General features: G+C 37.6%; 7 protein-coding genes across 10 annotated transcripts in view; 2 read left to right on the top strand and 5 right to left on the bottom strand.

The window, feature by feature from the left end:
• Positions 1-13598, bottom strand: part of LOC146160744 (uncharacterized) — a 30027-nt gene extending 16429 nt beyond the window's left edge. Inside the window, exons 1-10 of the mRNA XM_083385002.1 lie at positions 13481-13598; positions 12770-12890; positions 12015-12117; positions 11841-11908; positions 11178-11264; positions 10516-10627; positions 8752-8907; positions 6941-7114; positions 5477-5620; positions 3244-3394 (exon numbers count right to left, since the gene is read on the bottom strand). Of these exons, the coding sequence (XP_083241128.1) occupies positions 3244-3394; positions 5477-5620; positions 6941-7114; positions 8752-8907; positions 10516-10627; positions 11178-11264; positions 11841-11908; positions 12015-12117; positions 12770-12886 (1112 nt within the window). The 5' untranslated portion in view covers positions 12887-12890; positions 13481-13598. The remainder of the gene's footprint in view (positions 1-3243; positions 3395-5476; positions 5621-6940; positions 7115-8751; positions 8908-10515; positions 10628-11177; positions 11265-11840; positions 11909-12014; positions 12118-12769; positions 12891-13480) is intronic.
• Positions 13599-22498: 8900 nt separating this feature from the next.
• Positions 22499-29606, top strand: LOC146160743 (DEP domain-containing protein 7-like). Of its 2 annotated transcripts, XM_083384483.1 has the most exons (13): positions 22499-22616; positions 22802-22924; positions 23155-23735; positions 23846-23958; positions 24082-24603; positions 24838-24959; positions 25189-25305; positions 25503-25569; positions 25715-25823; positions 26028-26124; positions 27394-27536; positions 28144-28366; positions 28621-29606. In XM_083384483.1, exons 1-13 carry the CDS (start codon positions 22595-22597, stop codon positions 28968-28970), a joined length of 2589 nt encoding a protein of 862 aa, XP_083240609.1. In that variant the 5' UTR covers positions 22499-22594; the 3' UTR covers positions 28971-29606. The 2 variants fall into 2 exon arrangements, with proteins under 2 accessions (XP_083240609.1, XP_083240610.1); XM_083384484.1 differs by lacking the exon at positions 24082-24603.
• Positions 29607-29894: 288 nt separating this feature from the next.
• LOC146160742 (E3 ubiquitin-protein ligase RNF19A-like) lies at positions 29895-54825 on the bottom strand. Of its 2 annotated transcripts, XM_083384230.1 has the most exons (17): positions 54708-54825; positions 54372-54487; positions 53587-53702; positions 52491-52585; positions 50265-50429; positions 49770-49863; positions 49427-49532; positions 47242-47383; positions 45794-45956; positions 43348-43462; positions 42471-42692; positions 38574-38717; positions 38227-38281; positions 37430-37517; positions 36147-36285; positions 34697-34902; positions 29895-32153 (listed from the first exon to the last, which is right to left on the bottom strand). In XM_083384230.1, exons 1-17 carry the CDS (start codon positions 54791-54793, stop codon positions 32004-32006), a joined length of 2202 nt encoding a protein of 733 aa, XP_083240356.1. In that variant the 5' UTR covers positions 54794-54825; the 3' UTR covers positions 29895-32003. The 2 variants fall into 2 exon arrangements, with proteins under 2 accessions (XP_083240356.1, XP_083240357.1); XM_083384231.1 differs by lacking the exon at positions 38574-38717.
• A 3251-nt stretch (positions 54826-58076) lies between these two features.
• Positions 58077-60674, bottom strand: LOC146160741 (protein CASP-like). The gene has a single exon (XM_083384468.1). The coding sequence runs from the start codon at positions 60657-60659 to the stop codon at positions 58680-58682; it is 1980 nt and encodes a 659-aa protein (XP_083240594.1). The 5' UTR covers positions 60660-60674; the 3' UTR covers positions 58077-58679.
• Positions 60675-65299: 4625 nt separating this feature from the next.
• Positions 65300-107768, top strand: LOC146160739 (death-inducer obliterator 1-like). Of its 2 annotated transcripts, XM_083383420.1 has the most exons (36): positions 65300-66362; positions 66554-66851; positions 67205-67274; positions 67335-67483; positions 68431-68544; positions 68933-68981; positions 69518-69733; positions 70366-70489; positions 70599-70673; positions 70790-70904; positions 71533-71600; positions 71763-71915; positions 72195-72262; positions 76195-76312; positions 88680-88859; positions 89635-89783; positions 90979-91225; positions 91831-91992; positions 95005-95154; positions 96043-96177; positions 96751-96886; positions 97185-97371; positions 98147-98564; positions 99170-99378; positions 99915-100107; positions 100500-100509; positions 100684-100776; positions 101161-101315; positions 103850-103898; positions 104082-104185; positions 104300-104437; positions 104821-104916; positions 105521-105840; positions 106010-106108; positions 106203-106325; positions 107503-107768. In XM_083383420.1, the coding sequence occupies exons 1-36, from the start codon at positions 66297-66299 to the stop codon at positions 107618-107620; spliced, it is 5154 nt and encodes a 1717-aa protein (XP_083239546.1). In that variant the 5' UTR covers positions 65300-66296; the 3' UTR covers positions 107621-107768. The 2 variants fall into 2 exon arrangements, with proteins under 2 accessions (XP_083239546.1, XP_083239549.1); XM_083383423.1 differs by lacking the exons at positions 100500-100509; positions 103850-103898; positions 104082-104185; ... (4 more) ...; positions 106203-106325; positions 107503-107768 and having other exon boundaries at positions 71748-71915; positions 89635-89794; positions 90981-91225; ... (1 more) ...; positions 100676-100776; positions 101161-101468.
• Positions 76865-84411, bottom strand: LOC146160740 (uncharacterized). The gene is made up of 9 exons (XM_083383424.1): positions 83624-84411; positions 81820-81973; positions 81536-81705; positions 81024-81215; positions 80465-80578; positions 79332-79485; positions 78856-78966; positions 78138-78448; positions 76865-77804 (listed from the first exon to the last, which is right to left on the bottom strand). Exons 1-9 carry the CDS (start codon positions 83749-83751, stop codon positions 77588-77590), a joined length of 1551 nt encoding a protein of 516 aa, XP_083239550.1. The 5' UTR covers positions 83752-84411; the 3' UTR covers positions 76865-77587.
• Positions 107769-108922: 1154 nt separating the features above from the next.
• Positions 108923-124392, bottom strand: LOC146160738 (uncharacterized). Its single transcript, XM_083385001.1, has 19 exons — positions 124339-124392; positions 123557-123608; positions 122405-122575; positions 120621-120803; positions 119980-120150; positions 119082-119446; positions 118279-118585; positions 117657-117831; positions 116994-117151; positions 116594-116747; positions 115947-116061; positions 115361-115535; positions 114426-114595; positions 113748-113931; positions 112708-112855; positions 111233-111363; positions 110711-110768; positions 110083-110307; positions 108923-109064 (listed from the first exon to the last, which is right to left on the bottom strand). Exons 1-19 carry the CDS (start codon positions 124390-124392, stop codon positions 108923-108925), a joined length of 3138 nt encoding a protein of 1045 aa, XP_083241127.1.
• Positions 124393-128141: the final 3749 nt, after the last annotated feature.

Raw genomic sequence — 128141 nt, 5'->3', positions numbered from 1 at the left:
CTTGCATTCCATCCTAAAATACGAGGCACAGATTAACATCCGATAAAGGGCAGCTCCGCAAACGATATACCTTACTACCGCGATTGGCGCTTTCTTACCACTCTAACCACATTAAGAGGAGACCGGACAGAGCGCAATCATTGCCGCGGCGAAATAACAAGTCCTCTATTACTGTAAACTTTTACAAGCTAAACGGCAACAACAGAGAAGAGATAGGAAGCAAGCGATTTCCTGGCCGCCTTCCAGCACTTGCAGCAAATACCGCAATTAGTTTCTCCCGTTCTCCTTCATGAGCCTCGCTCAAACATCAACACCGCGCTTACCACCTTATAGTGCCGCGACAGAAGCCGTGAACAAAATCCACACACACTTACAAACACGCGCCAGAGCACGTGCACACTCATGCACATATATATACAACAACCAGAAGTGCGTGCGTGCGTGCGTGTATTGCATACGCCTTTGATAGGCTTCGCGTCGGACCGAGGAGCACACACACGCACACAAAATATAATTGATTGTCTGCGAGGAAACGATGTGCAAGCGCCGCAAGCATATGTTGCTCCTCTCGCGGGTTCCAAGCTGAGCTATGGCGCCCAGTTGGAATCGTGATTTTGTTTGTTTACTTTGTTCCCAAACAGTTGGGGGCGAAATTGCCCGTCAACTTTGGTCTGTGGAGACACCTGGCGGCTAAAGTGTACATTGTTTACTTTGTTCCCAAACAGTTGGGGGGCGAAATTGCCCGTCAACTTTGGTCTGTGGAGACACCTGGCGGCTAAAGTGTACAAAACAGTCCATAGAGGTTCGCAAAAAATCGAACTATAGAAAAACGACTGTATTAAACAAATGAACGTAAACTTCTCATTAACCCTTGTCAAATGTGGTCCTCATCAGGTGATACACTTGTGCAAAATAAAAGAGCGTGCGATCAGTTAAAATGGAGCAGTTAAACATTCTGTTGGTATGGTACGCTGCACCAGGCTTCCACGCAAGGTTGCTGCTACTTACGCTCACTATGCTGTCGCTATTACTCCTACTCTACTGTCACCCCTTTCCCCACCTGTCTTGCGTGGTCGCGCCAAAGCCCAACCGCCCAAACGTAAACAATCTAGCAATTTGTCGTCGGAGCACCGACGCTGCGCGCGCAACTAAAAACCATAGTCGCATGCATACACGCACGCAGGCGTGCTTGCGACAAACAAGCAACAACACAAAAACGCGCGATTGAGCACTGCGCTAAGAGAGTTGAATGTTCTGCTCTCCGGGCCGTCACTCATCGTCAGACATGCACGCGGCGCCGCGCAGCGTGAAGGCCTCATCGCTACGTCACTTCCTGTCCAGGCAACGTCACGAAGAAATCAGAAAAGAGCGCGCGAGCGCGGCAGCCCGGGGAGCCGGCGATTCTTGACCGGGCGGAATTTAAAGAGTCTCGCATTGGTTGGAGAACTCGCGCTTGATGAAAGTAAGGCGCGTTGACCGAAACTCGTGTTCAGGAAACAGCCCAATTGTAATGTATTTGCACATTTACTCCATGCGTTTAGGGGTTGAAATATTATGAGGTCAAAATGCAACTGACTTATAAACATTAACAGTAACTCATAGAAGAAAATGTGATATATTTATATTGGGGACAAAACTAGATTTGTAGTATTCCTGCAAACTTGTTTACCTGTCGAGTTTTCTCATAAAATCACACAGGTCAAAGAGAAAAAACGAATTTTAGTTAACTCTGTAGTGGTCAGTGAGTTGTCCTTATGTAGTCGCAATTCAAACACGACACACAAAACCAAGCTGATTTATCGGATATTTCTAGCACGGCAAGTCTTGTGTGTGTGTATGCGTCAATTGCAAGAAAATGAGCGCAGGCCAAGTTTGGGCTGTCCTCAATATTTCGTTGCCGGGCGCCAACCACATAATATATTACAAGTAAGTTGCACGCACACGCACACACAGTGGATTGTACAGCGCGCTTTGCAATCGCACACACGCGAATCGCGTGACATCACGGTAGGCGTTTAGTTGTATAACACGCTCTCGACGTTTGCACGCATTTCGCACATGCAAGAGTCGACTTGATTGCCGGGAGAGCATTTTTAGCCGCACAGGAGAAAAAGGCAACGTAAAATCAAGTCACCGGCTGAATTAATACAGCGACATCAGCTTACGTTATTATATTACTGACGACAATCGCGAAATAGGCGCATCCCCAGCTTATTTTTAGTTTTGTGTTTACAACGCTTTTTCTTTATAAAGGCACGAATAACCAAAGTAGCTCATGTTGTCAAGTTGGGTGATTATAGTGTTTTATTCAGCACTAAATGCAATCAAAGGTTTATGACGCACTACATTCATTACTATAAGGGAATGCCAAAATAGTAAGCTTTGTAATTGCTATTTTTTCTTGTATTGAATCTACACACTAGATACCATGAATCGCAAATTTTGCAAGCAATACTTAAAAAAAACTTAAAAATAAAACCCAGTTTTAACAGCACGAAAGAGGCCAAGTTCAATTAGCATGAAAGAAATGTTAGGCTGACTACATTTTAATGAGAACGCTGTAGTTCTCAAAACAAACCTTATAATTTTGGAAAACCAACGCAAGTGAAAGTAAAATGTAAATCAGCTTGTGTTTTAATGGAAGGATGTCAACGTGGATGGCTTTCCAAATAACGCCGCACATTTATTTAAAAATAAATACTTTTCATATTAAACGTAGTTAAACTTGACAAGTCGTCTGTCGGCTTTAAACAAAGAACAGTAAAACTAACTTTTTTAACCTTTTATTTAATTTAGAATGCGAAATCACCATGTGTTTAGTTGGCTATGCGCTTGGAGAATGTTAAGGAACGAAAGTTTCCACATTATGGGGTTTCCCTTTGTAAAAACCAACGTTTCTCTGACGACTTTATTTCATGAAAAGCTTTGCTGATTTCGCTTGTTTTACAAAAGAATACTGTTCACTAAACAATATTTCCAGTGGAGCCATGTTCAGTAAAGTCTCATTCGACCGGTTGGTACAGACCAAATCAGTATAGTTGCAATACTTTGACATGTTTTTCTTAAATTAATCTTTTTGAACAAGCAACGTTTGCTACCAAATAACCGTTCTTTTATTGGCGAATGCCAACGTTGTTGTTTACTTTTCTACGAAAAAGAAACGTAATATTTACTAACATAATTTTTTAGCATAAAGAACAAATGTGATTGATGGATTACCCCACCCAAGACAAAGGAACACACCTGTAAATGGAGTGGAATGACACGATGAAGGGTGGTTCCCCGGGTTGCCCGAGGTGTCCCATGAGTTTGCTTTTGGTGAGAGCCGTTGCCATAGCACCGTCGGGCAAGCGAAACTTGTACATCTGGCTGGTGGCCTGCGCTTGTTGCAACACTGTAGAAAGCACAAAAAAATGCGTTTACAATGGTAGTTTAAAACATATAGGCCCATTCAAGGTAGTCGCATGCTTTGCTAAAACGCATGACACAGCAACACTTGTTTAAGTGTCCTGCGCTTGCAACACTGTCGAAAGCAAAAAAATTCGTTTAAAAAAGGGAATTTAAAACCTATATTCAAGGCAGTCGCATGCTTTGCTAGAAAACGCATAGTAAGGCAACAATGGGCTATCTGCCAAGTAGCAGTCGGGTGGTTATAGACTAGCTACCACCCAGTGAATTTCTGGCAGGTTTGATTTGCAAGTACGTTGTAGTGGGCTTAAATAGACTGCGAAAACTTACAAGGCGGTTTTACGGACAACACGATGCAAAAATATAAACTTTATTGTTCTGCATATACAGCAAGGGAAATTGGATTGGATAAAACGAATGCACTTTTTAATTGCGTGACGTACGTGAAAAGCGAGTTGTCAATCACCGGAAAACGATAGGGAGCAATTTCAAAACGCCGCACGACAAACAGATGTCTGTTTGAAAAGGAGTTAACTTTTATTTTTTGGAAAACAGCAATATTTCGTTCGAAATAACCGGTCTTCATTTTGACAACTATGTCCCTCAAGTTTAAAGCTAAACTTATCAATTCGTACGGCTCAAGGCTCAACGCTGCGATACAATAATTAATTTAACGGCGTCATGAATTTCACTAAGGCATAAATTACGACACCAAATTAAAGTACGTCCTGTAAATAACAGCATGAATGAAAGCATGCTATAGACCCGCTACGTTACATATTGTTAACGGATCCCTACGTTTTTCATAAATGGTTTATTCAATACGAGTTCTTGTAATTATCTCAGGACAAAGCCAGGTTTACCATAAAATCTAAGGACATTTTGAAAAATAAAATAGAAAACGGCATAAGATTGAGGGAAATATTTTGCTGATAAAAAGCCTTTAAATACGGCAAATAGTCTGGGCGTACGACGTTAACATCCAATTTTTAAATAACGTACAGTATTCAGCCTTTTAACAATCTCCTTGTAAACATGGACAACGAATGCGTGATTAGCCCTGGTCGGTTCATTGTCATTTTCCAAGTGCTTTTCTGATCAGGCGAAATTTCTTTTATGGACGCAACGTGGAATCAATTAGGAACCGAAGTATAATTCATACTGAACATCGATTCAAGAGATGGTTTAAATAGTGATATCTGCTTATATTGCATGAACGGTAATACCCGATAACAAGTGGTTGTATAAGTACTTGTCGTATGCTGGTAGTTCCGGATCCCTTTCCAAATTAATATCGTCAGTTTAACCATGGTTTGTAAAAAATGAGGCGACCATACCTATTGCTGCAAACATTCTGGTATCGGTATTGTTTTAAAAAAAAAATCGGACAAACGTACATATAAAGTACCATGTCTTCTGAAATGGAGGCCTATATATACCAGTGCTTCTCAATCCTTTTAGCTGCGACCAAAAAATAAAGTACAAAACGCAAATTTCGCACTAGTTATTTTGATAGCAACAGTAAATGCAAAAAGCATCTGCTATAAGCTAAATTTCAAAATTAACTTTCAGGAAAATAAACATTTGCAATACGGTACAACTTTAACAGTTTTGACTTCATGTACACTGAACAGGCTTTTAGTTTACAAATAGGTGCTTTGCCAAATCAGCTAACAATTTTTATTGACAATAGAATTGTTTTCCTATTTCAAAGACAGTAGGATATTTTACATAATATGGACTAGCTTAAAGAAAAAAATAGCATTCATAGAAATCAATAAATTGTGCGTTGCAACAAAACAATACTTACTTATTAACCTAGTCAATTGGAAATGTCTGTACAACAAAAACAAATCGGGCTTAACTAAACATTTAAAAAGGAGGCGCGAATCTGACCAAATTAAAGGCAAACCACAAACCTCTTGCACCAACTAGCGCCCGTACGGCAACTAATTTACAGCTTAGATATAAAACTCGCATGTTAGTATGATATTAGAAGAAAAATCTATAGTGTATGTATAGCAGAACAAGTATGTAGAAGCATGTCCAAACATCAAGTCACGCGTACCTTGCTTGTGTAAAATTTGGTACAAGGACGTGCCGCTGGCGAGGGGAGCCTGTAGGGCCGTCAGGCAACCTTTGACCAGAGTGTTAACCTCTGCCTTGGTCATGCTCTTTAGCAATTGTTGGGGATTGACGCCGGTCATTTTTCCTGTTGAAACATAGCATGTGGTTTTAATTAACATTTTATTGTATTGCAACTGGTATTTAACATCAAATATCAGTTGCGATCCTACGTTCAATAAAATTCACCTCAACCAGCGATGTAAAAGTAATTTTTTACCGTAACTAACCAGTAGGGCATTTTAATTTTAAACATGACGTAGCACATAACGTAATAATATGCCGTAACGAAATAGATGTTATATAAAGCTGCTGTGCCTAGTACAGTCATTTCCAACCTGGGGGTCGAAAGAGGTTGTGGGGGAATCGGGGATCGCCGTGTGCTATAAACGAAAAATTGACAAGAAAAAAAACACCAATATAAACTAAAAAAACTAAGACATTTTCTCTATTGGAATAAAAAGTTATGACGCCAATAGACCTTGAACAGTAACTTTTAGTTACTGGATCATGCTTTTAACGTAAATCCGAACATTTTTGACAAATTTAGAAACTGTTTATCTAGAAATTAAACATTTGCCTAATTGTTTGTGAATGTAATATGGTTAAAGTGTAACACAAGAAAATTTTTTTGGGGGGTCGCGTATTTTTTTGAAAACTAAAAAAAGGGGGTTGTGACAACAAAAAGGTTGGAAACCACTGGTCTAGTTAAACTCTTATGTAAAACTAAATTACGCCAAAATACTCCAAGTTGGGAGCCTTTAATTACCCAAGTATATTGCCATGGTATAGTTTTTAAGATACAAGACCTGCGCTAAACGCAAACAAATACATTTATTTATTTATAACGCATAACTTTTCTATAATTGAGCGCCATGGTTTCTACGACTCTTTGGCCATAAACAATAGATCCTGTTGAATCTATCTAATCTAAAGCATACCAAAAAGTAAAATAAAATTAATGTTTGTCTCTATTGTGAAGTGAAAGTTAGCAAACAGTTTCAGTGGCGATTGCACGCGGAATGTGACAAACATAGAGATTTATAAATACTATAAGGATTTATATTGGATATTATGAATAAAGTACAAGAGTAAATACTTGCGTATTAGTGCTAAAACCCCCATGCCGTACTAAAAATAACACTTTTTATCGAAATACTGTTCCGCCTTACTTTTACCGCTAGTCTTAACGATAAACATTTTTTAAGGGAATTTTGTTTAAAACTACGGTTTGCAGTGAATTATCTTGGTAAAACGGCAATCTTACTATAAGGCCACAGTTTAGTGTCCTTTGTTAAAACCAAAAAGAAACGAGAACACAGAGTCAAACACACTCACTTCGAAGCAAATAAAACCATTTCTTTTTTATGACAGCGGTTAATAAAAAGTAAATATCTCGGTGACGCACCCGAGATATTTTGTCTGGTAGTAAAGCAATCGGGTTGGGGTATTTTCGCTCTGCTGTTCACAGTCTGATTCGGTGGAGCTTTCATGGATCCTGACACGGCAATTTCCCGCAGCGACGAAGGCAGGTCCGGCTCTTTGGTGGGTGTCATCAGGCAGACCAGCAACTCTCGTTTTCCTGAAAGATAAAACAGTCAGACTCGGTGTGCCGCGCCATACGGAGATTTTTATATATACTGCTGATAGACTGACAATTTCGCAAAACTAGTTTTACCAAAACGTGGTGGTAAAACAGTTTAGGCACATGTATGGCGTGTGTGCGAGAAATATATATTCGACAGAGCACACAAAAAATAGTAGCGAGTACAACAGGGGTTCCCAACCTGTGGGCCATGGCCCCCATAACATTAACTGAATATGATAATAACTAATTAATGTACTAGATCAGGGTGGTCCAAGGTTGAGAGCATCGCGGGTCACAATATTTCCTACATGTTGTTTGCGGGCCACATAATGCAGGCTACATGCGTGCCAGCAGCCGATCAACAATTTTCGTTAGGTCGGGGCATGAAATATTCTAAAAGGATGTCACAAAGCATCGTCACAGACATGTAGTCTTCACAAACTTGCTGCTATCTTTAAAGTTGTGCGCAAATGAAATCGAGCTATAATAAGACTGTGAAAATGTTCGCGCAAAGCGCGAAAAAAGTTGCGTATTTAACACAACGTTTAATTTCGAAGAAGACTGCAGTTATAAGCGTAGAATATTTTTTGACTGGATCAAATTGGCTGAAATTGTATAATGGAAAGGGTCAGACGGTTATATAATGGAAAAGGGTCAGACGGTAGCCTATATTCACAGTGAAAACCTGTAAAACGATGCTACTTTCCAGATGCGCGGTATATATATATTATATTGTGCATTTACTTTAAAGTCACAAAAAATAGTAATTTATTTAGGGTCGTCACTTTTATGTTATGTTCATATTAAAAAGACGGAAAACATAATGAAACTATAACTTATAAGTTTGCAAAACAGCCATTTTATAAAGTTCCATATAGGACGTACTGCAACTTTCTAACCGTCCCAACACATACCAAAAATTAGGCGTTCTTATCGCCCCCTGGATCCGAACTTGATGAGCGCTAGTGGATCCGAACTTGATGAGCGCTAGTAAAATCGATTCGAACATGCTTTCTGTTTTTTGGTCACTTATGTTTATTTGAATATAAACTCAAATTGTACGCATTACAATAATTCAACAGTGCTTCGCGGCCACAAACAATGATGTCATGTGGCCCGCGGGCCTGGGTTTGGACCACCCTGTACTAGATCATGTTTATTGTATTTTATATTTATATTATATCACTGATGATGGCATGAGCATTTGCTGAAACGTTTGAATAGTAAAGCATGTCGCTTTTTATGTCTATTTGGGCCGTTATTTTCACCATTATATTTATATTGTTTTATCATTCTAACTACCGGTTACTGTATAAACCTTTTTTTTATTAAAATGACGTTTTCTCATTTTTTCAGAATGTTGAAAAAAATAGGGGGGACCATTTATTTCTAAAAAAATTCAAAGGGGGCCACGGTGTAAAAAAGGTTGGGAACCCCTGGAGTACAAGCTTAAAGTACAGAGTACAGTCATTGCATGCGAATATTAAAACAACCTTTTTTTTAACTGAAACGTCCCTGAAGAAAATAATATGCACAAATAGACCAAACAGAATACACTTTGAGTTTCAAACAAACAAAGAAGGAAATCTTTTTTCTCCTAATTTATATTCTGCAAAACTTAAAACTCATACCTTCTAAACTAGGTATGTTTGACATTTCCTCGCACACTGTTTGCTTTACTGCAATGCAATGGACAGCTTCAAATGAACCCGGTTGAGTCTCTGGTGGGTTAAAAATCCTTCCAAGGCGAGTGGCAAACGACTCAATGAGGGGAACTTGAGCGTTATCTGCAAAAAGTTTAATTGCAAATTTAGTGACTTTGTTATTAAAGTAGATGGTTGCCTACTTGGGAATCTTGACAAAATCATTCCTGGAATACATGGCTGTAAAAAGGCACCAACATGAAAAGTAAATGCATCTATGATTTTAGTGGCATAAGTGTTTTAAATGAGGTTAGGTTATTAGCATGAAACAGTATGTCGATTTCCCTAAAGAAATTTTCTTGAGGATTATGACTTCTGATATCAGCTATATGTAATGGCTTGTCATAATAGTATTACAAAGCACTTGTATGATGTGTAGGTATTTTCATTCAATTAAAATTACCTCATAGTACATACATGTTTATTGTTCGAGTGGCAATAAAAGTAATGGTGGCATGGGATTACTGATTTAAGCCAACCAACAAAGTACACCAGATTAAATAGGATTAATAGGGATTGAGTTTTTCCAGTTATAGTTTATTAATTTAAATATGCACTTTTTTATTTGATTAACTATATTAGTATTGAAAAACCAAATGCCGAATTACGAGCAACAAAGGTTGAGTGGATCAATGCGCAACATATGGATAGGAAATTACCAAGCTTTGAGCTATCAAACCAAAACAATCTATTGGTCTGTGTTACTGGTACCAGGTAAACTTCTAGCAGCAACAGTGTTTTTATTTTTTGCAGGTATGCATACAATTCTTACAGAACTTTTATTCCTATAAACTAATTAATTGCCACAATCTTTTTTTAATACTTTGGTCAACTTCAAGTTTCCCTATGAGCTTAGTTATCCACTTACAAAAAACTAGCTTTTTATTACAGCAGTTTAATAAGAAAAATTTAATTGAAAATGCATCCTAGCTCATATTTTCCAAGTGACGGAACATGATGAACAAGTATGGTAAAGCCTGGTGAAAACAAAAAAAAACAATTCTACCAAGTTATAAAATATTAACAGTCAAAGATATGAATTAGGTAACAGCTAAACGAATAAATAATGAAAAAACAAACCTAAATGAGCACTAAAATGCACAACCATGTTTAAACAAGATATAGCCAGTGGCCAGGTTAGCCTATCTGAAAATTCCTGGAATGGAATTTTGATTAAGATAAGCTCAACGCATAGCAAAAATTCTTGGAAGGAAAGCACAACTGGACATTATGAGCTTTATTATTATAAAACTTATCTATTTTCTATCCTGTATACTTAATAGAAATACAAGATAAACACTATTCACCAACATAATTATGGATTTTAATATTGCCTAAGTATATTTAAAATATTATTTTCAGTTTGGTGTTTATAATTTTGCGGAAGTTTCACTGAGGCAAAGACAAACCCAGCAGCGAATTGCGCCGAACAGTGCCTGGGGCTACATTTACAAAGTTGAACTTGGCTTAAGGTAGTAAACATAACAAATGTACACCACCACACGCCAATACTTCAATAAACCTTCCTTCATAATGTTCTTAGAAAAAATGTTTTTTAGCCCAAACTATGAAGACAATGACATTTACAATTTCAGTTTAGCAAACAATCGAGCAACCCTGGATCTTCAAAATGTGATATAAGTAACCTTTAATTCAAAAAAATGCACAAGGTTAAAAATGTTGAGGTGTTACCTTTGTTGGAGTTGTTTTTGTTGTTTTTATTTTGAAAGGGAAAAAATTGATGTAATTTTTCCTTTTCTTCTAGATGAAATACTTCTTCTAATGACTTGCCAATAATTTCTTCCTGAAAACAAAACAGTTATATCCTTGATTATTAGGGGGGTCAAACATGGCTTTGAAATATAGTTACCTTGAATAAAAGAGAGTTAAAACATAATGATATAAAAAAATAAAATCAATTATCAACAAATATTTTGTGTTGAAAAATAATATTTTTTATTTTTTTTATTTATAGCTTAAAACAAAATTTTGCTAACAAACTATAATGGATATAAAAACATTTTTAGATACAGTGATCATTTAGTTGCTTTTGCAGCACACAAAGTTCCTATTTGCAAAATATTTGAGTATATTTGTTTTCTATCTTTATCATCAATTATTTGTTTTTCTTTAATACAAAACTTATTTCTGAAATTATTTTTTTTAGTACAAAACTAATTTCTTAAATTCTAAACATTAACAAAGAATTATTGAAGGTGTTATGTCAGTTTTTAGTATAAACTTCCTTTTTGTCTGAAAACTTTTATATTGGGGGAAATCTTTATTTTTTCTAAAAACCATAAGGCTTACAAATTCTTTTATTTAGAAATAATTATTTTTAAAAATTGGGTTACCTTTTTCAATCTTTTTAGCAGTGGACATTTTTCTGAAATGTAGATGCATTTTTCCTTACTAAGTACCATCAGAAAACTGTTCATTTTCTGAAAAAATAAAAAAATTAAAGTTTTTAAAGTGTTCAAGATAATTCAATTGCAACTCTCCTTTGGCACATTTAGGCATTAAAACTTTCACAGCCACATATCCTAAGATATTTGATTAACTTATTGCACAAACAAAATTGCACTTAACCCACCAGCCAATGTTTAGTATTTTTCAATAATTACAGCAGAGAATTAGTATTTTTGAAGTAACTAAATGAAATGGTTGGACTTTAAAATTAACATTTCTTATTTTTTTTTAATTGTCAAATTTTGTAGAAATTACATGGAGAGTAAAATTAGGCATCACAATTTAAGTAAAAAAAAAAACAATTTTATGAAATCCCCATTTTTAGGTAAACTTTGCACTAATATTCATAAAACAATGTAAATATATTGTAAGTTAATTGAATCCATACAGGTATTAATAAGGCCACTCTTGTATTGGACAGTAATGTGTTTTACATATTGATCTTGCAACAGTCCTGCTTAATGCTTGAATTGGATTTTATATTTTTTGTTCAATAACATGAAAAGCTCGCAACTGATTCATATTTACCAAAGCTTGTTAATCATTACCTGGAGTGGATCAAGAATTGTTTCTGTTGGAACAGCATATTGAAAATTTTGGTTTCCACAATCTTTATCTAAATAGTATACCATTAAACACACATTAACGACAAAGAACATAAAATCATGACTGAGAAGTGAAAAGAAAAGTCAGGGCAAATATACACTCTTTGGCACACCTACCTTGTCCAGCTTTATTTGCCTGGCTGCTGTTTGCAGTTTGATTTGATTCTGAAAGAAACGTTTCCAAAAAGTTTCTCAACTTAAGTGATGGACAATTCACAATCTGCAAAACATTTTTATCTCTATCAAGGAAATTTCACCTAGTGAACATTGTTGCTTTTTTTAATAATTTAAATAAAGCCCTGCTATTGTAAAAAAGAAGGAAAACTAACCAAAATATATTTGGTTATCATATAATCTCAGCAGATTGTACAATCTCAGCAGTACTTATGCCTAATTATCAAATAAGTTATTGTTGAATATTTTATTACTTAATGAATTTAAAAGATGTCGGTTTTTTGTGGTATACTGCAAACCATATTATTTTTTTGTTGTCTAACTCAAACTAACTGGCTTATAACTTTAAGGGGATTTAGTAAGTCAAACTGACAGTGTTAGCAAGTCAAAATATGTATACAATAGGCACTTATAGTAAACAAGCGTTAGCATACATCATCAGGCAGATTGTATTTCATTACACAATTATTACAAAATTTATCTTTAAGGGCTTGCAAATATAACTATAAATTTGTATTTAAAATTTGAATTAATTTAAAGATCGAACCTCTTACAAAAAAACATTATCCAGTTGAAAAACAAGTAAAGTGCTTATTTAAATATTGACTTATAGTGATGTTCTGAGAATGTCAGTGCAAACAAAGAACAATAACTATGCTCCACCAATGGTCAATCAATAAATCTTAAAGTACACTTACATTTCTATTGGATTGATCAGCTCTCAAAGCAAGAGCAAGTTGCCGAAGCAAAAACCTTTCCATGTCCAGCAGTTGCTTGGACACCCTTTTGTAGTTTGGTGGTTTTAAACCATCCATTTTCCTATTTTTAAGCAAACCGTATTAACAAAATAATATTAAAATATTTTGGCTTCTACCGATATCGGTAAATGTAGGCCGATACTTTGGCCGATATTTTAGTACTAGAATATCATATATAATTTTTCATGTACAACAAACAACTTTTTTGGAATAAAAAAATTTTGATTTTAGCATCACGCAAAGTTAATATACAAAATAATAATAGTTTATCAATTAATAAAGGTATAGAAACTATTTGGATTTTATTATCATTTAAATCAAGTTTTGAACATTTTCCAGGTATATAAAAAAAAGGTATCGGTAACAGGTATCGGTTGACAAAATTGTAAAAAATCAGGTATCGCTAAAAAAAGTGATATCGGTTGATTTCTAATCAAATTTATTTGAACAACACAGTGATACATAGGAAAATACCTTATTTCTTTTAAAGTTATTGTTTTTAATTAAAAAACAGAACTAAAATTAAGTTAAATTATATCACTGCAATTGCACTAAAATAATGTGCATCTTAATAGAATTCCATCGAGATGTCAAGTTATTAACTGTATCTTTGGCTAGTGGCGAGATTGGATTTTGCAAAGGTATAAATACCTCTATCCTGAAGGACCAAAGGTCATCCACACTGAAGCATCTGGAGACATTTTAGTACTTGGTACAGCTTGTGTTAAAAGAAATACGCATATATATATTTAATAACAACATTATAAAACACTCTGCAAAAGGATTAAAAATTACAGAAACAAAGAATTTCATCTTAATTGATTAATGGCTTTTTTGCAAAGCAATGTGTTGTTCTCTGTAAAAACTTATTTGTATTAACACACAACATAAATAGATAAAGTAAGTATAACACATTTAAACAACAATTTCATAAATAATAATAATAAATTTCAAAGCCAAAAAGGCCGAGTAGATTGACAGCATCTTGATTAAGACGTTTCGATACGAACTTGTATCATCTTCAGTTAGTGTGGCTGAAAAGCAAGTTTGTATCGAAACGTCTTAACAAGATGCTGTCGATCTACTCGACCTTTTTGGCTTTGAAATTTATTATTAAGCTACATTACAGATCCATGCATAGTGTACCCAATTCCATAAATGTTTCGCCATAAAAATGTGGCCAGGCAATATCAAGCAAATTCTTTAGTTAAATCACATGGCATTAGGTACTTGGCTTCAAGACATAATGCAAACAACTTACAGAATGCTGTAAGAAAACAATATGAATCCACTTAATACCTGACAAACTTTATGTAAGCTATGGATTTATTATTTATATACATCTTTATACAGAGCTTAGTGCTAACAAATAAGGTATTGCAAGGATGGTTTGTTCTTTATGTTGAAAAACAAGTTTTTCTTGTAGTCGCAAGCTAATACTCAGTCTATTGTGAACATATTATCTTCAGAACTCAAAAGCAACATAAACTAAAAAACTACGACAATTGCTTTAAAAAAGCATTTACTTCAGGATTTTTTCTGAATGCTGATAACCAGTACATAATATTGAACTGAAAGATTTTTTATGCAAAAAATCGTGTTAGTGAGGTTAAGAGGTCTTAATTCCCTTTTTTACTGAAAGAGTCCAATTGTATAGTCTCTAAACTTGACAGCAAATTCTGGTCCGAAAATAAAAGTTGAAAGGAGTTTAACTGACTTTATGTAGGGGGAATTTAACCAATTTGAAAGGGATTTACCTGATTTAAGTTATAACAAAAATGTAAATCATTTTATTGCTAATATATATTATTGTTCTTGTCAAAAATTAAGTTAAGAGACAATTTACCTGTACTACAAAGTAACTTAAATTAACATATATTCACTAAGTGGGCAATTGTGTACCCAAGCAATACAACTTAAATGGAAAGCATGAAAATATTGCAACTCTGAAAATTGAATTAAATTATACCACTACCCAGTGCCAAACCCCAATCAAAATCAATAAACCCAAATCAAACGATTCAGAAAAAAATTGTACTTATTATACTTCTTACAAAAGTAAAAAAACAGAAAACACACAAGACAATCCATTTTTAGTAAGATAAACAATAAAGTTACCTAAAGGAACTGGTAAGATTATAAATGCTACTATAGAATTTTTTTTGGACATAGACATTGCAGTATTTACGTGATGAATGCAATTAATACAAACACTTTTAAATAAAATGTGTTTCATTAAAATAAACGCAGAAGAATGCAATGCAACATCTGTGCTAATCTTCGTAACTCACGAACATAAAACATTATTAGTAACACGAGTCCTGAGGCGCACAAAAATCTCGAGTCCATCTTTCTTGGCCTTATGTTAAGCAAATAGTCAAGTTCACTTTACATTTTTTGCTATTCAAAACATTACACTGCTTCAATTTCATGATTTATGCGACTTTTTATGTATTTTTTTATAAGAATATATTGTTGTGCAATCAAATAAGCGACGTTACGTAACGTAATAACCATCGACTAGCATTTGTATCTTCAAGCGCCAGCTAAAATGCATTTCTCCTGTTACCAAAACAAAATTGTTGCAATACTACCACTAAGTGTCGCTAACCACACGTCTTGGTTAGTTATAATATCTTTGGTTAGGTGTACTGTATAATCCAGGGGCGGAGTCGGACTCGGGACTCGGGACTCGACGGAGTCGGTTTGTTTTGCTGGAGTCATACTCGGGACTGGAATAAGAACGCTAAGACCAGGGGCGGGCAACATACGGCCCGCGGGCCGGACCCGCGACGAGATTTTGAGCGGCCCGCAGACAGTTTCTGGTGTTACATGATAATGTGGCCCGCGGCCACATTCTGCCACAATCCCCCACTACTTGCTTACTACGTCAATTTATAGAGATTGTTAGTTATTTTTTTGGCTCTTTGTGTTTTTATATTAGGCCTATTTGTTTTGGGTTGAAATTATATTTAGAATTTACAAGAAATATTTTCCTATGGATTTGCCCAGAAGTTTGAGAAGGAGTGTCGCTAATTTAACAAGGATTGAATGCCCAAGTATTTTTTCACTCAAATCGGCAAGAATCAGTATTTTCTTTTGAATAAAAAAATCCGAATGGTGAAAAACAAATGATTCCGGTTGCACATCAATGACAATAAAGAATGTTTGAATGTTAAGCGATAAACATAATTCGCTAATAAAAGCATTATCAGTAGGGCGATTATTTTTTGACCAAAAAAATGAAATTTTGACCTAAAACTATATTTTTTTGACAAAATCAGCAAATACTGTTCAATACATTTGTGCAAATCAGAAATAAACAACTGTATGCAAAAACGAAGCTGAGCCTAATGCGACAAAACTTGGACAGGGTGGTTAATTCTGGAAGCCCGCGTATATGTAACACAGTTAAAATTTCGTTGAATATAACTCTTTTTTCAAAAATATTTTAACATAGGCTCAACGTCCATTATAAAAAAAGCTGATGATAGTTTTTTTAATTTTGTAAACGATTTATGTGCATTTTTAATTGTTTTTGACTTGAAATAATTTTGACAAATTTTTACCTAACTTATAATTATTTATCTCATAACATCTAAACAAACCGATTTTCGGTTTATAAAGTTGTACTTCGGTAAAAAAGTCGGTAAAAAAGTGTTGCCGTGTTTAACGAGTAGGCTACAACGATAGTCGCTATTATGCGACAAAACATGCAAGCTTTGACAGTACTTAATCCGGCCCGCCAAGCACTTCATTTGGCCATATCTGGCCCGCCGACAGGAGAAGTTGCCCGCCCCTGGCGTAGAGGTCCTAGTTCGACGTGCGCATGCGCAGTAACAAATTTCAATACTGTAAATTGTAAATGTGGAATAGCAATTGGTGGATATTTTCCAACCGTGTATTGTGAGTGGAAGAATTATATGACACTCTTATGAGGGGTTTGCTGAAAATCCACCTTAATTTAGTTACGTAAGTTGATGAAACACATGCTGTAAATAAACCGGACTCGGGACTCGGGTTTATTTTATTGGCCGGAGTCGGATTCGGGAGTTGGACTCGAGTTATTTTAAACCGACTCCGTAATCCTGGTTCAAACCAGGAAGTCGAACCGTTTGACTTTTCCGGTTCACGTTCAGTTTCTGTTCGGAGCTATTCGAAAGTTCCGGATTAGCTTCGGTTCGACTAATCTTTTTTTTCAAACTGGTGTAGGCTATAAAGTTCCGGTTCGGAAAAAATATAAGTTGCTTTAAATTTAAAATTGTGGGTCAATAAAAGATATGTGTTTCACGAAAAAAACGATAGGTAGCCTAAATCCATACACTAAAACAGATTGGCAACATCGCTAATGCGTCCTGCTTAAACTCAAGGATGTTATTTATTATCTGACCTAAAAAATAAAATACATTCATTCAAATTTACAATATCATCATTTCGAATATAATGGGTTAAACCGCATTACAGATGTTGTTGAAGTAAGCAGCGAACGGGCTTTTATGCCGTATAGGCTATCGGTTTTTTGAACGATTGGTATTATCATACCGCGCGTCAAAGTGTTTCTTTAACGCCTTTTCTTTATGGTTGTGGGGGTAAACTCTCTATACTTTTAGCACTGACCTAACAACTAAGAGAGATAAAACTAAATCTCCCTTTCGGCCTAACAGTAAATGTACTGTGTAAAATTACAACTGTGAGATTATACAATTTAGACTGTGTTTCCAATCTCGACTGTGTATCAACTTGGTTTGCTCTAATCCACAATTTTCACTTGAATTTAATTAAGTTAATTTGCCGGAATTATTGCATTGGTGTTATTAGTATTACTTACACTAACTAAAAGGTTTTTAAAAACCGCAAGCAAATTTAGAAGTCTTGGTTATTTCTAAAACTGGATTTTAGCTAATTCGCGCCTCTCGGCCAGGACTGCGGAGTTGGTTTGTTTCGCAGTAAAGATCTTGGAAAGTGCCAATAGCACAGGGGTCGGCAACCTTTTTATAATCGCGGGCCAAAACCAACTTAAAAAGGTCTCTGCGGGCCGCACAAAATGATAACTAAGAATTGTGTTATTAAAATGTTAGAAAAACTGTGAATCAGGCAGGCCTTGCGGATATTTTTTGCTTTTAAAAACGTGTTTAATTTCATTTACAGAGGAAATAAAGTGTTGACGCAAAACGAATAAAAAGTGTAATAAACTACTTTGAGGAAACGCGATAACATTTAAAGTTAATCTAGCTCAGTGTTTGTTAACTGTTTGAAGTCAAGGCGCACCTGGCGAGCGAAGCAAACGCGATTTTTGTTTTGGTATACCGGTGTTAGTTTTAAATTTTTTACAAGTTTTTATTACATTGCCGAAAATAGAAAAATGTTAAAAAATATATATCCAATATTTTTTTAAACTTTTTCCAATTTTTTGCTACGCACTTGGCAGCCTTCCACGGCGCAACGGTGAAAAAGCGCTGATCTATAGTTGAAAAGGCAGAATTAAAACGGTAACAAACCGGACGTATAATGATCATTCGCGCGGAGCGCTAAAATTTTTCGCAATTACGTAGTTAAAATAGTCAAAAAGTATGTGAAATAGACTCGTGTCTAATTTGTCAAAGAGGCGGCGGGCCGGATGAATTGCATCGGCCCGCGGGCCGTAAGTTGCCGACCCCTTCAATAGCATAAGGTAGATTAAGCTTCCCTATTCCATCCACGAATTGTGGGTGAGTGAGTTATGTGACACACCTATGAGTGTAATTCCGTGGCAAATTTTGAAGTTAATTCATGCAAGACGAGGGTGCCAGCAGTGTTGTAAACAAGTGATTTTAAAATGACTTAAGTTCAAGTCAAGTCATATGTAAATTAACTTCAAGAGTTTTGAAAAAAAACAAAAAAAACACGTCAAGTCCTTTTCCAATTAAGTCATCAGTTGCCCAAGTCAAGTCCAAGTCAATATGCCGACAAGACAATTTTAAGTCATGTCATTGACATCAAAAATACGTTAAACTTGTAAATTAGTAACTCGTTCGATTATGATATTTAACTCTATTATAAAAATACCAAAATGGAAATAACAAGCAAGAAAAATACTTAACGCACAAAAATTGAGATAAATAACCCAATTTAAGAAAAAATATTTTAAAAAAACAACTGAAGTTTTAGACAAAATGACTTAAGTGTAAGTTAAGTCATTTTGGTCAAAATACTTAAAGTCATTTAAAAACAGTGACCTAAGTGCACTTAAGTCAAGTCTTCGCCTTAAGTCATTATAACCCTGGGTGACAGGGTAGTTATAATACAGGGCTGCGGAGTCTTAGTACGATATGAGACGGAATCGGTTAATTTACCTTGAGTGGGACTCGACTTTACTTTTTTGCAAAGTCGCACTTTAATTGTTTTAAACTGGTTCCGCAACCCTGCTCGCGGCACTAAGTACGGTGGTACACTGGTGGCTAGCACTGTGTTGTATACGATAGTCATTACGGTTTATGCTACCTAATTTTTTTTGATCTATAAATAGGTCAATGATTTGTGGCTTGTGCAAGTGGCAATTTTAACAATTAAATTTCTCAAGTCCTAAAACTATTATCTTTGGCATTTTGAACAATTAGAAAATAACATTTAAAAACTTTCCGAACATAAATATTTTTTATCATATCACATTTCCTAATAGATACCAAACACGAAAGATAACAATTTTCGTTCTCTTAACTTGAAAAAACAATAAAGTGCAGTAATTAGGCCTATAGGTGATATATTTTTGGTGATTTAAGCAAATCTTAATTTCGATACTGGTAAATCATTTGAAGTTTTTTAGAAAGCCAAGTTATTCAGAAATTGGCCAAAAATAATTAATTTGTTGAAATTTAACAATTCAATCATGTGACACTGGAGTAGTTAAACATATTTGGAAAACAGAACGAGCGTCACAAAACTTGTAAATCATTTGGCGATGATGAAAAAATACTAATGAATAAAAATTCCACGACGGCGAAGTTACGTCATTCTATTCTTACTGAAATCATTTTCGAAAGTATGTAGGATTGTAGGCTATATATGTCTTTGAAATGTTCGGTAGACAGCAAAATGTTAAGATTAACAAACTTTTGTTTAAAAATCGTTGCTTTGGATTTTAGTTTTAACAAAAGAAGCGGCTTCGATCAGATTAATGCCGAATAGGGACAGAACTATTTTAACATTTCACGCGAAAATGTGGCCAATTACGTTTGACGTAACAAGCATGACTTCGTGTCTTTTCTGGAATGATGTAACCCGAAAATAAAGAAGTGTTTGCGTTGATTTGTCGTCGTAATTTGCAGCCTCTGTTGGCGGCCATACAGCTATATGGTATGTTTCAATGCTGAATGTGATTTTTAAATGAAACGTTAGAAATGAAAAATGTCGCAATTAACAACGTCAGGTAAAAGCCTATAATCATTCGTCAGAGTATTGCAATTGTAAAGAGCGAGTAAAAGTGAAGTAAGAATTATGGCAATTTAAGATAATACATATTTATAGACAGAAATTTCAACTGGGTCGTTTTTATTATTATAATTGGATTGGTTTGTTTATTTACAACAAGTAAAACGGTTTGAATAAGTGACACGTACGTTTGGTTCGCAAAAGTCAAATAGTAATTTTATGATTTTTTACCACTTGCTCATGTTACTAACATTTTTTTACCACATCGTGCTATCTAAATATATTTTATATGTTGAATAAATTTCCAAAACCTATTACGAAAGCCTAAAGCAACAATTGCAAGCCCATCTCAAACTCAGCTCATTCTGAACAATATTGCGCAAACAGGCGCAGGAAGTCCAGCCAAAACAATTGGAGCGATCGCGCGACAAACTACTTAATTAGCATGACGATAGGGTCTGCGAATGTTTGACACAATTTTCTATTGCTATTTATGTTGTGAAGTTCAAACCCATAATTGGCAATGCACTGCACAGACAATTTTACCATGGGTTTAAATAAGGAAAATTAAACACTTTTGCATTGTGTTTTTTCTGATCGTTAATTGCTTAGTTGTTGGACTTTTTAGGCAGCAGACTGGCGGGGGCTTATGTAGAATAGTTTTATTATGCGACATGGTGCAGTTTGGGGTTTAATTAGTTATAACAGTGACAGTCGTCGAATAAATTTCAATTATGCCAGAGGTGTGCCATGTGTCGTCAATTTAGTCACGTACATCCTTTCGTGTTATTCCCTAAATGATGCAGCTAGAATGGTTAATTAAGCTAAGAAAAAATTTACTTATATAATGTATTCTCAAAGTGCAAGATAGTTTTGTTTCATGTTTTGTCAATACTTTTGGAAAGAGTAAAAATGGATTTTTTTGTTTTTTAATAGAGCTAGTGGGTAGGCTAATGTATAAAAGGGTGGTTCGTGTTGAAATTTAATTGTTAAAAGTAAACTAGAATAATTTCGGAACGAGAGTAATATCATTTAGGCCTACTACCACTTGTAGCATAAAACAAGCTTGTACTTTTGAGGCTTTATAGGGCAGTGGTCGGCAACCGCCGGTCTGCGGACCGGTGCCGGTCCGCGAGGAGTTCGTTACCGGTCCGTAGCAGGGTTGCCAGATTATAATTTTGATTGAAACCCAAACCGTACGTAAAATGCCGAAAAAACTAAAAAGTAAGTCAAAAACAATTAAATGTAGTTTTCTATTCAATACACATTAACTTTCGTTTTAACATACTCCATGGTTGATGGATATGATAAAAAATCTCAATTAGTATTAAGCACTGGTGAGGTTCAAAACAAATCAGTGTGCTGTGACCATATGAGATGTATTGCAAAATGATTTATTACTTTGATGCTCATGCAGGAAAGTTTTAGAAACAAACGTATGCATTTTAATTGGTTCCTTGAAAAAAGGGTGGTAATCAATTACCTTTACTGAACATTTGTTGTTTTTTAAAGCCGGTCCGCGAAAAATTTTTAGTTTCAAACCGGTCCGCAGGGCTAAAAAGTTTGCCGACCCCTGTTATAGGGTAGGCTACTATATATTCATAAATCGTGCTTGCCTCGCAATTGATCGTTCTGAGAAGTTGCGCAGCCTTTTCGTCACAAATGTTTATTATTTGGCACGCTTTACACCATGAATAGGAAGTTACTCAGACATTCACGAAATACCTTTAATCAGAAAAAAGAATGCTCAATTGCCGAATAAATCTTTTAATAAATGGCGTGTGTAATATGGACTTGCTTGAATTCATCAACAGAAATTAAAACGTGTATTCTGCCAGTGCTATCAAGCATGATACAATAGAGTTGGCGCAAATCAAACACTCCGCACGAGCAAGGAGCCGTGCGGAGATAAGTATCAGCCATGTCGCGGTGCAAGCTGTGACACTCCGTGGGTCCTATCATTTAGCTGATATTCCCGGTGTGCGGAGATAATGAGGGCGCGAGAACGATTCGGACGAGTTGGCAAGTTTCGCCCAATCATGCCGCCTGTCTTATCGTACATTAACATCCGAGAGAAAGTAAAAACGTTTTTCCAACTTGATCTTGCATAAAAAGGCAGCACCATGGTTGTTGACACACAGTCAGTAATTTCCAATTACATTGATGTATCAAGTGTAAGGTTTTTAATTATATTGAAATTTATTTAGATGGTATAAGTTTGGGAATTTACCCGGTGCTTTTTTTCTTTTTTTTTTAGATAATTTCTGTGACGTAACAATAACGGCTGTATTATTGTGCGCGAGACTAGTTGCTTGAAATCTGATTTGTTGCTCTGCACTGGAAAGAGAAGCGGCAAAAATGAATCACTCACCAGCCATAGGTTTGTTTTTGTCCTGCGATATAACATATACTTACATGTTTTGCTAAAGTTGCATTTTGCATAATATTGCAAGTATCTAAATGTTGTTATTAGGCAAGTGTTATCATGTAGACTATTTCTAGTATAGGCCAACAGTTGACAAGAGAATTGGCAAAAGCTTGTAAGTCAATTTAGTGCATTTGTAGTTTCAGGAAGCGGTCAGTTTCGTGCCACCAGAACGTGGAATGCCCTCGTTCAACATTTAAAGGAAACTGCCAATGTTAAACGGAGAAGAAACATCAAAAAGGCCTATGATGAATGTTTTACTGGTAAACCCAGTTAAAAATAGTTTTAATTATTACTTAAAGTGACCTTAAGATTGTTTAACATAATACTGTTTCACCTATCAGTTTATGTAACACATAAAAGAAACGCAAATAGTATAAAATATTGGTTTAAAAAAAATGTTCTATTTATTTTTTGAGTAAGCACCGATTTAAAAAACGTTGGGTAGGAATTATTATCGAAATAGTTGTTACTAACTTATTTTATTTAACAGGTACAAATGCTGTTGATGTCCTTCTTCACTTTGTCAAACAAAACCCTGACCAGTTCACAAACTCATTGTTTATAACAAGAGATAATATTCTGCGCTTATGTCAGTCATTTTTGGACAATGCGGTATTTGAACCGATTGGTGGCCCAAGTGAAAATGAGAAAAACATGAGGTTTGAAGATTCAACCTCGGCACTTTACCAGTTTACTGAAAAGGGCAGATTGGGTCTTGATGCTGGAGTTACAAGGCCTATTGGGAGTCGACAGGTGTTAAAGGAAATCGACGGGGACATTCGAAACAGTCTGGATCACATCTCTATTTCTTCTACAAGTAAAAAAGAAACCACCCCAAAGTCAAAGCACATGTTGATACCAACTCGCCGAACGGGGCAACGTTCCAGATTCCCATCTTTCACTGGACCACATTCATACAAGGAAGTAACCATTAAGGTCAGTGACTCGGAAGAAGAAGAAAAGGCTCCAAGAAAAGGTCGCCCACTCAAGAGATCATCAAGTCTTGTTGGACGTGTTATGAAGAGATCTTCGTCATCAGGGTCAATGGATAGAAGCCAAAAAAGTAGCACTGTAAGTACTTCAAATTATTGGTATATCTATATATAAATCGTAGGAATAAATATGTTTGTAAAATAACTTTATATACGATAAATTAATTTAGTTGTTGTTTTTATATATAGTCTTCAGCATCCGATGGTGATCAAATTGACGGAAAAGACAAAAGATCAGATAGTATTGGCAGAGGAAAACTTCGTTTAAGCCAGCGACTTACCTTTAGAAAAAAATCGTTTAGGTATGTAATGCCAAGCACCACTTTTTTGCACGTTTTTAACACTTGTTTTTTTCATTTACTTTTTGCGCACCATTTGCATGTTTTTCGTTTAACATTGATTTCTCACAACAATTAACATTCCAGTTCCTCTGATCAAGAAGATAACAAGACTGATGAAACTGTAACCGCTGTTGCATGGCATAACCCAACTGTAACTAGCCAAACAATCCAGCATTGCTTGGATCCCAGGCGACGTAGTTATGCAGCAACTAAAAGCGATTCCTCCAAACCACCCATGGGCATGCGACGAATGATCTCAACTCCTCTTCTTCTTGCCAAGTCGAGAAGGCTAACCAAAACCAAACGCTATAACGTCTCTGATCCAAACCATAACATGATCCAAGAAGAACGACTTCATCTCAACAATATAGAAAACACTGAATCTAAATCAAGGTTACGAAGCAACACACTGTCTAAACCACTCATTAAAAGTCGCTTCAATGTAAATCAGACCACCCACCTCAGCTGTGCAAGTCCACCAAAGATATGCAAAAAAGATTCTGATGCAATAAAGGAGACCCCATCACGCACTGGAACGTCAAAATCTTATATGAGTTCATTAGCAACCTTTGCTAACCGCATGTCTCTACGCAGAAAATCTTTGAGGTAGCCGCTTTGCCTCATTTTTTTTGTGATCCACAAAACCTATTTTTAACACATTTTGATTTATAACGTTTCATGCACTTGTTTTTTTGTTTGTTTTTATTTTTCGCATACAAAATTAAAATAATATTCCCAAGAATTTTGTTTGTGTATGGCGATAAAAGAATGTCGATAGTCTTTAGAAAACCACAACAAGTCATTTCTAAATTAAAAACATACATACACAAAACATTTCAGAAAAAATGAAGTTCACTCATGTGTAATCAGCAACCCATCTGCTGGAAATGGTTCTACCAATGCTGGGTTTCACATTACAGATGAGCTTGGTTCAGAAGTTAAGCGCAAACTGTCACCACAAGGTACACGCTATATCACAATTAGTATGTATGCTGTTCAGTCTGTAATTGCCATGTTCGGCTTTGTTTGTATTTCATACAAAAGTTTCTTTACATTAATCACCATAGGCTGAAAATAATTTTGACCAAAATAACAAAAACGTTAAATTTTTACTATAGATTTTAAACAAAAATAAGTATAACTTAATTTATCCCAATAAAATAACATTAAAATGTAAAACATTTGTTTCAGAGTTATCACATCTGAAACGTGAATGTGTAAGAGTACGATTATTGCAAATAATTGATCTGCAGTTTGTTGACAGTCTTATTATGTCACCTACTGACAAGAAAAACCAAACATCTTTAGGTTAGTGTTGAACAAACTTTTGTGTTTAATAGTTACAAGCAATGTTATATCAATATTACAAAGTTGTGTTCAACCAGTATGTTTTAATGACAGTAATAATAGAATATGTACATACATATCTCTACCAAGCTTATACAAAAGGTTGGATTAGTATTAATGGATGTATGATCATCTATGTAGATCCTGTTTTGTTACAGAAAGTGGAAATGTCAGCGGCACGTCACATGGTGTACAATACAGTGAAGTTGTATCAGCCTACAGCAGGTTATATCATACATTGTTTATATTGGATATGTTTACTTTTAAATTAATAAGAAAATCTTGAATAAAAAAAGTGGTTCACAAGTGTAACAAATCTTTTTTTCATTGATTTATTTATCTTAATAAACTACAATGTTATTTCATTAAGTGAGGACCCCTGGATTTCTAGTGCAGTGGCTGTCCTGCACCACCTTCCAAATGGTTACAACATCTTGTGCAAACATGCAAGGGACCATTCCAATTTAAAGAAATTAAAGGTTGGTTAAATAAAGAGTTGACTTTAAAAACATGTTTTTTCTTATCATATGCTTTCAATAAAAATGCATACAAGACCTTTTGAATTACCATGTCAAGTATAGTTGTCTAGCATTTTGCATTTGTTGTTTTAATTTAATATATTCAGTAGTACCTTTATTGACAACCTGTTCTCTGACAAATAAGCCTTTGTTTGAATATTTCAGTTGTTTTTTGCTATCTCGGAGTACTACAAGTCGCTTACAAGTCCAATAATTGAGGAATCAATGCAGGAAATAGTTTCCTCCATTGTCGAATTACTTGGTGAGCTGTTTCTTTTGTTTGAAGTCGGTTTAATATATAAAATATTTGAATGCAGCAGTTTCAAGGCTTTAACTGAGTTTATAAACTTCACAAGCAGTTGTAAAAGTGCCCTAATGATACCATTTCACTTTTGCTCACTATAAGATAACAAAGTAACTTCCCCCAGGGCCACATTATCATTTGTAAATACTTTATAAGCCATACACAATAGGCTATAAATTCATTTATTTGCTTCATCAAAACATGACATCATGAAACTAGATTTTAAAAAATGCTACTATATCAAGTAAATGTATGCAAATATTCAACTGGAGTCAAGTATAGTTGCGCATAGCGCAAAAATATTGCGCGCATTTGGTTTCAATAAGAAAAGCTTTCAGTATAAAAAATTCTCACACATTTGGCACATAAAAACATAAGCACATTCTCGATGTAGTGATAGTCATCAGATGATTTAGTAAACCGATTAATAGGGCCATTGACTCCACAGCTGTAAGGCTGCAAAGAAACTTAAGTAGGAAAACAAAGTTTTAGCGCATTTTGTCTGTTTTAAGAAATGTATTAGTGGTAAAGCAATGCAAAAATGTTATTACCTGCCTAAATTAAAAAAAAGTTACATGTTGTAAATAAGAGAGTTTATATTAATTAACTGTAGTTACAATGAAAATGTTTAGGAAACCTTTCAGGAAAAATTAGCTATGTTTTACACAACACCTTTTGGATGACAATATTTTCTGAAAAGGGCAACATACTAGAAAATCAAAAAATATTTTGATGTAGAGTAAAAATAGCTGTCGCCACAAAAGAATTCTTGCCAAAAATGCTGCTTTTATTCCATTTTATTCTATATTTATGTGGTACACTAACACTGTACTTAAACATTTCAAATTTTTTTTTAGATGTTACCCAGTTTGGGCGTCACTAAATTAAACAATGTGGCCCATAGACAAGGGTTTAAATCACTCGTTTTCATGTTTCTGGTCATCAGAAAGCCAAAAAACATAAATTGACTTGTTTTAAGTCATGTGATTCTGCTTATAAAATGTGTGCATATAATATGGACACATTTTAATTATGTATGCATATATAATAGTATACATTGCTATAAAGTAACGCAAAAGTTTCATGTTTCAAAATAATATTTTTATATGTTGCCCTACATCCAGTACAGTAGGCTGCTCTGGCATTGTAATTTATTTCAGTTTTTACATTGCCCATTTCAATTTGAATTTAAAACCGTATTTAGAACATGTATTTGGTATGTTTTAGGCACAAAACCTGTATCGGAGTCGTTAGAGGCAACCCAGCTGTTTATTCACTTGCTTCCGGATTCTCTCTGCGCCGAGTTGCAGGACCTAGTTACCTTCCTACATTACGTGATCAAAAGCAAAGATGTCGTGCTGATGCCGTCGGTGTGGACAATTAGTTACCTACTTTATTAGTTTGATACACAACTGTCATCTAATGGGGCTGAATAATATAATTCCAATGTTTTTTTCTATTGAAGTGTTTTATATTGCACCTTTCCAGAAAGTACTTTTTAATATAAAAAAAGTAAATGAATTTTACAGTTTGATTCGGTCTACTCGAAGATTATAGCAGAAAAACTATAAAGAATATGTTTAACCTGTTTGTACTGTTCGTTATAATATAATTTAATAAGTGTTTTTTGTTAAAATACCAAAACGCAGTTTGTAAACGCAAAACGTTTTATGCTACGGTCTAATTTAATCTGAAACTTTCAAAACTGTTGATCGTGTGAAACAATCAAGAATTATTGCCATTTAGATTTAAATTTATGTAACACTTTTTAAAAATAAATGTAATAGCTTAGTTTAGTACTTAACGCTGACAACAATTAAAAAAACGGTTGTTCATAGTCTACAAAATATATTATTAAACGCAACTTTTTCATCATATTTTAAATGTAGCATTATAATGATAAACTGTCACATGTATACAACTCTGTGGAAGAACTCGGTCCCTTGCCATTGCTTGACGACGGTTTCTGTATTTCAGCAAAGTAACAAGACGCTGATCCTGCAAACATTTCCCTCCGCTATCTTCTACATAGAGAAGCACGAGACAGCCAGCGTCGAGTCTGGGGAAGCGGGAATGTTCCTTTTCATGCTGGAGCACCGTCGTCAGGTCTTCACCTTACCCGCATCCGTCGAAGTCATTTTAAAGCGTAAGAAGCGTTTGCTGGAGAGCGGCCAGGTGGACAGCCCGTCTTTGGTTCCAGGTAACTGCCGTTTTCGCATTGTTTTTAACATGTTGTTGTATTGTGCAGCGTAAGACACAAAAAAGCGTACGACCACTAGTTCTATCACAAGTGCAACGAAATTACTTTGGTCACTTAGTGTCAAGAGCCCCTTTGAGATTTGCGTGACATTTATATTGGCCATTGAAAGGTTTCAGGGATAGCAATACGATTCGAAACAGAACCGACTAAAATAAATTGTATTTAACGTTTTACTTAAATAATTACCTTTACAGACTCGATCTTCTGCACTATGATCAGCAAGGAGGAATTCAATACGCAGCGGAGTGAATTTACCGCGATGCAGGTATCGGAGCTCGCGCGATCCCTCTCAAGCCATCCGACCCTGGCTCCTAAAAAGAAGAAGGACCTCCTTAAGAAGATGCAGGCGCTTCACTCGGCTGCCTTCGAGCATTCCCGGGGACCCATGAAAGCCACTCGACCCCTTTCGGCCGCCCCCAATGCAGAGGTAGCCGAGCCGGCGATCTTGAGGCCCAAGCAAAAGACCCCGGTACTCCGGACGCCCAGCTCTGACCCCCTAAGTCGAAGAAGAAACAAGTCGAGGCAAAAACAGATTTACGTTTGAGGCTGGTGTGCTCGGACGTTTGGATAAAAGCAGGTGTTCCATCCGGTTTGAACTTAGGTTGGGTTTCAGCCGAGGCGTGCTTAGATAAAAACGAAATCCGCTACTGCGGGCGCTTACAATATTTACCTATAGTTTGTGTAGTATTAGGTGGGTGCAAAGTCACACTTTAGTGTAGTGTGCACTGCCACGGCAGCTTGCGTTCATTTGTTTAGTTTACCACCTCATTATCGTATCAGTTTTATAAAAATACGACAAAATGAAAATATTCGGATACTTGAACTGAACCGTTTTGCGGTTGTATTGGATTGTTGTTCACCGTCATTTTTTCTATCTGAAACATCCAGCGTTATGCCTGAGATTATCCTAAATTATTGTTATCTACCATCATTGTTTAACCGGCAACATTCGGTTCACTGTGCCAGAGCGAACTGCAGTTTCACTGTGTTTGTAAACTTTGTGTTCCTTCTTACCACAACCGAAATATTTTGCCTCGTGTCGATTCAAATGGTGGGCATTATTTTCGGTCAGTCTTGTTTGATAAAACTCCTTTCTTTGTTTCTCTCTCTCTCTCTTCTTAGTTACTCGTCATTGTGTGAAGTAGAATTGTCGACTAGCGTGGCCAAAAATGTTGTTATGTCGCTCTTTCCTTTCTTTCAAATAAATCTATTTGCAAAAGTTTCACAAAATAAAACTTACCACTGCCATATAACATTGCAATCTACTAAGGAAGTCTCCAGGAAACTACATGTAACAACACTGTAACAGTAGTTCGGTCCTCCGAATGGGTATTTTTTCCCTTTCGGCAGCCGTAAAAAGCACAACTTGTTGGTGATGATTTAATGATATAAACTTAGGTTTTAAAATATTGTACAGAAAATTTACCGGAAAACCTAAAGGCTTCCTCCTATGACTACTAACCGAAAACAAAGCAAAACACTTTTATTCCGAAAAGAAAAACCTTTACAAGGTCATAAACATGAACAGAAATTGGTTTTAATCACACAAATATGGGAAGGAAGATTGCGACGATGGAGAATACAATTCAAGGCGGGAACATATAACTATTGTTAAGACGCCCGTCGAACTCTTTTTATTCAAACAACATTTTTTTACGTTAATCGTGTAGGTTGTTAACGACAGGCCCCCCATCGTTGCACTTCGTAAAATATTTGACTGATTTGCCAAAAATGTGGGTTTAACCCCAAAGTGAATTGAAATTAAAATGGGGGTTGTATTGGGTTTCGTTTACATTCGAATTACGCAACGTGTGTTAAAACTATTCACCGATTAACACACGATGAATATCACTTTTTTCGCTCCTCGACTTATGTCATGGTAACTATTAAATCGGATTGGTTGTGGACCTAACAAGACAGACCACTATATGTTTGAAATAGAATAACATTCTTGACCATGCAATGAAAAATATGTGTTTTTGGAGCATATTTGCTTCTCCTTTTCCGCCCATTATGACAGTTTCCAGTGATGTAACAGCGTAGTGGTGGCTTGTAAAATAGAGAGCCACTTACAACCCAATCAAAAAACAAAAGATGGCTTTCCCATCTTCAACAACGTAATGTTCATGAACAGCCTGAACAAGTTTAAAGCTTACGCGATGTTCTCTTATTTATACCTAACAGAATGAACAACGCACAAAAATTGTACACGTAGAAGAACAAAAACAAAACAAGAAAACTATACTTGTTGGGCCCGCACACAACCAAGAGGCGCGCAAGGGGAGAAAAAACAGTGAAGAACATAAACACAAAATTTGCGTGACATATGCGTTTGATCAAAGCAAAAAAAAAGAGTAAACATTCTTCGCAGACCAGTGCTTTCAATAATTTAAAAAAAAACGCAACAAAACGACGTTCTGGTTGGTTAGGCATTATGTTATACGGCCACCAAATTACAGTATATTATTTCGAGAAACAATAAATCAGATTTGCAATTTTGTGTTTCATATTTCCAGCTTAATCGTAACTGCCAAGCACACATGTAATGCTTTAATGGTACGTGAGCAAACACAACGTTATTAGTCCCTAGGAGTTTTGTTAACATATGTTGTGGCAAAGCTTGCGCAAAATCGTTCATTAAGACAACTTGCATGTATTGTACATAAAGCCAAGCAACTACACAAAGCGCTAAAGATAAATCAGTTAAATTACAAACTCGTCGCATCACTAACACGCATTAAAAGTAAATGCACGGTAAGGCGAATATCTTTAAGCGGTCTACATACAATTGGCATTTCGGGAGACTTTTCATGACACAAAAGGCCAGCGTTAACGACAGCTATTGTTGACATTCGCTTGGGAATGGCGTTTGTTCCACAACAAATACTTGCGCAAAACGAGAATATAAGAAGGCCCGAAAATTTGGCTAAACTATACGCAGTTTTTTTGAAAAGGAGCGAGAAATTAGTCAAGCCGAAATAATGTTAGAGGTAAAAAGGGTACAGCGCTGGGTGCTGAACTTACCCCAAGTCAAGGGAATTAATGTAGGAATAACTTCACGCTCATGTTTGCAATTGCATTGATAACGACAGACTAGTAAAAAGAGTTGTTGAACTGTACAAAGGAAAGGATAAAGATAACAGAGCAGTGATTTTAAATCGCTTTCTACCACACAAATCGCCTATCAAATTCGACGAAACGTTCCTCAGTCTGTAAGATTTCATGGAAGTTTTTAAATTGCATATATAGTACGGATCTAGTTGTTTCGACAAGGTTCTTCAGATTCCTTTATTGTGGTACGCCGATTGCGAATCAGTGATGACACCGAGGCAGAAATTTCCTATTGGCAAAAAGGAGTGCACACACATTCAGACAAAGCAAAAGTCAATACAATGCAATACAACGGGTTGAAAAAAAAAACCAAGGCTTATATAACAGAATAAAGCTATAAAGGGAAGCTTTCGTGGCAAACTGAAATGCAGAGTTAGAAAAGTTTTCCCAGAAATGTCTACGACAAATTAACATCCAAGCATGTCATTTCGCTTTCAAACTCAGCCGATTCGCGGGGCGTTAAGGCTCACACAACGTCCTCCTTGGAAGATCCCAAAGAGAGCTTCCTCGCATCGCAGGAGGAGGAGTGTGACGACGGGGAGGAGAGGAGCGGATTGATGCTGCCGCAACTGCTGACGTCACTGGCCCCGTCTTCGGCGCTGATCGAGCGATGAGCCTAAATTCGAACGAGCGTTACATCACGGCGCAACAGTTCATGGGTAATAACAACGTTGTATTCAAAACAACAAAGTATAGGTAAAGGCAGAGAGACGTTATTTAGAAATGAAACAATGTTCTGCTTACAAAAACAATACAGTTTTTTGTATAAATGTGATGGTTTCTAACTGTGTGCCAGTGATTTCCAAGCGCTTGAACCACCTGGCCACATCAGGGGGTTTATGTGTTTGAACTGACGCCGCAAAACATCCATACCACTCCCAAATTTTGTTAGGTCCACCGGTGGGCCGTACACCCTACTTTGAAAACCACTGCTCTGTACTATGCAGATGTCTTTCAGCAATAGAAGCCGTTAAATATTTACCTAAAACTATTTTAAAAAGATCTTTCGAATTTGTAATGAGACTTATATGCGTATTTGTGGTATGTATCCCTTATTTACAGCTTTTACAAATAGACTAAAACAGTTCTACGATGAAGTTGCACCTATAAAGATAGCACGCGCAAATATCATGTACATATAAAGCGACGTTAGCCCAGCAGAGCAACGAGACAATGGGCTTCTTCCATATAGGGCAAGCGTCAATCACGTCCGTTTCGTATGACGTAACCCCATTCATAAAAAACAGGAGAATCTTCGCACTTATTAGCTGGCGTGTTTAATATTTGGCAGGCTTTTCTAATCAAATCGATGTAGATTTGTTGGTCCTTAGTCGATACACAAGTTATTAAAGTAAATTGTGACAAAATGTATTTTTGTTAATAATTAAAACACCTTCAGTGATATCTTTTAAATCAGGGGTCGGCAACCTTTTTTGCAATGCGGACCGGTTTAAAACTAAAAAATTTGTCGCGGACCGGCCTTAAAAGACAAATGTTTAGTAACGGAAATTTATTACAACTTTTTTCAATAGGAACTTTAAGCGTGTTTTTCTCAAAGAGCTGTTCTCGTCTGGGAATTATTGAACTTGGCAATTTAACCAAGCCCGCTGCCCATTTCAGTAAAACTTTTAAGCCTTTTTCTTAAATTACACTTGTATACAGTGGTAGGATTCAAATTTTGTCAGCCGGTTCTATCAGAAATGTCATATTTTTCAGCTGGTTATGTTATCAAAAGTCATATTATTCGGCAAATAAACTGATTATTTTTTTATATATACGGCAGAACTTCGTTTTACGAAGATAAATGGAAGACAGTGCAATAGCAAAATAAACCAGCAGTCGTCCCCAGACAAACAATCACAAAAGGAAAATTACTAAAACTATAAAAATTAACACCATGTATAATTGTTACGTGCGAACTTGACCAACGCACATTTTGAAAAAAAAACACGTGAGCTACTTGGATCTCAAAAATCGGTGTATCAAGATTAGATGCAAAAATCCATTGACAGTAATGCTAACCGGTTGGAGGACCTTTGTAAGTCGATCGGTTCTATAGAACCGGTGCGAACCGGCTGAATCCCACCACTGCTTGTATACCATTATTACCTATTCCTACTTCTACCAGCTTGTTAAAATAAGAGTATTTAAAGCATTCTTTTAAAATAAGTTACACTTTGTAATATATATATTGTATTTTAGATCCTTTTTTGACCAGACCCTACACGACAATTTGATTTCAAAATATAAAATAATGGTTATATAAAAAAATACCAACACCTGAAAAGTATAAAATAGACATACGTACAAGAATGCCAGATTGAATTGTTTGACAACAAATTTCAAACATCTGGCATATTTTAAACGTGGTTGATGTCCGAAAAATAATCAGGCCGTATTCTGGCATTTTTATAGAGGCAAAAACTAAATTTATAGAGGCTAAAACTACAGATAGAGGATTAAACTTTGCAAAACTAATTAAAAAGCATACTTTTTTTCGAAACTTTTCCTTCTTAAATATCAAAACAATGGACATTGTTTACAAACATTGTTTGCATGAACTTATTCTATTGCACTTTTTGGTCAGGACGCGTAAATATAAAAAAAGATGATATTTTGGCCATTTTTTTGATATATTGTAAGTACTAGGAGTTAGATTTTGCAATAAAAATATGCATTTTTGGATGTTGTGAACGTGCTAGGCTATATGTAACGTATATGGCTACAGAACACTAGTTGTTTTCAACCTCACGAGAGCTTGATACTAATGGTGATTTTTGATCATACCAATCAACCATGGAGCATATTAGAACGAAATTTAGCTTGTTTTATTAATAAAAATACACTTTGTTTTAGTTTATTCAAGGTGTTTACAGTTTGGGTTTAAATCAAAATTTTAATTTGGCAACCCTGCTACGGACCGGTAGCAAACTCCTCGCGGACCGGCGGTTGCCGACCACTGTTTTAAATGATCCCTTGCAAGTCGCAATACATCTGTGGATAAAATGCTTAGCCTCAAACACATGCGGAAAACATGCCTAACTTATGAATGAACTAGTCGCGTACATAAATATATGACGATCAACCGATACCGTTTGAAATTGTTAAACATTACCCAGCTACCGAGAAAAACAAATCGAAAAATCACTCGGTGTTTACCCGTCCAGAAGCGGGGGGCTGCGATGTCTCGCACTCGTTCACCATCCTCAGCGACGTGTCGCTCTTGGCCTCGCTTAGTGGCGCCATGCCAATCTCGGTGGCGGTGTGCAGGGGCGAGTGATCGTCGACCACCGGTAGACCATGAGGCTCGTCGCCGGGACTTGGACGCTTGCAGCTGGACGTCACCTTGACCGAAGCCGGAGACCCTGAAAAAGTCGAATTAAAATTGGGTTCTGGAATGTTTGGTGAGGCATCTTCGGGCATACCCGAGATGCAGGATAAACTTAAGTGGGCGTGACACCTGGGTTGGATTAGCCTAGTGAACGTAGATATACCTGGTTCGAATTTCTTCAAATAAAATTATAACTTTATATCACTACAGTCCACCTGTGTCAGTTTTTTGTGTTAAACATTAATTAAAATTAATATTGGATAGAGTAAGGTTAAAACATGTGCCTGTGCATCGTACGAGTTTTGGTAAACTATATTAAATTCTGGCAATATTCTGTATGTTAAAGTACGATCTGCAACAATTGAGTAAGTATGCAAGTAACGGCCTTGTTGCGTTGTTGTTTAGTGCAAGCTCGCACCAATCAAAAGTAAAAAAAATGCAACCAGCTGTTTGTGAAGTGGCCGTTAAATCGAAAAATCGAATCCGTGGAAGGTTTAACACCATTGCAAATTATTCCAAACGACTTTGAGCCAGCTGAGAATGACGTCTGTAAAATACGTCACGCACACCACTCTTACGTCAACACACATGCTTTGGCAGGAAAATTCTCTTTATTGCTAATTGAGCCTTTGATCCCACGTAACTGACCCGCATTGGAACGTTTTTTTTTAGGTATTTCTGTAGTGTTTGTGGTTTACCCAAGTCAATTTCGAATAATGTTAACTCGATTTGCATCTCATTTTGTGGGTTGCAAGCGACGTGAATGGTGGAAACGGCCAGACCTCGGAGTATTATTTAATATCAGTCAATCAAGAATATTTGACAGAATAACTTTTAAATTACAGGCTATAGATAAAACTCACGTATAGAAAAAACTCACGCTAATATGAAGTTTAAAAAAAATTGCTGTTTACTAATAGGTTGTTTGAGAGTTCATAAAGTTACACTAAGATTATTGCAAGGGCTAAATGCCTGCCTTGATGTCCAATTAATTATCCTGTTAATTATCCTAATTACTAAAAACTACCCTTAAAAACGCAAGTAAAATCTTACGGGAAGGTTGCCACCGGTTGTCTAGGCTATGCAGAAACAACGAGCTGTAGGTCCATAAACAAAAACAAGCGAACCAGCAGTTAAGGCGGGGATTTCGTGACAATTTTGTCCCGCAGGGTTAAACAGACAAGGATTTCGGTTTAACACACGAGAGGTAAAAATTAAGGCAAATGCAAAAAAACAATTCTAAACACAGACAAATCAAGTGTGGCGCGTCGAACTTACGCTTCAGGTGTTTGACCTTCTTGCTTCCGATCGACTTGGAGGAAAATGACTTCTTTAGGGATGTTCCCTGCGCAGCGTAGTGGGAGGTTGAAGGCACGCTCGTCGCACTGTGCTCCGACACGTTGTCTGTCATGTGGATCTGGACAGGGATTGCATTTCGCGTGTTACTAGCTAGGCCTTGACAGTAGTTCTCAACCGGGGTAGGGTGCCATTTAACACTCAAGGGTACCGAGAGATATTTGAAATTAAATTCTTTAGGATTCCAATTTTTGATACAACTTTTAGAGTACGATAAAAGTACTACAAATTAAAGTCTGTTTCAACCTTGTTGCACAGGTAATGTGCTGCTGTTTAAATCTCGTTTATTGTAAGTTAATCACTCGGTAAAAATACGAGCAAGGGTGCCGCGAACTACTTATTATTTCTGTAGGGTGCTGCAAGCCAAAAAAGGTTGCGAAACACTGGGCTTTTTTTTTTATTTCAACTTAACTTTAATTTATTTTAACTTGACATATATTTAGTGACGAACATAAAGCTTTCAAACTAAAAGAAACGATGTGATCTTAGAAAGTCTTGTCATATTTCTTTTTGGCGAAAAAATATGTTTTAAGCAAACAGACAAAAATTACATTTTGTATTTATCTTTTTCAGTAAGAGTCGAGGCGCAGTGGCAAACAATGCAATAGCCTGGATAAGCGCAACCATCTCGAGTGAATTCCCGAGTGCTCCCAAAGGCATGAGTCCTGAAAGCTATACAAGGCGTAAAACACGAGGCGCTTAAATTCCACAAGGAACACGAAACCACACGCGTATAGGTTAACGACTTTCGCTTTCAACCGCTTGTGAAAAGGAAACTCTTCTCGAACTATACGTATGACGATCGACGTCCCAAGTCTGACACTTGTCTGACGTGGTGACGATTTTACAATGGCTCAACCTTATACTTGGCATTTACGTTTAACGTATAGAAAATGTAAATTGTGACCCGGCTACGCAAAGTTGTCGACAGTTACATTGTGTAGTTTAGCCTAAACATAGTGTAATTAATTATACCAAATACCAAAAGCATCTGCATGTGTGTAGACTGTACAACAAGATGAATTGACAAAAATATTTTCATTTGCTATACTTATCCCGAATATTAGCATAAAACAAAAAAATCAAAGGCGAGATACCTAACGAACTTTTGTAATCATGTGTTCAAATCGGTATCAATTAAATACTGAACCAAGTGTGTCGATAAGCAGAAGCCATCTGGGACAATGCGTACGTGCCGTTCTTACCTGCGCGGATGTAACGTTGGGAGCGGAGCCGACTGATATCTGGGTGTGGGTCGATTGCTGATCGGCGTCCTTTGCGTGGATTTCGATTCTACAGACAATAGATCGTTTCGGATAATCCACCCGCTCAATACACCCTACTTATTGCAGCTGTTGAGTAAAGTCTAAATAAGGGGTGGGCAATTTTTTTCCCTAGTCGCGGGACAAATCCAACCTCAGAAAGGTTTCTGCTATCCGTAATGAATTTTAACTGACAATTATGCATTCTGATAAAATTGGTTGGCGAAACTTTGTTCATAGTTCTCGTCATTACGGTTTTAGGCTGATAATAATTCGCATTTACCTATTAGTTGAAATAGCCAAAAAATAAAATGGCGTCGAACCTAGTTCGTCAAGGAGGTGTGGCGGTCCGGATTTGGCCCACCCCTGATCTAAACTCTAAAGGATGGCGTAAACGTGCTTGCCCGGTTCCGGAATGCCAGGAGTTTTACCGGATATTTTGGCGAAAAAAATATATCAAACACTCAATGACCCAACTTCAAAGTTCAAAATGTCAATCGTAATAAAACTTATACATTCTTAATTAGATCAAAATTTTAATTGCATGTAAACGTTCTTTTTGTTAGTTTACTTTGGTTTGACAACTTTGCCTTTTCAGGTAAAAATCGTTGCGTTGGATTACAAACCACAGCCGAAGTTTCAAATCAGTTTTGTAATTTTCTCTACTGGGCATAGAATATTTGTTTCAATGAAGGGAGCGCGCACCTCACTTCACTTGCTTATGTATACGTTAGACGCACCTGTTAGATCCAAGAGCACCACTAATGCCAGATAAACTTCCGGTAATGCTGGTTCCTGTACAAAACATTCAAAAATCAATAATTACAGCCAAACGCAATGCGGTGGCAACAAATAACAGCAAAACATTTTTAAAGTTACATTTTTATATTGGTTCAGACCTATTCAAACGTTTATTTCGAAGACCTTATAAAATTACCAAGTTAAAAGAAAGAAAAAAATTCAACAACGAAACGAGATTACACCGTTACTAATGTTGCTTGCGGGTTTCTCAAAATCTTACCAAAAGAGTATGTTGTTGTGATGCTTAATTGTAGTAAACATTTACTAGATACCAGAATGGTCATACCCGCAATGGCGATGTTGCTGGCACCGTCGGTGTCCATGCGCCCAACTTTGTCAAGATTACTGGCGCGTGACGTGTTGAAACTACCCATGGTGATTCCCCCAACGCTTGCCTCTCCGATGCTTGGGTTGATCGGACCAAGGCGAGCTTAAACCAAACGTTAACTAGGTTAAGAATCGTCTTTAGTGACCAAAACATAAAACGATTCTCAAATCACTTTTTGGGAGGAAATTCTTGATGCAAGCGTACTATAGGAAGACAGAACTGTGAGGTGTAAATCAATAGAACAATGCAACGTTTGATGACAAATGTACACAGCTACAATTGTAGAAGGAAAATGTCATAATAATAGGTTCTGTGTGCTGCCTAAGTAAGCTTTTAAAACAGAAAATAGACAAACTAACTAAGTCAAAAGGCTCATAAATTTCTTATATTAACAACAATTTATTAAAATCCCAATCAGTGGAATACGAATAATAATAAAGTTTAATGTGGAAAATGAATAAAGAGTTATTCGAAACGCTAAAAATCATACCTACTTCTGTATGGGATTTGATATTCTTATTACGTCTTACTATAACCTTCAACCATTATGCACAAACGGCCGATAACATTTGATATGTCTCATTTGTCGCATTGGATTATTTATTAAACCAGAGGAATTTACGTCAGTTTGCAAGGCCCCTTTAAAACGAGTAAGACTCTTATTTTAACATTATCGGTTTTAGCCTTTTCAGGGTGACATTAAAACACCCTTTTTTATTCTTTTTCTCGACGCTGAAAAAATGCCAAAGACAACCAAACGGCTGTGTCAACTGGACGATTTAGCGTTCGTCATTGCAACATCATGAATGAGAGAAGGAATGTCAAGAAAGGTCGGGTGACGTCATGTGACGTATCGGGCGTTGACGACTTACGCCGCGCCTGTGGCGTGGGAGGAGTCACCTAATGATGCACCCCTTTTAACACGTAGTTAAACTAATTCAACGTTAAAACTAAATTTCGAATTTTTTTTTGTAAAATAAGCTTTCGAAAACTTTTCGAAAACCGACTGTATACAGCTATAGGCACTCAAAATTCATATTTTAAAACCTCGAGCAACAAAATCAAAGCAGATAAACGGAGATGCTCGGTACAAATTATTTTGATGAAAAGGACCGACTGGTTTGTTGTTTGCGTGGCGTAATATCCCGAAAGGTTCCACAGTCAAGCAAATGTCACCAGAGAGAGCAAAGTGTTGGGTACAATATATTCACGCACGCCTACACACTGCACAGCTACAACGCGGCTGTTCGACAGCGACGCTCTTTTATTCAAAAATAATCCAAACAGTGTGTGGTTGTTGTGGAAAGACAAGCTCCGTCACACAGACGACATATTATGTTTTCTTAGATGTCCCCTCCGAATGGTTATGTAGCTTATGTCAATACACGCGCAGCCCAACACAGTACTGCTGCCAAACTATTAAAGTGTTCGCAGAACTTGCAACACGACTATTTAGCGCAACCTTAAACGACGACGAGGAAGGCGAATTTCTCAGCCGCTTAGGTATTAATCACGCGTCGCAGTTGCGGATGCCAGTGAACGGGCGACAAAAATGACGTAAGTTAGTGTAGGGTGGGGCACGCAAAAAGGGAAAAATAAATGCGCGTATACGGTCCGAAACAGGATTCCCTAAGTGACGCGCTTTCTGAACTGTATATTTAGCATATAGAAAATACGAAATCGGTACAATTTCTTTGAACAGACATAACGCTAATCGGGCGTTCTCGAGACGACTAAAAAGCTTTTAGAGGCGGTTTGCTTCGGATCGCGTACTGTGAACCGCTTCGTCGACGAGTACGTCATGGCAATGTGGTTATGCAAAGATCATTGTAAATCACGTTCCTTATCGGTCGGCCCTGCGCACAGAGAGCGCTGGTATAGTTCGCTTTACGAAACCTGCCTCAGAATTTCGATCGCGGTAAATTGATTTCTCTAAACGGCAACAAACAGCGGCGGTTGTAGCGTGGTTCGGGTCAGGGCCGTGATCGATGGCAAAGTATGTAGTGACACGACCAAGCTCCGTCAGCATCGCGGCGAATAAATAGCCTGGCAGAAAATATCGGCGTCCGCTCGAAGAGAATATTCCAGAAACCTGCGGATGTCGGTCTTTTGCGACGCAGCGTAATGACAAACACAATCACGAGACACTCTCAACAGATTAAACTTTAACCGACACAAACACACAGCCAACGGTCGGACAATGAGGGCTTTTACGTCAGGGGAATCCCTTCTCTGGCGTTAGTTGGTAGTCTCTGGACAGTTAAATGGCGTTATTTTGGACTGCCAGTTTAACAATAACGGCAACCTTAAGCTTTTTTAGTACACCATGTTTTTGATTGTTCCTATCCGTTTGTCCCATTACATGTCACCAACGCCATAATACACCTTAAAAAAAGATCTAGCAGTAAAACATATCTTGACGAGAAACGAGTCCCACTGCTGTGGGCAATCGTTGGTGGGCAAAGGTCAGAAGTTTTATTATCCCAGCTGCACACGACAAGGCAACACAAGTGTCTATGTCATCCGCCTTCGCGAGCTTAAAATGCTAAACATCTATTGGTGGGCTAGACGCAACAGTATTGACATAAAGTTGGCCACCGTGTAAGCTACAACCTTAATACTTGTGCGTAGTGTTATCATACTATTACCACTCAACTGTGACGCAAACGTCTCGTTAGATTAAATATCAACAAAGCGTTCATCAAAATATTTCGAATGTTTGTTTGAGTGTGGTGAGAAAATTAAATTAGTTTACGAAACCAGCAAGCAAAAAGCAAAAATAAAAATTCCATGTATTAGCTAGCCTTTGCCGAATGAACAATTTACAAAACTGTCATGCTTCGACATAAATACAGTAGTAAACACATACAGAGAGCCTAACAAACGTCACATCCCATCCACAAAAAAATCCACTGTTGATGAATGCCACATTGCCACAATCTTATGACCACAAAATAGAACAAGTATTGAACGGAAGTGTTCTCAACAATAAATCGTTTAACGATCACCGAAGAATAGTTGAAGTCCCGATAAACAAAGAGCCAAATCATCGGTTACTTTTCTAGGTCACTATTACCGGAAGCTCGTAACGACGTAATGTGTTAGACGAAAGGCTTGGGAAATTTAAATAGCCTTTAAATTCATGAAAGTAATCAATACCGAAACTGGTTTTGCAAAGCAACTAAAAAAAGAAGTACTTGCTCATATTTCTAGCTTGTAAACCTAGCCCAAAATAAAAGAATTCTCATGTAATTTTCTAATTTCAAACACATCGAATCGATAATATGGTATTTTTATGACACTGATCAAATATATCTTTCAGTTTTAGCCTGCACCTGAATATAAAGGCTAAAAAAAGCGATGCTAACACACGAAAAAATACCTATATTAAAAATATTTGGCTCTTTAAATAGCATAAAATAAACAAACTAACGTAAACATCTTACCGTATTAAGATAAATTAATCGAAACAAGGTATCAAAAAAAGTCAACTTTCGGTCTAACTGTTTGTCACATCATATGTTAAACAAAGGACATCAGAAAATTGTTTTGGCTAATTTAGCTTTCACATCCTTTATATTAAGTGAAAAAATTTATTTTAAATTGATAAACTTTTAAAACAGTCAAAAAATTAAAAAAAAATGTGTTTAGCATTAATAGTAAATTGCATGTGAACACATTGTTTATTCTAAACATATTAATATTTTATTGTGGGTCGCAAATAGAAAAACTTTGAAAAGAACCTTAGACCTCCATTGGTTGGTAAAGTCGCGACTTTTTAAACTTCCAAACAAACTTAAGGGACGAACTGTCTCAAACGAAAGAACCCTAAACAACAAACAAAAAAACGCTTACGGTTCATAGCGCTGGTGGCGCCACTAAAGTTGGTCGGGTCTTCCGGCGCCGACATTCCGGGCTGGCCGGAGCCGTCGGGTATCCGGAAGCCAATTGGCAACATGGACAAGCCCGAGTTGCTTCCGGTCAGGTTGCGAGCGGTAATGCCGTAACTTCCGGTTCGGCAAAGGGAGAATGGCACGACGCCGTAAACGTAGAGGAGCATCACCGGGACGCCAACGCCTGGCGATGAGTAAGAAAAAAGACGCTGTTGGTAACTTAACAGTCTTTCAGACTCCTGGGTCGTATTTAAACGAGGGCACATTTCAATTACAACAAAAATATATAACAGATTGCTGTTTGGAAAGAATATTCCACGTGTTAGACGGGTAGTCCTATAGCCATTGATGTTTGTCGAAACGGAATGGCTTTTCCTTTTACAATAGTGTACAAAGCAGTAGTCTAAAAAAGGGCCTTGGGCAACCACGTAAACTCAAACAGCGCAACACAAATTCATTTATTGCTCTTAAGGTTCACTGAGACCGAGTAAATCCACTTTGTTTGTTTTTTTAGAATTGTCTTAAAACACAAAACAGAATTAATACACCCGTACAAACTATATTTACTGGTCGGCGAATACAGTTCTTTTTCTGAATAATTTACCGCACTTACTGCAGCAACCTAACTAGCTTTAGTATAGAACTTTATTTTGAACCTATTCTTTATTTTAAACAACGCACAAATTTTGCGTAATCAGCCCGTATTATTTTAATTCGAATTGATTTAAAACAGAAATTAGCTTAGAAAAAGTTTGCGCTTAAGACCTCCGAAATATTTTTGTTGTCGCAGACATGAGCGGCCAACGTGGAGTGGTAGCGTTTGATGCCAATCGACTTACCGACCGCCAGAGCGGCTAGCGCAGGTGACAGAAGAACGGATCCGGCAACGCAGGATGCCACCAAGAGGTTTCTTCTGACCTTGGCCACCTCCTTGCCTTCGTAATGAGCCAGGATCTAGAAAAGCGTACGAAAAAATACTCCTTTTTCAAGTTGTCAGTACGCGTCATGCTTTCGTTTCTACCTACTTAATAAGTGAAAAACGGAAAGAAATTCTCAAAAAAAGGTTGTAGGGCGCTGCAAAGGGTAAATATACATCCAAAGAAAACGAAGCTTTGGCAGGTTTTGGATTAATAACCCCAAAATGTTTTTTTTATATTTTAACAAATATGCTTATTCCACTATGTTAAGTACATGTCAATTGTCATATTCAATAGAAGTAATTTTGTTTAAAATAAGGGATAGCTGTATCGCAATTAGGTACCCCAGTATAAGACACCTATAGTTTCACAATATTTAGAAATTTTATCCGCGCAGTTACGAGTTATATACACGGCTTCACGCAAGTATATATATTTTTTTTTAAGTGATAAAATGCACACTTATATAATAGTTTTGTAAATCTCCGCAATCTGCATCACATAAGTATATGGCATTAGACAAAATGTTATTATAGGAAATCCGTTATCTCATTGAACCTTCATAAATAAACAGCTAAAATACTTTAAGACCGAATCCTACCGCGATTCTGATGTTTTAAACAGCGAGACGCTTAACGTTTTGTAACTATAGTTGTAGATCTATATTATAAAGATGCAGTGTGAAATCGACAATATAGAAAATATAGAAGTTCGGATTGGAAATAAGTGGCCTTTTACTACGCATTGTGTACTATAGCCAAATAAAATCACCATCCTTCCATGTTTCCGGTTATTGTGTTTCACCAAGCTTTAACGATATAATAGGAGAAAATATTTCAAACAAGTTACTGCAAAGTAAGTTACAATCCTTTTTAGTTGTTTACTTTGGCATATAACAAAGCATCAGCATCGCGTATAGGTAACTTACAAGCGAACTAGTACATATTTTTAATCAGTTACTGATCAGCGTATAGCGTATTAAAGTATAAAATGTGAACCCTCCTAACGTGATCCTTCGCGTACAAGCATCGCCCCTAGCCAACTATTTTCGAAGTATCGATCTCGGTCGAAATTCCAGCTAAAAGTTAATCGCGAGAAGTGCAAACGAATTGCCCGTTAACCCTGTGACACGGTGGCGCGTGTACGGGGAGACGCAGTAAAAGATTGCCATGAAAGCAATGGCTTTGTGATGACTTACAAATCGATACGAAAACTCTTTTATTGTGTTAACTTTTGCCTATTGTTAAGAATGATACCAGTTGGCGTAGTTTACAATATAGTAAAATCGGTATGCTGGTAATTATATATATTTTTACCGATACCGATTGTTTAGCTAAACAGAAGTAAAAAACGTAAAAATCAATGTTTCTTGGTTTTCAAAATCGTTTAAAGTCGGGCAGAAAAACACTGCATTGTGTCTGTCATTTAGCGTGCCTAGTATTGGGAGCAAAAAACGGGAAAAATTAGCATTCTAAGATGCGCTATGTTGGCTCGGGGCAATTCCAACGCGTAATTCGATTCCAATAAGAAGCGCTCTCATCGTCATTGGTTCAGTTGGGCGCACGACGTGCCATTCGTGGCTTGCAACAGTCTACTTTCATCACCGCTTTAGACACTGCTCGACGGCATTCACAAATTCGTGGAAAACGAGATGTTGAAGTTTCAAACTGCCCCGATTGGTACATTTAAGTTTAAGCTCGTTTGCATCAGTCATTCGTTCTAGTTTTTTTTTGTATGTAGTTTCCACAACCAATAACTCCGGTTTACGTCTTGTTATGTTAGGTGAAACAAACAACGTTGTCTTCACATGCACTTTCTTGCATGCAAATTACGTTTCCGCATTGCTACGTTTATCTTGGATACCCGGTAGTATTCCATGTCGCATGATAGCGGCTGTACGCAAGTGGCAGTTCTTAAATTCTAGCCTATCTATATGAAAGAAAGCACGGTAACGAAGCAATTGTTAGGCGGTAAAAGCAGTTGCTAATTCTCAAACACATTTCGAAATAGTATAGCCTTAGTTTCATGAGTCAACTAACGAAAACAAAGCAACGCCGCAAACGGCCGTCTATTTTGAGGGAAGTCGAGTCTAAACATCTAATGACCGGTCGCGACGTTTGAAATATGACATCACGCCGAACTATCAAATATCAGCAGTGACTCAGCATAAAACTAGCGCCAGCGTCAAACAAATTCGCGGTACGACAAACCTTACACCGCGAGTTCGATCGAAAGCTGCGGACAACGCCATCTCACAAACAAAAGCGTAAAAGCGTCGCACGCCGTGACTTTTGTGCTGAACATGAATAATAAGAGGTCAAAAATCGGAGGCGCCAGCAATGCGAGAAATAAAACACAGCACACTCACCCTCCTGGCGACCCACACCGGCAAGCCGACTATAATAGCTGGGATGGCGATTCCGGCGACGAGGCCGATACCAAGCGGCGCGCCAATGAGGAGGCCCAGCTGCCAGAGAATCTTCTTCTTTCGGCTCCAGGGCTTCTTACCCCAGAAAGTGCAGCCCGAGGGACTACAGGTAAAGAATAGGGGAGGATTTGTTAGAATGCATGGGTTTAGCGATCTTAAAAATGTGTCGTTGAATTTAAGTTTGGGAGATAAGTTTAAAAAATTGACTTGATAGTGCAAACGATTTTGTCTCTGGTATCTTGCCTGTCTCGTTTGGCCTTTACGCCGAAAATGGTAAAAGCGACGAACTTTGTGTCATATTTTTTACCCAGTGTTTAAAACCAAAGTAAGTTTATCCTAATTGCTCAATGCTTATGTCCAAAGCAAACAGGCCATCACTTATGTCGGTCATTTTAACTTCCAACCTAGACGAACAAGTGAAAAGTGTTGAGTAAGGAACTAATATGTATTATAATAATAAATGAAATAACTGGACTAAAACTGCAAGCCAACTGGAAATTTTGTAAGCTGAAGAAAGCGCGGTGAAATTACAAGGTCGCAGCATATTGCTCCCCTGCTAGCGCCAGCTGTTGTGCAACAAGTAACGGGTCAATCTGGATACACATCAACAAAAAGAAGCGAGCAAATTTAGCTGTCCGTAGCGCAACGCGGTTAACATGGGGTGTGTGTTGGGTGTATGCCATCAACAACAGGCGCAGCTATCACCGCCAATCAGCTTGGAGGCCAGTAAACAAACTATTAAAACGTCCAATTGGTTCCTGAACATGCGGATTGCGTTTGTGAGCGATCGATGCTTGAATTGCAACGCGGTGCGATTTTTTTTCGCGAAACACATCCGTCAACCACCAAATGGGTGAGGCCACATTGCAACAACAAAAAAATGCAGCAGCTGCTGTGCTTCTTTAATTTATTGCAAAGGTAAAAAACCGTTGGGCAACAGCGGAAACGCGCGATCATTTAAAATAGATTTTTGGTCTTTTTTTTAGTTCAGGGTGCGATTACAAAATCGTCATATACTCCAATCGGTATGTTATTAATCACGATCCAAAAGAGTGCTCCTTTTCAGTTATCTATTATCGTTTTACAAAATAAATAATATAGTAGTATTAGGGAAAGCACCCATCTTCCGATTTTGAAAAACAACATTTTTCTTAATAGACAACAGTTTAAGTGTAGATCAAGCAGAATAAACCAAAATTTAACAGCACGAAATACCCTATCATTTTATTTTTGTTCTGAATATTAAAAATCTTAAACAAGATTGCTTTAAAGAAAGTGATTGGCGTCTTCCTTTACATGAAAACGTTAAACAAAAGCGTAAAAGCTAGACAAGTAGTAAAAATACCCATAAAAAGTTTACTTCAAAACGTTAGAAGCGTGGAAAATACCTTAGGTAATGCAAGTCGGTGATTTCTTGGAGACAGAGCCAGCAGAACTCTGCGTCACACACAGTGCAGGTCATGTGGTTGCACGAGCCGTCGTTCATCTTAACGATAAGCGCGCCGCATTTCGGACACGGTTTAATTTCGTCTGCAAGGAACACAATGGACATTCGCATTTGCTAATATACCAAAAACCTGCGAGGCGCATTCGATTTGCGTTTGAGTTGAGCGAAAGCAATACAGTTAAGCCATTAAAGTAAAAGTTTAGCCGGCATATTTGCGTCTGCCGCTATGGAGAGCAGCTGACCCTTTGGTGACCCGTTAAAGACAGTTTATATACACATATCAAATCAACTATTCAAACTCGAATTGTCACACTAAATCAGTGTTCGGCAATGGTTGTGCCGCGGCGTTTCCCGTATTCATTAAGAAGTACCCTGAAATGTACATCAAGGCAGGCATTTGTACCTTGAGCATTACGTTTATAAACTTTTCTTAATATTTAAAACTTAGCTACGATCAATCACCGGAAGTCAAATTTATTTTTACTAACTCAACTACCTAGAGTATTAAATGTAAAGCGAATGTTTCCAAACATTATACTAAAACTAGAAAGGGAGATAACCATGCGCAAGACTCCCACGAAATATCATTGTAAATCTAATATTGGATTTAGTGATTGTTTAAATTAATCCTGGCTGCTCTCACAAACAATGAATTAAGGAAAATGTACAAATAAAAAAATAAGGCACAAAAGTACAAACAACAGGTTTCATTTTTTGAATATGCTATTAAATGCTAAAAAAACTTCAATGTTCTCTCATCCACTTTTGCAAGGGGGTGTAAATTTTAGGAGTTTGGTTGGCTGAAAATAAACGTTAATTCTGGTAAAACCGCAAAATTAGAAGATAAATAAATTCATTATGTCAAATTTGATGTGATGTAAGTAAAAAAAAGGTTGCGGCGCACTGCTCTAGATAAGATGTTGTAAAAAGAACAAACTTCCTGACTACATTTTTAAGACACGTCTAATATGCTCATGCCCAAGAGTTGAATAATGAACTGTAGTAATACAACAATAAATAATATAACCGAACAAAACTACTAATTAACTGAAAAAAATAATGATTCGGACAAAAACTACAGGAAAGAAAACATGGGCACATATTTATTAAGTACATGTCTGATTTTCTGTATACATTAAAATGTTGCAATTTTATATGAACCCCAGTCAAGGCAAAAGTAAGGAAACAGGTAAAATATAAACATAATAAGTTTGATTAAATGTATTATTGCATAATGCTATCATGGATAGTTTCTGATTTGCCTAGGACAGAGATGGCGAACCTTTTCATTGCGCGGGTCACAAACACGACGCTAATCCTTACAAAATGCACAAGTGGGTCATATATTTAATTATTTACTAACTTTATGCGAAACTCTGATGCTGCTTCGATTTAAATGTTATTGTGAGATTTCGTAATTCAAGGTTTATGGACGATTTCCAAATTTAGATACCCACAAATATTAAGAAGCTAAATAGTTAACAAATGCTGCAGCATTTTTTATAGGCTTACTACAGAAGATTAGCATAAAGCTTTTCAGCATGGTTTATTGGTTTAACCAGGGTTTTTAGAACTTTTAGTCTACAAAACTCATTTTCCTTAAACAAACGCCACACTCTATAAACAAAATGCTTTTAGTTGTCTGGTTTTCTGCACACATTTGTTGAAGTGACAAAGTGGGTCATTAAATATCTGTGGTGGGTCACTTCGTGACCCGCGGGACATTGGTAGGAAGTTAGGGTTAACCTAAACAGTAAACACAATATTCTACAGCAGTAAATGAATGCTTCACTGGTCAACAATGATGTTCTAAATATAAAATCCTAATTCAACAGTTAAAAACAGGCAAAAAAAAGTTCCAGTAAGAATGTCTAAAAATATATTCTATCTTGAGTTGACATTTTTTGTTGAGAATATAAAGGGTATTTTGTTATGGATTTACACAGTAACTTTGTTGTATGGGGAAGGCTAAGTTCCTTTGGTAGCAGTTATACTTTTATATTTACTTGCTTTTGACTTCAAAAAAGGATAAAAAACAAATAAGTACAACCGATTTAAAATCTTCACAGTATTATAAACTAATTTAAAACTCACATCAAAAAAAATAAACATCATGAATTTCTAACCATGAAAAGTAGAGCCTTGGCTGTATGCAACGGAATTGGTTCGAATTCGCAGCTGCTTCGTGCGTTGTAGGTGGGCTGAATCGCAAGTCTGGTTAGGATGCCATTCCTGTAATGAAAATGGTACAAAAATTGTTAGATTAAACTAAACTTATTTTTAAAAAGGTAAATACTAAAAGGATATTGCGTGTAACTTTAACCAATTCATAATTCGAACATCCTAATTCTTAGAAAGTTAAAAAAAATCTTAACTTGTTAGTTCAAAAGTCTATTATTTTTTCAATTTTATCTACAACGTAAAAAGAATTAAAGATGATAACCTACAAAACAAAAAGTGGATACAAACCTGTCTACAGTGGTAGCAAAACTCAGTATCACATCCCGGACGTTCGCATTGTAGCCTTGGACAACTTGCGCAACCATAAGCTATCACTGCAAAACTGTAAGACATAAAAAAAATATTAACATGGGCAAAATGAACATCATTCCACTGAAGAAAACTGAAACTATAAATGATCCCAATTTTTGCAAAAAAAAACTGTCAAATTGCATTCATAATTTAATATAAACAAAAAAATACTTCTAAAGGCTATACAAAAAATTGACCCAAAAAAATGCTACTAACAGAAAAGTAATTAAAAAAAGCTTTTCTCCATAAACTTTCGCACAACCGTGCCTTATTGGGTCAAAGTATACTTTTCAACCTGGGCTTTTTAAAGCTACAACAGGCGTATATAGCTTTTACGTCGACCGCAATTGCACAATGACTGATATATGTAACAGATTTTCTAATATTTGGTGTGGCACCGAAATGCTTTTCATCTCCAAAAATAATACCAACCCGCAGTCAGGAGCGGGGCACCACCGACAGTCAGGGTCAACAGAAAGGGCTCGCCGAAGTGTGAACTCCTCCCACTTCTGCATGAGTTGGATGTTGTTTCCAAGAATTGACTTCATGTCCGCTGGGTGAAGGCGTTCTTGACATTCTGGACACATCAAATTTACCCTGGAAAAAACATTGGAAGCCATAGTTAAACTTTAGCTTTTCTGTGCAAAAAATATTGAAAGATTATGATTGTGACAAGGCATGATTGCTGAAGTAGTTAGCACATTGTTTTATAAATATATATTTACATAAATATCCTCCATCTCATGTAGCAAAGTTGGTTATCTCATAACATCACACAACAAGCATTTGATATTTGATAATAATGTTCATACAAACTTGTCATAGATCATTTTAAATAACCTCATGGGTAAGTGTAATTAATTTTAACAAATAGCAAGTAGCATGCCAGCCATCAGTTCCTAAAGGTAACTAAACCTATGCTATAGAAATTATATATATTTGACTATCAAATATCAAAATCTGTCAACTCATTTTAAATAATAGGCCAGTCAATTAAGAATAGTATCTACTAAGGCAGTGCGTCTTAAACTTTTTTAGTTTCGTTCACCCCTAGCATCTATCTCTAGATTTCATTCACCCTTGTCTCATGATATGATAAAATTATCTTGTCTATATATAACAGCACAAAATGACATAGGGTGTTTCGATTTTTGTTAAGATCAACTTCAGCTAAGTTTTACCATTGTAAATCTATAATTTCTCGAGTCCAGGAATATAAAGCTAAAATAGCACAAAACGTCACCAAAATGTTGTACTTATACTAGGGCTACCATATTTTTAGCACCGAAAAAGAGGACATTTTTTTCCTGCAAGTAAAACGAAAATAGAATTGTTACGTTTGAGAAATACGTGCCATTTCCACAACTGTTTTAGTAGCGGCACCCTTTGTAATTTTTCTATGACTTGCACCCCTACAAAAAAAATAATTTTTAATTAAATATCACTGAGACAAGCGGGAACTGTAAAATCAGGAGGCTTTTCGCAAAACATTTCGTCCCCCTGTTGCTAGCCTGTTGTCCAATTATATAAAATATGGATAAAAAATAGTTCCAACGGTGGATGACTTTTATCGTTTATCTATAAGTTAGGAAAATTATAATTAAATAGGGCCGTTATACCTTCGATGATATGAAAACATGGAATGGCACTCAAAGAGACTTTGTGCTCAACAAAGTAAACAAAATTAAATAACAGAAGATTCGCAATTTTTTTTTGTTAGTTTTAATGTTAAAGTTGGCAAAAACAGAGTTTGTACAGTGCTGTAGGAGTGGTGTACAACCAACGATCCCATTAGAATCATAGCAAAAAATTTAAATATTAACTTAGAGCTCACCCCCCCCTATGAATTGCTTGGAGCCCCCCTAGAAACCCTTTTTAAACCAGCAATTCAGCATCTTTCATGGCATAAGTATTTTTGGAAATAAATACAACCTCTCGCCTGAAAGTCTTGCTAAAAGTATTAGCAACTAACTCGAAATGCGAAAAAAAGAGGACATTTGGGCATTTTTTAGCGTCCTTGGAGAACCATTCAGTTTTTGCAAGAAAAGGGGACAAATCCTTCTCAAAGAGACGACATATGGTAGGCCTAACTCATACACTGAGTGCAAACCAACTTAACTATATAACAATAAGCAAAAAAACAACAAAAAACAACAGGTTTTAATCGATATACTTGAGAAAGTTGCTTACTAGTGACTATAGGATGCTCCTGAACTTTCGTTCACCCTTATTCACCCCTTTTGGTTGGTTCACCCCTGCATAAATTTTAATGACCCTGGGGTGAACCATTCACCACTTTAAGAAACACTGTACTAAGGTATAACCTAATAGATTCTTAAAGTGTTTGCATCACAATACCAACCTTAACACGACAGACTATAAGGAAATCCATAAATTTGGTAATATTGATAAACAAATCAATAAAAAACAGGAAAGAAAACATTTGGCATATATATTTTCTACAACTACTTTATTTATATACAGTACAGGTATAATAGGAATTTTTTGCCTATAGAGTTAGTGTATTAGGTACAATAAAATTATTTTGACAGATTCAAGGTTTGTTAATAATTTAGCCCTTGCATTGGTAGGATTAATGTTTAGATTTCACTCAATATTTTCACTCAATATTCTCAAAGGTAGAATTTAGAACCTTACCTGCTTTCTGATATTTCAATGGCAAGATATTGTCTCAAACATTCTAAACATGAACGATGGTGACAAGTGCTCAGTTGTGGAAAGTTTTCCAGTGGCTGCAAACATTAAAACGATTTACATTTTTGGAGTTATAGGTCACTATTTTGTTTGTCATTAACTTTCATCCCAAGTAGTGTCTAGCACAGTGGTTCTCAAGGTTTTATCCGTCTTGGACAGGCTCTCAACAACTGGTAACCCCTTTTGTTTACAGTTTAGAAAAACATTAAACAGAATGTCACTAAAATTATAATGAAATCCAAAAATAGACAAAAAACAGTCGCTTTTATATATTTAAAAATTAACATACAGAAGTCCTAGCAAAGCTATATATCAAAATGACCTAGGCATACATGCAAATCGTTAAAAAAGGCAGTCAATCAAGTCTAGTAACTTTGTCCACTTGTCCTACTAAATCACACAGCCATCTTGCAACAAGATACATTTATTCATATAGGAGTGTGTTATGGTGCACATAGGGTTTTACACACATTAATAGGTCACTACTAACCACTGAAAATCAAGTACTTTTTTGTTACAGAATTTCCACACCAAAACATTTCTCCTAAAGAAAATTATTAGACAAACATAGTAAAATAAACTATTCGCATAACAACCAATACCATCTTGATTGTTTATCGCAATTATTGAACATGTAGCTTTTTAGCATGTGTTATGTGCTGAAATAATTCTTTTTTTGCAGTCGATTTAGAATGCAACAAAAGAGATTTGCTAAAAAATTAGCCTTTATTCTAAGTTGAACATAAATTGTCTCAAATTAGGACCCTAAAAGGTTTCATAACAACAATCAATTTTTGCTAACAAGAGCATTTACAATTTGGAATTAGTGGGTAGCAAACAGCACTCGCCTGAGCGAATTGAACTTGTTGGCAAGCAGATGAGTGCAAAATGATGCATTGTATGTAAAAAAAAAGTGTTACTAATTACTTGTAGCAGAATTATTTCGATACTTTTAGTTTTCCTAATAATGGTAAATAGTGAACTACCAACAGATAAATAAATAATAAATACCAAACATCTAACTTCATTTACTGTTCACCTGCGAAACCAAACAAAGTGGACATTCTTTCAATCCCTTTAAATTTTGGTCAAGTTTTGTGTCTAACTTGGTAAGTGGGGCAGCTGGACTTGCAGGACTTGAAGGCGATGGCACATCTAATAACACAAAAATAAAATCGGATAAATAAGAACAAAAAGGACAGTGTTTACTGGAAAGGAAATTTTAAATATTTATATATGTATTATCATTGAATTATCAATGTAAAAAACACTACATCTAAAGAAACATAAAAAAAAAATTATGTTAAAGCCGATGATTATGAAAACCAATGGGGCAATTAACAAGCAACCAAAAAGCAATGTTACAGATAGTGCAATATCATGGGCAGACGGCTAACTAATGCGAAAATATTAGTTATATTGGCATACTGTTCAATTAATCCTAAACGAGAGTTTTGTGTTTTGCAGTGATCAAAACTGTGTACCCTAATATACAACAGCAAAGGCGCTTGTCATCTCTTAACAGTTTGGCATTAATTTTGTCTGAAATGGGTTGACTTAATGCTTTCTCATAATAAGACTATCACTGTATTTCAAATGACATAACATTTTTACCTATGCTTAAAAAATACTTTATATTGGATAAAGAGACAAATGTTTATCTCATTAGATTCAATTCAATGTTTCATATCATTGTGCTACACAGTTTAAATCAGGCTAGGTTAACTCAGGTAAAACAAGTGTATTAGAAAATCAATGTCTTACAAAATGTAGCACACAAAACTTTATAAGTTTTATTCAAACCAGAAACAAAAATAAATCTACCAGTTGTGGTTGAGTCAGAAACAATCTTTTTGTCATTTTCAGACTCAGTAGAAGTGGAGGCAGAATTTGCATCTAAACTTGACTCTGATTTCCTCTCCGATTTGTTACTACATCGCCTAAAAATGAAAATCATGCAAAAATGTAACATCAAGGAAATCGTTTGGATATAATCCATAACAACATACACATTGACACAAATATTTTTTATATGTTTTAAGGTAAAGAAATAAATACTTACACAGAAAGACATTTTGGGCCATAGTAGTAATAAATGCATTTAGTACTACCAACTTTTGACAATTTCTTGGCTATAATACTGATGTATACATATAATACCTTGAAAACAATCTACGGGTTCCAAAATGTATTCTTGGAAATCTTCTTGGTTTCTTGGTTGTGGAACTAACATCCCCAGACGACATTTTACTTTAATATAACTGGTGGATATGTTTCTAACAAATATAATCAAGTTGTATGCATTTCATATATTAGTTTTACTATTTTAGATTTATACCACAGAAAATTTAAATAAGAACATTGTCATATAATTTTATAAAATTTTGGATCAATTTTGTTCAGAACCAATCTTATGTCAGATTTGGCTTTAGACCATTTCTCAGTTTTTGACATCTAGCATATTGTTGCTTTGATGTCACATTTTCAAAACTAAAAATGGCAAGCCAAATGCACCAGAGAACTTGCAAATCTGTGCGATATTTACAAACATCTATAAACATTAACGAATCGGTGAGTGCATTATTTGTTTCCCCGCTACGTAACTTCAAAGTTCACACTACTGTCCATGTCTGGATCTAAAATTTACATGACAATGTTGCTAAAGCCGTTACCAATTACTTAAAGGGGTTCGATTCAAGGATTTTCAAGTATTAGACATTTTTGAAATGGACAAAACATAACAAAATCAACAGCTAAATGCTTGTTTAACAAAACGTTAAATATAAACTGAAACAAAGTGAGTACTGAGATTCTGAACTCAGTAAAGATTAGTAAACTAACCGAGAAAATACATCTCTTCAGAGTTTTCATCAGTTACTTTTATTTTTTTCAGTTACTTATCCAAACTCTAAAAGTAAAAGCGTTACGCTAAAAGAAACTAATAAAGCAAACTTTCTTACGATTCTGAACTTTAATTACTAAACTAACCGAGAAAATACATCTCTTTTTAGATAATAGTTTTGAGAAATAGACCTATCTAAAGTAAAGGCGATATAGGCGAAAAGGAACTTATTTAACAAACCAAACGAAACGTTTCTGGTTGCTGGCTAGTTCTCTTTTGACGTCAAATAGCGTAGCTAGGTGTCGCTGTTGCAATAAGAAATAATAAAACGGCTTCTGGTATTTATTGCTCACGTCAGTGCTTATATAAAATATATAAATATAGGCACTGCTAACATACAGGGGTGGCCAAACCGCGACAACATGCCGCTATTGTTTGGTTTGGTCATCGATTTTGTCAGGTTCCGACTTAAATTCTATGTATTTCTAATAAGTAGTTACAGCTATTACAAGTTTGGACAGCTTAATTTTCAATGTATGTATTTCAAAAAATATATGCAGGTTTCTCATTGCTTTATAAAAATTGTGTAGTATTTACAACGAATTAAGCAGAGAACACTCCACTAAATACGTATCCTTACTCGTGTCGTGTCCCGAGTCCGGCTTCACTGCTCTGCTTGCATAACCTACGTGGATGGAAAATATTCGCTATTTCATCTTAAGAATTTACAGTGTGCGGCCCCGTCGGATATAATTATGTGCTGGAATGTCTAGCAATGTTGGAGCAGGCTTAGATCCCAAAATTAACAAAAATAGTAATAATATTATTATTATTTCATCAATTTTACATTGAAAGTAACACCTCTCCAATCTAAATCGTTAATCTAATAAACGAACTGTGTGGTGTTCATAAAGAAACTTTTTGTGACGTAGGTCACGTTTAGATATACGATAGGCCTAACTTTGTCGAACGTCACATTTTAAAGTAACCTTGTGACGTCACTTTACGGAGTAACTATGTGACGTCATCTCTGAAAAACGTGTCATGAACCCCAAACAAAATTCCTAGATCCGAGCCTGCCCGTGAGGTATACTCCGCCTGGAGGAAAGAGAAATTCCATTTGTCCTACGCAGGGCTGCGGAGCCGGAGTCGGACTCGGCACTCGGGACTCGAGGAGTCGGTTTGTTTTTGCTGGAGTCAGACTCGGGACTCGAGTAAGACCTTCTAAAACTACCCGAGTCCCGAGTCCGACATGCGCATGCGCAGTACCAAATTTTAAAACCGAAACGCAAAATGGAAATTGTAAAGGTGGAATATTATATGGTGGAATATTTTCCAACCATGTATTGTGAGTGAATAAATTATACCCCTATAGGTAGATTGCTGAATATCCACGTTATTTTAGTTACGTAGGCTAAATGGGTGAAACACAGGCTGTAGAGTCCGGGCCGGACTCGGGGCTAGACAAAATCGCGCATTTGACCGGAGTCGGACTCGGGACTCGGGTTTATTTTTTGGGCCGGAGTCGGCTCGGGTTATTTTTATACGACTCCGCAGCCCTGGTCCTATAGGTCTTAATATTATACCGATTGGGTCTAAATTTTGGCAATAGAATTAGTTCCGCGATTCACAGGCAATATAGTCGTAAACAATACAGCTAATATTAGTGTGCAACTTTGGTGGCGTTTTAAATCTTTATGCCGTACCTGTAATGCATGCAAATCCTTTAAATCAATGCACACTATTTGATTAGGGTGCTGGTTATCGTTAGGATGGTTCAAGTATTAATTCTATCTCACATTTTTTTCGTTTTCATTTTATCTCTGCCGGGAGTTATCCTAAATATCTAATTAGTGCATTGCCACGACCTCATGGTCTAAAAGTCAGACTTTCCTGCCCTAATTGTCGTAGCCCTTTTTGCTCAGAACCGCACTAATTTCTGAATGATGGGGTGCAATCCTCCTATATTTCATGTCATTTGTGTAGCCATGCCAGGTGTGTAATATTGACTCGGCCATATTGTTCCGAAATTGCCAATGAGCTCCGTAAGGTAGTGGACTCTACACGTTTTCAGGCTCGACACGTCTTGCTTTTATGGTGGACCAGGCGCGAATCCTTTTTTGTAATCAGTATGTCTTAACGTTTAACCAATTAAAAAAACGTTTTAGCCGAAAGACGTGTGCGTTTCATCGCACCATCGAAAATACGTTTTTAAAACTTGACACGAAATTAAGATGTTTTTGATTTGCGCGAAACGACAACATCCTTATAATGCATGGCTTTTGTATTGTAATTAACACCTTTCTAAAGGTTTACTTCTTGATATCGCGTTATGACGTATATTGTGTTTTTCTATGCCCCTAAAATAAAAATTTAGATTCGCGCCAGGTGTACGTTATGACCTAATTTCCCGTTACCCTATCTAAAGAAGGAAGACAATTAAGCTTGGAAAACGGCTGCTCCAGCATTTTCCATACATGCCTAATGGAAAAGATAAATAGGCTATAAATCTAAGCATTGCTTTTGACACGTGATTCACCTTAATTTAAGAGTGCAGTGTCCTGCAAAATTATAACATTTAGTTGCTTCGGAGACTGTTTACTTATGTGTTTATGACGTGGAACTTTCGTACCTTATAAAACATGCTATAATTTAGCTGAACGATGCAGTCATATATGTACGTTTGTTTTCTATTCGTCACCAAAAAGTATTGCCGTGCACAGCAAAGCATGCAAAAATAACCCGTGCCGAAAGCGTTCTGCATGACTATATATCACAAAAGGAGGAATAACAGCATCCTTTAACAATTTACATAAAAACAAATATATTTTTAGTTACACTTTACACAAAAATACCCCTTAATAATGACCCAGACTGTAAATTAAAACTGCAATTGAAAAGAAGTGGGAGTTGCACAACATTCTATGAGAACTAAGAGCCAGAGTCATTGTACTCTAAAAGCAACTGAAATACAGGCTTAACATCAGTACTCTGATAAATAAATATGATAACTTGCAGACTTCCATATTTTTAGAATAACAAGAAGCAAAAGCAATCGCTATATTTCTCTTTACAGCATATCATCTATACCACAGATAATATTATTATACATATTAACATATAAAGCTTGAATTTATAGTAAATACAAAGCACCAAAGAATCTGAAGAAACTGAAAAATTCTTAAATAACAAGTAGGTTTTAAGACCTGTCAATATAAGTGCAGCATTTTGCATCAGTAAGAACAGCAGTGTTTGTTCAATCTGCAAAAGGCAATTATCATTAACTAGTGCTATTGCTTGGGTTGGTTGGGAACCATTTGAGATCCAAACTTTTCAAAACACAAATCTGCTAAGTGTCTCTTGCAATCGTCAGTGTAGGCATATTTATACAGAATTACATACAACATGCAGTGCATGAAAAGCATATAAAAAAAGAAAACAGTCCTGGCTAGTTTACTGGATAAAATCATTCTGCTTAGGCTTAGGGTAATTTTCTCAGGCGGGCTCAAGTTCATGTATTTTCTCTGCTTTTCTTTTCGGTTAAAGGAAGTAAAGGGGTCAAGGTTTTCCTCATACTGTGATGAGTACCGATTTGCTGTAACATCTTCCATAGGGATTCTTGTTGTTGATGATGCAGGGTAACTTTGCAGATATTTAATCTTTTCATATAGCTTGACATTGTCAGCACGGATCGTATCGGTTTCAGTTTGCAATCTCTGTATGGTTTGCTGGTGGGTATAGTTTTCCGCCTCAAGTTCATTGTTGCGCAGGCGAAAACGTTCACGCTGGCTGGACACAATCAGTAGAAGTGATTCACTTGTAGTTTCTGACCCGCTTGTGTGCTTTACTGCATCTGCAACCAAGTCTTCAGACATGCCTCTGACTGGTGCAGGTGAGCCATCAGCAGCAGATCTTACAACAGCAGCCGGAGATTGAACAAGCATTAAATCAGTTTCCAGCTTCTCAATAAGGACCTGCTTTTCCTGAGCACTTTTCTCTGAGGATGTTGCTTTAACTTCAAGTGTGTCACAGAGCTCCTTTAACTGGTAACTAGAAGCTCTAAGGTTTGTGTTCTCAGTTTGCAAAGCCCTGTTCTTTTCCAGCAATAGCATTTCAATCGACTTGGCCTCTTTTCCCCCACTAGGAAATTCTGTTGACTTTAAAATGGAAAGCTCCTTTTTCACTTCAGCATAATCAGACTGCCGTGACAATTCCATCTGAAGGGCATCACATTTTTCATTTTTTTCATCAAGTTCTTGCTCCAGCTTAGCAATGCTGGATGCAGTGCTTTCTCGAAGTTTTGTCATGGACATTTGGAGGTGCTGCACATCCTCAACCAATTGCGATACCTCCTTTTCCTTTATTATGAGCTCATTTTCCAAATTGGATTTGCTAACAATGTCAATAGACTGGTCTAGATTTGAGTAAGTGTAGGGAGCATTCTTTGTTGAATCTAAATTATCATTTAGCTGGTCTCTAAGTGTTTCCACTTCCTTACTTGCACTTTCAGCATTTTGGTTTGCTCTTTCAAGATCTAATAGAATGATGTCAACTTCAGCTTGTTTGGCTGCGGTTTCTTCGTCATATTTTGATTTTAAGTTAAACAGCTCTGACTGACAAGCATCTAATGCAGCTTGAAGTGTGTGTGCCTTTTGCGCAGCATCATTTAACTTAACTGCTGCAGCAGCCTGTGTGTCTTGCAGATTTTTTTCTTTCTCTGCAAATTGCTTGTGGAGTTCCTCATATTTTTCTTCGATAACTCTCTGTGTTTTGTTCGCTGCATTGCGCTCAAGATCCTTAATTCTCTCACGCAAATTCTTGATTGTTACCTCTTGGTTTTTGACTTCTGCAAACTCCTTGTTGTACTCGGCCAGAGTTTCTCGAAGCTTCTGGTTTTCTGTCTCAATGTCATTGAGTCTCTGGTTTTTCCGCTGGTAGCTTTCTGCTTGGTCAAGCGCTGTTACAGGATCTGGCAACTCAATCAGTTTTTTATACAATGTAAGATATTCTGTTTCGCATGCTTTGCTCCTTTTAGTAAGTGAATCAATCTCAGTTTGGAAGCTTTTAAAAAGAGGTGCTGCAGCTTTTCGGACTTCTTCGCTAGAGGTTTTCTTGAACAACTTTGATTGATCAATTAGCTTTTTGCGTGATATGTCACTTTCATCTTGTCTAGTTGCAATGTCAGTTGCAGATTGGTCCAGTGAACGCTGTAGCTTAGGCAGATCAAAGTTTTTCCAAAACAAACAAGTTGAAGAAACATTTACAGCCATTGTTTTACATAACTTAACTCTGCAATCACAACCAAAATTTTATTACGTAGTAACATTTTAATGAGCATTTTTACACCATTAGATTACTGGTCTTTCTGAAATGTTTAGTCAATTTAATTATAATAGCATTCAAAGGTAACATTTTCGAATCCAATTCTGCCGTTTATTTCGGGTAATTGGAACCGATATAATTTAATGTTTTACCGCCGATTGTTGCGCCTAATTGTACAAACGCGTGTGGTAAGTTGGCATGTCGCTGCGGCGACCAATTTATAGTGCTTGCTTTAAATGTAACCTGGTAGTGCAGTGTCAGCGTTTTTTCGGGCGACCAATTACTTCGCGTCTGGCGATAATGTTTGTCTAATAATTAAGTGTCAATCAAGCGTTATTGGGCGAGTGACTAACATGTAATGTCAGGAGCGGAGTTCACAATTTCCCTAAATACGTTAAGTTGCAAAAGTAACACGTGCTGGCCATCGAGAAACGCTATAGGGTTACTTAAGGTCAACTTTAGGCCAATATTCAGCGAGGTTATGCAGTTATGCACAGCGTAAATTGGCAAGTATTCGTTATGTCAATAGTAACTTTGTATTCTTTGCAGTACATTATTTGACTGCATAACAGATCAATTAGTCAAAAAAGAAGCACTAAGACCCAACAATGCTTTTAAAAACTGTACCGAATTGCTAAAGAGTTCTGTGTGCAGTGTTGCATTGTACTCACTATTGGCAAAAATATAAGTTTTGGCAACAACCTGGACAGTGGACATGTATTACAGTTTACACAACTGCTTCAAATGACAGTTGTTAAGAATGTAAAACATTTTTATTATAATGTACACATGTTAGCAAATTGTTTGGGCGATTTATTGCTGTGAATGTGGGCCCTGTAGGGTAGAAAAAGATTAATCCCCTCCCCAAACAAAATCGAGGTTAAATAATTTAATAAAAATATACTAGGATTCGCTATTCTGGATTCGTTATTCTAGATTCGAAACCTATTATTCTAGAATACCTTGGTATTCTACTTTGAACATCCCTAACAAGCAATCACGATAGTCGCCATTCCTGTCAAATAGACAGGTATGACATTGGTAATATCGAGGATGTACCAGGCCATACTGCTCCACCTAAGGATTAATTATAGGTTTGGCTGTTTTAATTACAGAAAAGCAAAGATATTTTAGCACTTCACACAAACTATAACCATTTTTTCTATGATTGCATATTTGTAATAAGCAAATCTATTCAGCTCATAGGCACTTACTATTGGATGTTGCACTGTGTCTCAACTGCACTTCATAATTTGTGGTCGCCAAAGATTCACACCAATAATTTGTTTTGTCAAAATTTTACGCCAAAATTTTGCCATATATAAGTATCTAAACTCTGGAAATGCCTTGTTTTATTATTGTACACGTCACTGGTGTACTTTAGGGTGAGAATTTCATGCCAGCAATCTTTTGCAGGAAGGTAGAGGAATGCAATCCGGCACTGTGTGACTTTAGCCCCAGCAAACAGTTTCTATTAAATTGGGTTATAAATTTGTTATTTTGAGCAATATATATTAGAAGTTCAACCCAATTCAACCCTGTGTTTTTTTCATGCTTTTCAATCTGGTTTGGAGCTGCATGTTTGCACACTAGTTCGCCAAAAACAGCTTATGTAACAGTGTTCCCTAGGTTGTGCTTTAGCATTTCCCTTATGTATTGTTTAATGTCACAAATAATTTTGATCGAAAGGTGTAACTTAATCTTACCTAATGTACTCTTTATAAGCCTTGCCCTTGTTTATCGCCTAAACCCGGCAAAGTTGATACATTCCTTGGGCAAACCCAGCATTTAACTTTCGGGCGCGACTAAAAAAAACATTTTTTTTTGGCCAAAAGATTCGGCCAGCCTGGCTAGATGCTAACTATTTCAAACATAAAAATTGAAATTTTAGGGATAATAAATATTGAACTATAAAGCTTCTTCATACTAACATAAAAAATGCATAATTTAAGTTTGTTCTACGATGAAAAACTAACACCATACTGTCAAGATCTGTCATACTTTCCAGACAGGCCAGCAAGCCATTCTGCAGCCGGTGTCTCTAGCACCACAGGTTAAAGAGTTATGGCATTTTTCTGGGATTTGACCCCTGCATGACCTTGGCGTCAGGGTTGTCACCTGAGTATTCGAGGCAACTTCCCAAAAATATTATTAAACTTAATTTTGGGACCAAAGGCAACTATTGAGAGGAGACTTTTTTTGAATTGGTGATTTTTATTTTTTTCACTCCACCCTAACAAACACACCCAACATTTTTTTAAATAATTTTCTTTGCACACCTAAATCAGTACATTGCACAGTTAAAAATCGAAAAAAATTGAAATGTGGTAGAATTCCACATGTCAGGTGTGAAAAAAACGTTATTGCACACCTGCACACCTTCTGAGATCTCGGCATAAGTGCAATGAAATGCAGACTGGCTGGCCAGGCCAATTTTTTCTACCTGTAGTTGTACTAGAAGTCAGTATACCAATACAACCATACCACACTTGATATACCTGAAAAGAGTTGTTAAACATATTTTGGCGCTGGTCTAGAATTCTACTACAATGCACATTATTTGGGTAAGGGTTACTGTTTTGGGTTAGGGTGGGTCAAGTATTATTATTAAATAATAAATATAATAATACTTGACACACCCACACGCTAACTCGCACCCTAATGCAAATATTGTACGTTGATTTATTAATTGTAGTAGGATTCTTGACCAGCGCCCATATTTTTTGTAAAACAACCAATAAACTATTCATATTTTCATATTAAAACAACAGTACAGAATAGATAATGCTAAAGTTCGCTAGTCTTGTAATTTACAGAAGAATGCATTGCCCACACTAAAGTAGGGTTCCTCTCCGGGAATGTTTCGACGGGATTTCCCGCGAATTAACAATCCCGAATCCCGGGAAATTTTTTTATAATCCCGGGTATTCAGCAACCTAGCAAAACTTTAAAAATATTGCCGTTTTTGACTAATATAAAGAAAAAAAATAGTACCAACCATGTTAACGTCGTTGCCTGAGCTGTTTTATTTGCGCTTACCAGCAAAAAAACCTAATTAAATTTATTCTTACAAAAAAAATGCGTCACAAATAAGGGTCCTGACTCGTATTAGAGAAGGTCTGGCGCTCCTTCAGTTATGAACGTATAAATTAATAAAATAAAACGGTCTTTAAATACCGCTTACCACAACGCAAATTATTTGGGTTAGAATGCGGGTTAGCGTTTGGGTGAGTCAAGCGGTACAATATGCATTGCGGTATACGGTATTTCTTTCTTTTGTTTTTTTGCATAACTTTCTACGTACATAAATGAAAGAACGCCCATAAATGAAAAAGTTTGGTACTTGGATTCTCCGGTAATTGTCCACGGTTTTACACTAAATCGTGTGATAATTGTAGAACTTGAACACTTATGCTAATTTTAAAGTTTGGTACTGGGCAAATAGGGATGAACATTTCCTTTTCTATGTCGGATATTTTAGAATGTAGATTGACTACATGTGAGTGTTCACCGAGTTAACTAATAATACGATGCATATTTTACACGTTTTCGACAGACAACAAATAGAAAAACCTTAACTAACGCAACGTAAACAAATTACAGCCAAGTTGCACTACCAATTGGGTCAAACGCAGGAAATTAAACCCATTGTTTATAGATGCTGTGTGGTTGGCTTTTGTTTTGAACTTTAAATTTTCTCATTTAACAGGTATTAATTATTATAATTATTCATTTTAAAATATTAATTTGGTCACTTTTAAGATTATTGAAGTTTAGTTTTGTCATGTAGTTAATAAAAACAGCGTTATCAAACCAATTTAAAACCAAACATGGCTACCGATTCGACGCGGTGCTGCATTCTATGGTGCTGCACAGATTTACTGATTCTATAATTGAATTTTCGCGTGTATTGCTGCAAGAGCGCTTTCGTATTTTGTATCTTATCAGAAGAAATCGTTAAGTATGATTGTCATTTATTCCAAGATCAAGCAATGATGTTTGTGCACATCGTTATAGGTTTGTTTACTGGATAAACCAGACGGGTATAAACTCCAGGACGAAAATGTGGTAGGATTCTAGACCAGCGCCACATTCTGTTGTAAGATAAAAATAGTTTTGGCTTGTTGATTTACTATACTACTTTAAAGTGTATCTTTATTTTTTTATAAAACACAGACATCTGTTAATCCTGAAGCGGAAGACAGAACAGCCAAACTGAAAAAAATTTTTCGAACTTCAAGAGGCCATTGACCAGAAGTTGATGAAGATGGATTATATCATAGTTAAAGTTACAACCGAGATAGTATCGCCTGGTTTTGATCCTTGATTTTGCCGTACAAATACTGAGTGTTGATATGTGTGCAATAAAATATGTTCTTTAAGAGTGTACAATAGAAATATAAAACCTTGTTTTAATGTACAAAGTTTGTTTTACAATTTACGGCGCTCGTCTAGAATCCTACCACAACGAACATTATTTTGGTTAGGGTGCCGGTTAGCGTTTGGGTTTGGGTGAGTCCAGTAATAGTGTTAAACAATATTACTTGACCTACCCACACCCAAACACTAACCGACACCCTAACCCACATATTATGCATTGCTTAATAATCATTTCAACGTTGTGGTAGGATTCTAGACCAGCGCCCAATTTACTCCCCATCATCAATCGTAAGCTTTTAGCAAAACATATCAATTAATATATTATGTTATGTAGTATAATATTGTTGGCAGTCCTGTTGTGTATTACCATCTATTTTATGTATTTTTTTTATAAATTTATACGAAAGGATTTTTGGTTGGAAGGCTATGCATTGCAGTAAAGGCAGGGCATCATTTGTTTGAGACATAGATTGAAAAAATATTTATTCTCAAGAACAATCCTAATAAGTGGATTTGGCAAATTGGCATGTATAGAAAATTGCATTTTACTACCAAAAGCATCAAAATTAAGTTATTATTTTATTATTTAGTCAGTAAATAAGTGTTTAGCATTAGTTACAGATATTATTGTTTACCGGAAGACAACTGTTCGCAGGCAAGTTTATTTCAACGTACAGGTAAGTCCAGTTCAAACCAAAACCCAAATACTTTCATATGTTTCACTAGCAGGGTCCATACTTTCCGGCTTGGTTGTTATTTATTTGAATCTATAAGTGATATAAAATTGACTTGATTGCCATTAATTTTCATATTTTGCATTGAAACTTCATGCATTTATTCTACTTCTATTTATTTAAAAAATAACTTCCACTAAAAATTTTTGATGTGTCTTTTTGAAATGTGGAAAATAATAAAACATACTTGTTTGGTGTATGTCGAAGTAGAGGATATAGTTTTTTTTTTGGTAATATAAACTACTTTTTGTAAATTCTTTGTTAAGGCATGTCTTAAAACAGAAGCAAAAGAGTGTAATTGGATTTAAAATTTATCCATGAGATAAAGAGGCTACATATTTTGGAAAGCAATTTGTGATTCCAATAGGTTTACCAGTTTGCCATGGCTTTAACTTACTACTATAAGTTGGTTTTAAATTAAACACTTTTTGTAGGTAACCTAGGGACATTGTTATTATTATTGTTCTTGATATGTCAACTGAAGAACCGAATAATGATAAAGTGGAAGATCAGAGTACATCAGGAGATATAGTTAAAGTAAGAATTTAAGTTATGTTTACACTTATTGGCTTTCACCTTATTTTGTATGTTTGTAATACTGTTTTATATATATTTATAAACTATAAAGTGGCTAATTTCACACTTTTATAAATAGTTAGTCAACATTCAGTGACAGCCTAAAGTTTAATAAAATAAAAAAAACTACCAATTCGATATGTTTTCTACAGCCAAATCTTCCTGTCAAACCAGAACTGGATTTATTTTCTGGTCTCACGGAAAAGCCACCTGAAGATATTTTTGCCCTTGAGGAATGTGCTATTGTGCAGACGAATCCTGTGACATCAAATGAATTAATGGATACCAATGGAATTAAACCAACCGACCAACAAGATGGAATTTTGAAAAGGGATACTAATAATGCTGAAGACGCAGTTAAGTCTTCAGCTCTGAATGAAGAGAAGCCTGCTAAAGAAAAAGACCCTGATGCTGTTCTACCTCAGCCAATTAAGATTGAGGGATTGAAAGGTAGAAATAAACGTTCTATAACTGCACCCTTAATAAATTCACCTTGGTTATGAGTAGTACTGTTTGGAATTTCTAACTATATCAAACAAAATTTCACGGTGTGTATGAATAAAAACATTAAGTTAGTATAACAAACATACAGTATAAAATTTAGATTCATTAATCAGGCACTGATTTGTCTTGTTTTGGCATTTTCATATTGTACTAAAATTTCTACTAATAAAAGTGCATCAAAAACCCATACAATACATTTTTTGCAATTGTCCATATGTCTATCAAAAAAGTTTGTATTTTAATTGCTTAGAAACAGAAGACAACTGTTGAAAAGCACTTTATCTTTGTTTTTTAATTAGAGTTACCTGTACATAAAGAAGAATATAAACCTCCAAATCCCGAAGCACATATTCTTGAAAAACCTACAAAGTAAGATACTTTATTTTATTTTACACACGAACAGCTATTATAATTTTGTTTTAAATTAAGATCGCCAGTCAAGCAAAAGAAATCCCCTGTGGTTGAGCCTGTGCAGCCATCTATTCGACGAAGTTCAAGGGCAAACAAAGGTGTCGGTAAAGAGATTTTTGACCCCTCCTATATACCCAAGTCCAAGATGCCCTCATTGGAACCACCAAGTTAGTTTTACTGAATATTTTTGCTTTTTATAAAAAATTTTTATATGAATTTGGTTGCAATATTTGGTGGTTAGGTATTGGTAAGTGGTAATCTATTGTTGTGTTACAAATGTGCATTTATTAATTTTGCAATGCAAAAAAATAGTTGATAAGTATCAGTGGTTGCTAAATATAAGTGTACACATGTGTCATTTATGTAATCCAGTCATTTTACAAACTTGGCAAATGGCTAGACTCATTTTGTATACTTTAACTAGCTCCTCAAATTTCTATGCTATTAAACTGTAGATTTATAAACCGTCATAGTTACGTCCACAAATTATTACAATATATATATATATATATATATATACGCTTTAAAAAATATTGCATAGTCTTGCAACATACTTAATTTCATTATTGTCAAAGTTGAAGAAGTTCTGAATAAACTGGTGGCTTAAGGAAAGAAGTCCAGTTGTGTGTTTTAAAACTGCAACCTGTGTCTTTCAAGCACTTTGTTGTCCAAAAGGGCTAGTACAAGGGGCTCATAATGAGTACCCAATGCTCAATCAATCCTGCCGGGAGCCTCTAGCCACCCTTTTCTTTAAAATTTAGTATAATCCATTTTTTAATAGTGCGAGTTTTCAGCCTTCGATTTCTCAATTAAATCATTTTACTCCTTTATTTAAATATATATTGTGTGATTTTACTCTTTTGTATAAATTTGACATGCATATAATTGTCATTTTACAGTTTTCTATCAGAGTTTGTGCTGTTGGGTGTATTGCACTAGGTTTTTGTTTAAAGAGATCTAGATACAGTTTGGTTAACTGGTTTTACAAAAAAAATGGTTTTACAAAAGGTTTGTTACTATTTAGATTAACTGTGACTGCATTTTAAATTAAATTCTTGGCGGTTTATTTTGTAAATTTCCAAAACATTTTTCATTTTTTAATGCTAATTTGTAGAAAGAAGTTGCTCACCAAGTTCTGATACATCATTTTCATCTTCATCTGTTGGCAAAGGAAGACCAAAAAAAAACCTTAACGCAGTTCAAGACTCACTTAAACATCACTCTACAGGTGTGTTAATTACTTAAGTAATATCTTTTGCTATGTTAAACTTTTATGTTTTTTGAATTTTTCGTAGAATCATCAACCATGTTTTATTTTACATGGTAGTTTGGTGAAAAAGGGTGACTGCTGTATAGGCAAATAAGGAAAGCTTGGCAAATATCAGACATCCTCAATTCCTCACACGGTGCAACACTTTTATGTTTAAACCACTTAAAAGTTCAATACATTTTGTTTTGGTTCTCTAAAAGTAACCTGGCCTGAAACAAATGACATGAGTACAAACATGCGCGTTCTGTGTTTGGCCTATCAACATTAAAAATTGTGAATTACATTTTTGAAAGGTTTTTTGCATACATACATTGCATATTAATTAAATTCTCTGTGTCATCTTTAGATACTCCTGTTTCTCCAAAAAAAGAAAACAAAAAGCAGTTAAGCACAAAGTAAGTTTTTATGTATTTTACTACTAAACCTTAAATATATATATTAATAAGTTTACTGAGTTTAAATCAGTTTTCTAATATTTAGTTATGTACCATACCGCCAATTTGTGGTAACTTCGCTGAAAATGGTGCAATATGTATATAAATATATACACATTACAATGCAACATATAAAACCCTCCTAAATCCTTATTTGAGGGTAAAATGAACTGCAAAGCAAATATTATATATATATATACAGAATATTTCTTGCTTGCTTGATCTTTGCAGCTACATCATTGATTTTCTCCACGTAATTGTAAATTTAGGACCAACTGTTTTAGGGATTAAGGTAGTCCTAAACCATTTTAAACCAACTGATAATCTGTGTGACTTGGATTGTCTTGACTTTAAATCTGCAAAAAAAGCAACCCATTCTGTCTTGAAAATTACATTAACAAAAATGTGCCAAAGCAGATTACAAGAAATATTCCTTATCACTGTCAAATGTAAAGGGCCGCAAATAATTTCTAATACAATTTTGTTTGTTTCCCAAGACCGAAAAGCCGGGTAGATTTCAGCGACGATGATGACAACGTTCCGCTTCAAAAAATCTTGAAGCAAGAGGAAGATGTGGACTACAAGGCGGAGGAGGAACCGACTGAGGAAAGCGACCCGGACATCAGCGATGAGGATGAGGACCTTGATAGCGACGACAGCTACAACAATCCCGACCGTCTCTGGTGCATCTGCAAGAAGCCGCATGACAACAGGTCTGCCTGTTGCTTTTTGTTGTATAAACCTAGTATAGGGTCAATAGTATCATATCAACGCCTATACTCAATAACAAGTAATAGTAAATAGAAGTGTTGTAAACAAGTCATTTTTGAAATTACAGAAGTCCCAAAACAGCAAGTCAAATCCCATTCCAAACCATCAGTTTCCCCAGTCAAGTCATTATTACAGCAAGTCATCTTCAAGTCAAACCACTAATTTATTAATAAAACGAGAAACCATTAAAATAGGTAGACTCTTTCGATTTTAAGCAAAAATTCAACCAAAAAATAACAAAATAAACACTTTTTTTCACTTTGTATTACTGTGATGTACTACTACATTGTCAAATTTACCAAATAATTGTCCTTTAGTAACAAAACTAGCAAAAACTTTTTGGGAGAAGTTTAATGCATACACATTTAAGAGGGGTTTATTCTCGGTTTGTGATTGCAGTATTCTGTAGAGCTGTTCATAAAATTATCCAATATCTAATATCCCATTTCCTTATGTATCTAATATATGTTTGATATTCTTGAACTATGCACAGCATTATATTCCGTCTGACCGTTTGCGCTATTATGAAAAATCTGCCGGCTTCTGCTCTTTGAATTTTTCCTTTTTGCTGCAGATTTATGATATCATGTGACAAATGCGAAGAGTGGTTCCATGGAGATTGTGTCGGAATAACTTTGCTTAGAGGAAAAAAGATGGAAGAAATTGGAGAAGAATACGTGTGTCCGCAATGTGTCGAGGTCAGTTTCTTTCTTGAGCTTCATTATTTGCTTTTAAGTTTCATTTACATAGACAATTGTTACCGAATTATTTGACATGCCGCAACAATAATTTTTTTTTTTTTTTCAGGAACGATTAAAAAAGTCTCCCAACAAACAAAACGTTTTGAATGCCAAGCGAAAACCTTCTAAAGAAGATACTAAAGTAACTATTGTTGGTTAACTTTTTAGATATCAGTTTTTACGTTATTTGCTTATGGATATTTTTGCTTCGCTAAACCCTGTTAAAAAATCTATTTGGCGATGTTTTTGTGCCTGAAGGAAACTCACGGCTCTGGAGCCTTAAAAAGAAAACCATCTGCAGATAGCCATAAAGCGGGCCGAAGTTTGAAGACTTTTGCGCTGAAAGGGCAAATTCAGCAGTCGTCAAGATCGGGTAATCCACCTTTTTTGGCAATTCCGTGTCATGTTGTTTTGAAATAGGTAGTAAAATTTTAAAGATGCCGATATAGGCCTCATGGTTTGATTTTAAGACTTTTTAAAGGATTTTAAGACGGCCAGGATGCGTTTTATTTTCACACAGGAAGGAAGGAATAACTGTCAGTCCGCACTGTTGTAACTAATGTTCAGTATTGTGTTTTGTATTGTGGCGACTAGATCAATAGATTTTAGAAGGTACTGACTCATTTAAGAATTTATTTTAACCTTAAATAGTTTGCATAAAAACTGGAAAGTATAAGATAGTCTATGCTTAGATTTACCTTTTTATATAATTTAGAAAAATATGTTTTCATTCAGATTTGTATTTTTTTTTTCTAAATGCAATTTGATATTTAATGCAGATGTGTAACAGATCTTGCTTGTGAGTTGCGATTTTATCTGTCTTACTTAGTACAATGATTTATCACAAATATTTGTGTTTTAAGGCGAAAATATCAGACGAATTATTTGTAATGCTTACATTTCGCCATTCTGATCTATTGCTGTTTCGTCTGATTTCGTTACATTATAAACGTAGACTGGTAAAATGCTTGTACCAAGCTCACGAAACTGTTTTCCCTTAGAAGATGGAGTTCCGCAACGCAAGAAGTTAAAAATCTTTAAAGAGAAAAACTACAAAAAATCCGATAAGGTGATTAAATGTGGTATTAAATAGTTAAACAAAATTAAAAACAACAACTAAAAACTGTGTTGTGAACAGGTTAAAACATAACAATTACCTCAAAAAATACAGTTGTATAGACTGTTGTACAAATGCGTTTCATTTGCGATTCAACAGAGACCGGGTGAAAAGAAACCTTCAAAGCCTCCTGCCACCCTGACCGCTTCGGGTGCTCGCAAGTGCATTGTGACTTCGTGCGATAACCCAGCCTTGTCGGGCTCGGTCTACTGCAGCAACCAGTGTATTTTGAGGCACGCCAAGGAATCGCTAAAGTCTCTTGCCAAGGTAAATTCCCAGAATTTGGTGCTGTGACCGTAAAACGCTTCCAGTATAACAGCGACTTTCCGTAGCTGCATTTTCGAACTGTGGGCCATACATCAGTGACTGTTAGTTTGCTTTTGTAATTTGTGAAAATACACGTCGTAGAAGACACTTTTAGGCAAAGTATGCGAGATTTGAATTCCCACTGTCTATTTGCTGTAATAATGTAATATTTTTACCTATATCTAATAATATTACGAGCGAAAATTACATAAATAAAACTTAGATAACGCATTTCTTTAGGACAAGGAAACCATGGCATCAGGAAAACCGAAATCGCTGAAAAAAGAAAGCAACATTCAACAACACAAGTAAGTAATTATCAATAAGATAAAAATATTCGTACCACGCCACCAAAAAGTGCAACTTGTGCGTACACTTATATCACGCGCGTACAAGATTGCCAGCTCGTATGCCAAGATGCACAACGAGTTCCGGAATATCACTAATATCCTACTGAAGAATGGCTACCCCATCAATTTAATTGATGCCAACATCAAGTCCTTCCTCCATCGTTTACACTGTGACACGACGGTGAAAGAACCTATGGAGAATGCTTTGCGACATATTGCCATAAAACTTGTTTATCTAGGCAATATCAACCACCGCATCAAGAAGGAATTGTCGCGGTTCGTTCTCCGGACCACGGAGGGAAAAGTACGTCTCCGGGTAATCGACCTACCGCAAAAGTTGTCAGGACAGTTCTGCAGCATAAAAGACCGACAAAAGCCGTTAAATCAATGCAGTGTCGTATATCGCCTGAATTGTTCATGCGGCCATTCTTATATCGGCCAGACACGACGTAACCTTCGAACCCGTATGCATGAACACCAGCGTTCGGCGTCCTCCGAAGTTTGCAAACATTTGCAGAGCAATCCTAACCACCGAGTGGACTTCACTTCCCCAGAGATTTTGGGCTCGGCACGAGACCGCTACCGCCTCCTTCTGTTGGAGTCGCTGCTTATACAGCAGCACAAGCCCGCTCTCAATGTTGACACGGTCTCAGTCCCCCTGTATTTGTTTAATACTTAAATGGTATATTCGCGCAATTCTATCGTCGTGTTCATATTTCATTTTTAATTTATTACTAATTCCCTCTTACGTGTATCTGTTGCTTCCCATTGACCTCATTGTCTTATCTTTGCCCTACTTTCGCCTTACTGATGTAATTTTTCGTTGCAGTTCTTATCTCCGTTACTTTGCGACTTCCTTTTCTGTTTATATAACGTTCTAAAACGTCCGAACGTAAATATAGTGACTCGTTTTTATCTTAGCCTCACTTACTGCACTGATGATGGCAAAAGAAATTGCCGAAACGTTTGCTAATAAAAGAATGAATCTTTTATCTATTATTTGGGCCACTCTCTTTCTACTGAAGATAATCAACAGATCCGTGTTTAGTGTTCCTAAGTATGTTGGCAACCATTACGGCTCCGTTACTAAAAAGAGGCTTAGAAAGATCGAGATCCTGCAACGCAGAACGATACGTCAGGAAGCTTCAGTCCACTTTCTTCAGAAGTGCCTTCTGTACAATGTTACACCCAGCTTCCTACGTTTCAAACTTTATAAAGGCAGCCTCCAATACACCAAAGCCGTTTCGGAGTTTCGCAAGAAACTCTTAAACAGTGAGCTGTCTTGTCGCAAGAAAGAACTACATTCGTCTACCAACACCCTTCAAAAGAATCAACAACTGCTGTTCAACGAAGTGGGTATGGTAACAGGATATTATATTCGGAAATTTTTACACAAAGTCAAGTTGGAAGCTCGGCAGACTGCTTATGATACAATCAACAACAAGCTACAACGTCTTGGCGTACATACCTGGAATGATGACCTCTTTGTTGTGCACAACTTATCGGATACCAACTTAACACCATCCGACCTAACACTGCTGAACAAGGGACTAGACTTCTCGTACTTTCCTTCCAGGATTAACATTACCAACATTCAGGTTGAGTTTGAATATATATACCACGAATTACGCCTAACCCTTTCACACCTTCATTGTATCCAGTTCAAACAAAAGTTAATGAACCTTTACAGTTGCTTTCTGACGACCTTCTTCAATCAACGCAGGAACCACAATTCCGCAATGACGCCAGATGAGGTCGCCTCCGCCCGCAAGCTTAGAACCAACAAGAACATTATTATTACCAAACCTGACAAAGGCAACGGAGTGGTTATTTTGAATCGTTCCTCTTATCTCAATAAGATGGATACCTTACTTAACGACGAGACCAAGTTTCAACTCACCTCCTGCGATGACAACATCAAGAACTTAGAGAGATTACAAGGTTGCCTCCGATATTTAAAAAACAAGAAGGCTCTTTCACCCGAGGATTATACGCTAATGCACCCAACCTCCGCCAGAACACCAACGCTATTCGGCCTTCCAAAAATACACAAAGCAGGCGTTCCTCTCCGTCCAATCCTTGACTCGTCAGGAAGTTTCAATTACGACTGTGCTAAATGGCTCTCCAACTCGTTATCTTCGCTGCGCAGTCATGATAACTCTGTCAAGGACACATTCGAATTCCTCATCAGGATCAAACATGACTCCTATGCCAATACATTCATGGCAACATTCGACGCTCGCAGCCTGTTTACGAACGTGCCAGTCAGTTTTACGATTGATCTAATCCTATCGCAGATCTTTCGAGATGGGAATGACTCTTTTCATGGGCTAGATCGCCGTGGGCTAAAGAAATTGCTTCATTGGACCGCTGAGACCACAACATTTCAGTTCGATGACCGAATATACAAGCAGGTAGACGGAGTTGCGATGGGCTCGCCACTAGCACCCTTGATGGCCGACGTCATTATGAACTACGTCTTAGATAAGGCTTTAAAGGCCACTCCAGAGAAACACCGTCCATTGACCCTCTGTCGCTATGTAGACGATCTCTTTATGGTGTTTCCGAGTCGTAATTCTATGGAGACTTTCCATCGAGCCATTAACAACATTCACCACAATATCCAATTTACTAAGGAGATAGAGGAGAATCAACACATTACCTTCCTTGACGTCCTAGTGGAACATTCTGGTGACAGACTGAGTACAACAACCTACAGGAAACCGACGTTTAGCGGACTTTACACCAAGTGGTCCAGCTTCGTACCACGCCACCAAAAAGTGCAACTTGTGCGTACACTTATATCACGCGCGTACAAGATTGCCAGCTCGTATGCCAAGATGCACAACGAGTTCCGGAATATCACTAATATCCTACTGAAGAATGGCTACCCCATCAATTTAATTGATGCCAACATCAAGTCCTTCCTCCATCGTTTACACTGTGACACGACGGTGAAAGAACCTATGGAGAATGCTTTGCGACATATTGCCATAAAACTTGTTTATCTAGGCAATATCAACCACCGCATCAAGAAGGAATTGTCGCGGTTCGTTCTCCGGACCACGGAGGGAAAAGTACGTCTCCGGGTAATCGACCTACCGCAAAAGTTGTCAGGACAGTTCTGCAGCATAAAAGACCGACAAAAGCCGTTAAATCAATGCAGTGTCGTATATCGCCTGAATTGTTCATGCGGCCATTCTTATATCGGCCAGACACGACGTAACCTTCGAACCCGTATGCATGAACACCAGCGTTCGGCGTCCTCCGAAGTTTGCAAACATTTGCAGAGCAATCCTAACCACCGAGTGGACTTCACTTCCCCAGAGATTTTGGGCTCGGCACGAGACCGCTACCGCCTCCTTCTGTTGGAGTCGCTGCTTATACAGCAGCACAAGCCCGCTCTCAATGTTGACACGGTCTCAGTCCCCCTGTATTTGTTTAATACTTAAATGGTATATTCGCGCAATTCTATCGTCGTGTTCATATTTCATTTTTAATTTATTACTAATTCCCTCTTACGTGTATCTGTTGCTTCCCATTGACCTCATTGTCTTATCTTTGCCCTACTTTCGCCTTACTGATGTAATTTTTCGTTGCAGTTCTTATCTCCGTTACTTTGCGACTTCCTTTTCTGTTTATATAACGTTCTAAAACGTCCGAACGTATATATAGTGACTCGTTTTTATCTTAGCCTCACTTACTGCACTGATGATGGCAAAAGAAATTGCCGAAACGTTTGCTAATAAAAGAATGAATCTTTTATCTATTATTTGGGCCACTCTCTTTCTACTGAAAAACTCTCTTTATTTTATTAACTTTTCTAGCGATTGCTCGTTAGAACTCGCTATGCCACTGGTAAGATTTCTGTTTTTGATCGTTGTTTGCAGAGACCAGAAAGACCGGGTGCCAGTTCACTGTCGGAAGACCAACAAAGTGCTTACCGGAAGTTCGGCTCCCTACCGAAGAGATCTTGCCGCGTTTCTGAAAGCCAACCCTTCCTACGAGGTGAGCCAGCTTAAGTTATTCGCGAAGTTTGTTTGATTTGACTCTAGGTCAGAAAATGTCGTGGCATTTTACGCAGCTTGAAATGACACGTTTTAAATTATCTGATCGGAAAATTCAATACGAATGTCCAAACGGTTTGTTCAAATTGCGCCTAAGTGTTACCTATAAAAATTTACGCATGACAGGGTTGACAGCACAACAGTATGGTAATCTACCATATTTCACGGCTCAGTGGATATTGTAGCAAATAGCACATTTAGACAAATCGGTAGTGTGATAATTTTAAACATTTTAATGTGGAACTTTTATTTCGCTTATACTATAGTTTTTTGCAACCGTTGTGTTATTTAGAACGGAATTCGTTGTCGACTTGTTTTGAGAACAGTTCGGAGAGTGACAATTATACTGTTGTGTTATATTTAGTACAGTTTTGTTTTATACATTGCTATATTTATTGGTTGCAACACATTTATACATCGGACGGCTGATTAAATCAATTTATTGCAACTCAAATAAATACAGTTGCTCTGAAAGTGGAAAAACACATGTACTGCTTCCGTCCTTTGGTCGGATAGTACGTTTCAGCAATGTACATAACATGAGTACAAATGTCAAATGTTTATTGCTTTTTTGTAAAACAAGAAATACCAATGAACTTCGCAAGCGAGAAAATAACACTGATTGAAGAAGAAAATAGAAATCGGAACATGGCAGTTACAGGGTGTGCGATATAACATGTCATGTTGTACGAAAAATAGATATAAACATCTATAAATATAAATAAAGCATATTTTGAAGCAAAAACTTAGACTTATTTATGACATACGTAAGTTGTCAATGTGAGACCAAGAATTAAGGTTTTGTAGTAAAAAGATAACGATATCAGAACACCGTACCGTTATGCAAATGGACTTCTAACATTGTCCTTTTAATTTCCATCAAACTATCAATAACACGCCACGTTAAATACACAATAAACCGGCATGTTTTTTTGGTGTGGAGCAGCACTGTTAGCAAGACATGACACGGTGAACGCAAAAAGCGAAATTGATTTTGGAACATTTGTTTCTCTCTTTTGCTGTGTGTTATGAGGATGGGACGATTTCTATATAGTAGATCGTAAGCTGTGTTTTAGCTCGAGTTGACAAAACTACCACTAGAGACGGTCTGCCGTCGAAGAACGTCGCCTAACGCAACTTTGGCGCGTGCCTGACCGTACAACCGCGCGGTGTCGCCAGCGAGCAAGCTTTCGTGGTCAAGTGTCTGCTCGATAGGTTACTGGAACTGGTCGTGCTGCACCCACTGGCTGAGCGTGTAGTCGAGCTGGGCGCGCGTGCATCCGCATCGGAAGATCTTCTCGCCGTGGTTGCGAATCTCGCACGCGTGATTGCCCGCCCAGAAGTTGATGTGCGCGGCCAGAAAAGCCTGGTGCGCCTGGGTGGCCAGCTGGTTGCCCGACATGCGCAGGCATTCGATGCGGTAGAAGACTTTCCTGGAAAGCGCCCAGACAGGAATGTTAAGGAAATTGATTGTGACCGGCATTTTCTCAATAACAGCTTATAGTTCTCCCGTTTATGGCGATGCGTTTCCGCGTTCCACAAAAAACCCTTATGTTTGAGACTCTTGGACTATGTTCTGGGTCATGTAGTACATTACTTTTTTTCAACCTTACAATAGAGATATGCCGTGCCAACATTTTATAAAGACACTTGCATCGACGCCGCGCCTTAATATTTGGCCAATTTGCCAGGAAGGCTATCACTCGTTTATTTTTAGAAAATTTAATTCAAATTATCAAGGATGTCCCTAGTTTGCGGCCACTCACTTGCTCAGCATCTGGTGTTTCCGCGCAGTATCCAAGTCCTCGTCCGCACCCATCACGTGATTGTCGCTCGCCCAATCACCGACGTCGTACTGGTTCTGCTTGTTTACGTGGCGCACAAAGTAGTCGGCGCCGTCGACCCGAAACTGGTTGTCGCGCAAGTCGAGAAAGCGCAGGTTGTAGTTGCTGTAGATGGTGTTGGGCTGCCACGAGCGCAGAACGTTGCCTCGCAGGTCTAGCGCCACCAGGCGACCGTTGCCGTAGAACAGGTCCTCTGGAAGCAAGGCCAGATCGTTGTAAGCCAGCGAGAGTTCCTGTATGGAGAAAGCTAATTCGTTTTTTTTTTGTTCTTTCCGTTAGTTTGGAAAAAACGCTATTATAAAGTCGGAAGTGTAACAAGTTCGGACCGTCAAGAGCGGATAAAACATAAATACACGAAAACAGGAAAGTATAGAATAAGCGAAAGTAAACACTGACTAAAATGGTATTACAGAAATCCTGTGTGGGAGACCAGCTTTGCACAATTTAAATTCAAACGCGTTTTACACTGTTATTCTTCCACGTCACTCTTCTTCCATGTCACTCCCATTTGTGTAAAAATAAAAAGGTGTAAAACCCATGGGTCCTCCTTAGGTCCGTTTTGCATATTGACACGAAGGTGGTTAACCATTTGTTCAAAGCGTTGAATAAAAATAAAAAAAAACGTGGCACGAAGCCTCACCTGCAAACCCCGTAAGTTGACCATGGTCGATTTCGATAACTGCGTCAACCGGTTGCGACTTAAGTCGATGGAGTGAAGCTTTTTAAGTCCAGCGAACGTCAAAGGATGAATCTGCAGTTAAACGGTTTACCAGTTCAGTTTTGTCAAATAAATCGAAAAACACAACGTACAAATGCACATGAAATTACACTAAGGGTTAAATATGTTCTGTATATATCTTCTGTCAACCTTTATTGCACCCATTTACAAGAAGACTATTTAAGAGCATTCCAGTAACTCGCTCCAAAGAAATGTATAACGGATGTTTAACAAGTCCAACCCTTTACCCGTATGTCTAATGTTAACGTTCTGCGACTGGCGCGTGATAGGCAAATAATCCCCCTCCTCCTTTATTGTGGTCTCCCAACGCCCGATAAATTGATGCAAAGTGATAACAGTCAAGCTACACTTCGACGAAAAGCATGGCAAGAGCTTACCGCGCGTATCATGTTGTGCGATAGATTGAGCGAAAACAGGTCGTAGGTGTTCCGCAAGTCGGCGAGGCCCAGCTGCTGGATCTGGTTGTACGACAAGTCCAAGTGCGTGAGCTGAGTACTGGCGCTCAAGTCGATCTCGGCCAGGCTTGCAAGTCTGCGTGAAAAACGTTTTTTTGTTATTATTTCTGTCGGTCACTCTTTACCGGACGTTCAACCTAAACTGTAACGAGTATCCCCAAAATCCCCCGGGCCATCAGTGAACTACTTTAATTTTTTCATTTTTTAGAAAATAAATGCAAATTTTTGACGACAGCATCTTGTAATTCCATTACGCGTTTTACTCTAATTTAAAGAGACTTGCCGAATGTGACAGAACACCCAACATTCACGCTAAGTATTTTTGAAAATCAGGTATATATATATATATATATATATAAGTGCTGATATTACTCTGGCGTTAAATCAATTACTTGGTTCGCCGACTCTTACAGCGTACGTGGCCGACATCGCCCACTTTATGAAGTTTCTTTGATGTTTACTTGTCAAGCACACCATATAGATGGGCTTGAAAAAGGCGCGGTGGGTGATAGGCGGGCGGCACGTTTAAAAGTCTGTCGAACTGTCAAGATACTTAATACCAGCTAGAGATTACACAACTTCGCAGAATGACGACCTAGGAAATCCTAATAAGTAATAATCCTTTTGTGACATCCTAAATCGACAGTTTCCTCGAAGGTTTGATTTTGAAATCTCGTGAGTCAGTTGAGCGCAAAAGGACCAAAATAGAAAACCATATATGTACCCGACGTAAACGTCAAGGGAATTCCCAAGAAATATGATTTTTCATTTCGCGACGTCTGTGCTGATGTTTTGCATATTTAAATAAATCAGTGAGTCGCAACCATTGTTTCCCGGCGTCCCAAATGTTAAGCGGAAGTACTGAACATAAATAATTTCGAATTTAGTTAATATGAGTCATGTCTTTTTTTGCTTCGATAATTTTTTTAAATTTCGAAGAAATTCTGCTCGAAATCAAATTAATCCAAACATTTGAACACATTGGTTGTGAAACTCTGAAGTCAATGGGTTTTCACAATCGTACAGCCAAACCAAAGCCTCTCTAGGTTCCCTACCTGTTGCTCGACATTTCCAAAGTCCTCAGCAGCGGGTTGTTGGTGAGATCAAGGCGCGGGTTTCCGCCCACGAACGCGATAAAGTTGTCGCACATGTCGAGGTGAACAAGTTTGCTGCGGACAACAGAAGTTCGTTTTAGCACGGAAGCCGGGGTCGGTACAGAGCCCCAAATACCGAATGCCGAAAAGGTCTGCGCGCGAACCTCTGCCCAAGGTCGTTTATTTGCCCTCGGCACCTTTTCTGACATTTCCTTGTCTTGGTAAAACGCATTCCCGTGAGAATATGGCTCGAAGATAACGCCATCACTCAATTGCCCGCGTCGACTTAATGCAAGCCTAAATAAAACCTCGAAGCGACCATATACATCCTAATAAGACCACCCAAATGAAAAAAAGTGATCGACTGGTTTTTAAACCAACCGGACCTTGAACGTTGAACCGACCATATATATAATAATAATAAGACCACCCAAATAAAAAAAGTGATCGACTGGTTTTTAAACCAACCGGATTTACTGAAACTTTAGTTGTAATTACTTGTAAATCACGCATGGCTCACCTATTATGTACAAAGGCCCGCCCGTGAACGTAGGTGATCTTGTTGGAGTGCAAGTCCACCATCTCCATATTGGACAATATGGCAAAAGTGTCTTCGAAGACGCGCGCAAGCAGGTTATTGGCCAGGTTGATGGCGCGCAGGTCGTTGCCACTGTCAAACATGTTGCTTGGCACGAAACCGAGACCATTGTACCTTGAACGTAGAACGGGAGATTTTGTGTTGATTATATTTTGCCAACGTAAATCTGTTTGGTGTTGTCAACTAATTTATGATAATTCTGTCCCTGAACAACAATTTTGTGCATATTTGTGTACTTTTTAAATAGACCACAATGTTTATGATATTGTAGTTGTGGAAAAAAAAACTTTGTATCATGAGATAAAATCAGCCCGTTACAGTTTGTTCTTACTGCATCTAAAAATGAAAGAGGTGCTTATGAAAGATTTTTCTGTTAAAAGCAATGAGTCGAAAAGGAGCTGTTAAAAGTTGAACCGAATTGTTTTTTGCCTTACCTAAAGCTGACCCTCTGCAGTCTATTGTTGGCGCGAAACACCTTGGTCAGTTGCATGCTGTTGCCACTTCCAAGCCGGTTGTTGTCGGCCAGCAGGTAGGTGAGTTTTGTGTTTCTGCCGAAAACGCCGCGGAACGTCTGTATGGCGTTATGGCCCACGTCCAAAAGCACCTGCAAATTTTAGAGGAGTTGTTGCTATAAACGGTCCGGATTGTACTATCGTAATAGTGTTTTTTTTTATATTACGACAGTTTTATTTATAAGGCTTGCTAATTTAATACTCACCAGTTCCCTGAGTTTGCGGAAGCGACGCTTATTCAGCACGGTCAGTCCGTTGTTCTTGATTGACAGAAACTTGACTTTCCTGGAAAGCAGACTAAGGTCCAGATGTCCGTTGGCACTGTCGCACTTCACCGACTCTCCGCCGTATCTGCACAACCTGCCAGAAAGCAATCTAATTTTAGCTTTGTAACTCGCTAAGCGCACCGAGCTAAGCGTTATTGGCTAAAGTGTTAAGACTTGGCGTTTATTTTTAAAGATACTTTGAACCCATGTATTTTGCGTCACAGCATTTTAATTGTTAATCATTTTTTTATAAAGTGGTGCCACGTAAATACCGCAGTGTGCCTGGTCTTTAGAGAGGCCGGTTCTGGATTGACTGCCCTGTTATGCGAGCAGGTTTGTCTTGGATCGCAATAAAGGGTAATTCGCATCCTTCGACGCACTCCCTCTTGTAACAAGCAAAGAGTCTACCTATTTTATTTTGGGAGACGGAACCAATACGTATGTTTGGCGTCGCGTCAAACGAATAACAAGCAGTCGATTGCAAGTTGCCGGATTAGTTTCACTGCCAAACAGCGACATTTAAAACCGATTCTGCTTTGCTGCGGCGTGTGCAATGCAAATTTTCTTGCTCGCAACTTGATTACTGCGTCGATGCTTAATACTCGGCTACCATAGACTTAACGATATGGGAACTTGATTTTCCGCGGAGAAAATTTTTCAGTGTCTGCAAGGCTGCTGCCTGATTAGTCACGATTACTTTTTTGGATTTTTCGACATGGTTTTATCAGAACAGACCGGACAACTTATGCGTTACGCGAAACAGTGACTTGCCAAACAAGTGCCAACCTTAGCCTTGGCAATAACTAACCATGACATCACATCGTGACAAATTTATAGTTAACTTTTTTGTGGTCATTCTTCTTTCTTGGTTAAAATTTACCCTGAAAAGTATGGAACATCTAATATCGAAGTTTGTAGCACCTATATGGGGTTGTAGTTTTGCTATTTCTATATTTTAAGGCTTCCAAATATCTTTCATTTAAAACAATATAGATACAACCGGATTATATCTTTGACATTATGCTTTGCATGTCATTAGGATAAATGGATACTGCTTCCTATGCTTCCTATTGATTTATATCAGTATTGTGTAAACTTTGTGGCAAAGGTGATATCAATCGTGACCGTGCGCGACGGCACTCGACTTGCAGGACTGGAAATATTGGTTGTAAGATGCTGCTTCCACAGGGCGTCGCAGTTTTTGCCAACATTGTAACTCGATTTGCGTCCCGAAACAAACCGCTGTAGAGTGCTGGCGGCGATTTAGCTTAATACGCGGTTAAGGAACCTGGTCGATATACACCAGTGTTTTTGAATTATTCTACAAGGCATTCATGGTTGCTTACTGTTGTACATATCCCAAACCACCCTTAGTGCATTCCGCTACGCGCCAATCTTCCATTTCACAGTTTTGCTTTGTTCTAATTTTATTACATATTTGGGATACTTCTTATTTTTTTTTAATTCTCTTTGCATAAGAATTGTATGTTTTATGTCTTAATAAACATATTATCGAAAATATGACGGCCTAGTAAAACGATAGAAAAAATGTAGAGAACCACTATTCTAAATTGTTTACTAAAGCAAAAAAAGTGCACCAACAGTCCAACATACATAATAACACAACGTATAGTGGAAACAATCAGATTGAAGAGGCGAAATAAAATTATTGATACACTCTAATGTTAGATGATTTCTATATAATTAGGGGAGGGAAAAACATATTAGTATCCTGAAAACTCACTTGATTTGGTCGAACGACGATTGGATGTAAGCCGGTGTTGTTAGCATCATTCCGTGTCTTTTTGAGCCGTGGCTTAGTGCCGTTTGAACCACAAACAACCAAATTAGCGCAAGTCTTACAAAAGTCATGTTTTTTTTCTGTCCTTCACCTTTTAAAAATTTAATGTAACGAATGGACTTACCTTTACGAGGTATGGTACGCGTTTCTGCAAACAAATAAACATTACTTGGTTATCCTATGACAATAGGCTTCAAAGCTCAATTCATGCTACTATGTCAACAAAGTAGCATGTCCATATATTTTCTTCTATCTATTGTTTAAACCTGTTTTATGTGTCAACAAACCCCATAATTTTCACCAGCGACCGAAAACCCCAATCGTGATCGTATAACGCTCCCCCTTTTCTCCTAGCAATTTAAATTCTGTTGTGCAGCTGCGTGGTCGTGCCTTCTCGCCTTAATTTTGTAAGCAGGTGCGTTTGTCTATGTATCTGCCATAACTGATTTGAACTAGGCTCCTGTTTAATTAAACACGATTCAATATTAAAACAAATAACAAAGCTATGTATATAAACAAACCCTCTCCAGTTAGGAATCGACAGTCAGTTAAAATAGCGCCACGTCGAAATCGCAATTGTTGGCATGCAAAAAGCCATTGTTACTGTTATCCTGTCCACCCAAGTTTGTCTGTCGCACTGCCACTGACCCTCGGCCCATTTCGAAACTTTACTTTTTAGAATGAAACATCTTTGACTCTGGCAGACACGATACAGTTTGAAGATTGCCTTACATCAGTCCGTAATGTTCACCAAGTGAACCACGACTGAGCCTTCCAGCTTTTTATCGTACCCGACCAAAAGGAAAAAACGCTTACGAGCGCGTCAGACGCCCTATGATTGATTTAGCTAAAAGTTCGATGTTCACTTTGTTCATCTAGCCGGTTTCTAGGCGCTCGCGGTTAACCATTTTTGGATGTATCTTTGCATTCTGGCGTTGCCCATGCTTTAAAAGCTTTTTCGTTTTTTATAACATGTATTTTATGTTAAGATTTCTATACAAGATTCGGATCACAGATAAAATACTAGCCCTAGGCTTGGCTTGACGTTTGTCAGACGGCAATTAATTGTTACAGTTGAGAAAATTTATTTGTTTTACCGTTAAAGACTTATTTAATAATAGGCTTAAAACACATGCGCCTTTCAGTCATTGCCGTATCAACGAGTAGCCGCATATGAATAAATATACGAGTAAAAAGTAAAAATAACTTTGGTAAAATGTTTATCTCCTGGCTTTCAAGGAAGCCATACTTGTAATTTGGACGTGGATGTGTAATGGATGTGCAATTAAGCTACCACTAAACTATTTTAATCAACTATTTTTGCGCATAGTAAACCTTATATCGCTCGTTCTGCCTTGTTGACCGGTCAATTAAGCACTTCCATATTGCCCGAGTTATTCATTAATTTTATTACCTTTCTGTAAGTGTCATGTGCGTTGCCACAAATGCCAGTTCACGGTTTGTATACTCATCAATTATTTAACCAATAAAAGAAAATTATTTTTGATGACTGCATGGACTTTTAGAAAACCGTACATTTTTTTAGAAAACCGTACATACTAGTAAATGCGAGATTCAGCTTCCCGTTATTATACAAAACGGCATAAACTAATAATTTTACATGTTAGATTACCAAAATTTATTTCAGTGATTATGTCAAACTAAACATTCAATATAGTACAAAAAGTTTAGCAAAATGAACAACCTAATTAAATTATTAGTAATAATTATGATCAATAGACGCCTTTCTCTTAAATTTCTTACATGATGTCATTTTGAAATTCCAAATGTGGCATGTCACATTATCATTTTGTTTACATAGTCCAGTCTCCCGGTAGTGCGGTTTACTTTTTGGATATAGCTACAGTTACCAATTCTTTAAAGACATTTCATAATTTTCAAAAATTTCGTAAAAATGTTTGTCTTTGTACAAAAAAAAAAAAAAAAAAGGTTGATTATATAGAATCTGATTCTATTTGAGTAAGATACTGATGATGCTTTATAGCGAAATATATTTATCTTTCTGTAACATACAAACAAACTGATTTTCGGTTTACCAAGTTTTATACTTAGTTTAATCTTAATCATTAATGTGCAACCAGAACCGTTTGTTTTTACCATACGGATTCAGGCAGATTTTGTTATTCGAAAGAATACTTTGATTATCATGGCTGTATGATTGAACTGAACTTAATATTGAACATTGTTGCTACGTCCGATTAAATTCTAATAAAATTTTCCATTGGAATGATTAATGAAACTTTGAGCAGGTCTTACAAAAAAAATTAAAGGATTACAAACAGCTTTTTGTTTTAATATCATTGCTTGGTTTCCAAACAACATATGGAATTATCTAGGCCAGTGGTTCTCAACCTTTTTTGTTTCGTGGCTCATTCAAGTTGCAAAAAAATGCTGTGGCCCAATAGACTTTTTTTGAAAGAAAAAGCTTTAGGTTTAGAACAAAACACACCAGAACTTATTTCAAAACAGATTATTTATTCTACCGTTCATTAGTGAGATACTTGCGGCTGAACAATAAATTTTCATTCCTTTGTAATTCCTTCTCAAGCAATTATTCCTGTAAAATTAAATATAATGACACAAATGAAACTAAACCTAGCTTTTTTAAATTGGTCTGTGGCCCACCTCAAATGTTCTTATGGCCCAGCATTGAGCCATGGCCCACTGGTTGAGAACCGCTGGTCTAGGCTTTGTTTAACAACTGGCCAGTGATTTGTTGTTCAGGTATTTGTCTGGTTGTGCTTTTCGTTGATGCGACGTCTAATATATTGTATTAACTTTTATTGGCAAGATTCTTTAGCTAGTCGTGGAATTTAATCGTTATCAAGTTAAATTTGGGCAACATGGAAAGCGCAAACGCAAACAGTTGTTAAAAAAATACCTATTTTGGTGACATTCTCCCAAATTTTAAAAGCCTTCATTTAACAAATTTTTTTGAAAGTTCAGTTGCTACGGTGCTTAAATAAATTTGTTGCGAGTCGCTACTTCTGTTTGTTGTATCTACTAAGAAAATTTTGCCGCACCTCTAAACCCACCCTTGCTTCTTTGTTTGGTGTTGGGAGAACGTTTTACGTTCGAAGGTTGCGTATGACGTTACTTTGGTGTATTTTAGGGGCGACATTTATGCTCAGTAATGGTCATAGGTCACATAAGCGCCCATGTGATCCCACGTTAAGAATAACCGTAATGTGTATTTTTAATGCTGGCAACGATGATGTAACGTTGTTGAAAGAAATTACACTAACTTATTCGCATTTTACACATGGGCATATAGTATATGTTTCATCAGACAAAGTTTAACACATTTTTTCGAAAAAAAGTTTTATTTAAAAAATGAAATAAATATTACATTTAACATAATTATTCTCAACTTGATGTGTTTAGATATATACGACTCAATAAAAGTTTATTTTTTATTTGTTTTAAAGCAGCGCGTTGTAAATCGTCCTGCGTTATTTGTGACTAAAACGCAAACGAAATTATCATTCCATTAGAGTCTCTAGCAGTTGTACACATCACAATCCGCATGTTTCAGCTTAACATGACTCCCGTGCCCCGCGGCTGCTCCGTAAATTGCTTCTGCAACACTATGTGCGTAATTTTCCCGATAAAAGCAACTTCTTGATTTAGAATGCGGGCGGATTACGATTTGAAAAGTTGTCCGGTCACTGGTGACCACATCAACGCCTAAATCCACCTTTAATTTAGCCAGTTATTCTTATCGCCGACCGGGTGCCAGCCATCACTCTGTGCTTGCTGTTTTTGGCCAAACAACCACGATTTCCAAATTTAAAAACGGGTTTCTCATGATCTCGTCTGAATCTTTGTAGCAATTTAGTTCCTTGGTTGCGCCGTACAGTTTGTTTGCTGCATTTGACCGATCGTCTTTTATAACATTTCATTTTTGACTTGTGATGAATTTCCTTGAACTCGTGCTTTTATTTATGATGTAAATATTTGCTTAACGAGTTTTGTCAGGCATAAGAATGATGTCATACATGTATCCTGCAAATGGCTATCTATATATAGGTTCATCTTGGGCACCCTGATGGCCGTTATTTGCAGTCCAATTATTATTTTTAATCCTCATTTTTTCTGGGATGCTCAATATTTATTATTGATATTGAAACTTATCACTCCACTTTGGGAATAAGCATATACTAGATTACATAGTAATTCACGTTTATTAACTGATACATCAATATCGGCGGTGCCTCCGTAATGAACACGTTTGATCAGATGTTTCATTTGATTCAAGCTGCATCAACGAAACACTTCGATTTTAAGGCATGTTCATTTGACCTGCTGTAGGCCCGCAATTGCCAGTTTTCGATACAGCCTATGTTTATTCCGTACGCGAAACTTAGACGTTCTGCTTGAAAACCCCGCACAATAAAATTCAAGACTGGTGGTCCGTTGCTGCTGTCAAGGTAACTTGCATCGGCGGTTTAGCACGTTATTTCATGGTCGATTGGTCGGGAACTGAATATGTTATTTACGCGTAGAACAGGATTTGAGGGAAAGTTTTGGGGTCAGATTTATTCTAAAATGAATAACATTGTGTGCAAAGCGAGTACCGCGGATTCGAAATTGTTTGACCTTTTTAACCGGTGATAAAATACTAATATATATGTCGATTTTTTTATTGGGGATTTTTGTTTATTCATATATGGGGAGAGAGGCAGATAAATTACCCCCTGGCATGCTCAGTTAAATCTGCAAAACTTCTTATCGTTCATAATGACATAGTGAGATGTTTCCGGCTTATCACGTCCGGTATTTATGGTTAATACTCAATCGTATGGAGTCGAAACTCCACAAAATAACCTAATCCATGAATGAAATAACTTAAACTCTCGGAATTCTTATCTTTTCATATCGCCGAAAGGCCCAAGAAATAACGGATTATGCCGTTTCGACCACTATTCGTAAGTCAATCTAAGCAAATTGCTTTTCAAATCTAGTTTATTTTTGAAAGGTGTACAGACCACGATCGAAACCCTCGCCGAATCAGGAAAAAACACCGGTCAAGTCCGAACACGGAGAGGAATCTTCCAAGTCTGTGGCATCGCTCGACTTTTATCGCCACGTCGAGCATCAAAACAGGAAGAGAGATCGGTACGGCACCGACCCGGATTACGCGCCTCCACTTAAAAAGGTGAAATTCTTCTGCATGTTACATCGCCTCTAATGCGTTAAACGACGACGTATATTGCTATTTAACCTGTAACTAAGTATATCGCTATGTAAGGTGAAGATTTTTGACTTTTTAATGTTCGACTCGCATTGCCATAACGTTTTTTTACGAGGAATAACATGCAGAATATACGCAAATGTACACCTAGGCGATATTGTGCTTTAAACGTCTTTTGTTTATGCTGGTCACTCGCTAGACCACTTTACAGCGTCCATTAGACCCACTTTGCAGCGTTCATTTCTCGGATAACGCTTACCTAATGAGGCGTTTCACACCGTTAGCAACGTCATCGTTTAAATTGCTTTTTAAAATTCTAAAAACGCTGATGCGTTTTCGGGACTTGCCGGGAGTCCAACTTAGAGGTGTTGACAACCTTTTTTTAGATAAGATTTAGGTCATGATGACCCAGGGCATGTTTTACACGTTTCCCTACAATAAATATTTGCTGGTGATCCATAAAAAAATATTCTTCATTCCACCGCAAATACCAGAAAGTTCGATCTGTTCTATCTGAATGTGTTTTTTCGTGCTCGACCGACGTATAACAGTCACTCCTTAATTTATTTTAAATATAAACAAATAGTAATCTTTGAAAATTCAGATAATTTGTTATACCAGGGTTTTGCTTTTAAATAAATTTTTGTATAGTGTTTCGTTTGAGATTTTTTAAATAAGGGCTTGTTTTTTTTCATTATCGGGAAATAAGTATAAAACTGTTTTTTTTGTTTGCTTTTAGCCCTCAGACGGCGAACCGAGCGTTTTGGAGAAGAAGCACAAAACCGCCTTGAATGTTGTGAGAGTAAGCAGCGTACCCCAAACGACTTTGCAATCAAGCAAATCGATTAAACCCAGAAAAGACTCCGGCGAGTCTTCAAAAAGATCCGAATCGTCTCTCGGTAAGTCTAAAAATGATTGTTAAAGTTTCTTACAATCGCTTACAAAGTCTAAGAAGTGTAGTGTCGCCTTACTTTACATATAGATATTTATTGTTTCAAAGACATCTCCTTCGCTTTAGTGTTGTTTTGGTCGTTAGTTCAAACTATGACGCAATCGCTTTTGTGACGTGTCGCACCATGTAATTTGCCATCATTAATTTGAACGTTGACATTTTGCAAATTGATTCTGCATGCGATTCGATCTGGAAGTCGTCGTTTATCAGATCTGGCCATCCTCTCTGGTTTGAAAGGCGCTGGGAATGCCGGAGGGTAACCGCAGAGTTAAGCTGGGTGCAGTACCGGCCAAAAGTGCTGGGTGCAGTATCCGCCCAAAGTTATCTGACTCCGCCCATCTGACTACATTGCTAGTCGTTTGGGTTCTTTTTGCAGCCTGTACTGTGTTATGTCTGTGAGTTGTCGCGAGACTGCTTGTTGGGCACAATTACGTGCGGAAAAGTATCGATCCTTTTAAACGAAAGATAACCCAAGTTCAGTAATGTTCTCTCTTATCAAAACTTATCGCTCAATGCGCTCATTGCCATTTGAAGCCTAAAATAGCACTGCACTTGAGACGGCGTGGGCTGATTTAATTTCCGCCAAGGCGTAAGGATTGAAAACATGTTGTTGACTTTTACACACATTCCTTATCTTCAATAAAAAATACCCCGAGAAACCAAACAGCTGTGCTTGCTTCTCTCCTCCACAAAAGGGGTTTATTGGTAGACTACGATAAACATAGCCTAATCATTAAACATTATCGGCAGCGATTTATCACTAGTTCTTCGATTTGTTTTAAATTCTATTCCATAACGAAAGTTGAGAGAAGTTGTTCTGTTCCACTTTCGTTTGAATAGAGTGTCGCAATGTTGTTTTAACTGTAGGGTAAGGTTTATTCAATAAAGGCTGTTAAAAACTAACTGTGTTTGACGCCTATACTTACAATGGATAACGACCGACCAAACCGGCAACTTTAAAGGAAAACACAATAAAGTAACCATTAGACTTTACAGCGCTGCTGTTCGTAGATTAGACGCAATAAAATGAAAAAAAAAATCATGTGTAGGCTTATGCTACCTCATTTCGAAACTTATTGCACCAGCTTTACTCCCAAATTGAAAATGTATTTTTGGTTTCCTATGGTATACAGGAACAAAGGCGTCCTCTTATACCGACAAAGCCGATGCTGCCAAGGTGCAGCGCCGCAAGTGGTCGGGATCGGACTCGTCTGTTCCCCGGAAGTCGACGGAAGATCGACCTCAGAAGAAGACCGAGAGGAGTTCCCACAGCCAGTCGACCAAATCGGACGCCAAATCAACATCTTCATTTATATCCTCCTCCAGCAGTCAGGGATCGAACTCCGACATCCGACAAAATGTCAAGAAGACTTTACTGGTGCGTTACTACAAGACTTTAGATGCAATAGTGATTTGTTGGCGTTTGTCATGTGATTTGTTTGCGTTTGTCATAGGCTGGTTATCCAGAGCAGGTCGTTTGGGTCCATCATATGTTTCCTTAATTTTCCAAGGTTACACACAGTACTATGCCCCCTGGTTGATGTTTGTAAAGCGTTTACGAAGTTTATTCAACTTTTCATAGTACATTTTTACGATTTTTAGTGTCGGTGTTTACGTGAACAATCTACGAAAACTACGACTGATACGGCAATGGTACCTTTCGGGGATTACTAAATTAAGTATTGTTCGGTGGGCCACAGATATAATATAAGGTCAGAGTTAGCACCGCCCCAGTCCAGAGTATCGCCAAGGCAACTACAACTTATTTTACATGTCTTGTGACCATGTCAAGCTTAGATAACAAGTTGTGAAGCGATTTTTCTCCATAGGCGTTTAGGTGTGGCTAATGTCAGATTACGCATGATTGGCAGTGATATCATGTCGCTGACTGCGTTTCTAACGACCTAAAATGGAATTACATCAACTTTCCTCACCTTACAAAAATGTCAAGTTTTCCGATATCCCTCCCCTTTTCTACTCCAGGACATCCTGTCGAAACGCTCTGAAGCATCCGACGACCTGAAGATGCACCGCAGCTCGATTGCGCGTCTGGCCACAAAAGTCGAGGAGTCGCTTTTCAAGGTTTTCGCCGACACGAACATGAAGTACAAGAACAAGTACCGGAGCATAATGTTCAACCTCAAGGTAGGGGTCGGACATCAGGCAAAGCTGGCGGCATTTTGCGATAATTTTCTCAATGACTTTGTGTTGGGGGTGATATTGTGGTACGCAATTTCGTAGCTACATCCACCAAGCCATGGCGTGTAAATCAGGGCTTTCCTAACTGGGGTCTCACACAGAGCAAAAGTACACCTATATCAATTTTACAAGTAGTGTTAAATGTAAAAAAAAAGTATTTCTTTTAAATAATTGATATGCAAATATTAAAACCTATACAAATACCATTCCTAACTGAGGTGCACATTTCTTCAGGCAATGCGCGCAGAAGCATGCAAGGAAACGTTCCGTGTATCACTGTTGAACCTGAAGGGTCTCAAATAGTTTAAGCTTAAACAGGGCCAAAGACAAAAGTCTTGGTGCGCTTTGTGCGGTTTCTTTCTATTGAAATTTTAAGGTTAAATTTCATTAAAACATGCCACGTTTTTCACATTGCGATTTCTTTTAAGTGCGCTTACATGAATAATCGATTAACTATAGCATTGTGGTGTCTGCAACTATATTGAAAGGTCGGAATTCTCGCAGTGTCACATTGAGTCATGGATAAAACGCATCCTAATGCCACGATCTAATGTCGACGCGTTTGAAGAGGTTTTTCATTTCAAGAGTGTACTTCAATCCAAGTTTGGCATCGGTCAAATTTACCGTTGAGTCACTTGACTATCTTTTCACGAAGCGTCTTAGGCACTATTTCGAGTGTAATGTAATATGCCACTTTCTCTATAGTGTATATCTTTTAAAGAATGTTTAGAATAGTTTGATACGGTAGCGCTGCGTCATATCCCCTGGGGCGCTGGTATTTTACAGGGCTAAACTCACACGACTTTGTTTATTTACGAGACATACCTCAATGCTAAAGATTGCGCGAATGTCTTCTACCAACTATCAACGTTACGTAATCACCTAAACCAAGTAAAAGCACAAGCGTAGGATGACGGAATCAACAGAAATCCTGTAACCACGTTTGTTTACGCGAGTGTGTGTTATTTCAAACGTTGGCATTACTGACGTGTGCTTTAAATTACGCGTGTCGTTATCATAGAAGTTCGATGTTTTACCTGATTATAAATTATTTTAGTAAATTTGGCTTTCTGCAACATTCTGCGTAACGCTTGACGCACATAAAGTGTCCTTAGATTTTAAAACATGTTTTTCAAAAAAATATTGTAGATATATTAGAACTTTTTAATCTAAACAATAATTTGCTATCCAATGTTTGCGTTTTAACACTTATATAGCGCTTCTCTGCCTTCGACAAGGATTGAGTATTCACATATGTCTGTGGTGTATACTAGGGATGTTCAAAGTAGAATATCGTCCTTGGAGTCGAATCCAAATTTGCCGTTTATTTCGGGTAATTGGAAGCGATGTAATTTAATGTTTTACCGTCGATTGTTGTGCCTATTTGTACAAACGCGTGCGGTAGGTTGGTCGGATAACGTTCGTCTAATAATAAAGCGTCAATCAAGCGTTATTGCACGAGCGAATAATGTGTAATGTTGCAAACGTAACATTACATTGTAAAACGTGCCGGCCGTCGACAAAATTCGCTATAGGCTTACTTCAACTTTAGGCCAATATTCAACGAGGTTATGCAGTTATGCACAGCGTATTTGTCAAGTATTTGTTATGTCAATAGTAACTTTATATCCTTTGCCGAACATAATTTGACTGCATAACAGATCATGTTAGCCAAAAAAGAAGCACTAAGACCCAACAATGCTTTAAAATACAGGACCTAATTGCTAAAGAGTTCTGTGTGCACTGTGCAGTGTTGCATTGTACCCACCATTGGCAAAATTTGGCAACAACCTGGACAGTGGACATATTACAGTTTACACAACTGCTTCAAATGACAGTTGTTAAGAATGTTAAACATATGAGAGATTTTTTTTAAATCGAGGTTAAATAATTTAATAAAAGGATACTAGGATTCGCTATTCTCGATTCGTTATTCTAGATTCGAAACCTATTACTCTAGAGCAGTGTTTCCCAACCTTTTTGACACTAGTGCCCCCTTGGGCTCAATATTATTTCATATCGCCCCCCTCATCTTGCTTTACAGTAAAGTATTATCTTAATCGTTGTCTAACATCATATTGTCTTCACTTTCGTTTCGATAAGCTGTCAGTCGTATTTTAGGTTGTCTAACATACATTTACTACAGGAATTTACGGATACGCGATAACCTTAGTGTTTATAGATAGTGTAATTCAGTGTTTGTTAAGGTCTTTAAGTCCTGGCGCACCTTGCGAGCGAAGCGAGCGCAATTTTTGGGGGTATACCAACATTTCTTTTAAGTTTCGTGCTAGTATTTATTACATTGCCGATAAAAAAAAATGTTAAATAATATATGTCTAATATTTTTGAATACGTTTTCCGTTTGTCCGCAACGGTAAAAAAGCGCTAATCTATTCCAAAGATAGCATGAAAACGTAAACCAACTGGACGTAGAAAGATCATTGGCGCGAAGCGCGAAAAATTTTTGCCCGTACTCAGTTAAAATAGTCAAAAAGTATTTAAAATGGACTCGTGTCTATAGTTGTCAAAGAGGTGGTGGGCCGTAAGTTGGCGACCCCTGCTTTAAATATACAAAGATTTTGCCGCGTATAAAACTGTGAAACGCAACAACAACCAACAACTTTACATTTATTACGTAACAATGGTCCGAAAACTGCTACAAATTCGCAGTACGAAAGTTGCCATTTAAGGTTAAAGGTTACCTACAGTCCTGTTTTTGTTACTATTTTTATGTGAACATTTTATAAAATTCAGCCTATAAGTGGTTTTATGTAATGCCCCCTTAAGTGCATTCAGCGCCCCCCAAATTAGAAACGGACCCAAAACGCCCCCTTGTAACTCTCTAACGCCCACAAGGGGGCGGTACCGCCCACGTTGGGAACCTCTGCTCTAGAGTACCTTGGGATTCTACTTTGAACATCCCTAGTGTATACCAACTTGGGCGTTTTACATTTTTAGGACACCCGCAACCACGGCTTATGGAGAAAGGTAATCATCGGCGACGTGACGACCTCGGAGCTTGTTCAAATGACCGCCGAGCAAATGGCATCCAAGAAGTTGGCCGAGTGGCGACAGATGGAACTCACGCAGGGCCTTGACATTATAGAGGTTCGGTCTCCTGCTGACATAATTTGAATTGACCGAAACCATATTCCATCTGGAATGTTGTGTCATGTTATTTCTATACGGAATCACTTCCTGAAAAAGTTTTTTTGTGGATTTGGCAGTGTTGTAATAACTTAAGTCAATTACAGTACTTGACTAAAGTTCTTTTAAGTCAGTGTTTTCAAATGGCTTGACTTAAGTTTTGTGAGCAAAATGACTTGACTTGACTTAAGTGTTTTGGACAAATGACTTGGGTTGAAATGAAATGTTTTCATTAGGCATATTTTATAAATTGGGTTATTTAGTTAAGTTGCACATAACACTGTTTGCTTAGTATATGCTGCGTTTTCGGATATTTTTACTTGAGTTTATAATTGGACGAATTTACCAATTTTAATATTTTGACATTTAACTTTTATGACAATGGCTAGACTTGAAATTGACTTGCTCTAATTATGACTTGACTGGGACTAGACTTGTTATTTATTAAAAAATACTTGACTTGGACTCGGAATTAAGTTCATTTACAAATGAGTTGACTTGTACTTAGAGCTATTTTATAAAATACTTAACGGGAACCCAAGTCATTTAAAAATAACTCGTTTACAACACTGGGAATTACTTACCCTATGATCAAGGTAATTACTATTTTGCTGCACTATTTCCGATTTCGAATAAAATAAGTGTTTTATTTCGTAATCAGATTGGACAATCCCTTGTTTTGTTGAAACTGAAGTGCAATAACCGCATCACCGCAGTAGCATCGCAATATGCAAGCAGATTCACGCATCGAGATTCTGAAAGATGTAGTGAACACGCCGATTATCAAAACTGTGTTCGGGCTTCAATGTCTCGCCTAAATCGCTTTATAAATATTGTTTTGACGGTTAGAAACAAGAGAAGGAAGAAGGCAACGTCCGTCCGATCGCGAAGATCACACACAAGGGAGAGATTGCAATCCAGGAGGATCTGTCCGATCTCACCGCAACCTGTTACGAACCGAGAGATAACGCGAAAAATCCAACGGTAAGTGCCTGTCTCGAGGACACCTAGTTTTGCCACAGAGCCAGTTCACGGTTATGTTAAGCGAAAATTTAAATATGTCAGTCAATCGAGAAGACGATAAATTATTAGAGAAAAAAACCTATGCCATTTGTCATAGTTTTACGCCAGGCGAGCGGTTTCAACTTGTTGTGGATAATATTGAAAGTATATATCTAAATTTCATGTTAAATTAAAATTTAATATTTTTGACGTAATCTTTGTTTAATCAGTTTGCTTTATTTACATACATTGCTTTCTAGTTCACGCCCAGAGGCGCTTAATATTTGCGTTTTGGGTGGTTACCGCCTGAAGGCAACACTTCAAATAAAGTAGCTACTTGAAGGTGGATGCTATATCGATAAATGATTTTATCTCCGCCTCTGTCATTTCACGTACAATGTGTTTTGTTGTTTTCCTCTGGCGTATGCCTTGGTAATTTTTTTACCTTATGCATCTATAGGGGAAAACCATTACATAATGTATTTATTTATTCCGTTTAGCGCTGCGGTCGATTTAACAGTATTATTTAAAAAAAAGTAATCTGTTTTTTTTTAGGTTGCCCCAGTTCGAAAAAAGAGAATTTCCCTCTCCGAGGACGATCCTTTCGATCCATCTTTCTTGTCTTCCCCAGACGACACGACTCTTCAACACAAAGAACACCTCTTCGATCTTAACTGCAAGATTTGTACCGGTCAGTTGCCTTGTTAGTTGTTGGCGAATTTGACATTTTTTCGGTTACGCTACGCTTACTAAACTGTTTAGGGTAGGCAGGCAAAGCTTTTAATTAAACAGTCTCTTGCGAAAACGTCATACTAAAATTGAAGATTGACTTGCAGGGAAGCCACATAAAATGTGGTTCAACCGCAATATGCTCACCCCTGCTGAATGATTAAGGCAAACGTACTACAAGGTTATATGAGAAACGTTTTTTTAAGATGTTTCTGTATAAACAAACTGAAAGTGAAACAGGAAACCTTGGCGTGTTTCAGGCAAAGTAAAGGAAGAGGAGGTTGAATTTCCCGCCGAACCTTCCAAGAAGGTTAAGAGTTCTTCTTCGATCATCTTGTCGTCCGAGGCGCAAAAGTCTTCCTTCGCCTCCGCGCTATCGCCAACTGCTCCCGCCAAGAATTCGTCGGCTCCTACGTCGCAATTATTCAAAGCAGATAAATTGAAAAAGTATTTTGAATGTTTATTGTTGTAAATTTTGAACATGACCTGTCTGTAAGTCGTCTATATAATATAAATTTGTCTGACAAATAGTTAAAAGTAGATAGTTTTCGGTCACATCAACTTAATCAAGATGATGTCGATCTACTCGACCTTTTTGGCTTTGCAATTCATTCAAGCTACATTACAGATCTGTGCATTGTCTAACCTAGATCAGTGGTTCTCAACCGCCGGTGCCGGTCCGCGTCAACTTTCTTCCGGTCCGCCAAATATATTACAATTTTATATCTCTAATGTCCATTAAATTTAGAACTTCACAATTTCTTTGTTTGCAGCATTGTGACACAACATAGGGTTAATTATCCACTTTGGACTTGATCGCACAATACAATGATACAAGTGTTGTGCTTAACTGATTAAAAGTATGCCACAAATTGTTCAGGTTTTTAACTTTAAGACCAGTTGTATGTGAAGAACTTCAATAGAAGCACGTATAACACGTGTGATATAAAAAAGACAGCAGCAAAACTGCTTATTAAATTGAAGTTTCCATTCTTTGCTTTTAAGTTGCATACTTTTGTCGTCACTAAATTTTGGGTTGGTTTTCATTTTTGAAGGTTCACCGGTCCAAAAAATTTGTTTTGAAATTTCACCGGTCCGTATGTTACAAAGGTTTAGAACCACTGACCTAGATAGTTTTAATTAAGTTTCCCAAAAAAATGTTGATCACTTTCTTTATGACTTGAACCCCTTGTGGTGTTCTTATGATTTTTGTTAATTTCAGAACAAAAAAGCACAAAGTGAGTCGCAAGCAGAGCGACAGTCGCTCCCACGACCCAAGTCTTTCTCCGTCATCTTTCCTCCATAAGATTTCCACCAAGTCGCCCTCCCAGGAGCAGAAGATCGCCAAGAAGACTAAACCGGTCCTCCCTGCACCTCCGCCTCTCTCGGACCTAGCTCCTCGCGTAGAGGAAGAAACAGCCGAGAAATCCGAAGACGTTGAAGTTACTCCTCCAAAGGACACGCCGGAAAAGGGAGGAACGCCACCCATTGAAGAGGAACAAGAAGACGATTCTCCACCTACTCCAGTCCAGGAGATAGTTGAAGTAGCTCCGGTGAAAAAAGCCGCGAAGTCCTCTCTCATCTGGTCGGGAAGCATCAGCATGTTGGAACTCACCACATTCAAGGCTAACGTCTACCCGGTATACTGACCTTCCTGAAGAGTTTCGTTTTTTTAGGCGTAATCTTTAAGAGGGATTGCGATTGTTTCACCCCGATCATTCAGTATCAGTGGAATGGTTGTGATTTCGTTCTTTTATCAATCATATTAGAAGTTTGCGTGTTTAAACTTGAAAAAAAACTGCTTTTTTATCACCCCTTAATTTTAAACCAATTTAAACATTCCACTGTCGCAATTTTAAAATATCATCTTAAGTGTGAAGTATAGTTTTATATAAGCATAGCTAGTTCGTAAACTAAATTTTTTTTTGCAAAAAAATGCGGGCTTGAACCCTTTTAAATGCTTACCTCGGGTTAATCTTACTTCTGTAAAAACACATTTTTAAGTTGACTGGACCATTCGGGGTGAAATAGACAAGCTTATTACAACGAATCGTTCACATGCTAAATTGAATATAAAACAGCTTATGGGTCTGTGGCTCTTTATTATTAGTTTTTCGAACCTCATACGAAATATGAGGTATGACATACGTAAATGTACGCGCGGAAAATAAAAAATAAACTTTATTGCGTTAAAGTGTTATTTTCGCGAGTCTAATCTTTTTTAAACGGCCCTGATTGGTTGTAGGTGACCGGCAACTGCGAAAACCTTGACATCGACCTTCCACTTCGCCTCGTGCTGGGAGGTCGTATTCATCCCAAGGTCGTGTGGGACTACCTGCTCAAGGTCAAAGCGCTTCCCAGCAAGCAGCTCTCTATCATCCGATTTCACGCGGCGTCGGATGACGACAGGGTCGGATACGTGGCTATGCTTTCCTACTTTAGCAGCAGAAAAAGGTAAGTGCGGTGAATTGAAAGTCTTTGTATTTCATATGTATTTTGCCTTTTTCTGACTCTGAATACAAGTAAAAATTGTAACCAGAAAAAGTTATATAAACTTGTCCTACGTTTAAGGCCTCAGCCAAAGTTTTTTGCCGGGTTGCTAAAAATGACCACACGATAAAAACATCAATACGCATATCAAACTGAGTTCTCTGGTTCATCTTGTCCTACATGTTTTAAGTTTTTCAGCATAAATGAAATAAAATGATGCTTGTTAATTGAGATTGGCGATTTGTACTTGTGCGTTGAAATAAGTAATTCTCCATTTCTTAATAAATACGCACAACTAGTAATAAAACATACATGTCAAACAAACTAAGTATATGTTCCCTTAAATTGTAATATTGTAGGCTTAATATTTCGGCAAAATAAAATTTGTGTTACTAATCAAATGCAGATAAAGCAAGGTGTTCCCTTCCAAATTGAAGTGTCATTTTTTAGATATATTATTTAATTATTTTGACAATAAAAAATATTTATTATCCTCCTAGATTCGGAGTGGTTAGCAACCAGGACCGGATGTTGGTCAAGGACATGTACCTGATCCCGCTCCTGGAGTCGCAAGCGATCCCAGAGGAGCTGATGCGGACGCAGGACGACGACCTGGACGAAGTCCTCCCCGCCAACCGGCCCTCCATGCTCCTCGGCATTATTGTGCGTCAAGCACCGAAACACGAAATGCCAGTGTGAGTGACGCTAAAAAAGCCAAACTGGCCATTTTTACGTCGGGTTATGACGAGCGTTGGATAACCTTATAAAGTAAAAACGAAAACGCACGTTGTACGAAGCGAATCTTTTAAAAACCATCATAAAGCTGCGTGTAAAAGGAGAAAAGCAAAACCTTCTGATTGGATCGAATCATAGAAACTGATGAAACCTATTTTACAAAATACTTATTCCTTTGAATAAACGTCCCATTCTGAGTCCCGATTCCGTAATCCAGGTCATACCTGCTTAAAGTGCTTATACGTGGTCTATTTACCAGCAACGGAGTGCATTTAGTGACTGTCCTGCAAATCTAGTTGGATGAACCGTACCTAGATATATAAACTTTTTCTACCAGGCGTAATATATAGCAAAATAGTTGTACGACCGTACTCTTGAGGAAGGCAACTTGTGCAGGTCGTCAAAACGTGGGACAACAAAATTAACATCAGAGGAACTATTTTTATCGTATTGAGATATTTTTTTTAATGTTGACTTTGAATTTAGTTACATCGATACAAAATAAGAATCGTCTTTCTTATCCTAGAACCGAAGTTGCTGAGGTTACCAAACTGAAGAAACCCGAGCCCATCCTTAATCTGCCTTCAAAGCCAAATGAGCCAGTTGTAAACGAGCGGGCAACCCAAGGTTATTATAACTTAACAATTTTAAATAAAGTCATTTACACCTTCCTAAAAAATCCGCCCAAAAGAGTATGTCCTGAAAACTAAGGAAAACGTACTTTGATTAACGTTAGTCACAAGATAAAACTTATATTCTGAGTTATTACTAAATTACGTTTAACAACTTCGCGAACATATAATTCTGTTGACTTTGACTTTCTGTTTTATGTCAGATTTTTTACGGTTAAAATTGTTATTGCCCCCAACGTTACCTGCAAGGCTGAAATAAACGCTTCTTTACACAGAACTTTGAAATGTTAACAACTACATATAGTAATATACTGCCAATAAATTGAGCTGAACCACGGCGTTTAGATTAAAAGACCATTGCTTTCAATGCAATATTCAGATAAAAAAGTGTCGATGCCGCTGACCGACGAACAAATCGGCGCAGGCTCCGCGACAGCCAAGTCCTCCGGATCCCTGCTGGAGAGAAACAAGTCCCTTGCTCCTTCTCTCCGATTCTTCATGAGGAAGGCTTCTGAGGAGAAGCAGAGCGAAAGGGCGAGTGAAAAATAATTTATGCAAAATTTACATTTATATAAGGTTTTCTGACTGACAATGTTGTCCACCTTAGGTCTGTATTGTGTTAGTTAAAACTGCTAAAACTCATTTCATCGATTTATAAAACCGCGTGGCGTGATTTAGACCAGTGGTTCTTAACCGGGGGGTAATTACCCCCAAAGGGGTAATTTAGCAATTTTTTGGGGGTAATTCAGATTGACGTTTTTTATATACTTATTAGGTTGAACTGAAATATTTTCAAACGTAAATATGAATGTGGGCTAACATAGATTTTTGTGAGCGTGTATATTTTTTTTTTTTTTTTTTTTTCACTTAACACACCATGCTTTCTGTGACATCATAGTAACCATTAGTGGTTATGAATGACAGGGCCGAGGGGCTGACTGCAGTCTGGTACATTGCAAGTTCAGTTCAATTTAAATCGCAATAATGCACATCATATATTGGTGCGCATGATGGCAGATTGATTAGCTTTACGCCTATAATGTAGCAACATAATCGTATAAATATAGTGCGGTTCCCAGTATAGAATTTTACAGTTATCCCAATCAATTCCGTGTCGGAGTTCAACCGCATGCTCTGCCAGAGCTGACCGGGATGCCTTTTCGTGGCGGACATCTCGCATGTGTTCGAGTTTCCTGGTATGAAAGGAACGTTTAGTTTCCCCTATGTATGTTGCTGAACAACCTCCACAGGGAATCTCATAAACAGCCCCTTGACGTTTTTCTGGTTTGACTGGATCTTTAGTTGAAGGTAAAATATTTCCCATTTTTCTGGCTGGTTTAAAAGCTGTAGAGATGTGGTGGCCCTTCAAAATGCGTTTTAATTTTTCTCCCAGACCTGGAATGTAGGGAATAATGGCCAGACCTTTAGATTCTGGTTTAGATGTTAAATGGTTGGTTTTGTTACGAGGTTTGGACAACCAGTCGGGGTATCCGTTTAATCTCATGGCCTTCTTAACATGTTTAATTTCGTTGCCTTCCTGATAGTTACTGCAAAGTTTTGAAGCTCGGTGTAGCAGGGAACTCACAACCGAGCGTTTGTGTTGTAAAGAGTGGTCAGATCTGAAATTCAAGTAGCGATCTGAATGTGTTACTTTTCTAAATACCTTGGAAGATAATTTACCTGACCGGTTACGAGTGATTAATGAGTCCAAGAATGAAATTGAGCATTTGTTCTCTGTTTCCATAGTGAATTTAATGGTAGGTTCCAAGCTGTTCAAGTGGTGCAGGAACTGCTGTATCAAGTTTGTTTTTATTATGACAAACGTATCATCCACGTATCTTCGCCAGATTCGCGGGGGGGGGGGGTATGGAATGAATTCATGGCCCGTTGTTCGATGTCCTCCATAACCAAGTTTGCCACAGTTACTGAAACCGGTGATCCCATAGCTGTTCCAAATATCTGTTTGTAATGTTTTCCTTTGAATTTAAGGTATGTAGATTCTAGGCATATAGTTAACCCTTCTAGTATATCATTAATATTAAACTTAGTCCTGTTTTCCAGTGTGTTGTCTTGGTTAAGACGTTCTTTAGCTACTTGTATAGCCAGGTTAGCGGGGACATTGGTGAACAGGGAGACAACGTCGAACGAGGCCATGCTTTCATCTTCTTTTATTTGAAAATTTGTAATTTCTTCAACGAAACCAATCGAGTTTTTAACATGATATTCTGTTTGACCTAAAAGAGGGGATAAAATTAAAGAAATACGTTTAGCTAAGTTATACGTGGGGGACCCAATGAATGAAACAATAGGCCTGAGCGGGATTTCCGGTTTGTGTATTTTGGGTAACCCATAGAGTAATGGTGATGTAGCATCGGAACTTTTGAGAAGGTTCCATTCGTAGTTGTTCACCTTCTCTTCTTTCTTCAGCCGTTGCATGTACCTGTTAAGTTGTTTTTCTATACCTTTAGTGGGATTAACCGTAACAGGACAGTAAGTGTCCCTGTCTGCCAACATATTGTGAAGTTTATTATCGTACTCAGATTTATCCATAACAACTGTAACATTACCTTTGTCCGCCCGTTGAATTACCAAACCTGTGTTATTTTTGAGCTCTTTTAAGGCTTGTTTTTCGTCCGGTTGGAGGTTGGGTTCGATTGATTTGTGGGATTTTAAACCTGAATAACGTCGGTTTATACTTCGTTTACACCAGAAGAGCGATTTATATTTATTCCCATTGACTTGTTTAGTTTTTTTAACAGGCATGTGAGTGTAAAATGTCATCTTTGTGTTGTTTTACAAATTAGTGAAAGCTGCAATTTGTTATTTTCTGAAAAGGGGTAATTGAACTCCGTCATTTTCTTATCGGGGGTAACCATATGAAAAAGGTTAAGAACCACTGATTTAGACTGTCGATATGGTGGTGACAATTTAGAAACGTTTCGGCTTCATGTGCTACATTTTACCTTAGTCTCTACTTTTAAGTAACAAAGTGAAAATTACCTTCGATGAGCAACAAGTAATTGGTTTAATAACGATTTGTCGCCTAACTTGTTATTATGCGTTTTTAGGAGCAAGAAAATGGCGACCAGCCGTATTCACCAGGTGCCCAAGTCGTCGGTAAGTTTTGTGCTCCGAATATGTTTTCTAAGACTTAGTAGATTTCATAGTTTAACCAGGGCAGTACCAGGATCGTAAAAGTTAACTGCAGGACCCTGGTACTTCGAATCTCTTTACTGCGAGATGTATTCTATGCATGTGAATACTTTCTTGTTAATAAAATAGTTCACGTTTGTCGCACAGAAGACGAAAACGAGGGCGAAGGAGGTGACTACGATCCGGAGGACACGATCGGTGAGCATGACGACGCAGCAGATGACGAGCCTTACGACCCAGAACAAGAAGAGGTTGGGTTTGGTCATTTTTAATTAGTGTTAGGGTGTTTGGCAATTACAAAATGTTTGGCTAATTTCACCTTTTCAGGTTTAAATGTCGTAAACTTAAAGATTTTTTGCGCAAAGGAATATGACCCGGAAACCGCTTTCGCCGACAAGGAAGAGGAAGGAACAGAGGATGACGCTCCTTACGATCCTGAACAAGAGGAAGAACTACTAAAAAAGCAGAGCGCCAGCGAGGTAGACCAACTCGTCGAAAAACAGGTAAAAAATTGTAACTTGAACACCTGACTTAAACATTAAAATGCTGTGATTTGTTTTAATCTAAACAATTTACTTAATAAAATTGTTCCTCTCGTTCCTACTGTCAATTCATTGGTCATACAATTGTTAGAGAACAAAAATATTCAACCAGACGCTCTATTTTAACTGATATGATTTGGAGTAATAAAATGATAACTAAAAAGTTAAGACATGTTCAAATTCAACTTGTGTTTAAACTTCTGTTTCTGGATTGTCTTTTTTTAAACAAAACGGTTTAAATTAACCTTAAATGTTTTATTATATATAGTGTATTATATATAACGAGCTGACTTGGTATCAATGTTTGCAAAGTAAAGTCAAGTCACACTGTTGAATGCACTCAGGCCTACTTGGAGAGAATGCAACGAGAATTGGAAGAGAAGAAGGCAAAGCTGGCTGAAGTCGAGGAAACTTTGCAGCAATCGGCCGCGGTTGTTGTGGTAAGTTGAACGCGAAGCTAAGTTAATCGCCAAAGCTAGTCCTTTTTAACTATATTGGGGTTTCAATTACTTATCGATAAAGTTACCGAAAAAAATTTTCGGTCCTTTGTATACTATTACTGGTTAAGGCATATGCTTACTCACTACTCACGCTACATTCTAAGTGAGTATAAATAGGAATATATTATATTTATTTCACACAATATAAAAAATACCTGTACAACAATACGAAGTACTCTGATTTTAAGTTTTTAGGCGCAAATCCTTGTTTTTTTAAAATATTAGTACAAGAATGACCCATTGGTAGAGAACCTCTTCTTTTAGGGTAACATTTAAGTATGTTAATGGGGTCCCAAAGGCTGTTTGAAAAATTGCTAAACTTCTTGAGCAAATAGTTTAATTTTTAGTGAAAGCACGAAAGGTGTAAGTGTGTCCCAGGGTAAAACAGTTGGTAAAAGTTATCTATCACGTAAGACCTGGTTCAACAATAAGGGTTTCTAACAGTTTTTTATCAAATTCTGTTTTGAACTGCTTGTAAGTCCATTGATTCCTCCAAAATCCAATTACCGGCCAGATGGTCAATCACCGAGAATTTGATTTTCAGGAGCAGAGAGTTGATCCGAGGATGGCGAGGCGAGCAGCGGCGCAAGCCCAGAAACAAGCCAAGGAGGAAACACCGGCTCCTGCTCCCGTGTCCTCCACCACCAGTGAACCTCCCAAGAATCCTCTGCAGACGATCCTTTCGGTGCTCAACATGTCAGCAAACTCTTCATCCGCAGCATCCAACCTCCTGTCGTCGCTACAGAAGCAGCCAGTGAAGAAGGATCAGCCCTCCTCCCCGCCTCCGCTTCCGGACTCCACCACAAAGTCGGATGTGGAAGAAACTCCGGATGTTCGAAAGGAAAAGGGTGTCAGCCTCGTCGCGTAAGTTGTTATAACATAGCGACTATATTGTAGCACAAACTTGAGTCCCCAAAAAGGTAATTCGCGCCTAAACGCTGAGTTAAGTTTAAAAACTAGCCAGAAAATCGTTTGGAAATTTTCGTCTTACAGTTTTGCTTTTAAACAAAAATATTTAAACCGACTATTTTAGGTACGCTTCCACTCCGGACAGCAACCACGGCGAAATCGCTGGTGATGACGTTAGGAGAACTGATGGCGACGAAAAGCGAAACAAAAAGAAAGATGAAAGGTACTTTTCACTGCTTTTTCAAAATTTGCTAAGGGTATTGTAGGTATATCCTAACCCAACTGTATAATTATAATAAATTGTTGTTTTTTTAAAGACGTCGAAGGTCAATGTCGTCATCATCTACTTCGTCACGGGAAAGCGGACACAGAAGACGTCGTCTCGACAGTCAAGGTCATCACGACGACCGAAGGCACCGTAAGAGCGGCCGGCGATCGAGGTTGGTTTAGTATATTTAATTTTTTTGCTAAAAGGCTAATAGAATGGGTGTCCATAGAGTCTCTGTTACAATTTAAAAAATTATTAAAAATGTAATGATGAGATATCGCAATGAGGTTTGTTTTATATTAATCGGTATTTCATAATTTTTTTATTGACACTAAAATTTATTGTTTCATACCAAGTTTCTAAATTAACCGTTTAGATGTGCTTCGTGCAACTAATGGTGCTCGATGCCCATATAGAAGTGTATTAAATAAAGCAGAACTGCGGAGTCGGACTCGGGGAGTCGGTTTGTTTTTGCCGGAGTCGGACTCGAGTAAGACCACGTAAAACTACCCGAGTCCCGAGTCCGAAATGAGCAGTACCCTATTTTAAAACTGAAACGGCCGCCAAATGGAAATTGTAAAGGCGAAATAGCATATGGTGGAATATTTTCCAACCATGTATTTTAAGTGAATGAATTATACGACACCCCTTTAGTGGGTTGCTGAATATCCACGTTATTTTAGTTACGTAAATTGGTGAAATACAGGCTGTAGAGTCCGGGCCGGAGTCGGGACTCAACAAAATCGCACATTTGACCGGAGTCGGACTCGGGACTCGGGTTATTTTTAACCGACTCCGCAGCCCTGAAATAAAGTAATGATATTTTTAATTCAATTTTGATTAAATATTTAGAAGTGTTTAATGTGTCAATAAAAACATCATTTCACTTTTTAATATTTTTTTAAATTGTAAAGAGACTGTATGGACACCCTGTATATCGTCGTAAAGGCGTAGAAATTCGCACATTGTTTTTCAAAGCTGCTTTGTTGGGCTTGAAACAATTAATTTGCATGCGACGCCGTATTTTTATATGTACGACGACTGTATTTTAATCTCTTTAGGATTTCAACGCATATTTCATGAGAATATGTCAGATTCTTGCAGACAATCGGCATTCAACCAACTTAGCTTTGAAAAAAATGCAATAGTGTGGTCCAAACTAAAAAACACATAAAAGCTCCTAATATCACAATAATTATAGGATTTAATTCTGAAAATACAATACTGTAACAAGTATTTGTTGACTGATATAAATGCAGTTTATGCTACGTGAAACACACCGAACTAAATAATTTAACCTAATCAATACAATTCAGCTAATATAATGTAAAAAAACTTAATGACGTCAGGTCTCCCTCTGGTCGGAGTCGACGCCACCATCACGAGTCGTCACGCCAGCCCCATCGACGTCACGATGACGATTATCGCGGCGAGCGAAGGTCCTGGAGCCGAGACCGGCGCCGGTAGAAGCGGGGAATCATCGCTTTCAACACACACACGCTCACTGCCCTCGGTTTTAATTCGAGATTTTTTAAATCTAGTTTTATGTTTTAACTGTTGTTTTTTGAAGTCGACATTTTGCTGTATCTTTGTTGTGTAATATACTCGGACGAAAAAGGCACTGACAATTCGTTGTTCCGCAGTGATTTGAAACCTGTCTAAACGTTTATTCTAAGTCTCTGCTAAAAGCGATTTTATTCCATATCAAAAACTTAATGTGTTAAACAAGGTGACCCAATAACTCATCTTCTAATCTAAAGTTTAAACGTAAATCGTACAACTAAATTCGTATGCCGGCTAGTTCAATTCAGACAGCGATCTTCGTAATGTCTTGCAGTGTATAAGGAATACCATATTTGTCTTTGCAGCCTACAAGCCTAAGAAATACAATATATTTCTGTCCTGATTTTACCTAAATTACTTAAGGATTGTATGTAACATTACTAAATGGCGCTTAAAATCGTGTTTTTGCATGTGGCTAGTGGTATGAAAAACGATGGGATTATTTCAGGCCATATTATTAGCAGTTCCAAATTTAGTTACTTTTACTTTTAATGACGATTTGAACAGACCAAAGAAGCGCAAATCGATATGCGTTTTGTCGTTTCCTGCTATCTCTTTTTCTACTTGTTGTCACTCGCCAAATATTGTCATTTGGTGCTTGCGTCCCTATTTTCAAAATAAACACATTTCGCGAGTTTGGTTTCACATATAATATAGCGACGGTAATAACCAGGAAGTGAAACAGAGCAGTAACATCAATAAGTTGAGATTTAAATTTATACCTTTGAAGATGGCAATCTCTTATAAATGTTTGTATATTGCTCCATCTGTCGTAGGCTTAAAAAGCACTCAGAAAGATAGAGAGACTGTGTTAAAGCAAAAGTCACTTGAAAATCGTCTGTTTAAGTATTTTGCAAGCCTTTTCAGTGAATAGTCTTTGCTTTTACGCATTATCAAGGTACTTATAAATCGGGTTTTTTACGGTCTACCAAAAATAAAAAAGTTTGCCAACTAGATAAAAAGATCGCATGGTCGAAGAATGACTGCTGTGCTACTTAAATATAAAATGAGCAATATTAAAACATGAAAAATCGATTCTTAAATAAAGTGAAATAACCGCGAAAGTCAACAAACCTTGTGGACGTTTTTTATTCATAAAAAGCAAATTTATTAAACACGACAAGTATAAAACTATGTCGAAAGGGAAAATACATTTTACGACCTTTGGCATTTGCAATGGCCAAACTTTTATCACCTATCCTACATTCATGCGAACAATCGATCTTCGTACAAGTCCACTTCGTCTGGTTCGTCTGATGAACCACATGAGAGAAAGGATTCGTCGGATGAGTGGTGGAGTCCCAATAAGCGCGCCATGAAGCCGCTACTCGGGCCAGGTTGCGAAGACCTGAACAAGCATTCCTTTTGTACAACAAAACTGCGTTGCACCTATATTTGCTAAAAATAACCTCAAATGGTCAGGTCTGCAAAGGCCAAACGAAGGCTTAAAGAAAGTTTTTTTGTTTCTAATTTTTACTGATATATTGATCTAATTAACTGATATATTGACGGACCGAGAAAGGGGTTGAAAACACCCGGTCTTGTTGGACTTGCGGCTGCTAACGCCTAATAGATTACAGGCATGTGTCTGTGTGTATAATGCATTTAGCTGCACTCAGCTTTCTCTTCGATAGAATGGTTTTAATGAGCTATGCCACGCTTGTGCAGCTAACTCCATAATGTAGTTGTTTAAAACAGTGGAATAAATCAAGATCTGTAGAAGGAAAAACCAACGTCACAAGTAGGAAGAATGTGTTTAACAAGATGTTAAAATTAATAAATTTGTTCAGAACATTCAAAGGTGGTATTTATACTTCTGTTAAGTGTTGTAAACAAGTCATTTCGAAATGAATTAAGTCTCAGTTAAGTCATTTGTAATATAACTGTCCAAGTGAAGTCATGATTAAAGCAAGTCAATTTCAAGTCAAGTCCTTGTCATAGAAATTAAACGTTAAGCTATTAAAATTGGGTAAACTCGTCCGAATATGAGCAATACCTTAACTAAAAAATACCAAAAAGGCACAAGAGGGCCATCAAATTGTTTTATGTTCAAAAATTAGGATAAATAACCCAATTTTACGAAAAATTGCCTAATGAAAACACTTATTCCAACCCAAGTCATTTGTCTAAAAGACTTAGTCAAGTTAAGTCATTTGCCCAAAAGACTATATCGAGTCAACACTGCTCTTTTTCAATTCTGCTACTCTATGTCTATTGACACTACTACGACACTATTAGTTAAAATTCAAAAACAAATTGTTTCATTAAGCATCATTTTTTTTTGTAAAACATTGTCAATTTTTTGTAAAATGAACTCTAAGAGACGTATTGAAGTCAAGCCACACCAATTCAACCAACAAACTTACCTCTCCCTAGGAGCCAACTTCATGTCTCTACTTCGCGATGTTCCGGACCCGCTGCCAGTGCCGCTCTTTTTATGAGAAACACTTCTGCTAAACGGGTTCGATCTTCTTCTCTGGCCAGGAACCACACTCGACATCCGCCGCGGGGAAAGTTCGTTTGACGGCATTGCCTCCTCTGCTGTGACGTTTGTCTCGAGCAACGGTGCTTCTTCAGCTGCCCGTTTGTGGCTATCGCCACAAGTGCAAATAAGGCATTGTATTTACGCATGTTTGGAAAGAGACGCAGTACAAAATCAAAACTGACACACACGCGTGTACAACAACTGTGATCTAGCCCTTCCAAAGTCGCTTTTGAAAAAAGATAACGGCTTACGTATCATAGTGCACCGGAAACCATCACAGACTAACCGAATCAGTCGAGCCTGCAGTAAGGTTCGAACTCACGACCTCCGGCCATACGGGGATCGTAGCTCTACCAACTGAGTATAGGGTGTTTCGCTCTAATAAATTCACATTTTGTCCAATTTTAAACTGAACCAACAATGTTTTTGGAAGCCACCTAGAACGGAATTCGCAATATATTATTTGGGATAGCATAAGAAAGGGTGTTAAAACTTTGTATAGAGCTTACCTTGGGGGATATGGGGAGTTTACGAGGGGGTCACGAAGGAAACATTGAGAAGGCCTTGCTGGCAACCAGTACACAATCAATTTTATTTTCTACTACTTGTGCACTGTTCTGTTTAACTAAAAGTGAAAGCACGTAGCCTTTGACGGTATGGAACATAATGATTGGACACGATGGCTTAAATTTAAACAAATGATGTCAAGGAGCGGTCGATTTACCAAAAGAGCAGAGATTTTTTATTATTTACTGGGACTGTAAGAATGCGAAAGAACACAAAGTGTTTTTTACGACTACTATAAAGAGTTCGTAACATACACTTTTTTTATTTATCCGGTTTCCCAAAGAATGTTGACGCAAAACTGCTATAGGTGCGTTTGGCATTGTTTTAATTTTCTAGCTGTTTCTGGCATTTGTTAGACAACGAAGCAAAAAATGTCCCAAGGTTGCTGGTAATCTGTGTTTACCCTACGCTCGATGAAAATAAATCACAATTGTAAAATGAATTGCCTACCCATACCAACCTACTGCGGTGTCCGTGGACGCGGTGCTGCCTGTGCCTGTGCTTGTCTCCATTAAGTCTTGCTTCGTACGATTTACGTTCTCCGTGCTTGTGTTTCTTACTGGACGAATACTTGTCCTTTTCTTCGTCTCTATCCCTCGACGGAATTTTTTTGTTACTTGAAAAGTAAAGAAAACGATCCTCTGATATTTCTATATATTTTATTTTTAGTTTAAACCGACACCTTGTTAAATCAATCACCTGTTGAAATTGATAGAGATAAATCCTTTAATATTTTTTAAAACTTCCGTTATGTATATTTTTTAAACGTTTTTTTTAGGACTTCAACTTACATAATGCCACTATCTCAAATGTAGCGGTGAAAATCTGCTTACCATTTGAGTCTATTTAATGAGCTTTTTCATGTCAAGGATAAAACAAAACATAACGAATACATGTTGATCTTATACATTTCACAAGTCGTTAATAAATCACCATCGTAATAGTTTTGAACAAACAGGGCCAACATATGAAAATATTTCGTTGATTACAATTTAAAATAAGCTTGAACAAATGTACCTCAAGCAAATATCCAAATGTCAGACTTATATATAAAAAAATTAGAACACAGTTGAGATGCCATAAATATATTTTTTAAGCAATTTATATTTTAAATCTACCGTAAACTATGATGGCCTGTAGTGTTTTCGTCTTGTGTATTCTTTAATAACTTTTGATATTCTTTGTTCTTATGTTTTTTTCTTTTGTTTTTCTTCGATTTCGCCATTTTGTAATTGTACCTGAAATCCACAAATTTTACATTTTATAATAATGTACTAAACCCTAGAATAATTTATAGCATTAGTTATTTTAAATTGAAAAAAAAACGTTTCCGAAAAATCGTAATTAGACACCCTAGGTAAATCGAACTATAATGAAATAAGTTGCATTTGTCATCTCCATTTTAAAGCCCACAATTACCATGTTACATGACAATAGCCAGAAAATATTTAAATAAAGACTTTTTTCCAAAATCAACACGGTGTGACCAGTTTTCACACATTTTCTTTTTATTAAATATATCAAAATAATTGACAAATAATAAGGTTTATTGTATTTTGCCACCAGTAGGAATGTCCGATAATATCTGAGAGTCGATACCCAATGCCAAGTGGTAGTATCGGTACTCTTCCGATATTGCAGTGGGATTGGATCCGATATCAAATTAATATAGGTATTTTGAAGTTGGATTGCTATCTAATGCAGCAACAAGCAAATATTAACGTAATTAACTGGAAAAAATTTTTGAGCATAGCAAAAACTTCAATGGTATTGGATCGGAGCTCGATACTTTTTGTTCAAAAGATCCGGGGTCGGTGTCGGATTAAAGTGTCAAGCATCGGCCATCCAGCAATATTTACGAACAAAACAAAAACAACGCGACACCGGATATAATTTAAAGACGGTTCGCATGAATAGGCAACGTAGGCCACAAACTTACCAGTTTATTGCGCTGCAAATAGACATGACAAAGAGGCAAACACCCGCTACCGAACCGAGGGCGATATATATGGCAGTCATCTTTGATACTCCAGCCTTGGTGCTGATGTAGTTCACAACGCCTGCCATCATGCCAACTTCAAACATATCTGAAAAAGGTGCAATTGCCGCATTTGAGTGTAGTTGAAAAAACTTCCAAGGCAGTTCACGACGTTCAAAAAGCTTGGTTTGGAGATACGCAAAAACCCACCACACTTAAAGAATTTAACAAAATATATTTTTTTTACTTGGTTAACAAAAGAGCTGTGCCTTACATATGGGCGGAAATGAATTTTGCCGTTTCTTTCACACTTACACAAATACCTTTGCTCAGCTAGATTTATTAGATGTTGTATACTAACCATATTGGGGTAGATTTAAAAGAATTTTATTCACGCTGCAGGACGTCTCAAGAAATGCCATTACGCTGTCAAACTTAATAAAAGCCGCGTAAAACTTTGTGACGAGCGGCGGTTGGGTAACCCCTGTACTACAACACGTGTCTTCCACGTTTAAAAAAACAGGCTACATTGTTTCTGCTACCATTAAATACAATAGGTGAATATACGTAAATATACTAGGAATAAATCTAAACGCAGTTCATTGATGCTTAAGGCATAGTGGCTGTCGGCAGTTTAGAACTTCGAATAAACAACTTCTATTAGATTGGCAATGCGAAAAATCTATAAAGGTATAGGTAATTTAAGTTATAAGACGGTGCAATAATTTGCATGCCTTAAGCTGTGTTGCCTCCCTAAAAAATAACATAACTCTTGCCCCGGATAAAACTGTACACAAATGCCAAACGTTTGCTATAATGCCGGTTGAGTGGGTAATCGTTGAAGCTATCATCCCATTTAGTTTTAGGACATTATAAATATCAAAAGTCGAGATCATTTTGAAGCAGGCCATCTAGGAAACAAGAATAGAGAACTGTTTTAGTTTCATTATAATTACGAATTTTGAAACTGGTTTTAGAGCTACCCGGACTGATACACTTACCCTGGTTGATGACTTCTACCACGTGATTTGCCAGTAGCCAATGCGTGTATTCGTCTTCGACGAGACACGAATATACTCCGGATTGCTTCTTAGACCCGTCGCTGGTCGGCAGTAAACTGAGACGGAATTGTACTAGAGCAGCACTAACTTCCGTTTTTAAGCCAAAGAGAGAACTCTTTTTAATCTATTAACAAATAACAATTAATTAGGCGAATGGTAATCTTCTGTTAAGTTATTTTGGGGTAATAAATTTAGATCGCACTTTCATTAGCCACCAAATGTCTGCTATTCGTGATGACGAGTAATAACGTGCATTATAGAGGCAAATTTATTAATTCATTTTTATAAACTTTAGAAAAACTAATTACAATACATATTTTCAAAAACGCAAAATTTCCGATAATATATATTAACTCGACTACTTCACAAAATGGGGATACTTAGCCAGATAACCAAGGCTGTTAGTTTCAAGCTATAAAAAACTAAACACTGAATAGGCTGAATATATCGGATAACTACAACACAGTTGTCACAAACAAACTGAAGTGAAAATCTATGAAAATGCTGAAATCTTTACTTATTAAGTATAAATTATCATGGACTCAAACGAACATTTTTTGAGACGTTTTTGTCCGCAATGTTAATTAAAGTTGGCCTCGAATTATTTGGGAGACTTACAGGAACGGCGTCTTTGTACCAGGTGACGTTGGGCATGCTGGTGACGTCAGGGGGTACAGGGAGGGGGCAAACGAGTTCCCTCTTTACCTGGATTGTGGCCCCGCTTTCCGCTTCCGGTTCGACATCCCCACTTTCTTTGACCGGTTTAAAATACCAGTGTTTCCAGTAAACTACAACCAACAACAGCAAAAAAACTTATTTGTTTCTTACGCGGACCTGGGCAACATACGGTCAGCCAAGCAATTTAATCCGGCCCGCGGCTTATTTTCCTTAAAATACATAGGCTAAGCGAAAACAAGGACGAGTTTCTACATGTTCGGTTGTATCAGAAACACTATTTCCAGGGACGGATCTAGTCATGACCCCGCCAAATTCGAGGAGTCGTTTTTTTGTTGTATTCGGAATCGGGACTCGAGTAAGACCACATAAAACTACCCGAGTCCTGAGTCCGACATGCGCATGCGCACTAGCAAATTTCAAAACTGATGTGGCCGCCAACTGTAAATGGTAAAGTTTGAATAGCATATGGTGGAATATTTTCCAACTATGTATTGTGAGTGAACGAATTACCACTCTACACCCAAAATAGGTGGATTGCTGAATATCCACAGTGTTTACTTAGTAAATTGGCGAAATACAGGCTGTACAGTCAGGGTCGGACTCGGGAGTCGGACTTGGGTTTATTTCTTTGGCAGGAGTCGGACTCGGGTTATTTTTAACGGACTCCGCAGCCCCGTTTTAAAGTATAACTAATTGACAAAGCTGTTGAAGTTAGCTCTGTGGTTGAAGTGAATTGATGTAGGCAATGAACTGCTGCTTAGCTTTTCAGAAGCAAATATAAGATAACTAGTGAATTTTGTCATTATTTAGTAAAGTGTAAAAAAAGATATGAATACCTAGGTTTAACCGATGCAAAAACGTAAATCAAATCACACCTGGATCGTTGAACAAATCCGACGGCGGCATCCCGTGCAAGTTGAGGTGCAAGTTGTGGTCGTGCATTTGTTCAGCAGAGCTCTGCTTTAAGCTGAAGATGTAGCCGTGGAAGCCGTCGTTGTGGCGCGCTGTTGGGCCTTTTGGCGCTTTCATGTCCGGCGACTCAAAAATGTTCTGCGTCAAGTGAGTTAGAGTTTTGCCAGCCACGGTTAGCACAAACGAAAGATGACGTTATTTGCATAGATTCGTGGATTTATGATAAACAGAGAGAAATATTTGGTGTCTATTCATTGACACAGCAGCGTAAACAAATACAAACTTTTAGTCGGAACGTAGTTTGCTTTAATTTTAGGTTATGATATTTATAGTAGACAGATGGGCATAGTTTCAAGTTAAAGTCAATTTAGCACTCCCCGAATAATTTACTAGATAGGAATCATAAAAAAGGTTAGGCATGGTAAAACAAAACCAAAGACTTGTGATAGTGTCATCTCGTCGTTCGCCCTGAAACTACAGCTCAACACAAAAGGTGCACAACACCTTGTCTCGAATTAAGCCATAATGACCGCGAGTGCCGAGCTATACCTTTTCTGCGCCCCCTACTAGGAGGATGTCGCCGGGCAAGGTTTCCCTGGTAACAGGAGGAATGTACAGTTGCACCACTTCGCCGTCGTTTACCTTCATCCGAACCATTCCTTCCCTGTAAATCAATTGCACATATATCAGGTATCTCGCCTCATCACTGTCATCCAGGTTAATTCAAAACCTCGTGTCGCATAAGAGATATAAGTGTGAATCGTAGTGTTGTAAATAAGCCATTTTAAAACGACTTAAGTCCCAGTCAAGTCATTTGTAAAACAACTTGAGTCAAAGTCAAGTCTTTTAAAATAAATAACAAGTCAAGTCACAGTCCAAGTCATCAGTTGCCCAAGTTAAGTCCAGGTCAAGTCATAATTTGAGTAATTCAATTTCAAGTCACGCCCTTGTCATAAAAAGAAACATTTAACAATTGGAATTAAAATCGTACGAAACAATAACTAAACTAAAAAATACAAAAAACTATATTTTTCCTTATGTTTTTTTCTAAAGGAAAACACTTCATTTTAACCCAAGTCATTCTGCCCAAAAGACTTAAGTCAAGTAAAGTCATTTGTCAAGTCGCTGACTTACGTCATTACAACACTGGTGAATAACACAACATTAACTGCTTTTTTGGAAAACTTTAAAAGTACCTTAACATTTGCAGAGTCAATTTGTTCCAGTGCCGGAGCTTGACATTATCGTCGCTGTCCAGAGTTTTAATCTGACCTCCTTGGGCCAAGGTGAACTTTATCCTTGTCCCGTCCTCCACGGTAAGCTTCATGTGGCTGGAAAGGTCGTGCTTAGCTGGTAAAGTTATTGGAATTTATTGGCAGTTCGAAAATTTCAAACCTCAAGGTACAATACATGTATTGGAATTGTATTGTCCGTTTCATTTTGTTTTTTTAGTATCACATCCCATCACCGAGAAAAGACAAACATATCATCTTCGAACCATTGTCATTAAGTTTCATTAAAGTTAATAACTTAAATCTTCAAAAAAATTATTTCTAATTTACACAGAATTTAATCAATTAACATCAATAGTAACACCTCTATTCCATACTAAAATCCCGTCAGCTCGAGTCGGTTTAAACGTAATCTCTAAGGTTGCTACGTCATAGGGTTTGATGTCACTTGTGTTATGGTAATCTCTCAGACGAGAAACCCGCTCAAAATTCCACCACTTCATTGTGAACGGTAGATGGACTCTGCATAGGGGAAGAATTTATTGTTGGCCATCGATTGCTGACAAAGTAATTATCATTGGGAACGTGTCTTAAACTCACAGGAAAACATATGAACTAAAGGATATGACAGATAAACACACATGTGTCTTCAACAACTGTGATCTAGCAAGCATTGACGTATGGTTGTTTCGCGACTCGCTTCCCTGAGCCTGATTCAGTTATTCTGTGATGGCTTTCGATGTACTAAAGTAAAGGTTATATCGAATTTGCGTAATTTTTTTGGTTGATAACTTTTTCTAGTGTAAAATATAGGTTTCAGGTTATTGAGTTTTTAAATTCCGACTTGGTAACAAAGCGTCCTGTAACGAGAGACGCATGTCTTGGATGCAAACGATTACTGGTCTGTGATACCAGCGATTCCAAATTGAAACCACAAAACCGAAATTGAACTGTTGTGTAAAGCTATCTGCCGTTAAATTTCTCTCAGTAATAGTTAACGCAATATCAACAAGAAAACGTAACTTACCGCTGATGAGAGTCGAAATATCGCAACTTCACTTCCTCGTGTCCGTGCATGTCCTTGGTGGGGACGCGCGCAACCCCACGACTTTGTATCGGGTCCCACAGTGTCTTCAACTCGTTGGGTTTCTTCTTGTCCAAACCGAAGCGTTTGAAGTTGACTTGCAGCTCCGACACGTAACCTTTTCGGAGTGTAAACATTGCGGCAGTGTTGAATGCAATTTAAAAATGGACGGTAGTGCAGCATTCTGTCGTATTTGCCAAAGCGATTAAACTGTTTCACGTGGTGTATTGTTGCCGGCCGTATAAAGTCTTAAATCTAAAGAGGTAAACGGAATTCTCAGGTTCGGCGCAAGAACTGGGATTTTATGTTGAGTCGTATTACGTTGCGAAAAATTTCGCCAGGAATCGCGAGTTTTTTTTTTAATATTTTTATCTAAAAGGAATTTTACTTAAAACTTAATAGCATTTATACAGAGTAAAATTAGAAATGTTTTTTTAATTAATAAAACAAAAAAACTATTTGTCGAATGGAGTTTGGATAACTCGCTTACACTCTTGTGACTCGTTCCCATTGCTGTTGTAAACTGTATACCCAACACTGTTACAATACAACAGAAACGCCTCACCCCTAAAGCTCACGTCTCCCTTCGCGACCTTGCCCAGGCCCACAAAGCCCTTAAACGAAGCCAGAACGGCCCGGTTGCCCTTGATCAGGTTCCCGATTGAGTCACCGCTCAATTTGCTCATTTCGTCTACGTAACCCCACAAGCCGGTCCACCAGGACGATTTGGCCGGAGCGGCACCGGTCGGTTTGGTGCCCGGGGCGTCCCCTGCGGTGGCGTGGAGGGCCGAACCCATGTTCTGCCCGTCGTTGAGTCGCACAAGCAGCACGTCACTCACCACCGTGACGCGGATGTTGTTCCAGTGGCCAACCTGCCAAAGTTGTTTTTTTTAATTTAAACCTATTTTTACACTGATAAAACTCTATTTTTACTATCTTATCGGTCGTGTCACCTAAATCGCAGGTTGACACAATGAAGCCGCATAAAGTGCAAAAAATGGTCCTGGTTCTAAGCACTCGCAGTGTTTGGGGCCGTTTATGTTAACTAAAGCGGGATCGAAAGCATGTCAATTTTCTGAAGTCAAACCTCACGCGTTCTTAAACAGCCGCGTTATAACTATAGATTCCTCAAAACATTTCATTTTGACAATTTAAAAATACCTAAACTCAACTGACTTTGCATAAGGGCGGAACCAGGATTTTTGTTTAGAGAGTGGTATCATTTAATAATAGGTGAAGCAATATGTATACCAACAAATAATGACGTTTAAAGCATGTGGAATTTTCATTAAATACATTTCAAGAGAACAACATCCGCAAGTAAATCACAGGGACATGGTTGCGGGTAACTTGAATTGAATATCTCACCAGGGTTTGGCCGACTTCCATGACGACTTCGTCCGAGCCGTTAATGGAAGCGTGGACCATCACGTGACCACTTTCGGCCAATGAGATGCGGATAAACTCGGATTTGTGCTTTTCGGCAGTTTTCGTTTTGCTCGTCGCGCCCGCCGCCATTTTTGGTCTGGTCGGACCCTTTGCCACACGAACGTTGGTGGGTGACTTGCTTTGCGCCGCGAAGCCCCGGGGGTTCCCCACGTAGCGGAAAACGGTTCCGGCGGCCAAGAGTGGCCGGGAGCGAAGGAAGACATGGAGGAAGGAGGAGGGAGGTTGCTCCCTGAAAAGCAGTGAGCTGTGCTCGGAGAAGTGGTTGATGGTGGTGAAGTGGTCTTCTGCGGTAAGAACATAAATAAAAGACCGTATTAGTGGTTTGTTTGAGGTAGAAAGGTATAAACTATGTACTGGTTATCGGTTATGGATTCAGTAGTTTCAAAGTTTGTTAGCCTGCAACACTGCGATTGTAACTAGCATTTTGAATACAGATATAACTTTCGGGTGGATTTTATTGACTCCTAGGAAAAGAAGGCTTTACATTTTTGGCAAAAATTGATTATGCATATCGAAATAAAATGAAGTTAAAAAACCATGTTGAAGGTAAGGACTCTGTTGGCTGTCAATGGTCACCTGGGTCGTGTAAGCATTGGACGAGCCGAAAAAAACGAAAATTAATTATCAAGGTAGTAACATTTAAAATATTTTACACTTTGAATTGTCAGACGCTGTATACCTTTACTTCTAATAATTATTGTTCGTTAATTAAAGGGCGAAAATGAGAATGAGGAACCAAATTGTCGTATAACTAAGGAAAAAAGCCTTTAAGAGGCTCTGTCTGATCCAGATGTAAGCATTCGAGGCATCAATTGACCTTTGCACGGTGTAATGCTGCGACAGGCTACGTATTCGGACGAAGCGCCGACGCACTTCTTGCCAAGGCCAACAGGGTGCGAGCAGGCCCTTGTGCGCTTTCTCACCCCACTTCCGCAAGTCTTCACAAGGCACGGGCTCCAAATCGTCCAGAACTGCCAGGCGCCGTTCACTATACGAGACATTTTTGCTATATTAACTTGTTTCACTATATTAAAGTTAGCCCTATTAAACTCGTTTGATTAGCGAATTTGTCTGAATCGAAAACTGAGATTTAGGTGGCACTGACAAGATTTCTTGCCATCGTTTTATATCAATTTAAGGTGACAAATAAAACACATTGCACAAAAGCTTGTCAAAAAAATATAAATAAAATATGGCAACAGTGCCACCTAAAACTCAGCTTTTATTTCAAACAAATACGCCAACAATTAAGTTTGATAGTGAACTTTCAAAAAAAACATGTACGACGTGCGTTAATATGGCGTTATATATTTTTTTTAATTTATAGACTTTTAACGTTTTGGCAACGGCAATCATCGTGTGACATTTGAACCGGCAAAATGTACCACAAAAGTAAGTGTGTGGATTTCAATGAAAAAAAATTTAAAGGGTGGAGTTGTTTCTAAACTTTTAATTTACCGGGGCATGGTGGAATCTGTGTACAGCCGCGACTCTGGGACTTTTCCCCCACGCAGTACCACGGGGCGTCGTAGGGGAGGCAAACCCGGGTCCTCGTCACCACGCCCGTTCTGCCGCAAGTGACGTCACACTGGCTCCATGGGTTCCACGGGCCCCACTCGTCCGGCTTGGCCTCGGGTTGTTCTAAGGCAAAGGTGAAAGCTGAATAGGGGCTATATACATCAGAAAAAATGCCTTACATAAGAAGTGGCTGAATTTATTCGACACGTTTACACGATGTTAGAAAAACTTCTATCGGCAAATGGATTATTTTTTTATAAATCCATGTTAGTAATTTAACCTTAGTTGATTTGACAAATAAAAGAAAAACTTTTTTCGAAATAAAAAAACAAGAAAACCACAAAACAGATATAGTTTCAAATAGTAGGTGGTTGTTTCAGGAGAAGGCTTTGCCACGGATCAGCAGGAATGCCCACAGTCATTCCACTGCTATTTTAGGATTACCGCAAAGTTCCGCGGATTGCTCACTTACGACAAGGGTGCGCGTCACCGGCTAAAACGCTCAGAAGTCGGCAAGCCTTCGTGTCGAGGAAGCTTAAAGTGAGATCAATCAAAGAACTGCTACACCCAGTAAAGCAGGGGTGCGCAAACTATGCGACGCTCTGCCCTGACATTTGCTACCGGTTCAAACTTATCGGCTACCTTGTTTTTACTATTATGAAATGAGACTCCATATGGATTGGAGTTTTCACTTAGATGTAAAATAAATAGAAACAGTTAAATTTTGTACAGCAGTAATGGTGATTAAACGCTTTATTTTTACTGTTATGAAATGAAACGCCAAATGGATTGTTTTTCAGTTTTCAGTTACATGAAAAATAAATGTAAACGGTTGAATTTCATACAACAAAGAACGGAGACCAAAAGTCATACGTTATTTTTGGGATAAAAATGAATAAACTTGTCATTCCGAACGAATTCCTCCTTTCTCGGGTGCTTTTTATGCGCGCTGCAGTTCGGGCAAAGCGACGCTTGTACGTGACGCGTGCGGTCGCGAAGCTCGGGTGGTCGAGATTAAAACGTCGGCCTTTTGTTGACGAACGGCGGCTCATTTGTGCCGGCAAATGCCGACCGCAGGAACGTGAATGCTTATACTAGCTGGTGTGCATCAGTTATTCTAGCAGCAACCGTCAAAAGAGTGTGATCCACCTTCCGCGAGGTTTAAACATCGGTTAAGATGTTGCACCAGCATGTTCGGTACAAACGTGAGTTTACGAATTCCACTTACGATAATTTTGGTGCAGGTGTTCACAAAACTTATTGGCAGAATACCACCGATAGCGTCTTTGAACTTAGCGGCGTACCACTTTGTTAAACAAAAAGCATTTACTGAAATCTTTATATTTATTTAAATAAAGGGGATAGTATAACTTACTGCAGCAGCAACAATATTAGTTTTGAGTGCTTTTTGCAAACTTTTAAAAAATTGTTGCTCGCGTACAACAAGTAGTATTTTCAAGCATTTGTTGTGGTGTTTTTAAGTGTTTTTTTCGAGCATTAACAGCCCGACCTTCCTAGTTCCTACGAACATTCAAAACGATGATGCCGCGGGCCCGATGGTATCAAGTCCTTCAGAAAAATTAAAACTGTATTTACACTTAGCCTTTTTGTTTGAGAAATGATTTACCCGATTAACGCGAAAGTTTTTTTGAACGACTAAAAGTGCGTAAAGTGGATTATAATTTGATAAAACAATTATTACCAGCAATATTTCAGCGACTTACCAATACACCGCAGTCCGTCCATCTCGCACTTGCGTGTTTCCTGGTAGACCCCGGGACACCTGGGCGCCCAATATCTCGCCTGCTCGCACTCGCGCCACCGGACTTGCTCTCCCGCGCCGCAAGTGGCTGAACAGTTGCCCCAGGACTCCCATGCTTCCCAAGTGCTCTCGTCTGACGCAACAAGCAATAACTGACGTTAAGGAATCTTCTCTACTCGTTGCTATCGCATGGTTATAACGTGACACTTTAAGTTGGAGTGTTAAATGAAACTTTATTTTTGGAGCATAATGGTTGGAGGTTGTAGTAATGTTGTGTAAATTATTATTTGTTTAATTTGCTTTACTTTACTTTGCGTTGCGTTGCTTTGCTTCACTGCGCTTTTCGTCTTTCGTTTCTTTTGTTACGCCTTTTGAGTTTCGACTCCTAATCACTGATTGTTTTACCGTTCTGTGTTGCCCTAAAGGACATTCCTTTGTTTGTGTAGTAGCAAACCGTGTGAGAGCACGAGGGCATCAGTCTCGTTTGGAGCATGGTGTGTGGTGCAATGGATTCGTTTTGTTTAGCAAGCGAGCTAGCGTACGCGCTAACCGCTGTGCTACAGTTTGCGCTATCCTTAAAACTTTATCATTTTTTTTTCAACGTTGCCGAAAAGAAAATAAACTTAGGCGGTTGTAACGACTTGTTTGACCCACAAGATAATACTGTGTTGAGTATTTATGTTGAACGTATGTCTCAATACAGCCTTTAAAATAGGTGGAATAAACAGACTTAAAAAATAAAATTGTTCTAATTTATCATTAACAAAAATGCAAAACCAAACCGTTTTGTTGAAGAAAAAAATAATGAAATTAATATTTACATAAAAAAGATCCAAATGCAAAGCTCATTTAATCTCTTTACACAGACAATACACAAGTTACCTCAAATATTTAAAAAGTTCTTTAAATGACCATTGGAGCATAATGGCTGGAGATTGCAGTTAGATTTAGAAATTAATTTCCAAGCCATATAGTATTTAGATTTAGAATCAAAGCCATACGAAAACGAACAAAGAACTAATAGAAATGTTCTAAATATACTGCCTATACTTCTGTATTGGATTTGATGTAACGTTTTAAATGACTAAATTGTTATAAGGTCCGCATCGCTCACCTTCACAGTTCACGTCATGTTTGATGCAGTTGAGCACATTCCAGTACAAACTCTGTAAGAAAAAGACACCGTGTCAACAAAACAAAAATAAGCTAAGTTTGTGTATAAGAGTTGTAGTTCAGGCAAAATAAAAACTTCTGTAAAAAATGACAATTTTCAACAATACGCTTCATTTTTATTCGAATTGCGTAAATCCTATAGGATCAATGCGGTTTCTTTTACTATTTATCACCATACAACGTTCTGCGACGTGTAAAGCCCAACTTCCGGGACACCATTACCAGTTGTTCGGCCCGATTTTGCAACGCAATGCTCTCGCGGTTGTTTTTTTTGCCTTTGCCAAACAGCGCAGCCGACAAGCAGGTGCCTACGATGGGGAAATGGACCCGTTAATTTCGCCGAACAAATTTTGCCGGTTCGTAGCTAAGCCTGAAACATTGGCAGCAGCATGAACTTTTCTTGGGGGCGCTTCTGCAAACAAATCACACCGTGCTGCACAACTAGCGGTGTGTTCATTCAATTTACTAGAGACAAGAAAGTCTGAGAAAATTCGTCATAGTGTTACCATGTTGCCGTTTTATCGCACAAGGTGATATTCGGCACAGTGACCCGAAGTAATACTGAACAACAACATTTATTGCTATCCAAACAAAGGTGATATGCGCTTAGCGGAAACGGTCGTCTCGTACAGACTGGCCTTGTTTATAAAGTGACTAGCGCAGCACAGAAAAGAGTTCATAAATGGCTTGTCACGACTTGAACGGCGACCGTTAGTTGGACACTTTCTCCAGGGACGCTTTCATTCGCCTGTGACTGCTTCTCGACCTCGGGGTCATTGCCGCTCGCCGAAAAGCTGCTTTTTAAGACGAACAACACGAAACCGCGAACAGCCGGCGAGGATTACGGGCGCCCCGAAATTGGGGCGAAAGGGGGAATTTGGCAGCCGAAACCGGTGCGGGGTCGCACAGCGCCAAAAACAATGCGGCGCCGGTCGGTTGCGGGATGCCGAGCCGCTAATTAACCTTCACGGTGGGTGGAGAGTTACCCGGTGGGGCGGCACGGTTCGCTTCGGCCGGGGTCTTCGCGCGCGAAAAACAAGCGTCAACCTTTGCACGGAGTCGGCGTCGACTTACAAAACACGGCATCAGCGCGCATAGTTATGCGCCCTTCGCGATATTTCACCCACGGCTTAGGTTTATGCTTTCGCATTTCACCGCAGCCGCAGATCGTATTGTTTTTACACTTTTGGTCCGGTTATAATAGCGTTTTGTTTTCTTGCACCTTGACAGCGTTTCGTTGTCTTGCTGCCTCGACATTTTGGTGCAACAACAATTACGTAACTTGGCAGGCGCCACTTGCGTCATTGTAGACCACAAAGTCAATTCAGCAAAAGTAACCCAATCCCTGGAGTTCGGTATTCCACCGGTAAAAAAACAAGGGCAAGTGCCTGGTGAACACTGGCGGATTGATGTACACCAACGCAGAACATTTAAATAAATCATTCATAGTTACTGAATTGCTTACAAAAGATTTCCGTTTTTGATTAGGTAAGTTGGAAAAAGCTTTTTCTTTTCCAAATTTGTTTTCCATTAACGAAACACAAGTTAAAAATACGTAAACCATGACATATTTTCGAGTTCGGGCTTCATACATTTTCTGCATTTAGGACTTTTGTGGGATTGTACTAAACATATAACTAAAAAACAAGAAAAATGTTGAAGGTAAACTAATCTCGATAGAAAACAGGACCCTGAACAAAATCTTGAAATCATGATATTCATCTCAAATCATGAATATTTTACTCGAAAACGATAAAGCGAAAATCATCACGCACTTGATTGACACGACGACCAACAGGGGTGGATTGGCAAGTTCAACGCCGGTATGTTTTGACCCCACGCGCAAGCCTGAAGTACCCTTGGTCGGCGGCGGCCAAATCATTCGACAAAATGACGCGAAATAGCGCCGTTGTTCACTCGCCGGTTTGTTTTGCCCTAATCGACGAGGAGCCGATCGCGAACGGGGTCAAACGATCGCGTGGCGGCGCTGTGAAGTCCCGGCGCGGAATCCGCTGCCACCGGCGTCGCTTGGCTCGAGCGCAAACGAATCCGGGTGAAATTACAGTCGGAATATTTCGGCTCCCGTGCACGCATCAACCATGCGTCGCAAAACGACATGGCGTTGAGCCGCTTCGGCGAATTCCAGGCTCATCTATCGGGGCTTCGGCATGGAAACACGCCGGAACCCTTCCGTGTTGGATTTTCGCCAATACACGAGAACGCAAGCAGTTGGAAACAAAATGAACATCATATTTTAATTTTTTGGTGTACCCTTACGTTTGTCGCAACTGTATATGTAAGTGGTATCACGAATGTGAAAAATGTCCTTTCGTGCTTTATACTACATTATCAGGGTAACGATAAGGTTATTCTTTGGTCATAAACAAACTTACTGCTTCAGTGTCGTCGCTCAGCAGGCTTTGTACGTAAGCGAAAGTGCATCGATCGGCAAAACAATCGCGCTCCAGTCCAGGGGTTGAGGTCACGTGGAACCGCTGGAGGGCGACATATGCTTTGTGGATATTGGCGCTCAATGACGAGCCGTTCGATCCCGAAACTAAAATATTCCAAGACCGACGCAATAGGAGTTAGTTAAATTAGCTCATTATAGTCATATACAGCATTAAAACAAAGGGATGTTTAGTTTAGCCCTACGCCGAAATAACGATCATCTAAAACTATATTTTATTCATTTGTTTAGGTATTTCTTAGTTAAAAAGAACGAGGTTATGAAGTGAAAAAAATGCACATGTTCGAAATAAATAAAATGTGAAAGGCGAAGTAATTAAAATATGTATAAGAGTATAAAAAAATCTAGAAAATTCAAAAAGGCCTTGAATACACATTCACTCACGACCATATGTTTAGAAAATAATTTACGATATTATTTACGAAAGTAATTTGCTTTTTTTAAGCAATTTAATACCGAGGGGCACAACTAACCTCTCTGTATTGTATTTCTTATAGTAATTACGTGACTTTGTGGATATTCTCCCACGGCCAAACAGCAGTGCACAAAACATACTGCTACCATCGCCCTCAGTTTGAAAATTATATAACCGCGCTCTAATTGCATTTTCAGGGTCTACAAAGAAAAATATCATATAACACATAATGGGGGAAACGCATGCCTTTTGGGATTTTTATAACATGAGACTTTAAACACAAATCAAATCGCTAAATGTCATAATCAGCAGCAGAATCCGTCCGAACGGAAAAGTTTTTCTCCCAACTAGCAAAATTCGTGCGTGCCTGGCTGCAGTAACAAATCAGTCAGTTTTAGAAAACGACAACAACGAAATATACCGATGATTCTCCCGACTAAATGGATAACATCGACGTCTGCGAGACGTGACAAGAGAACAACAGGGCGTGCTCGAGGTTGTGTTTTGACAACTTTGGGACGTTTGCCTTACGCCACGCCAGATACCCAGTCAGCATTGCCCCAAGGCCAAACTTTAAAGCCTATTGAGCTCCCCATTAACCGCCTTTTGTTGTTGTTTTTCTTCCTACGCCATTTGCAGATTACTGGGTATTCGTGACATTCCGAAAAAGACGCGTTAGGTCAATATTTTCTCTACCCTTGTGTAGTCCGGGTCAGCGCTTTTCGAAGCAAACCCAATAAGCAAGATGAGAACGCAGTTTTAAAGGCTGCCTGTCGCGAACCAATAAATCAAGATTACCAGAAAAGGCGGATATAATGACAGTAACATTTTTTAAAGACTGGACGATTCCGGAATACTGTCTGCTATTATCGGAGCAACGACTGGGAGCTTCCCTGAGGTTAGGAAAACAAAATCATATCCTTCGGGAGAAACGTGGCCTTCGACAAGTAGCTTTTAAACGCTCACTTTGTCGTCTCAAGGGCAACACGAGCAATTGTTGTTTTTAAGCTGTTTAGCCTTTTAACTTTTGTTCAAGTGGCATCAATACCAAAATATTGTCGAATTGACACAACTGTATTTTAAGGCTCGTCCTATTCTCAATACTGAACCAAAGCATTTTTCATTACGCTTTTTTTTAAGTGTATTGTCCGCATAACGGAAGTAAAGCAACTAGTGGATAAAACATGGATTAAAGTGTTACATGTTTTCTAATCTGCTTTAACCCCTTCTAAAGTATTAGCGCCGTTACGAAAACTTGGGTGACTTTACAGCCATTTTTTAAGTGCACAAACTTCATTATCCAGGTGGTCAGAGGTTAAATCAAAGTGTTTAGTTTCATGCCTGTCGCTTTCAGCTGACCATGAAAAGACAAAAAGTATTTTGACCCTATATCTAGAACTAATTTAGGCGCTGGTCTAGAATCCTACCACAACGAAACACCTTTTGGGTTAGGGTGCGGGTTAGCGTTTGGGTAAAGGTGGGTCAAGTATTATTATTAAATAAAGAATATAATAATACTTGACCCACCCACACCCAAATGCTAACCCGCAACCTAACTCAAATTTTGTGCGTTGATTTTAGAACTGTGGTAGGATTCTAGACCAGCGCCCTAATTTATTCATATTCAAACAAGTAGGAAAA

Source organism: Ascidiella aspersa, chromosome 3, assembly GCF_963924565.1.
Source record: "Ascidiella aspersa chromosome 3, kaAscAspe10.2, whole genome shotgun sequence".
NCBI lineage: Eukaryota > Metazoa > Chordata > Ascidiacea > Phlebobranchia > Ascidiidae > Ascidiella > Ascidiella aspersa.
Note: the sequence above shows the minus strand (reverse complement) of the source record. Positions and strands in the feature narration are given on the sequence as shown.

Excerpts from the sequence above, each read along its gene's own strand:
- LOC146160738 (XM_083385001.1), bottom strand. The coding sequence starts at position 124,392 with ATGACCCCGAGGTCGAGAAGCAGTCACAGGCGAATGAAAGCGTCCCTG. Across the intron at positions 120,804-122,404 it reads GGACGGACTGCGGTGTATTG|AACAACCCGAGGCCAAGCCG; the intron begins GTAAGTCGCTGA and ends CCTTTGCCTTAG. Across the intron at positions 120,151-120,620 it reads ACAGATTCCACCATGCCCCG|TGAACGGCGCCTGGCAGTTC; the intron begins GTAAATTAAAAG and ends TGTCTCGTATAG.
- LOC146160740 (XM_083383424.1), bottom strand. The coding sequence starts at position 83,751 with ATGACTTTTGTAAGACTTGCGCTAATTTGGTTGTTTGTGGTTCAAACG. Across the intron at positions 81,974-83,623 it reads TCGTCGTTCGACCAAATCAA|GTTGTGCAGATACGGCGGAG; the intron begins GTGAGTTTTCAG and ends GCTTTCTGGCAG. Across the intron at positions 78,449-78,855 it reads TCAACTTACGGGGTTTGCAG|GAACTCTCGCTGGCTTACAA; the intron begins GTGAGGCTTCGT and ends TTCTCCATACAG.
- LOC146160742 (XM_083384230.1), bottom strand. The coding sequence starts at position 54,793 with ATGTCGTCTGGGGATGTTAGTTCCACAACCAAGAAACCAAGAAGATTT. Across the intron at positions 52,586-53,586 it reads CACTTTGTTTGGTTTCGCAG|CCACTGGAAAACTTTCCACA; the intron begins GTGAACAGTAAA and ends TAATGTTTGCAG. Across the intron at positions 38,282-38,573 it reads CAGCAACATCGCCATTGCGG|GAACCAGCATTACCGGAAGT; the intron begins GTATGACCATTC and ends TGTTTTGTACAG.
- LOC146160743 (XM_083384483.1), top strand. The coding sequence starts at position 22,595 with ATGAATCACTCACCAGCCATAG. Across the intron at positions 25,306-25,502 it reads GAAAAACCAAACATCTTTAG|AAAGTGGAAATGTCAGCGGC; the intron begins GTTAGTGTTGAA and ends GTTTTGTTACAG. Across the intron at positions 28,367-28,620 it reads CAGCCCGTCTTTGGTTCCAG|ACTCGATCTTCTGCACTATG; the intron begins GTAACTGCCGTT and ends TTACCTTTACAG.
- LOC146160741 (XM_083384468.1), bottom strand. The coding sequence starts at position 60,659 with ATGGCTGTAAATGTTTCTTCAACTTGTTTGTTTTGGAAAAACTTTGAT.
- LOC146160739 (XM_083383420.1), top strand. The coding sequence starts at position 66,297 with ATGTCAACTGAAGAACCGAATAATGATAAAGTGGAAGATCAGAGTACA. Across the intron at positions 89,784-90,978 it reads GAGTCTTCAAAAAGATCCGA|AGGAACAAAGGCGTCCTCTT; the intron begins ATCGTCTCTCGG and ends CCTATGGTATAC. Across the intron at positions 103,899-104,081 it reads ACCAGGTGCCCAAGTCGTCG|AAGACGAAAACGAGGGCGAA; the intron begins GTAAGTTTTGTG and ends TTTGTCGCACAG.